This window comes from Sciurus vulgaris (genome assembly GCF_902686455.1).
Source record: "Sciurus vulgaris genome assembly, chromosome: 10".
NCBI classification, from domain to species: Eukaryota; Metazoa; Chordata; class Mammalia; order Rodentia; family Sciuridae; genus Sciurus; species Sciurus vulgaris.
Window position 1 is genome coordinate 81992614 of NC_136470.1, and position 144179 is coordinate 82136792.

The following is a 144179-nucleotide window of genomic DNA, read 5'->3' on the forward strand; positions in this document are numbered from 1 at the left end:
GTTTCAAGCCTTTGGTTGATTTCCAGTGTTCTGAAAAAGTTGATTTTGAGAGTTTTGCCAGTGTTCTCATTGCTTTTTATAGAAAAGCAGGTTTTCTGAGGTCCTCTTCTGCCATTCCAGAAGGGTTTCTGTGCCTAGTGAAATTTAATATCCCAAGTCCCAGGTAGTCAGGTCTACTACATCTAATCTTGATTCACCAGGAGGTCGTTTCCCTTTAGGCTCCAGTTGCTAATGTAGTGCAGCTTTTTTACTTTGGGATTTTCTTTTGTTTGTTTCAGGGTAAGGAGTAATTTTTAAAATAATGTATTCAATTTTTTTAATGTATACATCCCTATATTTAAGATGAGAAAAGAGTATTTTTTTGCATAAACCCTATCCACAACATTGAAGAAACTTGTAAAAATGCTTTTTCAATGATGACAAGAATTCAATAAGATGATTTGAAGATTGAAAACCAAAAAGTAATGTTTACAAAGTCCACAAGTACTGCTAAGGGATGGATTCCATTACAAGGTGATTACATAATTTTTGTCAATAAGAAAACCAACTCTTCCAGGAAAACGGAAATAAGTAAGAATATAAATGGTAGAATACCAGGAATTCAAGAGCTGGATTGGAGAGAATTAAAGTTAAGTTCTTGTCCTATGGTATATTTTCTTTATAACCTCAAGACAAGTATGTTTTTTCCTTGGGAAAAGGTTAAATATGGTAGTGTAAGTTTTTCAAAATTATGGAGAGATGCTGAAAGAGACACCTAAGCATTCAGCAAATGATGTTTCTCAGCGTTTAGGACATAGTAAGAGTAGAGATGGAAAATCAGTAGTGGCAATAATCTACAATGTTATGTGATTTAATATAACAATGGGGCTCCAGGCACATGGAATCACTGTTGTTTCCATAAACATCTCATGTTCTTTCATTCATTCATGTTTTGCTCAATGGCACTCAGCTCTTTCTTATAACATTGGGCATCTTTTCTTCTTTCATCTCTCATTTCTCTCCAAGGGAGGTGTGGCTGATATGATTAGTGAGTTATAAAAAGAGGCACAGTCTATGCATGGCATGATTTCATCCTAAATGTGACTCAGATAACCCTTCTTGCAGTAACCTATCCTGATGGAGCATGTTCATAGAGACAGGTCTTCCTTTAATTGAAAGAAGAATTTCTTAGATGATTTTTGATAAATTAATCCATGTAGTAGATCAGTAGTTAGAAAGTCAACTTTTATATCTGGCTCAGGATCTGTTTTCTAAAAACATCTACCAATTCTGAGAACACAGATTGGTCTTCATCTGTTTGTTTCATTATGTCTGTTATCCCCAAATCCTAATAGACTTCTTTAATATAAGTTATAACACATTGGTATTCTCCTAATATACCTGTTGGTTTAGACTTAAAAGCACTTGAGGGCAACAAATACAGTGAATAGGTGAATACTTGGTACCTAACAAAGCAACCAAAACACAGAAGGCACCCTGCAGTTGCTGCCGAAGGAGAAGGCAACTTCCTCATGACCCAGGTCAGGGAAGAATGGAGGAATTTCAGAAGGAGACCTCTCATTTCTTTTATGAGTTCTCTGTATGAAACTGCTGAACAGTGCAGTACACTGTGAAAACAAGCTTACAGGAAAAAAATAAAATACAAACAATGGATAGATACAGTTTCCTTCCAGGACTATATGAATCATCAAATGGCAGAGTTTGAAGAGCCCTTAAAAATCATGTATTCCAGTTATAAAAAGAAATTAAGAAGATATTTACATATTTCTATGACATAATATGTAGGATGTATTCAGAGTGAATAATAAACAAACTTTGTAAAACTTGTTATTTTTTATAAAAGAATTGGAAAATTGAACATACATAGCCACATATTGTTATCAGCAATATATAATCCATACTAAGCAAGTAAATGTGATAATTAGTCTCCAATTATCTAATAAAGTTCAGATTTTTCTTTCCTACATGATGCATATATCTTTTGGGGCATTTTTTTCCCCTCAAATGTTCATTTTCCTTTAAAAGATACTTGAAAAAAGTGGTCTTTTCTGATCACATTATTATCTACTATGAATGTGTGATTTTTCTTTTCGAAGAGCGCAAGTATTTGTGTGTGAGATCTGGCACTTGAGTTGCTAAGGTGATAGCCTGCTCCTGGGTAACGGAAAAGAAATGCATATTAGAGAGGAAAAAAAAAAAAAGATGTGCACATGGATCAGCTACAAAATCCATTTGAAAAATATGATTTGTTCCAATACTGAATTAAACACAGGCAAATCAGGAAATGGAAACACATAGATTCATATCTTTCAGGTAATCTCTGCACTTGGGGGTTCTTCCCCCACCGTCCTTGCCTCAAGCTTCCAGTGTCTTTCTGCTTTCCCCCTCACTCCTCGGAGTCCTCACCCCTCAGAGTAAGCTTCTGCCCTTATTTGCTTAAGGTGTCTAGAGCTGTATGTGGTTTGTAAAGTGTAACATTTCCAACCAAATAATTCACTTCCATATTAAAAAGGTAATAGAGAACTTCTATGCACCCCTCCTCCCACCAAGACAGTGCTTTCCAAGAGACACTGAAATAACATCAATTAGGTGCTCTTTACCCAAGCCAGATATTGTTTTTTGACCCTGTAAGATCATTACAATAATATATGATTACATAATTATCATGTTTGTGAACATTTAAGATCTACTCTTTAAGCAAAGACGGAGAATTAGAGTATAATTTAATACTATCACCATCTTGTATATTAGATCTCCAGAGTTTATCCACCCTACCTAACTGAAACTTTGTGCCTTTAGACCCACCTCTCCACATCTCAGCCCTCTCCCCATAGTCTAGACAGAACAACTACCATTCTACTCTCCACTTCACTGAGTTTAACTATTTTAGATTCCATTAGAAGTAAGATCTTAGAGTAGTTATCTTTCTGTGCCTAGCTTATTGCACTTAACATAATGTTCTCCAGGTTCAGTCATGTTGTCAAATTTACAGGATTTTCCTGTTTTTTAGTGACTGAAGGGCATTCTACGGTGGAATATTACCGTATATATATATATATATATATATATATATATATATATATTCTTGTTACACATACTTTTTAGAACATAGCCAAAATATTATTGCCCAAATGTCAAAAGAAATTCTCCCTATGGCTTTTTTTTAATATAATAGAAACAATTGGCTATGCATGTTCATATTTCCCAATTCTTCTATAAAAAATAACTTTTTACAAAATTTTTTATTTACTCTCAATATATCCTGATAATATATATTATATGTAATAAATTATAATATATAATTATAATATTATACAAAAGTTTTCTTTATTCATTTATTCATCAATGCTTAATTTGACTTCCTATCTGGGCTACAGTGAACAATGCTACAGTGAATATGACAGTGCAGTTATTTCTTTGTGATAGCTATTTTATTTCCTTTGGACATATTTCAGGAAATGTGATTGCTAAATCACAAAATAGTTCTACCTTTTAATTTTCAAACCTCCATGTGGTTTTCCATAATAGTTATGCCAATGTATGTTCTCACCAACACTACACAAGGATTTCCTTTTCTTTCTGTCCTCACCAACACTTCTTATCTTTTCTCATTTTTTTTTATCCAAGTAGGTGTAAAGTGATATCTCATTGGGGCTTTGATTTACATTTCCATGACACTAGTGAATTTCATACACCTGATGGTCAATTGTTTGTCTTCTCTTGAGAAATAATGTATTCAAATTCATTATTTCTTTTTAAATGGGTTTATTTGCTTTTGTTCCATGAAGTTGTTTGATATCCCTGTTTTGGATAGTAAACCCCTTAACAGATGTATATTTTGCAAATATTTTTTCCCCATCTATAGGCTATTTCTTCACTTTCTTGATTATTTTCTTTGCTGTGCAGAAGACTTTTAGTTTCATGAATTTAACTTTATTTTTGCTTTGGCTATACATGCTTTTGAGAACATAGCCAAAATATTATTGCCCAAACAAATGTCAAGGAAGATTCTCCCTATACCTTTTTCTAGAAGTTTTACCTTTTTAATGTACTAATCCCTTTTGAGTTGATTTTTGTATGTAGTGTGAAATAGGGTCCAATTTCATTCTTTTGCAGGTAGATATTCAATTTTCCCAATATCATTTATTTAAGAGCCTGTTCTTTCCTACTGGTAGTTTTCAAAACTTTGCCAAAATTCAATAGACTATAAATGCATGAATTTATTTCTGTACTCTCCATTCAGTTCCATTGGTTTATATGCCTGTTTTTAGGCCATAACTCTGCTTTCTGTTTTGTTCTTTTACTTTGAGTTTGCTTTAGTTTTTTGGGTCCTATAGGGCTTCACATAAATTCTAGGGTTTTTTTGTTTGTTTGATTGTTTTTATGAAAAGTGCCATTGAACTTTTAATGGGGATTGCTTTGAATCTGTAGATGGCTTTGGAAGTATGAGCATTTTAACAACAATACTTCTTCTAATCCATGAAAATGAAATATATCTCTGTGTTCAATCAGGGATATTACACTGTAAATTTCTTTTCCTCAACTTTCCTTGTTTAGCTTTGATATTAGGGTTATATTGACCTTGTATTTGTGTGATATCAAGTGTGGTGTCCCTTTTTCTATTGTAATTTTATTTGAGTCTTTTTTCTGAGTTTACCTAAGTTTTGTCCAGTTCATTTATCTTTAAAAAAAAGAAAAACTTTTAGTTTACTTTCAAATATAATACTTTTTAATAAAGTTTTTATAACTATTAAAAGATAACATCCTCGGGCCTAGGAGTGGGATATATATCAGTGATGGAGTGCTTGATTAACATGTGCAAAGCCCTGGATTTGATCATCAGCACTACCTTAAGTAACAAAAACAACAACAACAACAACAACAAAACCAAAATAGAACACCTTCAGTGCTTCTGTATTTCAGGTAATAATTCCATATACACATGGCACTTTTTAAAAAGGGCCCTAATTCTTGCTAACTATCACATTACTGTACTTTATTAATCTCCTTCCTTCAATTCTTCTCTTACCATATTGCATAATCCATACCTCAGAAAACACATAAAAGATGCCATTACCATGACAGATCGTGCTCAAATTTTCCACTTGTTCTACTATCTATGTGTTAAAGCCCTGATTCTTAAACATGAACTAAGAATGCCTACCTAATATGACCCCCACTTAGCTCTCAGCCTCATCTTTACCCACTTAATTTCTTTCTCTCCATTTTGTGCAGTTTCAAATTTAAGTCATGCTTTGTCATGACCTTGGGTCTTTGCACAAATCAATTTTTTTATCCTGTTCATAATTGCAGAACAGACTGCAATCCAAGTGATTTTCCTCACCTAAGGACCCTGCAAGATCCAGCATCTGCTCAGTCGTCCAGACACATCTCCAGCAACTCTTCTTGCTCCATAGTTCCAGCCACATCTATCCTTCACACTGCCAGGGACACCTAGTTCTTTGCCTTCTCTAGGTTTTCACACAAGTTATTCTTTCTGTTTAGAATTATGTTTCTTTCCTTCACGCTTCACTTGTTTAATCCCATGTATCCTTCAGGTTTCCCTTAACATGTCTTTTCCTCAGGGAAAATGTTCTCTATCTTCTCTGTGTTATGCCAGGAACTCTGTTATATGGTTTTCAAAGCACCTTGGCCTTTTTTTTTTTTTTTAATAGTTTTTTAAATCAAATTTTCTAATTGTATGTATTTACCTGATTTTTAAAATCAATATCCATCATCTACACAAGACTTTGAAAATTCCTGAAGGCATGATGATTTTTCCTTGACAAGAAATTGAATCTTTCATCTAGCCATTCTGGCTGGCTATCAAAACACCTGACATACCAGTCATTGGATACACACTTTTAAAATGAGTTTACTAATGTTGCAGTTAAGGAAATTATTATCTCATGAGAAAAAAATTGCCACACTTTCTATCTTCTCATCCCAAAAATGTACATTAGGCCAATGTGACCACAAAATTTACACAATTGCTTTGTACAGACTCTCAGAGACAGAATGAATGAGCAATGCATGTAAATACTTTGATTAGTTCAGTATTTAGCACATAATTTCAAGTCTGTTCACTTCTTTTAAGTTATAGTCTCTCACAAAATTTAATGTGATAAAGATTTAAGTAGAATAGCTCTTCTTTTTCATTGTAATTGCACATAAAGTGTTGTGGGTAAGGGACTGAATGAGGACTAATTTAGAACACCTTACGCTCTTTCAATGTTTTTCCTCTGAAAAAGTAAAGATCATATTCAGAAAGTGATAAAAATCAGAATTTTGGTCCCTAGAATTACAATATAATTTTAGCAAAAAAAAAAAAAAAAAAATCTTTACATGAATGTCAATTTCTACTCCATTTTAAAGGTGATCCACTCCACTGACCTTTTACTATCTAGATGTAATTGTTCTCCATGTGTACTAAGGTATGCATATGGTTTCTTTCATGCAAGTATGTTTTACTTTGTGGTTTTCTTGTGAAAAATTTATAGATTCCCATGTATGCATAAAAACATTTAACATTCCCTATGTTAAGTTCAAAGTATTATTTCATTTTCAAGGAGGAAAATGACTTTCTTTGTATCAATGTTGTTGAAGAGTATCTTTTCATTTTCACATAAGAAAATTAATATATTAATGAAAATCTTATAAAATATTTTGACTTCATATACTTTTGAGTCTTTAAAAAGTCTTCAAGAATTGTTGGGTAAGATATATTTCTATATGATAAATGAAGAATCTGAAACCCAGAGTGACTGATTTGCTAAAGGTTCTTCAACAAGTTGGAGATGTTGTCCTATTTTCTCCTTCCCTAAATAATATGTACCCTAGGTTGAAATACAGATTTTAAATGTATGCATGTGTGTTACAAATAGTACGAAGTCCTCCTTTAAGGAGGATGGGTCTTGGAAAAAAACAAAAAATTCTTCATTGAAATTTGAGAGAAAGAGGGTAGTAATATGGTGGCAATATTTTCTGTTTTGTACATTGTAAGAAGTGTTTATTTCTTATTCATATTGGTTCATCTGTGACTTTATTCTGTGGGTATGTTTCATTTCTACTATTTGAGTTTTCTTATTGGAGATCCAGGTAGATGATGCATCTCCCAAGTAGTCCTATATGTTCTCCTGACACAGGACTGAAGGGCAAGAGAGAAATAGCAGTTGGGGATAATTCTACAATCTTTGTTATCTGTGGAGTATATCATGTTTGCTAATAATCATTGATGGAAGCATGCTACAGGGCTAAACCCCCATCAGTGCACTGGGGATCCATAGGAGGTATTGGCAAGTAATGATGCAATTGGTGAGCAAGCACAGTCCTCTTAGAGAAGTAGAACTTATTTAGTAGTTGTGAAAAAATAACGTGATGTACCAAAGATTTCTTTCTTGATCGCAAATATTTACTTCTCTCCTTCCTGCATACAAATTATTCTATTCCTTTACCCAAGAAAGATATCTCAAATTGAGTCAGGCTCTCAATCAGGATTTCATCAGCATCTTTACACTTTATGAATATATAACTCTTCTTGATCCAAAGATCTGTGAACTAAAGTTTTCTGTCTATCCCTGCCACACACACACACACACACACACACACACACACACACACACACTAATATATAACCCATTTTGAAAGGGGGAAATGGGAAGTACCCAGAAATAACTGGACTACACAAATTCTTAAATTATTTTGGGCAAATATTACAAAACCCCTCATTTGAAAGTAGGTAAATGGACCTTGATTGGTCACAAGTTCTACTTCCTGTAACAGGCTCCATGGTTCCTTATTGGCCGTGAGTCTTAGTTTGTCCCTAAGAGTTCCTTTCTTGTTCATTATTCTCCTTGTTCAAATCCAAATACAGCAATGCAGATCATGATCTCTTTGACATATTGTAAACCAATAAATTGTTTCACCCCTAATTCTTTCAATTACATATGTAGTCAACTGTACTTTTATTCACATGTTCAATAATTTTTAAATTTTTCACCTTTACACTGAAAATGTCTTTGGAAGAGCAATTTTATTGTCTTGTTGTTAAACTACTAGATCCAACTAAAAACATGTATCAAGTCCATATTAATCCATAGTGATTTCTTAACATACGAATTCTACAGCTATGTCCTTGGTTTTAGATTATGCCTTGAGATTGAATCTGATTCTTTAATTGTTCATTTATTTTTTACACAGTGAACATGAAAAGGAGTTGCAAATCTCATCCCTAGAAGGTTGAGAATTTCTGGATTTTTGTTTTTCCTTACATCTTTCCTGTGAATTGGCCAATTTTTTTCTGAGTATATATAGTTGTACTTGTCTTGTGGTACTTGTTTAATTAGTTAATACAAAGTCTAAGAAAATTTTGTTCCATAAAACCTATTTTACTAAATCACACAAATGTGTTATGCTTATTATTTGCCCTTGTGAGTTCTTGAAATGTTCATGGTACTAAATGTGTATCACAGCATGAGATCTGGTACCTTTATTTTCCATCCTCCAATAATAGTTTCATCACTGACACATTGTTCATTTCTAACGACATAGCTCAGGGTATTTTGTTTGGAGAGCACCACTTTCTGGTACTGCCTTTTGAGTAACAATTAGTTTTATTGCATAACAAACACCACCAAAACTTCAGTGGTTTGTAGTAATAAATTTTCTCCTTTGTATTATATGCAGTCTGAGTCCAGTTGCTATTCCTTTGCTTGATTCTGCTCTGTGTGTGTTTCCATTCTATAAAACAGGTTGTAGGAGCAACCTCTACATAAACATACCCAATCTCATGTCAAAAAGGAAGATCAGAGGTGTGGTAGCATTTTTAAGCAGAAATCAGTGTCTTAATTTTCAGGATAGAGTGTCAGAGTTGTTCTTGTTTGCTTTGTAGACAATCTTATTATATAGTAATAGAGGTCCTTGTGGTAATATCTGAGTGTTCCACTGCAGAGAAACTCCACACTAGTGACTGTGAGTTATGTTTTCCTAGTACTCATGGAATCTTAGGTTTGTTGGGACAGATCTTCAGTTTCTATAGGTAGACTCATTACAATAAGAAAGGAAAACCTAAACGTAAAGAGATAAGTGACTTTCAAAGGGTCATGCCATAAGTTAGTATCTAAACAAGGGACAGAAATGGTACATCTCCTTATAAATGTAGCCTTTGGCCCACTTCATGTTGTTTCCTTCATAAGGAACATGAACTTACTTAGTAAGACCAGTGTTTTTCTTTTTTAAATTGTAGCTGTTTGTATTGTTGTTAATATGCACAGTGATGGACTCCACTGTCAACTTGTGTTCCTACACAACTATCTGTCAGCTCAGGCTGAATTATGCAGCATGTTTCTGTAGATAATTTAGACTGACTTACATTATAATAACAAATGACCCCACAATCTTAGACTTAAAGCATCAAAGATTTATTTCTTACTCATGTTCATGGACATCGTAGGGAGGCTGTGACTCTGCTCTATTCCCTTTTTCTTCCAAATCTAAGAATGAAAAAAAAATGTTGTTGAGGATATAATTGCTTCATGGTGATAATAAAGTAAGATAGTAAGACTGTGGATTGGTTTTAATTTATTTTTATTGGAAATCACAAAAAAAAAAGAGGAAGAAGAAGAACCAACCATCTACCCATGGAGAAGCATGATGTTGTTGGGATGGAATCAATAATCCTTCTGTAGTTAAAGGTCAAGAGCAGAAGGTAGAGCAGCAAATATTTTATCTATAGTACAACATATATATATATATATATATATATATATATATATATATATATATATATAAAATAGCTCAAAGAAAACTAATGTGCCTGTCTTTGGAACTTTGTTTCATTGGGACAATTGATTTTAAAGGATGTTTGATTTGGAAATGGAACAAAAATATGCAAGAAAGGGAGCCCTTGTTAGTTTTGTTTTGCTATGTATACCAGGATTCTGTTTCCAGCCTAGAGTCAGCTTCTAATAAATGAATGTTCCCACAAATAAGAGCTATTGCTTCTCAACAACAACAAAAAAAAAAAAAAAAAAAAAAAAAAAAAAGAAAAAAAAAAACACAACAACTACCTGCGGGTTCTGGAGATGGAAGCTGAGCATGCATCCTTTGAAAGCGAATTAAAGTTTGGAGCATATGACCAACAATGCACTCTCTAGTCAGTGTGTTCTTCCTTAGAAACTCTACAAGAAAGTTAATCACAGAGTGAGACTGGACATGCATTTCTTGTATCTCTGGGAGAAAAAAAAATCACCCTCTTTTTGGTGGAAGAATAGGAAAAGGGAGCTTAGAGAAACCAAGCCTTCCAGAAAGGGGAAATCCAGATAAAAGAAAACCTTAAGACATGAGTAACTGACACCTGAAGCATTCATGCTCTGGCAAGTTCAAAACAATCAGGAGCTAAGGTTTCAAGAAACCAACTGCAAACTGCTGCCACCACAGAGGAGCAGTTTTTAAGTTAAATTCTAGATAAACAAAAACATTAACCATTTTTAAAACAATGTGAAAAAAACTCTAGCCTAGATTTTCATTGATAATGTCCACAATTCAATACAAACTCACCGTTTTTATAAACAGCCAGGAAACCATGATCCATTTTGAAGGCAAAGGAAAATCAATAGATGTCAACTCTAAGATGACCACATTTTGGAATTATCAACAAGGATCTTACAGTGATAATTATGCTCAGTGAGGTAATGAAAAATATGTTTGCAAGAAATAAAAACATTGGCATAGAAAGAGAAAATAGAAAAAGAAATAAAACAAATTTAGAATTGATAAAAATACAAGACATGAATTATAAATTTTCTGGGTCATTTTGATCATTAAAATGGATATGGCAAAACAGTCTAAGTGAAACTAAATATAACTCAATATAATCATCTAATTTAAAGATGAGAGAGGAAAACTAAAAAGATATATAAATTGGGCCTTAGAAATCTGCAGTCAATTTCAAAAGATCTATCACATAGGTAATTGGAGTTATAGGAAAAAAGGAGAAAATTTGGAGAAAAAAATTTTTGAAGAAATCATGAACAAAAACTCAAATCTGGTGAAAGACATACATTTATAGATTCCCAACAGATCAGCAAACTCCAAACAGTATACCTTTTAAAAAAAGCATGCACGTCAACATAGGCATATCATAATTAAAGAACTGAAAGTCAAAAGTGAGGAAAGAATCTTAGAAACAACCTGAAAATAATATTTTGCATACCAGGGAGTCATGATTGAACTGATGGTGCATATGACGTCAAAAACCACTAAAGACAAACAGTGGAACAGCATATTTTAAGTGTTGAAAGGAAGAAGTGTTAACCTGGAGTTCTGTATTAAGCAAAAATAGAATCGAGTTAAAATTAGATATTTTTAGATAAAGCAAACTATGAAAAATGCAAATGAGATTTTTCAGTCTTGAAGAGGCAACTGATACCAGAGGAAAACTCAGATCTTTAGGAATGACTAAGCTTAAATAAAAAGATAGCAAATGAAAGATAGCAAATATATGGTTATTTATAAAAATAACAATTTTATAATACCCTCAATATATAAGGTTAATATAGAAAATCAACTGTATTTGATACACCTATAGTGAATACATAGGAAATGAACTTTTAAAAAATTCAGTAGAAACTTCTCTAAACCTTAAAATGCTTAAACAAAAACTTCAGAAAATAGGTGCAATTTTTATATGTAAACAATAGAGAATGAAAAAAATGAACAAAAATCAGAATAAATGGAAAGAGGTGACACATTCATGAATTGGAAAAATCTACATCATTAAGATGAAAATTCCCTCCAAAGTGATCTATACATTCAATTCAATTTTAATAAAGTGTCTAAAAGTCTTTCATAGAAATTTACATGAATTTTAAAATGTATGTAGAAATGTAAAAAATGACCTAAAATAATGAGAATAATGTTAAACAGAAGAAAACCTGGAAGACTTAAACCACCAGGCTTCAGAAATTACAGTAACACTGTAGTAATTAAAACAATGCATTATTGACTTAAGGCAGACAGATGGATAGAGTAAAATAGAGAATCCAGAAGTTGACCCCCACATATATGGTAAATTGATTTTTAAAACAAATATTGATGTCATTCAACAGTTAAAAAAAAAAAAAAAGTATTTCCAAAAACTGAAACTCAGTAGTTTGAAAAAAATATAATAACAATAATTGCAAATTTAACTCACACAAAATTACTCTAAATAGATTATAGACCTGAATAAAAAAAAACAGAAAATGAATGTGAAAATACTGATTAAGAAGAAATAATTGTTCTTGGAGGCAGGACCACAGATCATGGCTGATATCAATGGTAAGCTTGGAAGATAAATTGTGTTTTTCTGACTGAAGGAGTGAAGAGGATATTTCTAAGCAGAAGCCATGATCATTAATCAGTTCTTCAGAAGGTTTCTGAGAAAACTTTCTTCTCTCATCTCACCACAGGGAAAGAGACAACAGAGAGGCTCAGGGAGGTGCTGAGGGAGGGTCTATCCTCTTCTCATAAGAGGTACATCATGTCTTTGCTTGCTCAGTTTATTTCTCATAGCTAATCTACACTCTTCCAAAAGCAAATCTTATAAATTGTCATTCTCAGTATATAGTAAAATGCCAGGAAAATGAATACTCCTCTTTAAGAACCCCTTTGTCCCCAATATGTTCTTTTACTTTTTTTAAACAGGACCTTACTATGTTGCCCAAGTGATCCTCCTGCCTCAGTCTACCAAGTAGCAGGAACTATAGACCTGTACCATTGAGCCTGGCTTTCCAGTAACAATGCTTCAAAATACCATTCTTGAAAACTTTCAAGTAAATAATGAGGAGATAAAAAGTCATTAGTTGGCATTCACTAGCCTTACAATGTTTTGACATAAAGCAAAAAATGGCATTGTGGTCTTATATACTAAATGTATGACTTTGACCAGTTATTTTACCTCTTTAAGTTTCTGATCATGACAAAGGAATCAGACTCTCTTGCCATGGAAAAGCATTCTCCAAATGCCAGAATAATATTAAATGTCAATTTGTTTTCTATATCCCATGCTGCCTGCAATAAAAAATATACATATATTCTACAGTGTAAACAGTTCCATGCTCAACCTGCCTCAATGATGATTACCCTATAATAATGTCTTCATTACAGTTCTTTGAATTTTCATAAACTTCTGGAATGTTCCTATATCAAACGTTAAGAACAAAACCAAGGAGAACTGCTTCTCATTACTTTTCTTTGAAAGTTTCGTCCAGTCTTAAACTTCCTCATTAACTTAAACTGTTTACTTCTCTGGACATAAAAGCAGCTAAAATGAAAGGATCACATTTATGGTATCATGATGAGTCAGAGAATCAATTTTTTTTTAATTTTTAAAATTATTAATTTGGGAGGTAAGTAAGGCATGCAATTAAAACAAATTACCAATGATAATGATTATCCCTTGAAAAACAATTCTCCTGGTTTTTCCAGTATTGCACATTTCTTACAAAAGTAATCCCAGTCCCTTCATATTTACTTTTACCAATGGTTTTAAATTTTGCTCTTCATATTCTCCTTTAAGATGGAAATTGAATTCCTGGAAAAGATTATCTGTGCTATATGAATCCTGCCTTGGGTTATGGTTTATTATAATTGCAAGCTTCCAGAATTGTGTGAAATTTCATTATAAATAATTTCTAAGGGATAGTCACAAACATATGCTAACATGCATATCCACATATATACACCCACCAACCACAAAAGCATCCTGAAAAGTGTAGTGAGTGTTTGTAATTTTTTTAAATAATTTCGACTTTGTTTATGTTTTAACCTAATGTATAATTTCCCTCTTAGTTACTTCTTATAGTCCCTCAGCTGCAAATCCCTTGATTAAAAGCATTCCATGGAAGGAATGGGAAAAGAGTTAATTTCTTTCATTAACTCCTTAGGGGAAAAAAAATCAGTACAATGATATATAACAAGTTAAAGAAGATTTTCCTCTCTGATAGAAGTCTTCTCCTTAATAGGGTTGACCCCTTTTATTTTGCCTGAATGCAAATTTGCAAGACCTTGATGTTTAAAGCTGATGTAGTCATCAGATAATAAGAATAAATTTAAAAGTAAACATTTTTATCATGACGGATAGAAAACTAGTAAAAGTCTGGGAACTCAGTATCATGGAAGGTATTAATCTAACTTTGAACCAAGTACTTAAAGATACATTGTTACATGGAGTTATTAGATAGTCTCTTTGCTTGAGCTATTACTTCTTGGTCATTCTGACACCAGCAGTTGAAAACATTCTAGACATATACTAAGTACAGCACCATTACTAACCCATTAAATGCATCAATACATGTGGAGCATTTATATCTATGCCTGGCATATAGCAAGTGTTACCTGAGTTTTACTTGTTGTTAGTAGCAGAACACAAAATACTTACATTCATATGACTACCCAACCTCTGCCCTTGGATTTCTAGGTATCTCAAATTTAATGAACATAAGTCAAACTTCCTTGTTTTCCACCTCCAAACTCACTTCTCCTCCAGTGTTAGTTACCAAAATCCTGAACAAATTTTAGTGCACTTTTTCTCTAAAAACTTGTATTCAATCAACATTATCTTTGGCATGATACCCCAAATCTATTCAAATCTGACTATTCCTCATTTTCCCAGAATGTTTTTCTTTCTTCCTCACTAGCAACACAAGCTGTGTGGAGCTCTCCAAAGGGAATACCCTCCTTGGTAAGATATACTCTTGACAAGCTGTCAAAGCAATAAAAGGTCAAGGTTCCACTGAGTGAATATAAATAAAAATTGCTGCCCTAAATATATTATGCAACCAGGAGTCTTCTTCTGGTCATAGTTACTTGAGCACTGTGTTTCACAGATTTTTTAAAAACCATTAGTATTCTATGTATGAAAAGTATTAGGGGGCTACTCAATTTTTGTTCTTCAATTGTCCAGGGAGCATCATACATTAAAGATAATGGTTCTAGAATATTCTTTTCAGTCATCTAAGTCCAAGCCATTGAAGTAAGAAGGAAGGACAGGCAGCTAATATAGACAGATGATCAGGTGGGATTGAGAAGATTGGGGTCTGGTTGGAAAGGAAAGGAAATGAAATGCTAATACCTTCAGGACACTTTCTCCCTCTCCTCACCTGTTGCCAGGGTTACCTGCCTCCAGGGAACTGTTGCTCCAAACAAGGGTGGCTTCCTTCCTGCTCTTTGGGCAGACATGGAGAGGCACCCCTGGAAGGTTCCTTTTCCAACTCTTGGCCCTGTAGGCAAGATAAGGGGAGAAGGAGGCAGGAGAAGAAAGAATAAAAGGGGCAGGACATCCACACTCTCTTGGGCACTATATTTTAAATAAAACTTTTTTCTCTTACCTTCATGTTTCTTGGGTGTTCAATCTTCAACACCCAGGAATGGGACTCGAACCTGATTCTCAACACTGGCATCACCACTAGTATGTCTTTCCTGATCTCTGCACTAACATTGATCCCTGCTGTTCCTTTTATGCTGTCCCATGCAGGAGGTAGAGTGAGCTATTCGAACATACATCTGATCATGAGGCTTCCCTCTTTAGACTTCCATGACATTTCATTACATTTACAACGAAACGAAAACACCCTGATCCATAAGGGACTACATAGACAGCTGCTGGTGTCTTTGCTCCTCTTTCCTTCTACTCGCTTTTCCTTCCACACTTTTTCTATCATTTGACTTCACTTACCCTGAACTTACCCTTACTCCTTGAAGACAATATTTCCTTCCTGATCCAAGCCTTTGTACTTACTGTTTCTCATCCTGAGAGAGGTTTGCTCACACTTTGGTCCACATTGCTGCCTCTCTTCATTCAGGGATCTGACAAAGTATCATCTCAACAAAGTGTCCCTTAATCATCCTATCTAAAGCAGCATGATAGATGTGAAAAAAAGTAGATTTAAAGAACCACAGACTCTAGAGACTTGGTCGGTAATATTAGAAAAACCAATGAATTTTTTTTCAGTTTCACTGTTTCCATCAAATAGGAAAAAATAATGTGTCAACACAGCATGTGTAGAAATCTGAGGAAATATCTATGGGAAAGTGACTCATTAATTGCAGAACACACTAAAGTTGTAAAATTCAGTTTTATGTGTGGTTGTAAATAATTGAGATTTACATTTCTCTGACACTGTTGTACATGGCACAGCATGCACATACTGGTATTTGCATGTTGCTTTGCATGTTATAATTTCACAAAAGTTTATACAATAATCCTCAAAATGATCATGTGACAATAAAAAATGGTACTTACATATGAGAAAACTGATACCCCTAAACCGTAAAATAATTTGTATTCACAGTCTATGAGTTTTAGAGATTCTGACCACTTTCAGAGATACAAATTTAGTATTTCTTGCAAAACACTATACAACAGAAGATCTAAATACCACAGGAAAAATAAAGAAATAAATCCAAATAGTCTACCTAGTTAAGATCTATGTGGATAACTTATCCATTAATTTCTAATGTTTTAATACAAATACTGAATGATTCCTACTTACATAAAGAATGAAACTTATTTTATTACTACAGTTAGAAAAGCAAAAAAGAAAAGAAAGAAAGAAATACTAAGTGGTTAGGAGAGAGTTAACATAGGCTTTTTGCTCCTGAGTTTGTCACCACAAATGAGAGGTTTTCATAGACCATAAAATTAGCTTCCTCCATTGCCAATTGCCCAGCTGCACAACAAGACAACCTACATATCTTTCCTAATTGGATGAAACAAACTTGCTATGTTTTTCTTTCTTCCTCACTAGCGACACAAGCTGTGTGGAGCTCTCCAAAGGGAATACCCTCTTTGATAAGATATACTCCTGACAAGCTGTCAAAGCAGTATACGGCCAAGGTTCCACTAAGTGAGTATAAATGAAAATTGCTGCCCTAAATATATTATGCAACCAGGAGTCTTCTTCTGGTCATAGTTTCTTGAGTACTGTGTTTCATAGATGTTTTTTAAAGCCATTAGTATTCTATGTATGAAAAATATTAGGGGGCTACTCAATTTTTGGTCTTCAATTGTCCAGGGAGCATCATACATTAAATATAATAGTTCTAGAATATTCTTTTCATGGTCACTACTTCAGACTTTAGTGCATTATCATCAGAGAAATCAGCACACTACACTAAGTTTTCAGTTTGAAAATACATGTTTTTGTCCATTGTTTAATTTTTTATTAATCACTACTATTTTAAATATTCTATGTTAGATACCAAGGAAGAGACAGATAATTCTGGTTTTCTTCCCAGTGGTGGTTATGGTCTAATGGGAGCAAAGAGACCTTTACTCATATAACCACAGGATAAATAATACTTTCTATAAAATACTTTTTATATATTATACAATAAATATTGAGTTTGGGGATTTGGGAAGAATGATTACTGGTATCATAGAGTTTGGGTTTTAGAGCTAGAAGTTAATTTAAGAATATTTAGTCCATTCTCTTCATTTTAGATAAGAGGAAATCATAGCCCTGGGTAGACAAAGTAATTTGTCTAGTTCATATAGCTAACTAGCAACAGACCTATGAGCAAAAGAAGTTCTCTGAGTGCCCCATCTTTTGACACCTTTTGGAATGGATGCTCACAATGGTTGAGAGTAATAGTCAGCCTTGGGGCTCAAGAGAATTGAACACCTGCATGTAGTTAATAGCAGGCGGCGGACCAGTTGCTGCATTCACCATTTACAATCTTGGCCAAGTTCATACTGCATCTGATTTCATTCCAGAGGGAGCTCTTCAGGGAAATAGGCCAGAGTATGTAGAACAGAAACAAAAACCAACTCCAACTCTTACAATTGTAAAACATCTAGCTCTTTAATTGCACTGTGGCTCAGGATTCTGCCTTTTCACCACCCTATCTGCAAATGTTAATACCAGTGCCTTGAACCACTGCCATGGTGACACGTCAATCTCGACATCCTGATCAGTCTTCATCCAGTACCCAGGTTCATGCATGCTGCCTATTGGATAGCTATTCCTGGATGTTATCTAATGAAAATATAAATAAAATGGAAAATAGCTAAAGCTGTCATCATTACCCCAATTGCTTTGACATATTTCTGCTATGCTATGACCTCTCTCAGTGCAATTAGACCACAAAACCTTAAAATAATTTGTCATTTGTAGGTCTGATTCTTTTTCTATCCTTGTATTCTGCTTTCTGAGAACTTTCCTGTCTCTTCTTTCCTCTATGCTGTCCACTTACCAGAGTTGATAAGTTCCTCAAAGACCCTGGTGTTAGCATCTGAAATTGTAAAATGAGGATGGTAATTTCACTTACCCTAATAAAACAATTATGGTAGAAGCATGGGAATTATTGGATGACTTTTTTTCTTACTTATGTTTTTTACTTTCTTTCAACATTTTCTAAAAAGAACATACATTTTCTTTAATAATCATAAAAAAATCCCAAATCAAAGCAAAAACCCCACATTATAAACACATTCTCAAGGTATTTTTATGATTATTTTTACTTAAAAGTGATACATTCTCACGGTTTTACATCCAAACAGTAATAACTGACTACACAATGAAAAGTATGTTCCTCCATCTTTGACAAAAACTTTTAACCACTGAAAAAAATTCATTACCTTTTCTAGTCAACTTACCAAAGTTTTGAACTTACTGGCACCTAATTATGACAATGTAATCATTTCCTACTCCTTAAGTAAAAATGATAAGTGCCACCTCCAGGCTTTGGCTTAACAATTTCCCATGTGGAATTCTCCATGCTCTTTCTTCTTTCTTCAGCTGAGTTTTCAAAACCATAAAAATCATGGATGCCACTTAAGAATGTTTCTACAAACTTGAGAACCCTAGGTCCCTATAGGACCATATGAAATGAGGCTCCTAACTCATTATTACTATTGTTGCAGAATTTCCATAGAGTAGTATGTGAATGAAAAATATACTTCTGTTGTGCTTGAGCCATCATGGAATTTGGAATCTATCTGCTTGTGTAAACTCTTTGCCACTGTGATCAAAATACCCAACTAGGACAACTTAGAGGAGGAAAAGTGTTTTAGCTCTGTTTCAGAGATTTAGTCTATGATAGACTGAGTCCACTGCCCTTTGCGGAGGTGAGGTAGAACATCATGGGGGAAAAACATGGCGAAAGAAAGCTGGTAACCTCATAGCAACCAGAAAGCAGAAGTGGGGAGAAAGGACCACAGGAAAGATAAACTCTTCCCCTCATGACCCACCTCCTCCAGTCACACTCCACCTAACTATAGCTGTTACACAGCAAGTTCATTCAAAATAGGATGCACTGAATAGGTTACAACTCTTATAATCTCTCTGAATATTCCTGAATAAACAGGAATTTTTGGGAAACACCTTTTATCCAAACCATAACATTCTGCCCCTGGTCTCCAAATATTCATGTTCATCTCAAAATGCAAAATGCATTTAGTTCTTCTGCAAGAACCTCCATAGTCTTAAAAGTTCCAAACTTGCCCAAAAGTACAAATCCAACCCATCTGAGACTTGGGGAAAATTCTTTCCATGATCCCCCTATAAAAGTTTTAAAGCAAGTCACATATGTCCAATATACAGTGGCACAGAAAAAAATTCCCATTCCAAAAGAGAGGAATAGGAACATAGAAAGAAAGAATAGATGGGACCAAAACCCCTCTGAGTAAATAGATTGAATACCTAAGATATATGGCAGCATATTATGCTCTCCAAAGGGTTTAGGCAATCTGCCCCTTTGGCCTTGCCAGTAGCAGTGCACATGGCTCTCTTTAACCTGGTTCTCTTCACAACCAGCAGCCTTTTTTCAGCAAATTAAATGCCATATTACTAGCAACTCATTTTCTGGAGTATCCATTCCAGCTTTAACTTCACCTTCATAGCTTTAAGCATTGCCCTCTTAGGGGCAGGCTGCAGGAATTCTAACCCTGTTATACTTTTTCCAGACTCCCAGGCCTTCCTCTGAAATCAGAGTATAAACCTCCATGACCCTTTAACTCCAGTTTGCTGAATTTCTGCTGAACCAGCACCACATGGATGACCCCAGTGTCTGCTGTCAGTTTTCACAGTAGCTGAGTACCTCTGAAATCATGGCCGCAGTGGCTTCTGAGTGCCTAGGTGGCTGGGCATAGTGAAACAACTTCTTAGGTGCCCCTGTGTAAGAAGAGTGCCCTCATAATCTCTTCTCAAAGAAATTTTCCCTTCTACTACATTGGGCCTATAATGTGTGTGGTTTTGAAAATTCCTAAATTCCTCAAGTCATCATTTCTATTATCTGTGCAAAGCATTTAGCATCTCTTCAGTGGCTAGAGTCTCCTCAACAAAAACACCTTTCTTGGCCCCAACTTTAGATGACCTTTTCTGGCCAAACTGAAAAGTTTTTAAATCCTTTAGCTCTGCTTTCTGGTTCCAATTCTCAAAGTAAAAGCTACCTGCAATATCCATGCCACAGCCTAAATGCTGTGCTGCTTTGAAATTTCTTCCACCAGATTAATTAGCTCCTTACCTTTAAATTCAACTTCTCATGAAATCTCAGGACATGGGCAAAATGCAGACAATTTCTTTGCTAGAAAGTAACACAAATTGCCTGTAGTCTAATTTCCATTTGAAATCTTACTCCCCTCTGAAACCTTTATGATACAGTTTTTTTTCAATTTTATTTTATTGTAAACAAATGGGATACATGTTGTTTCTCTGTTTGTACATGGCATAAAGGCATACCATCTGTGTAATCATAAATTTACATAGAGTAATGTTGTTTGATTCATTCTGTTATTTTTTCCCTTCCCCCCACCCCTCCCACCCCTCTTTTCCCTCTATACAGTGCTTCCTTCCTCCATACATGCCCCCCTCCCTAACCCTATTGTCTACATTTTCATTGGCAATTTGGTCTTATGAATTCCCATTGGAATTTCCCACTAAGCTCTGCTTACAATATTTTACAGATTTTCCATTCCTCATCTCCAAACTATTCCATATTGTTCCCACAAACCCACTCCAAAGGCTTCTGAACCACATGGTCAGGTTAGTCACAGCAATGATCCCACTTCTTAGTACCAATTTCTGCATTAGTGATCTTTCTGCTACTAGAACCAAAATAACCAATAAGAACAAAGTAGAGGGGAATTATTTTGGCTCATAATTCCAGAGGTGTAGTTCACTGTCCACTGACTTCACTGCTCTGGGCCCAAGCTGAGGCAGGACATCATGGTAGAAGGGCACGGCAGAGGAAAGCTGGCTCCCCTCATGGCAATCAGGAAGTGGAGGCATGGGGTGGAGGGAAGGGGTTGCAGGGAAAACTTCCATGCATACCCCTAGTGATCTACATCCTGCAGACATGTCCTACCTGCCTACAGTTACTGCCCAGTCAGTCCATTCAAACTGGAATGAATCAATTAGGTTATATCTCTCACAATTTCAGTCATTTCAAATCTAAACATTCCTGCACAAAGCATAGTAGCCTTGGGGAGATATCTCATATTCAAACCATAACAGTGCTATATCAGGAAGCAAATCTGAAATACTTCTGGTTTCTCAAATTAACCATTAATAGTAATCAGAATAGACCAAGTTTATTCTGTGGTAAACAAAACACCAAATTCACAACAGATCAACATAGTAAGTTTATTTCTTGTTCCTGCAAACTTCTTATGAGTCCTGATGATACTTAATCTTCTTAGATAGCTGTCCTTGTAACTGAATCAGCCATCAAAGCTGCTTTTATATTGTAGTTCTACCATTTCAACCCAAGACCTTTTAATGAATACTTTAGAAGAGGTGACATGGCCAGAGTTTTAAAAGGGCTTTTTATTTCTTTCATCTCAAAAGTCAGTCACACTCACATTTTATTTGCTGGAACTAGTTTCATGGCTCCAAGTCACCATAAGAAGTTGAAAAGTATTTGTAAATTATATAAAGTCCATGTTGGAAATTGATAATGCCATCTCTGTAATAACTAAATCATAAAAAAATTATCATGGCAGACTCTATTATCAAAAATACTCTAGGGAGTAAGGGAGTATACAGTCATCCTTTCATCCTTTGATATCCAGAGAGGATTAGTTGCAGGAACCTTCCCAACTCCCTCAACACCTAAGTCAGTGGATGCTTAAGTCCCTTACATGAAATGCCATAGTATTTGCATGTAACCTGCATACACGCTTCCATCTTCCTATGTACTTTAAATTACCTTTAGATTATTTGTAATGCTTAATACAATGTAAATTGTGTTCCAAAAGTTGTCATACTGTATTATTTAGGGTAAAACAATAAGAAATCTATACATATTCAGTCCAGACACTATGCCTTTTAAATATTTTCTACCCAATATTTGTAGAATCCACACTGCAGAATTCAGAGATGTAGAGGTCCAACAGTATATTCTTTTGAATATGTATCCTTTCAGAATTTAGAATCATTTTCAGGAAGTAATCAATCTTTTCCAGTTGCCTATGGGTCTATGAACATTTCAATCATATCATCCTGATGCAGAAATCCCCTATCCCTCATTGTGGTCAAGTAACCGAAGCTGTGCCAATTCAAGATCTTCCTTAATGTTGATCTATGGCTCCTGGAATAAAAATGATTTCACTTTCTTTAAGGGTTGCTAAGTTGAGAGGAAATAATGCTGGAGCTTCCAGGGTCCATATCTTATTTAAAGTATGAAGAATGACACTCTGCAGAATGCTAAACATGAGAGACAGACAGAATTTTAGCAGTGCTGTTAACAATTCCTATCCTACGTGTTTTGTTTTTCTCTTTTACTTTTAGCTACCTTATTTTTCATAGCCAACGAGCTTCTTTTGTGTAATCTAATTTGAGTAAAGATCTTTCAATTTGCAATTGACTAAAAGCGTCTACACACACTAAAGCAGTTCACTTACTTTCTTTGCCACTTTCCATTCAGATAATCAGAATTGGTTCATCATATACAACACAAGTTTCACAAATAAATCAATATTAGATTCACAAATGCCTTCCAATATTCAAAGATACACTTTAAAAAGATGGATATGTTTTTATGTTATTGATTTAATCCCAGTATATTATTATAAATTGACAATCCTTTTTTGATAGAATTAGGAATTTAAAATATGATGACCTGAAACCTACCAGCCTCTATTCTCACTGAGTACTTGTTTCAGAATTTTGCTATTTGGTGCTCTTTGAGATAAATTTGATGCTGGTAGACACTACTTTGGAATAAGCATAAAATTGAGAAGCAGGTACTTACATCTGGCCTTCTAGCCAAACTCAGGTTGAGAGAATTTAGAGTAGCTAACTATACAATATTGAGTAAAATGGTTTATTTCAGTTTTCTTCTCTATAAATAGCTCATTTCAATGAATTCTAGAGTCCTTCCTGGTCCGTAAATTCTAACAAATATTAATTTTATAGTAAATTTAATTTTGAAGTAGCAAGTCTGTTGCTAATTCAGCCCAAGTCATTTTGTAGGAATAATACATTGCTTTAATTTATTCTTGAATTTATGAAAAAATGAATAGAGCTTTCAAAAATATTCTGCTTTCACATGCATAATATAAAAGTCACAATGTTTTATTTCTGAACAGATAGGTCTAATAAAGTACTAAATAACATTTGGCACTTTAAAATTATTAGCAGGAAAGTTATATTACTGGTGGACTTATTATTCTGTGATTGGACTAGGTCTATGAAAAAAATTCCTTAGTTATACTCACAAATTTGTCACTATTTATGTAAATTTAGCATAAAAACACTAGGTTTAGATATCTTTGATTTAAATAATCTCACCATTTTCTAAATAGCAATTGAATAGACACGCATTTTTTTAGGAAAAAATGAAATCAATTTTTCCATTGTGAATGCATTTCCTTTGCCTTGATACAAATTTTTTAAAGTTAACAACTAATATTATGGGATTCTTTTTCTTTTTCTTTACTTTTCATCTAACCAAGAGCCCATGAAATGAAATTATGTTATAATAGAAATGAAATTTCACAAATAGTGTAAGAGTAGCAGCTCCAATTTTCTACTGATGTTTTTAAACCACAAGAACATAATTATATTAAAAAATATCTACTGAGTTTTTCTGATGTGCAAGACCATATGTCAGATATTGCAGAAGATAAAAAATGAAACAAAGAAAAACCTATCCTCAGGTTTACATGCAGTCTTTAAATGGATAAAAGGCTTGCATAAGAAAATTCATCAGTCATTACGTATTTATTGAGAGTTTGTTGTCTCCAGGCACCTTTCTAAAGTGCTATGAATACAGCAGTGAGCAATCTGTGTTAGGTGTCAGCAAAGAACTTTCACTTTAGTAAGGCAGATATATAAAAAGTAATTTTAAGTTCTAAAGGGAAGAGTCATCATCAAAGAGTCTAACAAAAACTGATTTGGGGGGTTTAAGGGTTTTTTTTTTACAATGGTGACTCTGTTGAACAGTGGAAGGACTGATGGGGCAAGAAGCTGGAGGGAAACAACCCAGATAAGAAGGTATTGTAATAATTCAAACAAGTGATACTGAAAGCTAGAATGAGACATTGGAGTAGAAATGGGTAATAAATGAGCAACTTTGAGAGCTCATTTATTAGAATAAGTAGAACTTAATAATCAAAAGCTAAGGGACAGAGTCAATTTCAAGTTACACCATCTATTAATTTACCTTTGACCTCTCCAGTTGAAGTCGGGAGCTCTTTTGCTACTGCAGTCCCCTACCCATCCTGTATCCCATCATAAGGGAAACTAAGCTTAGGGATTGACCCTTTTCTCTACCCCCATCTCTTGTGAACTATTTGAAAGAAGAAACAATGTAATAAATCTTTTAACCTGAAATTAAAAATAGGTAAAATCTGACAAGAGAATAGCCAATGACTAGAAAGTTACTTTACATTCTGTGTTCAAAGATTTCTTTTGATGGTAGAATGTATAGATGGATGACAAAGAAAGAGCCAAGAACTATCTAGAGATGAGTGAACAATGAGTGCAAGGCCTCAAGAATTTTGTACACACACACACGAAGGAGGAGGTCATGCTCATGTACCTAAGATAAGGAACATAAGAATTCAGAGGCTCAAGGCCATATGTCAGGGTGGACATAGAACATCTGTGAAACAACCTAAATAAACATCAAGTTTGAGTTTGTTTTCTTCAAATGCATATATGTTAAGGTCAAGAAACAAAACTGAAGATACAAGAAAAGGCAGAAACTAAGAATTTTTAATGCACCATTACAATTTTATATTAACTTATATAGTGAGGTTTAATATTAACCCAGCAAAATCGAAGAGTGGGAAGAATATCTTCAGTGGATTTCCTCAAAAATACCCTAAAAGAACACATGGTCACTTTTTTCAGAATCTCTGTGCAAGTATTTCTCCTTAATAACCAAGATATTAATGCCTTAGGAAAGAAATCTTATTTTAATTCTTATGGTTTGCAATTATATCTTTTTTCCCCTTGTCCTGCATGATTGATTATTAATATTTATTTAGAAAATCCTTCTTTCTCTCAGAATGTCCTAGGGAATAATTGTGATTACTTGAGAATTACTCATGAAAGGATTTGTGTAATTAAGATCTAAAGGAAACATTAAAGCTTGCCTAGTTCAAAACTCTCATTTTACAGATGAAGAAGAGATCCACAGAAGTAGATCTTGTCCAATATTATAAAAACATTTAGAGAAATAACCAAGACTTAACCCAATTCTTCATCCATTCCCACCCCAATGCATTCTCTAATCATTTTCTTATTTTTTGGAGGAAGTAAAATCATATAGATTTATGATGTACATTATTTATATATGTATATATATGAACCTATAGTAGAATGTCTAAATCAAGCTACTTAACACATGTATTACCTCATACTTAGGATTTTTGTGGTGAGAAGAATTTGTTGGTTAAAATAACCACAATTTCAGCTAGATGGGAAGAATAAATATATGATAATTACTATACATCATGGTTAGAACAATTGACAAACAAAAAAAAAAATCTTTAATATCACACTCACTTGCATTCAGATATGATTTGTAAAGGGATCACTAAAAAGGTGGAATCTGTCAAAATTGCTGCCACACAGATGGCACTCTATCTGAAATATCATACTCTCCTATAATTCACTTAGCATTTTTGAAATTTAGCTTTATTTTCCCCCTAAATACACAATGTAAAAATGTGAAAGTACAATTTTTTTAGTATTTTATGCACAAAATGAATATTCACAGTAGTTGGAGGAGAAACTCTGAGACTCTTGCAATTCTTTTCACCTTGACTAAGAATAATTAAGAAAACACATGATTTTTAATTAACTTTTAAAATGTAAAGATATTTACATAGGAAGCACAGCAGGTGTTCAAAGAAAATGTTGATTGGCTTCTGTTAAAATTGCATATCTCTTTTAATGTGAAATTTGGGTAATTTGTACACACCTGCTTAATTTTCATCCTTTTTTTCTAATATTCATCTTACTGGATTTTAATGAGACCTATAAAATTCTACTGACATATAAGACAAAGTGACCAAGTGCACATACGTATGTGTTTTATTTATTCAGCTCATAAATTGCCCAAACAGAAGGTTGTGTGTGACTCATCTCATCATTTAATGATCAATTACTGTTGGGTAGAATGCCTAAGCCCAATACGGGCAACGACCTCAGAATTTAATTTAATGAGAATGCTATTGCTGGGTGAAGGAGTTTAAGGAAAAATAATGGTAACGTCACCAGGGCCTAAAAATGTATTCAGCCTCCTCTCAATGCTGGCTAATTTCCATAGGTCACACCTGTTATTCCATTAATTTGATTTTCCATTTCTCTCTCCTTTGTCAGATTCATTTTTTATTGTGAGTCCCATCAGAGCATCATAACAGCACTCAAAAGCAGAATCACATCCTACGTACTTGCACTCTGTTGTTGTTAGCACTGGTTGTTCAAAAATATAAGAACTCAGGAAATGAAGAGAGGTGAATTAGCTAAATGGAATAATACCACATGAGCAAAGGACAGGCTCAATGGACAGAAGAACACACCTAAATTCTCAAACATTCCGTTGTCACAAAAGTAGAATTAGAATATTGGATTTATCCTTTAGCTCCATTAATTTGATATTTTAACATTACACTTCTGTTGTTATTTGTTTTTCGTGGTGCTGGGGGTTCAATTCAGGGACACCTAGGGATGTTCTACCACTGAACTACATCCCAGTCTTTTTTTTTTTTTCAATTTTGAGACAGGGTGTCTCACTCTTACCCAGGCTGGCCTTGCATTGGAATCCTCCTGCCTAAGCCTCCAGAGTCATCGGGATTACAGAAGTGTGCCGTCATTTATGTCTTGACTATACACTTTTAAAGTTAAGGGATTATGTTAATTTAGACATCATCTGGAAATCCATGGACCCCCGAAGCGATTCACATATCACCTGAGATGGATAAAACTACTGGGCATTTATTTCTTCTAAATGGATCTTAGAAGTTCATACCAAATTCTTTAAAAAAAATAACTCCTAGTCTTCCCATGACTGGGAAGTTCTGACCCATATAAGGAAAAAGCCTTTTCCAATTCAACAGCAATTGGAAACCTCTGAATTACAGGCTAAAATTCTTTGTATGACTTCAGAAGATAGTACCTAGTTTTTCAATTAAAATAGTTTGTCAGTAATATTTAGACTACTCAACATCAATCCAATGTGGTTCAGTGTACAGGCACAGAACCTCTGGTAGATTTGGGATTTAAAAACAAAAGCAAAAAAAAAAAAAAAAAAAGAAAGAAAGAAAAGAAAAAAAAAATCTCTTAGGGGATTTTCTCTCAGCATAGGCCAGTTACTGATGCTTAGAAACATGGTATTTTGAAACATTTGCCATAAACCATAGTTCACTTCTTACGCTTCATCAGTAATAGCTCCTCCATACCTGTCCCTAGATTTTTGCCTACCTGTTTATTTAATCACCCACCAAAACAAATGCCAACAGTGAGGGTGGACATTGAGTGGTCTTGCTATTCGGAACTCAGTCAGTAGGTCCTCTGCAGGATGAAAGTTGGTAACTAGCATAATTTCTGAGAAAATGTAGCATATTATAAGTTTGCCTTGTCCCTCCTTTACCACGAGGTAACTTCCTTCATCCATTAGATCCAAGCAAAAGTTCTCCCTCCACATTTACATATATCTGAATTATCTGTCTTTAGAACTAATGATGAAAGAGAAACAAAAGGAAAGAGATGAGGGAAATAACCTTATCTTTTATTTCTAAAGTAGGAATTACTGGGAGGTTAATATTAATATTCCTTTCAAACAGAAAACTCTTCATCGAGAGAGAAAAACATGACTTAGTTAATACCCATTCTATCCACGATAAATGAAAGCTTCAAAAACCAAAATAGTGATGATGTTGTTCTTAAGGACAGGGAACAGTATGCCTGGATCTTTCACATGGTGATACCTCACATGCTGTCCTTGCTGAGTTCAGTAAAACTGACACTTGTCCTGCTGAGCTGATGTAATCTCACCTCTCTTCAATTTGTCTGAATTTCTTTGATCACAATGGTCATACATTCTGATGCTTTTATTCATAACTAAGAAAAACATTTTGGATGCTGCCTTTGGATTTCTTCCAAAAGCACAAGATGACACATTTTAATTCAACAGCCAACCCCTCAGTAGATTAACCATTTTAAGTACATTCTGATGTTTGTTTTTGAATATTTTAAGTTGTTAATAATTTTCTACCCTTAAAAGAAAGGCAATTTTCTTCTTCCTGAAATCAATTTGCCTGTTTTTTTGCTATGCTGGAAATTGTCATCCATTCTCTTATAAACAAGGACATCCAAAGACAGGAAAGCCAGGGCAGAACTTTGATTACTCACATTGACATTTGAGATGCGTACCCTGAAATATAACTTTAAAAGATCCAGATACCTCAGGTGAAAAGATCTACTACTTCTATTCTGTTTAAGCAACACATTTTCCCTCATCTTTGTCCTTATAGATGTAGAACTTTAACATTCTGTAATTCGCCCTGTTCTTGGTATTGGGAAAAAGATGTCCTCACAGATCTCTTCCAAAATAGTTTGAAAACTTAAATGGCTTGAACTAGAAATTGTATGACCTAAGTGAAGGAATACCAGTGCGTGACCAAGTGATTCCATGTACAGACATCAGGTAAATTACTTCAGTTATTTTCTTTCTCATCCATTTGTGTGTGTGTGTGTGTGTGTGTGTGTGTGTGTGTGTGTGTGTTTGTCTTTGTTTAATTTTTAATTTTTTTTCCTCTGGATCAAATGGCAATTACACTGACCTCTTCTGCTCTTTCATAGAATAAACTAATCAATTGATATGAGAGAAACAGCTTTGTGTGTTACTGCATGCTGCAGTCCTATAAGGGACCATTAAAAAAGGAGAAGGCAATAGAGAAAATAGTAAGAACATGAAGAGCCTAAATGGTCTCCAACACAGGTGCTAAAAATGTGACTAATTGTGTAGGTTTCAGCTGAGTGCAATGTTCTATGATTATTAGCTGTGACATGAGACAGTTCTAGTACTTGATTGATATTACTGCATCATGGTGAGCAAAATATTAGCTTATAAAAGTTTTCATTAACATGCATAATTATTGTTTCTACTTCAGAAACCAGATCATCTTTCAGAAAAATAAATAAACCAGACCTAGATACATCCTAAGAAATTTTGATAATAATTAGTTGGCATCCTTAATTTTGATGTGCTGATATCCTTACTGTTACACTATATTTAATTAGTAAGTAAAGTTATATATGGAGGTTTTCTGGCCCAGCATCTGTAATATTAGTTGTGCTGACTATCAGGACAAGATACTATGCCAGGAACATTCATGAAGAAATTTTAATTCACTTTGAAAGTAAAATAGAGTGGAGCACATAACGGTCATTTTCATCGTGAGGAACTTGAGAATGATTTTCTCCATCTTTAAAGTACAGTAACCTGAGTAATATTGTAGCAATTTCTTTAGTAATCATTTTAAAAATCATTCTTTTCCCATAATGGCAAAGTTCAATATAATGTGCCATAATATAGATGTTTTTATCTACTGTTACTGTTTGTTAGTTCTCCCTAAGTAGCACTTCATGTACATTAACCCAAAAATATAAAAAATAAACATAGAAAAATATAGAGGCTTCTATTTTTAGCAATATGGCAGGGTAACTTTAATTGAATCATTCTACACAAGAGCACAACTAAAGTGATAAATAAAATACAGGACAAAAAAATCTTATGCACAGAACTGGATAGAATTCTGTGAGTACAGAGCTTGTATTAACCTGGGACCAATTGTTCATCACTGTGGCCTAACACCTCCAATATGATTGTCCAAGTGTGCCTGAGGGAGAAGACAATGAAAAAAAGTGCTAACAGAATGCCAGTTCATTTAAGAGAAATTCAGAGAAAAATGGAGCCTCTGAACAATCATCACTCAAAGTCAGCTAAAACCTGACTGAAGAGAGTTAGTTATAGATGTTTGCCTATCTCTATTTGATTCCAAGTAGAACCAAAAAATAAAATAATAGAAGCCTCATCTGAGAATTCTTAACAGTGAGCCTGTGCTTATGTGAGTCCAGATTTCTTACCTCCTCCGACACTAAGTTTCCCAAGCTGAAAATTTCCTTCGAAGTACCTTCAGGTTACTGTTACCACAGACTCCTGGAAAAAGTTAGAAAAAAGAGAAATCTAGATTTCGTTTTAAAACCAAGACTCAAAGAATTGACATAAAATTCTAAGTAATATGATGAATCTAAAATTTTAAAAATCTGTATATGTGTATGGATAAAGGGAAAATATTTAAATATTTCCCTCCGTGAGAAAGAATCAATAGGAATCAAACGAAGTGTCAAAGCTATAGAGGCTACAGTTATTATAAATATCACACTGAATATAAGTCTAGTGTTTTTAATATCTTTTGTAAAAATGTTTTGAAAAGTATGGCCAAGTAGATTTTTTTTTAATTGCAAAATCTGGAGTATTCAATATGGTGGGCTAGAGGAAGGCTGCATTTCCAGTTGTTCTATGGCTCAAGATTCAAGAAGCAGTAGTTACTTCTTTGCATGAAGGTGGGTAACAGAGCAGAGACACTGAAATTCGATATCAGACAGTCAGAGTATCTTATAGACTCAGAAATTCAGGGGAATTGAACAAAGTACTAGAGTACATTGAATCTAAACTGGTTGCAGCAACAACAGCAGTGTCAATTACCTGCAGACAGAGGAGAGGGACAGCACAAGCAGAAACACAATGGACAAACATGGCATAGGGAAAATATGTAGAATAGAAAGCATCCTGAACTTAGCTGATCCGGAGCCTGCACAGTGAGCTGGTGTCTGAAAATGTGATCTGTGTTTCTCTACTAATGAGTAGAGAGCTACACGAGAGCCCTCTTGATGTGCTTGCTGCTGTGGAGCTGGGAAATGATGGCAAATGTTGCCATACTGTCCTGGCAAGTGCCTACCATGTGACCTAGGGTGTACCTAGCAGAAGTAGTGAAAGCCCAGGGGTATTCAAGTTAGACGGATGGAGTGGTACAACTCACTATGAGTCTGGTGGCTCAGATGACCACTGACGAGGGTTGGGAAACTGAAAAAGCAGGCGTAAATACACTTAGGACTAAACTTGGAAAGACTGTATTTGTGAATAGCAGAGTGTGACAGATCTGTGGAGGGTTGTCCCTCCTGCCCTATAAGTAGAATTCTCTGGAGGATCCTGAGATCTAGGGGTTCAACAGAGATCTGCATCTGCCCAGTCCTACATGTGTGTTGATCTAATCCTTCCGGAGAAGATAATACCCAATATAGTCCATAAAGTTTGTTTAGAGTTAAACCTCAGCCATGGAACTCCTCATTTGATTCTTTGTAGAAGCCTCAACCTGGGAATGCAGCAACCTAGTCTCTCTGGACAAAATTCCAATCATAGTATTTCCCATGCCGTCCTACCTTATACTGTTGAGAAGGGAAACTGAAAGCTTTTTTAACCAGCTTCAGATTTAGCTCAATGAGCTAAATGAGTAACACAAAAGGGGAAGAAGTTAATAACCCCTAACCTTTGCTCTCTCTGAAGGGTACAAAACCCAAGAAGAAACAAAAAGGACATTTGGGCAGTTGGGTATAGGAAATGATCATCCTCATCAACAGTTTTGACTACCTCAGTGGAGAAAATCATTTCATTTTTCATTAAGAATCATTTTTCCTTTTTTTTTTTTTGTTTGGTGTTCCTCCTCTGCTGGTTGATTTATAAATATATACATATTGTTTCTTATTTCTCATTTTTACCTTTTTTTGTGTGCCAGCTGTGGATACCAGGGATTGAACTCAGGGGCATGTAGACACTGAGCCACATCCCCAGCTTTCTTTTATAAATTTTTTGTTTTGAAACAGGTTCTCACTAAATTGTTTAGGGCTTTGGTAAGCTGCTGAGACTGGCTTTAAACTTGCAATTCTCCTGCCTCATTTTCCCTGGCCGCTTGTATTACAGGCATGTGCCACTGTACCTGGCTAGCATTTTTAAATGATAGTTATTTCTCCTTGTCTTTGTCTTTTGAGGGTTAAGGTTTATTGTTTGTTTGTTTTGGCTTTTTATTTGTGTGTTTGTTTTTGTTTTGTTTTGTTTTCTCTCCTTTTTCTTACAATCAAATTCAATCATTCTCTTTTTCTCTCACTTTACTTCGTCTTTTTTTTTCTTTTTTTCCTCCTTCTTTATAGCCATCACTTGCTAAATCTCTCCTGCATTCTCTCTGTTCACATTTTGAACCTTCTAAACTTTCTTTTACCTTTCTATCGCATTTTCTTTTCTATTAATGGACTATATTTTTACCATTATTTAGAAATATTGGTTTCTATAACTCCTGCCCCCAACTTTCATGTCGTTGCAGTTATTAGTACTATGGAAGGCATAGTTGATATCTACTGTTTACTTTAATACCAAATCTACTTCACAGCTATTTATTGTTTTTGCTGGTGACAATTATAAACTCAGCATTACTGTTTTTGTGGTAATAAGTGTTGTGGATGTCACAGTGCACACAAGATATTCATTTTAATGTTGCCTATTGTTTTCTTTGGTTATTGCTATTGTTTGTTTCCCCCTTTCCTGTGAGATTCTGTGACTCTTCAGGGACACTTGGGGTTTGTAGAGTAAAGACTGCTGCTGAACTAAAGCCATCCAAGAGACAGAACAGCTTGACAAGTTGCTCCACACATAAATTAAAGACAAATTTCGTGATACTTTAGTGCAAATAGAAGAAACAAAGCACTTAAATAATGACCAGACCCAAGAAGGAATATCTAGGGGGATCCATAAGTACCATTCACACATGTCTCCTAGAGAGAGACAGAGAGAAGGGAGAGAGAGTGAGAGAGAGAGAATGTTAACACAAAGACTGTGGATGCCCTGCCTATGGAGGTTCTCAAAATAGATCACTCTAGGATACCTGTCAAAAGAAGACCATGACCTAAAAAGGCCCATACATAAGGGTGGGACAGAAATCATCCCAACAAATTCATTAAACCAACACAGAAATATGAGAAATATGAAAAAAAAAAAAGCTAAGTGTCACAGTGCCACCTAAAGTTCATAATTCACCAACTGACTCCAAAGATACTGATGTGGAATAAATATCAGATAAATAATTCAAAGGACTGATTATAAAAAAATGATTAATGAATTATAACACAGAAAACAACTGAATGAATTAAAGAAATCTGCACAGAATACAAATTAGAAATTCAATAAGTAGAAAGAAATATTGAAAAAAGACCCAGCAGAAATCTTGAAAATGAAAGGGACAATAAATCAAATAAAATGTTCCATTCAAAGTCTAATAGAATAGACCACGATGAAGACAGACTCTCAGATATGGAAGGCAAAAGTGACCAGTATTGAACAGTCAGATAGTATAAAAGAAAAGAAACCAAGTAAAGATAACTAGAATACACAAGAACTCTGGGAAAACATTAAGAGAACAATTTTAAGAATCATTGCAATTGAAGAAGATTGTGAGATACGGTCTACTTATATGAATAAACTCATTAGGGAAATAACAGAAAAATTTCTGATTCTTGAGGATGAGATGGGTATCCATTACAGAAGGCATTCACAACCCCAAATAGATAAGATCAAAATGAAGCTCTATACAACACATTATAATTAAAATGCCTAACATATAAAACAAGAACAGAATTTTAAAAACCTCAGGAGAAAAATGTCAGGTCACATTTAGAGACAAGTCAATCAGAATGACTTCTGATTTCTCAGCACAAACTCTAAAATCCAGGAGGACTTGAAATGATGTGTTCCAAACCCTGAAAGAATATACCTGCCAAACAAGATTGCTATATTCAGCAAAGCTATCCTTCAGAATTGAACAATAAATAAATATCTTCCAAGATAAGGGGAAGCTAAAAGAAATCATAAACTTCAGCTCATACTACAGAAAATATTTAAAGAAATACTTGCACACAAAAGAAAAAGAGAGAAGACTCAAATAAATAAAATTAGACATGAAAAAGAATCACTACAGATGTCACAGAAATCCAGGGTATCATTAGGGACTATACTGAAAATATATATATCAATAAATTGGAAAATTTAGAAGAAATGAATACATTTCTAGACACAAATGATCTGCTAAAATCAGGGAAATGCAAATTGAAAATATTAAGATTTTTATCTCATTCCAGTCAGAATGGCAGCCATTAATATAAACAATAATAAAGATTGGAGAGGATGTGGAGAAATTAGTACAACCTCTGTGGAAATCAGTATGAACCCTCCTTAAAATACTAGGAATGAAACCACCATGTGACCCAGTTATAGCACTCCTCCATATTTATCCTAAAGAATTAGTCTTAGTATAGCAATATAGACATACCCCTGTTTATAGCAGTGCAATTCACACAGCCAAACCAACCTAGGTGTCCATCAATAAATTAATAGATTTTTTAAAATGTAATATATATGCACAGTTTTATTCAACCATCAAGAAGAATGAAATTATGTCATTTGCAGGAAAATGGATGGAACTTAAGAACATTATGTTAAGTGAAATCAGTCAAACCCAGAACGGCAAAGGTCATATGCTTTCTCTCATATGTGGAAGCTAAGAGGAAGAAGGAATAGTAAAGAAGATTAGTAAAGTAGAGGAAAGGGACCAGGGATAGAGAGGAGAGGAAAGAAATGGGAAATAATGGGGGATGACATTGGCAAACTGTTATAAAATGTGCATGTATAAATATATAACAACTAATTACACCATTATGAATGATTATAATGCACTCATAAAAAAGTACATGTCAGTAAAGCTAAAAGTTACACTGAGCAATAATAATAGTACCCAGTTTACAAAATTCATCAAATAAGATAGAAATAAATTCTGGCCCAAAAAAGTGAAAAAATGGTGTATATACAGTCATCAAAATCAGGTTTGCATATGTTAGCAAGACCAACAAAAATCAAAGTATAGCTTAAATCTTACACATTTAGGAAACAGAGTTAGTGATCAGAAACAGACTGAATCAAAACATATAAGCCAGGTTTTTCAATGGCAGTGTGGCCCTTTTATATTGGATTATTAGGCACAATTCCACAGAGTGTATGAGAAACAAATGAGTTAGAGACTATCTTTCTGCACCCCACTTAGCTCTTCTGCCACCAGTATTGTCATGAAAGTAGTGTGCAAGAGTGGACAGAGACAGTTACTATGATGAGAGCAGGAGCATTCGTGACATGGGACCTTCCTCCATCCAGGCTCTTATTTCCTTGTATCCCCGCTAAAGAAACCCATGCTTCTTTTCCTGTGTCTTCAGGTAGTGCGAGAGTGGCATCGCAGCCAGAGGCATCTTCTGGGTGGGTTGAGGCTTAGAAACATCCTGAGTGTCATTCCTGAAGGCAAGGCCTACAATCGTGGTGTTTCAGCTCCCCTTTGAACTTGGTGATCTCCTGTATGCTTTAATCTTATGTTATCCTTTTTATAGTGCATGGAGAATTAACCAAACGGACTTTGTGTAAATGATTTGATTATTTATAAACATGTCCATTAAATCAAACATATTAGTTGGGTGTATAAACATTATCATTGTTACTGAACTTTGTCATTAGGATCAATCACTACGAAAGGCGTACTTTTTTTCTAAAAATTTATTTGCATACTTGCCTGTCCTTGAAGTTAGGATATTTTTTCTTCATACATTCTGAAGCTTGCCTAGTAGACACTAGGCAAGTTTTAAATTGTTACATATTCCTAGCATTTTAAACTGTCTTTTGACTCAAGGCATATTTTAATAGATACTAATATTGTTACGTAGCTTTCTTTCATTTACTATTTTTAAGGTTTTATTTTCCAGTAAAACAATGCATAGCAGGGATTTTTTCTTCTTCTCTGATTTACTTTTGTATTCTTCAACTTTTTAAATTTCCATAGCCACCTCACAACTATATAGTTTTGTTATGGATTCTATTTTTGTTCTTCAATTGTTATTCAAGGTACTTTAACATTAATGGGAATAATAACAGATAATACACAAATCTCCCCTGTGACTCATACATTATTCTGGGTACTCTACATATATTACCACATGCAATTCTCCCAGAAACTTTATATGGCGGGTATTATTATTATTCCCTCTTTATAAGGAAAGTGAGTCACAAAAGATTGAGCAAAATTTTCAAGTTAATAATAAATTGCAGGACAAGGATTGTACGGGCAGACTGCCTCTCATTGCCTACCCTTTTCCTTTCTCAGACCAGCTCCAGAATTTGGATTTCCCACTTACAAATTATTTGCTGCTCTTTACATTTTCACTAAGTCACTATATTACCATGTCCCTTATCAGGATTTATTTAGAATTATTCACATTTTTGTTTCCTATTCATGTTTTTTCTACCTCAAATCTCTTTCAGATCACTGTAGTTCTCTAACAATAGATTTTGGGGTTTTATCATTGTTTGATAAAAGACACTGTTTCTTTGTGTTTATCGGAATAATTTTATAAAGATTAGCCTTATTATGCCATTGTAGATTAATTTTTCCTCTCAATATTTTGAAAATATTATTTCATTTGCTCTTCTATTATTGCTGTTGAGAAGTCCTCTATTGATATAATTATTATTTGTTAGTGGCTGTCTTTTTTTCCTCTTAATAAGGGTTTTAAGAACTTTCTCTTTGGAGTTTTATAGTTTCACTGTAATGCAAAAATATGGAGATATTTACTTTTTTATGTATTCTATTCAAATTCATTTGGCTTCCTGAATTTGGTGATTGGTGTTTAATAAAGACATGTAGCAAATTTCTAGTCATTAGTTGTTCAAATATGACTCCTTTTTTTTTTTTGCTTTTTGTTCAGGTCTTCAAATTACATTAGATATTCTAATTCTTCTTTATATTTGCTAATATTCCTTATTTTGTTTTCTTATTTTCCATGCTATATTCTCATTAAGTTTCTTATTTTCCATGCTATATTCTCATTATGTTCTTCAGTATATTTTCTAGTGTATTAATTCTCTCCTACACTGGATATAAACTACTAAAAGTTCTATTGAATTATTTCAATTACTTCCTTTTTTTAGAATTTTATTTAGTTCTTTTAAAAATACATTTTTGTTTTGTTTTATATCCACTGTCATCTTATTAAGTCCTTTCAAAAAATTTGATTTCAGATCTATAAGTTACTTAGTGACTTTTTTTCCCATCTAATATCAAGTAAAGAAAAACTTTCTCTTGCAATTTCCTACTGAACTCTCCACCTCTTACAGACATGAGATCTGTCCCTTGTCCTCTGATATTTTTTGAGGTCATGAAAATCAAAGTTCAGCATTCCTTAGTTTGACAAATGTCCTCAGGTAAGATCTGCTTACAACTCTGTTATTTTCAACTATTTTTTGATCCTTGAGAATTCTTGACTTTCTTGCAAGAAGTCTGTGCTGTTAGAGGGATGGACTTTTAAGAATATTTTATCTAGCAATTACTATTGTTTCAGCAAAAGAGTTTGGTTACCAAAATATAATATCATCAAAAATAAAGTTTTATTTTTCTCATTTATTAGTTCTCAAATGGAATAATGGGAAGGAGAAGACTGATACTTCATCTGTCTTAATGAGTATTATATTCTATGCATATAGAGCAATTCCTTGTACAAAATCAATATTTATAAGAGGAATAAACAAAATATACATATTTCAATAGTTACTTGTATTATATGATTGCAATGAAATAGAGATAAAATATTAACACTGATTAAAATCTGAGTGTATTTGAAATACTTTTATGTGTTTTCTCATTTTTCTTCATTGTGCATTCTTTTTTAGTAAAAAGATACTTTAAGAAATTGAATGTGTCATATTATGATAAATACATTAAAAATTATAAACTATCTAAAACTAAAACAAATAGAACAAATAAGAAAAATAGAATAATAAGTGAACAGTGTCTATCTGTGGTTGGTAAGATATTCTTGTCTATTTTTAAATTTTAATCCACCTTTAAACTTTTCTAAAATTATATATAATTTCAATGAATAAGATATTTATATGACATAGAAGTAATCATTTTCTTATATAATTTAATTCTATATAAATTTAAACATCTATTTTTAAACTGAAGCACACTGTTTAATATATGTCTTCTTGATTCTAAGTCCTTATACAGTTCATTTTTACAAGCCAATGAACTATTTTGCATATGCAGGAACAGTAAAATTAAGGAACTGCCCCTATACACATGTAAAAATTGTTGTAATTGATACAGCTACCAGAGAGCTGGAGCCCTAAGTACTATGCTAAACTACCTTGCTCCCTGAAGAAGTAGGCCTTCCTATCCATAAAACCTCAGTGGGATTTAAGAAACACTACTCTGGCTATCTGTTTTCTAGGGTCACCATAACTATATACTGCAGACTGGATGATTAATATTAGAATCCTATTTTCTCACAGTTGTGGAGGCCAAAAGACTGAGATTAAGTTTTTGGAAGATTTGGTGTCTTGTGAGGCCTCTCTCCTTGGTTTGTAGATTGCTACCTTTTCCTGTATCCTCACATGGTCTTTCCTCTCCGTCATTCCTTTTGTCCTAGTCTCTTCTTCTTATAATGAACATCCATCACACTGGATTAAAGTCCACCCTAAAAATCTAATTTTAACTTAATTACATCTGTAAAGATCCTGTCTTGAAATACAGGATCCTGTCTTGAAATATTCTGATGTACCAGGACAAAGACTTCAATACATGGATTGTTAGAGCAAAACCATTCAGCCTGTAACACTGCCACCCTGAAACAAGTGAATAGAATATAGTTCCATATTAATAATTGCTCTCTAGAGTAACTTGAGGTTAAACAAAGCAAAATTCTTTCAACTTTATAGGACACATTGGTTGATTAATAAATATGAATATTTCTGTCTAGATATGTTGACATTTTTCCAATCCATAGATATAATGTGTTGTTATAAAATTTGTCATGTTTCAGGTACCAAGGGACATTTAAAATAAGAATCTGTGATGTAACACTCAAGAGGCTATATGATAATATACCTGACATGGGAAGACAAGCAAGAAAACCATTACATTCAATATTCCAGTAGCAGAAAAGGTACTCAATAAAAGAGAGCTGTCAATAAATGGGAGAGATACACAGTATGTTGGATATCAAAATATTAAAGCTCATTGCATTTATTACAGGAAACAGAGTCTTAGTATGCTTATCATTTCAATTGTGTGGTGGTTTGTATTGGGCATCAATGTTCTCAGGGACTTGAAGAGACCAAATACCAAAATAGCTTTCAAGGAGGCCATGATTTTGTTTAGACATTATTAAAATGCATTTGGAAACATTTCATGTGATTATCATGCCTGACCATTGGACAAGGAAGAGGATACTTCACAAACTAATATTATAGATTAGGGTGACTAGGATTTCTCTTAGCATATCTTAGAAAATGTGTATGAAAAAATAATTTGAGTTACATAAATAATATACCAATCAATGCAAAAACTCAAGGGTAAGATCACGTGTTTTTAGGAGGGAAAGAGACAAGCAAGGAAAGCTACATGATAAAAATAAATGAGAGAAATGATAAAAGGGTAGCAAGGAAGGATTACTAATTGATACTTTAAACAGGGAAATATTGTCTCTCATCTCAAAAGATGTGATTGGTAATGTCTTAATTTGATAAATATTATACTATTACAATGCTAAAGCAATTGAAGATACAAACAAACTTTATATCTTGGCAAAAGTTCTGAGATGATACCAGGATAGCTCTTACAAAGCACGTTATCTGTTTGAAATTGAATCAGTTGATAGAAATCAACTGATAGAGGCAGATCTATTTTTGTCTGTGTCTTTACTTCCTTACTTATGTCTTTAATTAATGTTTTGCACTTTTGTTTTGGCTTTTGCAGGGTTAGGGATTGAACTCAGGTCTCATGCATGCTAGGCAAGCACCATACCATTACTGTGTTTCCCATGCTTAGAAATAAGATAGAACAAATCTGTGGCTTTTGTACCTTAAAAGCTATAGTTCTTAAATTGAGTAAATTCCCCTTTAATAATTTAACAAAAGCCTAAACCCTTTTCTTGGGAATACTTATTCATGTAATACACATGCTGAATTTCTAGTATGTTAGTATTATTTGGAGCACCAGGAATATAGCAATAAGTTGAAAAGACAAGATTCTTAATATTCTAGTAATAGGATCAAGACCAGTAAAAAATAAAAAGATTATTGAAGATTATTGCAGTTGAATAAATGCTCTGAAAGAAATAAGCACATTAATTCATGAGATGGAGAGAAACTGCAAAACTGTGACTAGAGTTCATCTCTGAGAATTTTACCTTCCAGCTGAGACCTGAAAGGTAATGAGGATGCCAACCAGAGGAAATAACTGTGTCAGGCCCTCAATGGTGAGAAGACATTGAACATTCAAGAAAGAGGGGTGATAATGGTGGCTGCATTTCAATAAGAGGAAAAGAAAATGATATGAAAATGAAGATGTAAGTCGAGTTTTGAAGGCAGTGACAGGTAAGCTGGGGTTAAAATTAAGTTGAAAAGGAGGCTGCTTCTGACGATGAGTAAATGCAATCCTATTAATACTTTTTAAATATTTCTTTGTAATAAGAGAGTACAAAAGTAGAAGAAGATGAACCTTTAGTGTATGATTTTAGTTAACCAGACAGGAGGAGATCATGGCTAGGGGCTAAGGAATGACTGTAGAAATAAATAGAACTGAAAAGATTCAGGATGGCAGAGATGCCCAGGAGATATTCTGAACTGGCTTGGTAGATGAGACAAAGGAGGAACCAATATGCCTAGTCTTTTGTCTGGATCAAATATATGATAGTGATTGTAGTTTCATTTATAAAGAGAAGATAGCCTGATGGAAGAATCAGGAAATTCCAGTTTGCATTTATTGAGATAAGTAGGTAGATAGATTAGATAGCTGGTATATTTACATATTAGATATGCAAATAGAAATGCTTTCAAACAAATTTAAGAGATAGAGTAGTCTTGAGTCAGGGAAAAAGAGGAAAATTTGATAAATATCAGCATAAAGTCAAATAGTAACCCTCCATGCAGGTGGAAAATTTTATTCTAAAGAGAAGGATACCGGTGGGATAACATTTTATAAACTCACAGAAGAAGAAAATCTTTAACAAATGAAACTTAAGGAAGCTGATATAAACCCCGTAGCATTTAATACTACGGGAACTAATGAAAGAATATTTTTAAAATAAGTAACTGGTAGTCAAAAATAGCAAACAGCATTGAAAACAGGACATCATAGAAGAGATTCAATTTTTAAAAAAAGCAATTGAATCAGACCTGAAAAAGAAATGGACAATGGAATTTCAAGACAGAAAATAACCATGTTAGAAAAGATTCGCAAATGAAACCAAACCTGAAATTCATTTGGAAATCAATAATAATAAGCTATCCTTGAAAATGCCAAATGTTTAGAAACTACATCATGCACTTATGAGTAAATCATGGTTAAAATAGCAATCACAACTCCAATTAGAAAATGTTTTAACCAAGTAATAATGAAAACACAGCATCTTTAAAAGATTATTACAATAAAAGGATAAATAATCAGTTCTGGAACATCAGAAAATAGAAAAAAAAATGGGAAAAGCAAAAATTAGTTTAAAATAATATATTTTTATTCTTCTCTCCAGTTTTCTAAACTATGTTTGATAATAAAATTTATAATACTGTCTAATGTGGTCCTAAGAGTTTAAAGAGAAAACGCCTAAGATACCTAAATCATGTGTGATGAGGGTTTGGAGGCACAGAGGGAAGTGCAGTGGGTTTCTGCACTTCACCCCAACTTGCACAATGCCGACACCAGCAGATTGTGATATGCTGTGTGGAGAGTGTATAATACCTAAGGAGACCATGTAAAAAGTTACATGGAGAGTTGTTCCCTATGGGATCCAAATTCATAAAGACTGAAACAAGAACTGCAGATGAGGCTGCTGAGGGAGCGGGAATAGGGAGTTGGTTGTTGAGGGGGTACTAAGTTAAAGGTAAGATGGAGAAATTTTGAAACTGGATGATGATAATGATAGTTGCTCCATAATATGAATGTATTTAATACTGCTGAATCATATATTTTAAAATGTTTAAAATGACACGTTATTACCTATATATCTATAGCTATATATATACACATATACTCAAAAATAAAAAGTCACGATAAATAAATCAAAGTAAAATTGAAAAAGATATTCAAGTAATCCTTAGGAAGGCAGGGAGGAAAAGAGAGAGATGTAAAATAGAGCAAACTGAGCAGCACACCGACAGACTGAAGTCCTAATGTACTAAAAATAATGCACGAAAATAAAATACCGGAAAAGACAAGTCAAAGACTGAGAAAAAATACTAGTAAGTATCTGACAAAAAACTTTTACCTAAAACATAGAAAGAACACTTATAACTTAGCAACAAGTGTCAACGCCTCAATTGCAAAATGGTTCAAAAGCTCTGAACAGAAACCTCAGCAAAGAAGACTTATAGATGGAAACGAAATCTATGTAAAGATATTCAACATCATTTGCCATTAGGAAAATATATATTGAAAGAACAATTCAAAATGGTTCAGACACTTTGAAAGACTGTTTGACCTTATCTTACAAAGCTAAAATAGGCTAGATATTAACCCGACTGACTTGAAAATATTTCACACAAAAATGTTCATAGCATGTTTATTCATAATGACCAAAAATAGGAAACAATCAATATTCTCTTCAAAGGGTGAATAAATAGTCTGTGGTATGTCCATAGATGGAATTTTATTCAGTGATCACAAGGACCAATCTATCAAGCTATATAATGAACTAGATAAATTTTAAATGAATTACTTAGTAAAAGAAGCCAGTCTGAAAAGGATACATATTATGAGATTCTAATTATAGGACAGTCTGACAAAAACACCTAAAGTATGGAGACAGTAAAAAGATGAGTGTTTGCCAGGGATTCAGGGGCAGTTCTAAGGTTAAACATGTGAAACAGAAGGCTTCGTTAAAGTGATGAAACTGTTCTATAGGATACTATAATGGTGGTTCTGTGACACTATACAATTGTTAAAAGCCATAGAACTTTGTATAAAACCTGAACCTTGATAAATGAAAATATTTTTAAAAATAACAATTTAAATTTAGGATGAAATGGAGAGTGTGGTTAAAGAATCTACTAAAGTTACAAGATTCTGTCTTTATTACTATGAAATAACCTCATAATAATGAATTTTGGGAAAAAATATTGACTATGTAACTCTGGACATGATTGAAATCTATAAAACTAAGATCAGAAGGTATGGTACATAACACAATAGTCCAGTTCAGTTGATAAAATTGTTTTCATAAGGGTGCAGGTTAATAATAGTGAAACTAGTTTGCATGTATTTTGAGACTGAATGGCTAATTAAATGGAAGGCTGATGGTAGAAGCCAGGTGTCTTACTATCCAAGTGAGTGGGAGGCTACAGATAAGCAGGATATGAAGCTAGAATGATCCATGTGGTGATGGATTAAACTTGGAGGCATCAGTATTAACTCATGTTTAAATTATACAGATATAAGTCTTGTTAATATATCAATATTAGCTTGTACATTGCAACAAATGTACCGTATTGGGCAAGATGTCAACAACTGGAGAAAGTATGTGCATGTTGGGGAGGGGAGAATATATGAGAAAATACCTTAGCAATTTTTCAATAACTCTAAAATCACTTTTAAAATTCAATGGTTAAAAAACAAAAACACAAACCAATTAGATACAGACAAAAGATATGAAATATGAATGGAAATTTCATCAAATAAGATATGTAAGTTGCAAATAATCTTGTCAAAAAGATGTTTAATATTAGTCTTTGGAAAATGCAAATTTAACCTACAATAAGGTATCACAACACACCTATCAGAAGGACTAAAATAAAACAACAGCACACCAAATTCTGGTGAAGATTTGGAAAAACTTTATCATTCATATATTGGTTGGTTAAAATATTAAACAATATAGCTGCTCTTGAAAATAGTTTGGAAGTTTAAAAAGAAAATTACTAAACATGCAATAGCTGTTCTGGGCATGTATTTCAGACATATGAAGACATGTTCATACACATTGTGCCAAGAAATTTGGCAATTTAGATGAAACAGGAAATGACCTTAAAAACACAACTCACAAGGAGGCACTGGGGAATTAAATTGACCAAATTATATTAGGTGCATATACAAATACATAATAACAAATCCCAAGATTATAAATATATAATTAAAATGCATCAATCAATAAAATGCAACTCAGAAGTTGATGCAATGAGAAAATCTAAATAGTTTTATATGTACATTTTAAAATCACATTACATTATCAAACACTTTCGCACAAATAAAAAACTATGCCCAAAATGATTTCAAATGCTAATTCCATTAAAGATTAAAAATAATTATTGTTAGTTTTACAGAAGTTTTCAAAAAACAGAAGGCATCGCTCAAATAATTTTACAAAGTAACTATAAGACTAAAAGCAAAACAAAGCAAAAGCATTACAACAAATAGTTGTGACCCAATATACCACATGCAAATAGACATATTTAGCATATGTTAACCCAGAGAGATATAAAATCATAATACAGTTTGAACAATTACATTTCATACCAGAAATGTGAGATTAATTTAAAGAATAAAAAAAAATCAATCCATGAAATTTACTACAGCAACAGAATTCAGAAAAAAAAAAGTGACCATTTTAATAGATGCATTTGACAAAGGTCAGCACCTAGTCATGGTAAAACTTGACAAAATAGGAGTAGTAAACTCATTACTCAAAAATGACATTATACTTGATGATGAAAGACCAAATGCAATCTGGCTAAGGTTAGGAACAGAGCAAGGAGACCCACCTTCTTCATTTCTACTCAACACTACACTAAATGTCCTATTGATTGGAATATGAAAATTGAAAACAATATAAATGTATACAGTTCAGAAATAAAGAGATAAAATGGTCCCTTTTGAAAGATGTCATTTTTTATTATCTATAGAAAGTCCATAAAACAACTCAGAATTAATGAATGAATTTAACAAGGTTACAAGATTAAGTGTTATAAAACTTTTTCTATTTGTATATACTAGAAGTAAGTACAAGCAAATGAAAAGATAATTTTTAAAAATTCATTTACAATAAAATCAAAATTCATAGAATAGATAAGTATAATAAGGAAAATAAAGATCTCTACACTAAAAATCACAAATAATTTTGAGAGAAATTAAGAAACCTCTAAATAAATGGAATGATATTTTATTTTCACAGATTGAAATTCTCCATACTGTTAAAAGTCAGTTCTCCAACAAATTATCTCATTCAACACAGTTCCAATCAAAATCCTGAAGGCTTTTGGGGAAATGATACAAAGGGATGTAAAATTTCTATGGAAACACAAAGGAATTAGCATTACCTTGCTAAGCAATTTCTTAAAAGGAAGAGCAAAGATAGAATAATTTTGATACTTGATTTCAAGACTTACAGCTTTTAGATATAAGAACACTTTGAGAGTTGCAGAAATTTAAACATATAGAACAATAGAACAAAATCATCAGTTCACACACATTTTATTAATTGTTTTTTTATTGCAATTCAATAGGGAAGGGGAAATATTTTCAATAAATGATGCTGGACCAATTTTATTTATTTTTTAAATTTTTTTATTATTATTTTTTTATTGTAAACAAATGGGATACATGTTGCTTCTCTGTTTGTACATGGCATAAAGGCATACCATTTGTGTAATCATAAATTTACATAGAGTAATGTTGTTTGATTCATTCTGTTATTTTTTTCCTTCCCCCCACCCCTCCCACCCCTCTTTTCCCTCTATACAGTGCTTCCTTCCTCCATACTTGCCCCACTCCCTAACCCTAACTCTAACCCTAACACTAACCCTTCCCTCCCCCCATTATGTGTCATCATCCACTTATTAGCGATATCATTTGTCCTTTGGCTTTTTGAGATTGGCTTCTCTCACTTAGCATGATATTCTCCAATTTCATCCATTTGGCTGCAAATGCCATAATTTTATCATTCTTTATGGCTGAGTAATATTCCATTGTATATATAGACCACAGTTTCTTTATCCACTCATCAATTGAAGGGCATCTAGGTTGGTTCCACAGTCTGGCTATTGTGAATTGAGCAGCTATGAACATTGATGTGGCTGTATCTCTGTAGTATGCTGATTTTAAGTCCTTTGGGTATAGGCCGAGGAGTGGGATAGCTGGGTCAAATGGAGGGTCCATTCCAAGTTTTCTAAAGGATCTCCACACTGCTTTCCAGAGTAGCTGCACTAATTTGCAGCCCCACCAGCAATGTATGAGTGTACCTTTCTCCCCACATCCTCGCCAACACCTGTTGTTGCTCCAATTTTATTTTTGAGTAGGTTTTTAAGTAAGATAAGACATCCTTACATCACACCATACCTTGAAATTGGCTATAGACCTAAATGTAAAACCTTAAATCATAAAACATCTAGAGGAGCTAAACAAAGGTTTAGAACACAAAAATCATTAGCCATTATAAAAACATTGAAAAGTTGAACTTGATCAAAACTCTTGGTCCTTGGAAGCACTGTTAATAAAGCCAAAAGGCAGCCTACAGACTGGGAGAAAATATTCACAACACTTACATCCAAAATAGGAATTGTACCAGATGCTATAAAAAAAAACTCATAACACAAAATGCAAATACAAACACAGTATTGAAGGTTTTATCAATTGCCATATGGAAATTAAAAGCACTACAACATAGAGTTCAAAAATAAAAAGGTACAACTATTCCTTTTGGAAGTTGTCAGTTTGCTTATATCTAAAAAAATGCAATAAGCACATATACTCAACATTTTGCTGTTCAGTCTTTACTTAATCACAGGCACTCTAAAAATGTATAGTATCATTCATTATGGTTTTAATTTATTTTTCATTGATGACTAATGATGATCATAATTATTTGATCATCTTCTTTTTCTTTTGCCCTTTTATACTCTACTGGTGAGACCAATCCAGAGGTCCTTTCTCTCTCTGTCTCTCTCTCTGTCTCTGTCTCTGTCTCTCTCTCTCTCTCTCTCTCTCTCTCTCTCTCTCTCTCTCTCTCACACACACACACACACACACACACATGCATACACACACCTCATGCAAACAAGTTGAATAAAGAAATGACTATTTTCCATTTCAAATGTGAACCTCCTTTGTTGTTCTTATTTATTTGCCACCCATCCCATCATCTCCACAAAGCTAGACAAAGTCCTCCCTCCATCTACATTTTATCTAGACTGTCATTTCCTTGCTAACCAGTAGAGTTAAAAACAGTAGCCAAGGCATAGAGTCCTGGCTGTGAATTTTTGTGATTCTGAAATACGTTGATGATATTTCTATTGGACCATGTTTGCAATATTTTACATTTACCATTTACAAGTCTGGCTTCTCCATATGATGGCTGATTGGCAATTGCATTCCTATAATCCCAGCAGCTCAGGAGTCCGAGCTACGAGGATGGTGAGTTTAAAGTCAGCCTCAGCAAAAGCAAGGTGCTAAGCAACTCAAATGAGACCCTATCTCTGATTAAAATACAAAATAGGACTGGGGATGTGGCTCAGTGACCAAATACCTCTGAGTTCAATCCCCAGTACCCCTCCACCCCAGAAAAGAGCTGAGTGGGGACTGGAGTTGTAGCTCAGTGGTTGAGCACTTGCCTAGCACTTGTGAGGCACTGGGTTCCATCCCCAGTACTGTAATACAAAGCTGCTCCCTGCCTTTTCCTTTGCCTCACAACCTAGCTTATGAGTCTGAAAACTGCTCTCCCCGCCTTTTCCGGTGCAGCCATTTTCCCCGCCTCCCAACCACTTGTCAGTCTGTGAACATGCTAGCTAGCTGTTGGTTCATGAGCCAGCTTGCAAGTATCCTTCTCTGTTATTGGTTCCCTGTTAGCCCGGTGGAATTCAAATGCTTAGGGATAGCTCCCCTGCCATCTTTTCTCTTGCTTTCTCTCCCCCTGACTCACTCTCTTTCTCCTTCTCGTTTTTCCACTCTCTCTAGTGCACCCTTTTTCTTTCCTTTCTCTTTTCCTCTCATTTTCTCTCTTACCCTACAGGGAGACACTGTTTGCTTAATAAATTCCCTTATGTGATTTCCCATGTCCGGCATGGTTTTTGTGGGATTTCTTACAAGTACCACAGAAAAATGAGTAAATAAAATAAAGATAGTATGTCTATCTACAACTAAAAAAAGAAAAATCTTTTAAAATAAATGAATAAATAAATAAAAGGGGCTATGTGACAGCTTAATTCTTTTTTTTTTTTTTTTTTTTTTTTTTTTTTTTGCAGCTCCCAGAATAATACTTGGCACTTAGCAGAAGCAGAAGGAAGGGAGTTAGTTAGAAAAGAAGTTAGGAAGTTAAGGAAGGAATGAAGAAAAGAAGGGAAGGAAATAGGTAGTCCATTTTGTTTATTTTGAATTTTATTTGAATAATTCTCAGAATTTGAGATAAACAGCATTTCTGTAAGATTATGAACACAGAACAATTTAAAGAAAAGTAAACTTTCTCTCCAAAAGCTAATATTGGAAACTGAGTTCATATTCACTGAATTTTACAGTTAATTTGACATTTATCCAGAAGACTGGTTATCAAGCTTAAAGCCAGCTTAGACAGTATTGCCTGCTGTTTCACGGAGATTTTCTCAAGTGCTCAATTGTGCCTGCATGTGTGAAATTCCTGCTGTGGAGTTGATTTGAGGACCAGGTTCAATCTGTTCCATGTGCAACATCCCAACTGGGTCACCATCTTCCCAAGCCAATCTTTCAGCCAAAAGTGTATGTCAATGAGGCTTCTTCTTCCAGTTTGAACAGTTGCCTTAGGCACTTCTCAGCCTCCAAAACCACAGCGAGTAACATGGACTGCCTATGGATTCCATGCCAGAATCACACCTAAACCAAACTAGACTGCCTCTGAACCCTTCTTAATGTTTCCCCAACTGATATTTTTTCTTTGTTTAACTCTTCAGCACCTTCCTAACCATTGTTTTTGTTTGTAGGGTGGTTGGTTGGTTGGTTTTGGAACTTCATAGTGTTACCTCAAAATCAGTCACAACTGAAACAGAGAAAGCCAGGTAGGCAAGGCTTCAGAAATTAAGCCTTTATAGAGAAAATACTAGTACTAATAACAACAATAATGATTGTTCTTATAGTGCTTAATATATATATGAATTTAAAATAAATTTCAAAAATAAAAATTTTTACCCTCATGCAAATGAAGGAGGTGATCCTAAGGTAATGAAGCAGATCAAGCATACACAGAAGCCTAGCATTCTGGAGCTGGAATAGTCCTCAGCACTCCATGACAGAGCCTCACTTTAAAGATGAAGAAAGAAGCTGAGAGAAATATTAAATATTATTCTACCACAGAACTAATTAAAACACTGTCTTCACTGCAGCCATGATATGACCTGTAAAACAGGGCAAACTCGTTCTATAGGACAGGCTAACCTATCCTTATTTATTTATTTATTTATTTGAACATTTGCAGTTGCTGTTTGCTCTGCCTGGAAGTACTTTCTTACATAGTTACATGGCTCAGTAGTTCATTTCTTTCATGTCTCCCTCTCAACAAATGTCACCTCCTCAGAGGGACTTCTGACCACCCATTGTGAAATAGCAAGTGCCAACATTTTCTATTCCCATTTTACTAACTTTATAATGTTTACCACATCCTAATGTTATACTGTGTATTTATTGTCCACCTCTCTATTTCCTCTCTCCTGTTCTAGCATGTCTTTGTGGTAAGGACTTTGTCTCACGATTGTATCCCTGGTGTCTTATAACAGTGTTTGGCATGGACTTAGCCCTCAGTAATCACGTGCTGAATCAATGAATATATGAGTTTTTTCAGAAGTCATAAAAGTTACTCTTTATAATTCTCTTCTAGTTTCTTCCTGCACATTAACACTACCTTGATACCCTCTTATGCATGGTTGCGCGCGCACACACACACACACACACACACAGCGCCCACATTAATATACATGAATATGCTGGCCTACATACACAAGAATTTTTGTCTTAATCAAATTTAGACAATTTAGATTTCTATTAGGTTCAGTTCACTAGGGGGTAGAATGCTAGGGAAAGAAAATGGACTCAAGATGTGGTCCTATCTTTTAAAGAGTTCACTGTCTGGTTATAATGAACAGTGAGATAAATTTACCTGATGCAGGACAGAGCATTTCTTTTTAAATTTGTGGGTATTGATGACAAAGAAATAAGAACTATTATATAGGTAACAACATATTGCATGTGACATCTTTTAAATTTAAATTTTTTCCATTTTTAAATTGGTTTATTATAGTTGTACACAGTGGTGGGATTCATTGCTACGTGTTTGTCCATGCCACAATATAACAGTATAATTTAGTCAGTATCGTTTCCCATTATTTCCCCTTTCCCTCTTCTCCTCTCTCCCCTGGTCCCTTTTCTCTGCTCTACTGATCTCCTTCCCATTTTTGTGAGATCCCCATGCCCCCTTTCTTCTCCTTTTTCCTCTCTAGCTTCCTCATATGAGAGAAAACATTCGACCCTTGACCTTCTGAGTTTGGTTTATTTCACTTAACATAATGGTCTCATGTTCCATCCATTTTCCTACAAATTACAAAATTTCATTCTTCTTTGTAAATAAAATTCCATTGTGTATATATACCGCATTTTCTTCATTTTTTCATTGATTGATGGACACCTAGGCTTCTTGCATAGTTTGGATACTATGAATGTGCTATTATAAACTTGGGTCTGCATGTATCTCTATACTATGCTGACTTTAATTCTTTAGGAAAGGTACTGAGATATAGCTGGGTCATATGGTAATTCCATGCCTAGTCTTTTGAGGAACCTCCATATTTATTTCCATAGTGGTTGTGCTAATTTATAATCTTGACAACATTGTAAAATTGTTCCTATTTCTCCACATCCTCTCCAGCATTCATTATTGTTTTTTTTTATTCTTGAGGGTTGCCATTCTAACTGGAGTGAGATGAAATATCAGTGTAGTTTTAATTTGCATTTCCTTGATTGTTAATGATGTTGAAAATTTTTTTCATGTATTTGTTGGACATTTGTATTATTTTTTCTTTCGAGAAGTGTCTGCGTAGTTATTTTGCCCATTTATTAGTTGGATTATTTGTTGTTGTTTCTTGGTGTTTTTGAGTTCTTTATATATTTTAGATATTAATCCTTTGTCAGAAGAGTGACTAGTAAAGATTTCCTCCCATTCTGTAGGTTCTGTCTTCAAATTCCTATTTCTTTTGCTATGCAGAAGCTTTTTAATTTGATGTCATCCCATTTGTTAACACTTGGTATTATTTCCTGAGTTGTTGAAGTCTTATTAAGAAAGTCATTGTCTGTTACTATATGTTGGAGTGTTGACCCTACATTTTCTGATATTTGACAAAGTTTCCAAAAACATACACTACAGAAAAAGATAGTCTTTTAAACAAATGGTGCTGGGAAAAACTGTTATCCATAAGTAGAAGGATGAGATTATATCTTTATCTCTCACCCTGCAAAAATGTCAATTCAAAATGGATCAAAACCTAAGAATTAAACTGGAAACCATGCCATATGATATCTTGAAATTTGGAAAGGTTCCAGAAGAATTTCTGAAAGAGGTAAAAGAGGTACATTCTGATCCATACAGAAGGATGGAAAAAGGAATTCCAGATAGAGGAAACTACACAAAAAGTGACATAAAGGAATGAAAATTCAAGGTGTGTTCAGAAACTACATTGAACTCCTAAACTGAATCCATTGAGGGCAAGTTCACTCAATGAGTATGTTGGTCCTAATTGTAGCAAGGTTTCAATACCACTAGTACATTAGGAAGTTATTTCCTTGAGAATGGAAAGATATCAACAATTTTACTTGGAGAGGAACATTAAACAGCAATTTTGTAGTCTTTATTTATTGTACAAGGCCTCATTCTAAAATGCATAATCTTTAATCTTTTCAACAAATCTAGGAATATGACTGTAGAGTTGAGGAAGGAGATTCTCAGAAAAGACGTAAACTGAAAAAATGAAAGAGTTTGGCATTACTAGGAACAGTTCAAGAACAGGTCTTCTCTAGTAATAAGAGAAATGCAAATCAAAACCACCCTAAGATTCCATCTCACCCCAATTAGAATGGCGATTATCAAGAATACGAGCAACAACAGGTGTTGGCGAGGATGTGGGGAGAAAGGTACACTCATACATTGCTGGTGGGACTGCAGATTAGTGCAGCCACTCTGGAAAGCAGTGTGGAGATTCCTTAGAAAACTTGGAATGGACCCTCCATTTGACCCAGCTATCCCACTCCTTGGCCTATACCCAAAGGACTTAAAATCAGCATACTACAGAGATACAGCCACATCAATGTTCATAGCTGCTCAATTCACAATAGCCAGACTGTGGAATCAACCTAGATGCCCTTCAATTGATGAGTGGATAAAGAAACTGTGGTATATATATACAATGGAATATTACTCAGCCATAAAGAATGATAAAATTATGGCATTTGCAGGCAAATGGATGAAATTGGAGAATATCATGCTAAGTGAGATAAGCCAATCTCAAAAAGCCAAAGGACGAATGATATCGCTAATAAGTGGAGGATGACACATAATGGGGGGAGGGAAGGGTTAGTGTTAGGGTTAGAGTTAGGGTTAGGGAGCGGGGCAAGTATGGAGGAAGGAAGTACTGTATAGAGGGTAAAGAGCGGTGGGAGGGGTGGGGGGAAGGGAAAAAATAACAGAATGAATCAAACAACATTGCTCTATGTAAATTTATGATTACACAAATGGTATGCCTTTATGCCATGTACAAGCAGAGAAACAACATGTATCCCATTTGTTTACAATAAAAAAAAAAAAAGAACAGGTCTTCTGATTTGGGGTTTATTTCACTCCACCCACCTGATTAAATCTTCAATTTAAAACATTGGTTTGGAGACATTATTTATAAGAGACTCAAGAGAGAAACAAATGTAGTAATGAAGTCCATCTAGGAATTTTCTGCCAAAAAAAAAAAAAAGGAAAAACCATGAAACAATGAAGACCCAAACTAGAGCAGGGGAGTGAAATGGAAGGACAGATGGGACAGGTAGTGTGAGGTTATTACACAGACCACTGGACAACTGGGTATTTTCCCTCTGGGGCAGTTCAATTTTGAGGAAGGAAATAAAAGTAAATTGTATTTCATTATTCTTTATTTATTTGGTCAAACTAGCTTAAAGTAGGAAAAAATGAAAGTAGAAGTAGAATACAAAAGCAGGTGCTGAAAAGACTTTTAAAAGAATGGACACTATAATATCTTTCCTTCTCTTTCTTTAAAACAAAAAAGAGACATAAAAGCTTTCAATGTTTGTTGGTTTCCAAATCCACCCACTTACACCTGTTCAGAAACATCTGTTTTCTTATAAAATGGAAAGTGCAAAAAATAAAAAGGCCAACTAATAATAACATACAGGGAAGAGAAAAACTTTTTTTTTGTTAATTTATTTAGTTTATTTTTTTTCCCCTGGGCTAAAAAGGGTAATTTTTAGACTATGTGTTTAGAACTTAACTGTACATTATTGGTTAGACTTAGGCATGAATACTGGAATCTCACCCATTGTATTTTGAATTCCTGATGCTTCTTTTTATGTTGTTTTGATTAGCGCACCAAAAATTTTATACAGCTTTGCAGATATATGGTTATTCCAGCTATTTTATGTTAAGGTTTTAATTTATTATGATTTGCATACTTCTAGAATAAATTTCATTTTATCTGAATATAGTCAAAATCACTGACATATTTTATTTTAGGTCTCCAACAACCCTAGCAACTCTAAAGAAAATATAATCTAGCACAGCAATTAATCTTAGCAAAGGAGTATCTAAGAAGAAAATGCATTTCACCCGAGAAATGAATGAAGGAGACAGACATACTAAAATCAGGAAGATTCCAAATAAAGTTAATAATAAGGGTAATGATGCTGAGACCAAAATAAGCCTGGAGTTTTCAATGGATTGAAAAATGTGTATCTAAAGTCAGAGTGAGGTAAAAGAAACAATGACAGATGAAGTTGAAAAGTTATCAGAAACAAAAAGCAGGTTTGCCTGGGAGGCCAAAGAGAAAATTTTTTTTTTCTATTTTCAAAAGGAATTCACTGGAGTGTTTCATTAAGGGAGTAACAGATTCAATTTATCTTTTTAGAAGTTCACTCTGATGGCTCTGTGGATAATAAATGCAGGAGGCAGGAGCAGAAGCAAGGAGACCAATTAAGAAAATTTAACAATAGTCCAGATAGTAAATGATTGAAGTCTAGGATAAGATCAGTGAGATGACAGGAAATATTCACAGTTGAGATGCACATAATTGGAAAAAGCATATCCGAAATTAAATGAACACACGTCTAAATTCATATTCAATTGGTCTGTCTTGTATAGAATTTCTTTATTTTTAAAGAAACTAAAACTTTAATCTTTAACAGTAATTAAATGAAGTATTCAAAAATATAATAAAAATCAGATTTCTCTATTCAATATATAATGGTTTTCAGAGCCAGACTTCCCTTAGATGTTAATAAAGGCATTTTATTCATAAAAGAACAATGACAATTGTAACATTTATACCAAACATATAAATTCCTCATTTATTTGATTTCATATAGAACTTCTGAATATCTTATTGTGCTATTTATCTACTATTAAAACTCACTGAATCATTGTTTCCTGGTAGAGATTTTCTTTAAGGAATATGTCATATATTTGAATTTCAACAAAACCAGGTCATTATAAACAGAAATGTTTAAGTGTTAACTTCCTTTGTACATAAGATCTAGGTTTTAATTTTTATGTGCATGAGTAAGCTATAACTGAGCTATTTGATAATAAACATGGCCGATGTTTTTAAATGGACACCCATCCTCAATCTAGAGAAAAGTCAGCGTAGTTGGAATTGTATGAACAGTTTACATCTTCTGCTAGGGTATGTTCAGACTCAAGTGGGGCTTGTGTAATGAGATAGTCTACATTAAGCTCTAATAATGGCTTGCTGCATGATCATCACCATGATAATGTGTTGCAATTCATCACACCTGCCATTGAGGAGCCCTAAGAATTTCACGAACAGCTTCTCATTAATCTATTCACTTAGCTCCTTGCCTCTTGAAAGTTTCTAAAGCTATTTAAGAAATTATGCAGCAACTGTGGGAAAGAGTTTTAGTGTATTCAATATGGAAGAAAGGATTGAGTACAGGTTCACAAAGATGAAAATTCCAATTGAAATTATTCAGAAAACTGACACAACAATACATGTGATAAATTCCTATTTTTTTAAACTGGGAAAAACCCTAAAATATTTAGAATAAGTTCCTCATTTTAAAAGTCCAATATTCATGTCTAGTCTCTTACACCTGGCGAGTTTGGAGCTTACTGCAAAACTGGAGGTCTATTTCTCTAAACAATATACAGAAGCGAACAGACAACTATGGATGTTTTAGTGGAAAATGTGATGAAATCTTACTAAAATACATTAAATAAAACCAAAATATATGGAAAAGTATTTTTATACTATGTGAAAACAAATAAAAAACAGAAATTGCCCTGGAGAAATCTACAATTCAATTCCAATCAAAATTTATATAAGACTTTTCCTTATGATACTTGGTGCCACAGACTGAATATTTTGTACCCTCAAATTCGTGTTGAAGCCTAAATCCTCAGTAGGATTGTATTTGGAGATGGGAAGAAATTAGGTCATGAGGGTAGAGCCCTCATGAATGAGATTAGTGCCCTGATAAGAAAAGATAAGATAGAGCTTGCTTTATCTCTCTCCCTGCTCTTTACTATGAGAAGGCAAAGAAAATGCATTGCCTGCTGTGAATCAGTGCCCTCACCAGACAGTGAATTTCCTCATGCCTTGACCTTGAATCTCCCAGTTTCCAGAACTGTGAAAAATAAATTTCTGTTGTTTATAATCCACCCAGTCTAAAGTATTAACTGCCCAAACCAACTAAGACACTTAGTAATCTAATTCTAAACTTCATATTGGATATGCAAAGTAAAAACTAGCCAGATGTTTTGAAAGAATATTTCACGGAAGACAAGGAGGAAGGTTTATCAGTCACCAATCTTGCATCCTTTCAGACCATCTTCTCCTCCCTGTTTCTCATTCCAGCCTCGTAGGAAGCATCATGCTGCATGTGCACTTCAACTTGGACATGCCTCACCTTGTGCACTTGCTGTGTCCTTCTTGCTTCTTACCTCAGAGCCCCAACTCACTGCACAAAAGTGCACGAGAATAAATGTTTCATGAATAGATTAATTCCCTTTCTCTTTGTGCGTTGACTGTCTGTCCTACACTCAATGTTTACTGCCTATTTGAGGACAATCCTGAAAATCCAGCAATCGGTGGCACATAAGGGTTCCCCCTGTGTCCTTGCTGCACTATCCTCGTTTCTGACTTCTCCCCTGGGATTGTACTCCTCAATAAAGTTGTAGCAGATAAGCTTTCTAACTTAGGCTCTGCTTTTGGGAAGCCCAGAAAAAGTCTGTGAAACTTACCTATTATCAAGACAGAGCTATTATAAAGCTAAAGTTATTAGGAAAGTGTGACATTTGTGCAGGGGATGACAAATAGACCATAAGGTTAGAATAGAGTGACTTCAAAACAGTCACAAAGATATTTAATAAGTGAAACAGAACATTAAAAATTGGTGGAGAGAAGACACAGTGTTTGATAAATTTTGATGAAGTAGTTGATTTCTGTGTGTTAAATAAAACACTTCCCAATACTGTAGATAAAAGTCATTTGGGGGGCTGGTTTTATGGCTCAATGGTAGAGCACTGGCCTTTCATGTATGAGGCCCTGAGTTTGATCCTTATTTATTGCCTTATCTATATAAATAAATAATAAAGGGTTATCAACAACTAAAGTAAATGTTTTTTAAAAAAGTCATTTTTGAATGGATAAAAGATCTGAACAGGAAAAACAAATCATTAAAATTTTAGAAGAAAATATACAAAAATACACACTCATGACCTTGAAATATGGAAGAAAACTTAATAGATATAAAAGGTATGGGCCCCAAAGAAGCAATTGACACGTTTGCCTACAGTAAAAGTTCTTGTTTATCCTACACCATAACAAAGATGAAAAGTAAAAGACTGAAAGAAGGATTGCACATATAAAATAAAGGATTACTGTTCACAATCCATCATGTAGGTATCATGTTGATATTCCACAATATAAATATTTTAAAAAGAAATAAAACTAACCTGAGAGAAAAATAATGACATGAATAGTCATTTCACAGTGGAGGATAATTAAATGATCAAGTGACATATTACAATATGTTAATTCTGAAGAATTAGCTAGTATGTTTGATATTAGTAGAAGAGTCTGTTTAATTCCATTCATGATTACTATATTATTGTTAGGCTTTTAAGTCTTACACAATCTAAGTGAAATGATTTCATTTTCAATAATTAAAACCACAATTTAATCTTCATAAAGCCCTATACGATAAAAATAATTAGTATGCCATTGCACTGACTTGTATCCAGAACATTCAATCAACTGGTTCAAATGCATTGTCAGAAAGGGTCAATGTTAGGTTATGAAACCAAGGATTCTGGTTCTAAGTTTTTTACTTTTAACCTCTATAATATCCTTGCTCTCTAAATGAACGGAGGCAAAATCGTTTCTTCTTTCCTAATTCTAGTACTTGAATTTTTTGTTTCTTCCAAGGCTTCACTAACACAATTCTAATACATTCCTAACTTTAAAGATGACACACTAACATGTCAGTCTTAAGAATGACATTTGTTTTAAAATTCTGATGGAGTAGTTGTATAGCACAGTGAATAAATAAATGGGTCTAGACCCAATCTACCTGAAATTTAAAACTAAGTTCCTTCCTTTATTCTCCAATTTTTAAACTCTCCATTTGTCTGTCCTCTTTTGAAAGGCTTATACAATAATCATTACACAAGAGTCATTATGAGCTTAATAAGTTAATTTAATAAGGTTTTTTGAATAGCGTTTTACACTACAACCTCAATAACATTACTTGCTATAGACTTTACACTCTTGCCTATACCAGAATGTGAAGGCATATATGAAATTCATTCACATTTATTAGCTTCATTGTGGAATTTTTTTCTTATATCTTCATGTTTGCTATCTACCCACATTTTATAAACATATGCTTCCTCCTTCCTTACATTTGACTGGAATGATCAAGTTTTATTTATTTATTTTCTCCCATCTACTGGTTTGGAAGTTGCATGTCCAATATGTAATCTTTTGGAATTTTAAGTGAAAATTTAATTTGATGAATTCTTATTAATACCTCTAGCTTCTTAAGAAAAAGAGAGAGAGCTCTGGTAAGTTTTATTAAAGAAAAATTTTGCATAGTTTACTTTTCACTTGTCTGTTCTGGTCTATTTCTACTGATACTAGAATCACCTAACTCATGCATAAGCTAGTATTTCCTCCCTGTTGTGTGCAATTCAGGGTTACTGAGGCTAAGTGGTAGACAGCAGTTTTGACCAACATGGTAGAGTTCTCTATTTCAAATATTCTTAAAGCTGGGCAATTGTTGTCCTGGATGACCAATTTCACTTTGCCTTGTCTGATCACTTTCAGAATCAGTTTGTACTACATATGTACTTTCCTCTTTTCATAATGATTTGGAACTGAAAGGTGATCCTCACATCTTCTTTGCAGCCACCATCTTTTTGCCTTAGGTGTGTGATGGCTTCCAACCAAAGAGGCTGCCAAGATGGTAGGGCAGAGCAAAAGGAAAGAGCTCCCAGGGTGCCAATAGCTACAACTTTATTCTACAATAAAAGATATTGCTAAATTTAAATTTGATCATCCCACTACCTGACATATTTGTATGGTCTCATATTAAATTCCAATTTATTTTTCCAAAATTAATCTGTATATGCATGTACACACACATATGATACTTACAATACTTATTATACAAACTCATCATGTACCTCAACCCTTCAGTAAGTATTCTGGATATAATCATGCATTCTGCATACTTTTTGATAAGGTTTTAAATGTACAGATTTTATAGAGTATAAAGATGCAAAAATTTCTTTAACCAAATAATTGATTAAATATGACAAAACTACTTATTGAATTTATGTCTCTACCATTGACTTATGATTTTTTTAATCATATGTTAGATTATCAAGTACACTAATGGCTACATACTGAATATATGATTCTTTAGTTCTTGTGTCTCTCTAACTGTGTCCTAACATAATTGTATCCCTGAAACTTTGGGCATCTGAATAATAGTAATAATGGTAATAAAAAAATGATATTAAAGCTATCACTGGATGAGCACTTAGCTTCCCTATTCTTGTGAGTTAAACGTTTTCTATGTATTATCTCAGTGAATACTCGGAATTATCTTATTTATGTGGTAGTTATAATAGGTAATTATGCATCCCCATCCATCACATAATAGGCTATTTAAAATGTAAGAGAAAATACAGAGCATGAAGGGTTTTCTTACCTTTACCTAAAAAGTAGTGGAAAATGCTAGTTTTTCCTTTAATTATATTTTACTAAGCACGCGTATGCTGTTTAAGTGTATTTACACCATCATTCAATTCTTACATATCTGTTTTTACCAAAACTTGGAAACACAAACAAAATACAGGCATTATTTTTGTGTACATATAGCTAACAGGAACCAGAGTGGCTCCCAGGCATTTGCCATTCTTCATCCATTGACAAGAACATACTTCCCATTTCTGTACTGAGCACTCTGGCTTAGGTTTCATTTGTTCACCCTATAAAAAACGGGGAATGAGCTAGATAATTTATGGATCTTTCTAAGCCCATATGTAGATAGCAATTTACACATGAAAGAGGTAGCATAATAAATCAGACAAAAAAAATAGTCAATCAAAAAAAAATGATTTTGAATCAACTGATCCTCTTTATGAAAAAATTTGCTTATTTTACACTGTACAGAAAATAAATTCCAGAATAAAATCTTGAAATATAAAGCCTTAAAACTTTAGAAGAAAATATTTTCTATTTTCTTAATAAAGTATTTTTAAAAATAGGAATTGAAAAGTAGAAATTTTAAAAAAAGGAAGATTTGAGACATTAACAGTAAATATATGATAGAAAAAATAATTTTGGTAGTATACTGCACAGTAGGATGATTAAATCTAATAATAATATACTGTATATTTTTAAAAAGTCAGGGGAAAGAATTTTGAATGTTTTTGCCACAAAGAAATGATAAATGATTAGGAGATAAATATGCTTACCTTAATTTGGACATTGCATAGCATGTATATCTATCAAACTTCACATGGTACCCCATAAATACATACAATTTTATTTTTCAATTTAAAACACTGAATGAACATTAAAATGAAAATATATAAAACAGTAAAATATATCACATTTACAAGATACTAATACATAAATTTATTAGTGGTTATCTATAATATTTATATTAATTATATGTATATATACACAAGGTCAAAACATTTTAGAAATTAGAAAATACAAGTATCAGTAGGTGAAAGAAAAAAAAATGAATGCAGAATAAAAATTTTTTTGTTGAACTTAAACAGGCAACTAGAATTTTCTGCACAAATTTTGTTTTAAATCTAAGATAAGTCACTTTCTCTGCTTAATAGTCATGGGTTTCTTTTTATGATAATGAAATGTTTTAGAATTACAGGCGTTTGTTGGACAACACATTAAATGTACTAAATGCAACTGAATTTTAACTTTAAAATGACCAAATTTATGTTATATGACTTTTACCACAATAATAGAATATAGATGAAAAGAATCTCATTAATTTGATCACTGAGACTATTTTTCTCTTAAGTTAAATTCCATTGTAAAAGTAGAGAACAATCTGATTGTAAGTTTAAATATAGAATATGATCATTTTAATGTACTAAATATGCAATGAAAATTTATGATTCTAAAATCCTGACAAGATCAAGGACAAAAAGTTAGAACATATCCTCTTCTGCCAGATGTCTGGCGCAGGAAGCCAGGGTGTTGTTTGATAAAATATTATGCACACTGAAGGAAATGTTTGATTTTCACTAAGACAAGGTCAGAGGACTTATCAAACTGTCTTATTCATTCCCTGGTGGCTGCGTGTCTGAGGTACAAAAGTTATTCCTGTTGGTTTTACTTCTTTTGCTTTCCTTTTATCACCAATTTACTCTAATCCCTAAACCATAGATAACTACACAGATAATCCCATTATCTCACTTCCCCTCCTCTAGCAGACTGCCTGACACAGGACTGAATCTGAAATCAGATTGTTCAGAATGAGTTCTGTTTAAGGAGCTGTTCTGGAAGCCAAATCACACAATATGGGACAGGTGCTCAAGCTCTAGACTCCCTGGCTTGAATCGTAGCTGGTCATGAGCATGGCTCCCCTAAATCAACTATGTGGCATTGGAGATGGGACTTAAGTTGCACATACCTCAGTAGCCTGATCCACAGAATGACAATGGTGGTGATAATAGTACCTAACTTCAAGATTATTGTGATTTTCTTTTCTTTCTTTCTTTTCCCTTTCCTTTTTGGAAAAGTTAACATGAACATTTAGAATAGTTGCTGTCACATGGTAAGGACAAAATAGATTTTAGCTATTGTTATGAGCTTCATCATTAGTATCTCCAAAAAGCAAAATCTATTGCCCAGTTGGGCATCAAATCCTGCTCATATGGAGTCTAAGGTTTTTAATTGATTCAGTGCAGATTCAAGAGAAGAAACTACTAAGAGTCTCTCCCTCCTTTCCTCTCCTTCCCCCCAATCCTTCTCTCTCCCTCTCTCTCTCATACACCCTCTTTTTGATTAAGTATTTAATAGTATACAGTTGCGTGAACCAGTTAAATGTGCACGTAAGTTTACCTTTATGCCTGGTGCTTGATGGAGCCCAGGCTCAGAAAAGGAAGTGAACCAACAGTCCCTGTATTACCCAGGGGTGGTTGGTAGAGGGGCCCAAGCATTTTGCTGTTCACTCCCATTGCCCTTTATGTATTGCTCACCTTGTTACTGATGATGCTGAGGTTCCCATCAGATTCTTCTTCAGCTTCTCTGATCTCTGTCACATCCCAGTACCTCCTTCAGGAACTGTAACATCAGTCAAATCAGAGACTGGAATGTGGACAGAGACTAATGTGGGTCTCAGTTCATCATGGCCCCACTTACTGCTTGGAGGGTTTTGTGCTCATTCCCATCACTTCACATTCATCTTCTATTTCTGACTGCGTGTTGATTCAGTAGACCTTCCAAAACTCATGTACAATATCTTTTTAGGCCCCCGCGTAACTTGGAACTCTTTAGTGATAGGAATTTTAGGTATCATAATCCCAGTTTAGCTAAATTGAGCATGTATAAATCCATCACAAGTCTGTCTCTGGCTGAGTTGGCATTCATTTTATACCTCCTCCAATCAAATGAATCTCCAAGTAAAGACCATGGCAAAACCATGCTTTCACCTAATGTAGTGTCTCTATCCTTCACAAAACCAAAACCTTGTTTTGGCCTTGTTTCCAAAAGAAAGTACACATGTCCTCATGGAATTTTGAGTGATGTTCATTCCTCCTCTAGCTGAGTCAGATTCCTCCTTTGATATTCTGAAATGTAAATGCTGAGATATAAAATTAACTACTCATAACACACTTTATTTTAGATGGTAGGGAAATGAAAAAATGACTAATATACACACAAATCTACTCGTATTAAGTTAAAAAGGAATTTAAATGAATAATACACCACACATTTTTACAACTGGTCCTATAGGCTTACTTGGTACTTCCTTACACTCAGCAAATTCCTCAGCCAGTCACAGTTCCCAACTTTCCTTCCTTCTTCTACTTTTTACTGTTTTTTTTTTCCCCCCTGTACTGAGAATTGAACCCAGGAGCACTTTCTTTTTTCTTTTTCTTTTTTCTTTTTTTTTCTTACAGAGATACATTCCTGGACCTTTTTATTTTTTTATTTTGGGATAACACCTAGCTAAGTTGCCCAGTCTGGCCTGGAACTTGAGTTCCTCCAACCTGAGCCTCCCCTGTTGCTGGGATTAAGCCATGCACCGCTAAGCCCAGAAATTACTTGGTTTTGTTTTGTTTGGGTTTTGCAAATCTTCATTCTTGAAAGGTCTGGAGCATTAGCAGAATGCCTACATTGAGCCATTATAGTTTTTACATTGACATAAATCACAGAATATGAAGTACTGACAAGACATCCCAGAAGATCTTCCTGGAGGATTATAGAAAACATTCCTTTTGTTTCTAGATTTTGTTTTGGTTTTGTTTTTTTCTCTTCTACACACACACAGAGTTTTGTATTATATATTACATACTTATATATTTTACATACTTATATATACATGTACACACACACAAGAAACTTCGTGTAGGAATCTGACCAAATGCTGTTGTGGAAAAGCTAGTTAAATAATCTAGGTGTGCATTCTAACAGAGTGCATGGTGAGAAATAGAAACCCAATGCCACCAGCTCCCTGCCCTCTGGAGGGAAGGCCCAGGAGGCAGGTGAGCTGGGGGCCTGGGACTGGCCACACCCCTGCCTTGCAGATGCCAGATCTCCTGCTGCAGCTGCGCACTGGCCGGGCCCAGATTGCCAAGGACCCCGAGACTTTCCCTGTACCTGGATGACCCCACGGCAGTGGCGACTTGTCGACCCGTCTGAGCCTGGAGTCCGGGGCCCCGAGGCTGTCAGGTCTCGCTGCCCAGTCCTTTCCCGACTAGACAAGACCACCAAGGACTTGGGCCTTTGAGTGGCTGTGGACATGACTAGAGAGAAGCGCAGCGGTTGCCAGAAAGCTGTGGAGGCCGGCAGGTGCCTCGAGGGTAGAGAAGGCAAGTGAACCCTTGGGAGCGTGGTCATGCGCTAGACTTGGGTGGTGGAGTCCAGAGCCCTGCGATACTGTTCTTTGCCACAGACCTCATCTGGTCCTCATCTGATCCCACAAAAACGAAGAAAGGCCTTGACGGTCCTGGAGAGTGTGCGAAGCCCAGACAACACCAGGTGGGACAGTGTGCAGCTCTCGAAAAGAGAGACTCGGTAGAGAAACACATCAATCACCTTTGGTCAGCTGGAGGCGTCCACCACCCTTTGGGAAGACTCGCTGGCTCTTTATAGAAGGCCTGTGAAGAAGAAAAGTTTGGCTACATCTGGCATCTAGATGTAAAGAGGTTGAACCTCTGATAGAGTTAGATAATAACAAGGTCTTCTGAATGCCCATTAGTTTTTTAAAAGTCAGTAAAGAAATGTCTTCTGGAAGTGACTTTGAAATGGAGTTGTTAGATCACCTCTAGGAGCAGCACTTGTCCATGCTTGTTCAGTGGGTTAAAGGAAGCAGAGCAGCAGACTTTGAGAGAAGGAGGAGGTCCTGTGCCAGAGAGGTTTTATGTAAGACATTCTCCTATTATAACTATTATCTCGAGTGTGCATTTTATTCCTCGTTACTGTGTTTATAATTGACAATGCTAAGTACTTTTCTGCACTCTCGAGTCTTTCCCAATGTTCTGAAGTACCTGATATGTTAAAAGTAAAAGTGGTAAAAGTTAACATATTTTGTACATTTCTTTTCGCTAAAATTCTTATGAAATGTATTTTGTGACGCGGGCATAACCAAACTCCCCTATTGAGTAGTACACATTGTGTGCTGCTGCCCCAGAGCGCCTGTCAGTGTGCTCATCATAAGGCAAGAGGAACCATAGTTTCTATGTCTATTGGCTTTGTTTTACCTCGTAGTATACAGAGTGTATACAAAGGACAAAGGAGTCCTAATCTACATCTAGTCTTTCTAGATGTTAAAGAGGTCGCCAGTGCATGACAAAAGTAGAATTAGTAAATAAATTTTGTATGGTTTGTGTTAAATTAAGAAAAGATTGTCTTCTGAAAATTTGAGCATTATGGCCCACTGAGTTGCTGAAGGGCTAGAATGCTTATATTTTGAAGACATTTTAGAACTATTGTTACATGTGTGTAGTTTATTCAAGAATGTCTTGTAAATAGTGAACAAATTGAGTCCTTACTTGAATCTAGTCTGTCTAGATGTTTAGAAGTGCCTGATGTATGTTAAATTTAGAGGTAGTAAGATATTACTTTGTAAATATCTTTTGACTAATATTTACATAAAATATTGTCTTTTGAGAATGGAACTGTTTTTAAACCACCTCTGTGAGCAGGATAGTACCATCTCAGTGATGTAGAAGAAATGGGAGGGAAGCAGTTGCAAAAAGTAATATGTTAGTGTGTTCATACTTGGATATTTTCAGACATTGGTTTTCTGTATGTTTGTGCATTTAGTTTTGCTGTATATGTAATATACAAATGTGTCCCAATTTCGCAACATCTAATCTCTAGATGTTAAAGGAGTTGTCAGGGTATGACTAAGTAGTTAGTAAAATTAGCACATTTTGTATATTTTTGTGTTGAAATTCATAGGAAAACTCATCCTCTGTAAATGACTTCTGAATATGAATTTGCTGAACCATCTCTAAGCATCGCATAAGCCTATACTTGTCCACTGAACTGAAAGTAGAAGTAAGGAGGGAAAGGTTTAAGGACAAAATAGCCATATTAGAAGATTCCCCAGAAGATAACCATTGTTACATGTACAAATTTATTTACCAGTGCTGTGTCCATAGTGGATAAGTTCTCATGTAGAATATTTAGTCCTTCTATATATTTAGAAGTGCTTCATATATTTAAAAGTAAACTTCCTATAGTTTTTAAAAACTGGAAAAAAAATGATCTAGGTGAGTCTCTTGTATACAGTTTGGATTCTAGAGACCAGACAGTATGAACGGGAGATGGACATGATGTTGGCAAGATCTAGGAGAAAGTGAAACTGACAAACACAAAGTGGAATCCATGAGGACAGAGGGAAACCCACATCAATCTCTAACCAAGCCTTCAACTTTGATACTGCAGGTGCTCTACAAAACGTACAGATGACCTTCAATCTGGAGCTAAATGTTCACCTGGCCCAGACGTCAGAGAAACCAAAGGATAGGTCAGATGAGCTATATTAACTGGCAATTTTGCACTGAAGGGTATTTTGGAAAATGTGCTTTTAGTTTAACTAAATTGGTATAATGTAGTACAAAATCATCATAGACTACAAGCCAGACTCCAAGCCCCACTTCAGTCTGGATTAGAATGCAGGGGCTTCTAATCTCGATCTCATCCCCAGTGATTTTTGTTTGATTTGTTTTCTTTAAATTCAAAGGTGAATTTCCTATCTTATAAATGAAGAGAACTCTCCTGAAAATCAAAGTTCTATATTTTAAATGTAATTTTGCAACTAAGTTTGTAACATTCAGTAATTTATTTTTTTAATCTGAGACTGCTGTTCCACCTGTAATTGGAACAAGTAAACCCAGCTTCCCTCCATTCACTGATTTGTTGATATAAATAAATGGGATAATAGATGATGAGATGTTCTGTAACTTATATGGAGTATGTACATACAAGTAATAGAATTACTAAATCTATTTTTGTTTGTGAACAATAAAGATGATGTTGATAACTACAGAGAATATAATTGGTGTTGATTCCTTATGTGCTTCAGCCCAAGTCCTTATGATATTTTCCCGGCATTTCCAAAAGCTGCCTGCTCTACGAGGAGGCATTTTCTTTCTACATGGCCAGCAGCAGGAAATGAAATTCATTATATTCCCACATAGATGGTTAATTTTCTTGAACTGTCATTTAGCTGGGTCTTCGGTCTCTTCCTAATGATCTCCCTGTTGCAATGCAGTGCAGTTCCTGCATGTAACCTGTCATCAAGCAGTTGTTTTCAAAGATGTAATGGGCTTTATTTTATGGATTAGCATCCTTTAATGAAAAACGTACTGTATACATACCTCTTGGCCAAACACTGTTGCTGAAGTTTGGAAAGGGAGGTGATTGTGAAATAAGAGGAATAAGATGCAAATCAGTTTTCTACCTATGCAAAACATCCTAGTCTAGAGAAGACTCCATGTCACAAGTAAAAGAGAGAAATTACTATTGGAGTCAAAAGAATAGGGGTTCATTTTAAAGGCAATTAGGATAACATCATAAGGAAATGTACGTTAGAACTATACTTCAAAGAATATTCAAGATTTCATTAAGTATAGGTGGAATTTACTGGGGGGGCAGAGTAATGAAAGAGGGGAGGAGAAACAGAAAAGACTATGCCTAGAAGAAAGTCTGGTCAAGAGCATGATGATTCAGTACTTGAATGACATGAGAACATGGTCTATGCATGTCCCAGGTAGCAAAAGACTGTAAGTGACCACCTACTCAGACAGGACTTTGCCCAATAAAGGGCTGTTCAATTAACCTGGAGTAAGAGACCAAGTCTGTGGAAATATGTGACTTATTTACATGTTAGTGCCTGTATGGGGGAAAAGGCTCAACAAGGAGAGAGATTTGGTCCAAACAAGGAAGGGACACAGGCAACAAAGAAAAGAATTAACTATGTATTGTGTTAGATCTCTGAGGTTTGTGTGTGTGTTTGTTTTTTTGTTTTTTAATCACTACCTGTAGTCCTCTGAAGTGAGCCATTTTTTTCTCGTCAAAAATGTGAACTGTCAGTATTATTCAGCACAGCAGCATCTTTTGAATGTATAACTGCTAAAAAAAATTATTAAAGGTAAACATGAAAAAATTTAAGATTCTGTCAATTTCCCTGCCTCTCCCCATCATTTCAGTTCTGAAAGATCTGCATTTGGAGGATCACTTTGTGGTACACAGGTAATAAGTGAATGCATCTCTGCTCTGGGAATGGCTTCAATTCTCTGCAGGTGAGTTGGGCCAATGACTCATCTCTACAGCCAACAGTAAACATTATGACATATGTGAAAGCTGAATAACTCAAATCTCCCCAAAACACAACTAAGCAGTCATCCAACAATGTGTTCACTGATGTGTATCATCATCCAAGTTTTCTGACACCAAATGAATCCCGCACAGGAATTGGCCAATGGCCAGCTCCCTTCTCATCCCCACTACTAGTTTCTCCCATTACATCTTTGTCATTTTAATTTCCCAAACATCCCCTCTGTTTTAATTATACATACTTTCATAACTTTGCACATGTTGCATACTTTTCTCTTTGCCTAGAGTACTGTAACTCTCCAGTTAATGTTCAATCAACTATTATTCTTACTCAGAAATGCAGGAAAAGTATATTTTCTCTAACAAACTAAGTATCTTGAGAAGTATTTAAAGAGTTATTCACTTTTATCTGTTAAAACTCTACCATGTTCAGACTTGCCATGTCACACTTAATCACACTTTGAATGGTAATGATCAGTTCATATATTCCTCAGCAAGTATATGCTATTTCACAGTCTGCATTTTATACCACAACCTATCTCTGGCCATATTTTATTGTCTTCCATTTGTTTATCCTTCACCATGTCTTTTTTTACCTGCTTCAAATGTGTATTGTTTTATACTACACAACTTTTCATAGGTTACCTTAAATCATTTTTCTGCAATATACTATCAATTTATAAATAAATATAAATATACAAATTTATATTTGTATAAACAAATAATATCTGTGAATATCTGTGAATGTGTAAATAAACAAATAATATCTCCTACTGGTCTTTGTGATCCTTGAGGCAGTTGCTGCCTTTGATGACCTTTCAGGTCCTGAAGGTAGCAGAATGGCAGGTGGCAAGTCCTCTATCTAGTATGGTTAAAGAAACAAATAGTAGCTTGTCTTTCAGGGATACTTATGGACACTTTTAAACAAACGAGTTAGCCTTTTCATCTTAATTGCTGGGTTTGTTGAAAAAAAAATGCACATGGTTTTATTCTAGTTATGTGAATGAGATTGTTTGTTTGTTGTTTTGTTTTGTTTTGTTGTACTGGGAATTGAACCCCAGGGCACTTAACAACTGAGTCACATCCCCAGCCCTTTTTATTTTTTATTTTGAGAAAGAGTCTTGCTAAGTTGCTTAGGATCTCTCAAATTTGCTGAGGCTGGCTTTGAACTTGTGATCGTTCTTCCTCATCCTCCCAAATGAGCCACTGGGATTAAAAGCATGTTCCACTGTGCCTGGCTATGAGATTTTTCAAGTGTCTTTCTCAGGAGTATTTATAGAAAACCTCAGGCGTTCTATATAATAAATATAATGAGGTCTCCATGCTAGAGAAGAGGATTTAAAAAGCCCAAGCCATTTTTTACATTGTTTTCTTTATTTATTTATTTTTGTTGTTGTTGTTGTTGGTGCTTTACCATTGTGCAAAATGGTGGGATTTGTTTCTACATATTTTATATGCATACAATATGACAATATAATTTGGCTGATATCATTTCCCAGTACTTCCCCTTCCTTTCTGTCCTCCCTACCCTGGCTCCTTTCCTCTTCTTGACTGATATCTCTTCAATTTTCACAAGATTCCCCCTCAACCTTCTTTTCCTTTTTCCTTTCCAGCCTCCATATATGAGAGAAAACATACATCCTTGACCTTCTGTGTATGACTTATTTCCCTTAACATAATGGTCTCAAGTTCCATCCATTTTCCTGCAGATTTTACAACATCATTTTTCTTTATGAAAGAATAAAACTCCATTGTGTATATTGCCACATTTTCTTTATCCATTCATCCACTGATGAATATCTAGGCTTCTTCCAAAGTTTGTCTATTGTGAATTGTGTTGCTATAAACATGGGTATGCATATATTGCTATAATATGATGGCTGATTCCTTAGAATAAATATGGAGGAGTGGTATAACTGGGCCACGTGGTGCTTCCATGTCTATTCTTTTGAGAAATCTCCATACTGATTTTCATGGTGGTTTACAGTCCCACCAACAGTGTAAAATTGTTCCTTTTTCTCCACAACCTCTCCAGTATATTATTGTTTACATTATTGATGACTGCCATTCTGACTGTAGATGAAATCTCAGTGCAGTTTTAATTCACATCCCCCCAATTGCCAATGATGTTGATTATTTTTTTCATGTATTTATTGGTCATTTGTATTTCTTCCTTTTAGAAGTGTCTGCTTAGTTCTTTTGTTCATTTATTAATAGAAGCCCAAGATATTTTATGTTAATGTAAACTTCCAGCTTCTTGCCTTAACTACTTACCTGCCTCCTGCTGATGTCATGACTCCATCCTTTGTCACTAAAAGGAAAAAAAAAATTTTTTAAATATTTAAAATCATATATATTTTAAATAAATAGATTACTGCAGTTATGTGAAGGATTTTTAAATTGTTTGTCTTAACTAGGTTCTATTGTTTGTTTTTTGAAACTGATTACTTGTACATATATACCTGATGGATGAAATAGGGTGTACTTGTACAAATGTGTGCTGAAGCTAAGAAAGGTTATAAAATGGATCATCAGAATCGCTTAGTCATATTTTGCAGAGTTTTAAAACAAAATTAAAAAACCATCTTAGGGGGCCTATGTTTATAATTACATTATTTGACAAATAATTATTGAGAACCCAGTACATGCCAAATCCATGTCTTAAACACTGAAGTCAAACAATGAACAAAAGCCACTGCTGTGGTGAAGGAGGTAATCTGCAATGAACGAGTAATGCATTTGCCACAATAGTAAGGGGCAAAACAAACAATACACAGGAAGGAGATGAACTGTTGTGCTGCTGCAGATCAGCTGGGCAAAGAACAGTCTCTCTGAAGAGACTGAAGTAGAGGAACTTCTGGGGGAGCTCTTTCCTGGCAGGAAAAATTGTCACGAGCCATTGCACCCAGGTGGCTTCTCACTCAAGTTGTCACAATCTCAATGTTTTGGTCTCTGCTTTTTACTAGTCTGTTTTCCCTGGTTATTCGAAAACTTTCCAATGAGCTATTTGTAAGATAAGTAATATAGCAATGTTAGTAAGAACCTTGAAGATAATGAATGCCTTCCCTTCAGCATCTTGTTCACTTAATGTTAGTTGCCATTATGTTAGACAAGATAACAACCAAAAGTAAAATTATAGATACAGAGAAATAACAAAGTATCAAAGAAACACATGCAATATGAGAGTTCGTGTTGACCCAGAACACTGGTTACTGAAAGCTACAAATGAGCATGCATCTTCTTAATGGCCAGGTGAAACCAGTTAGTGGAGATCAGGCCTCGGCTTGTTAATCAAGCCCTTCTTCTCCCTATCTATAAACTCCAGTGACTTTTCTTCTGTAATTATTGACTATATAGGAGTCAATGTTGAATAGGGATTTCTTGTTTATGATGATATTCATAAAGTTAAAATAATAAAGACTCTTGAAGTTGCTTCTTTCATGGAAAAATGCATAGAATTAAAACTTTATTATGTTTTATTATTTTTTTATTAAGCCGCCCCAGTGTTAGGACAAACTAGAACGAAGTCATTTCAAAGATTGATGACATGCCATTACAAGCTTGAATTATCTGCCCTAATCCTTGGAATTCATATTTTCATCAACCACTTAGGTCAGTGACATATTAAAGTCCATTAACATCAGTTATTTTGTCCTCTAAGTAACATTGGCAGGTACAAGAACAATTTAAAATTGAATAGATTTCCTTCTGTATTATAAGATATGCTCTTCGACCTTTTTAAGTTTTTAACAGAAATACTTAGTTATTCTAAAGTGGTTAGATACACCATTATATTGGCTGTAAAGCATTTCTTGCTTTTTTTCATCATTAGCATATATTTTATTCTCTAAGTTCCATGCCTGTGATCATTTCCATGGAAAGATACTCCTAGATCATCTGTGAAATGAAATATTACATCAAGACAAATGCATTGATAAGAAAAAAATGTAAAAATTTAAAACATCATTTTATTAAGCTTCCCCAGGCTATAGGCAAGAGATATAAAAACTGGGGAAAATATAGAAGGAAAGATTTTTGAGGAAGAGGGAGAAACTTACTGAAGGTTCAGTGAGTACTGAGGACAGTGAGAAGAGAGGTCAGGCAGGCATAGTCCTGCTTCAAGGAAAAATCAAGAGAGTGAGAAAGTAGTGGGTAGTGGAGGCCTGGGCACTGCACCTGAGGCAGTGTGAACGTTCTCTTACACCTCAGTAATGGTTATGGATTGATAAGAAAAAAATGTAAAAATTTAAAACATCATTTTATTAAGCTTCCCCAGGCTATAGGCAAGAGATATAAAAACTGGGGAAAATATAGAAGGAAAGATTTTTGAGGAAGAGGGAGAAACTTACTGAAGGTTCAGTGAGTACTGAGGACAGTGAGAAGAGAGGTCAGGCAGGCATAGTCCTGCTTCAAGGAAAAATCAAGAGAGTGAGAAAGTAGTGGGTAGTGGAGGCCTGGGCACTGCACCTGAGGCAGTGTGAACGTTCTCTTACACCTCAGTAATGGTTATGGCCATCACTGGGATGCATAAGGAAAATGTGGTACACACACAATGTGATGTTATTCAGGCTTACAAAAGAAGGAGATCCTGCCATTTGCAACAACATGAGTGAACCCAGAGAACACCATTCTAAGTAAAATAAGCCAAACACATGAAGACAAAGATTGAGTGATCTCACTTATCTTTGGAATCTAAAATAGTCGAACTTAAGCAGACAGGAGGATGGAGAATGATGGATCAGGGGGTGGGAAATGAGGTGATAGTGGAAGAGGAGGAAGTTTTAACTATGCATGTGTGATGAGTTAGGATGAGCTACTACTGTATGGCGGAGTGCTTACAGCAAACGAGACTCGACTGTCCACTTAAAATTTTCTAAGAGGGTAGTTTCTTATGTTAAATGTTTTTAACACAGAGAAGGAGGAAGAAGAGGAGGAGGAAGAGGAGGAGGAGGAGGAAGAGGAGGAGGAGGAGGGTGTGGGAGAAATCTTTGGGAGGTTGTGGAAAAATCCATGGCCCTTATGGGTACTCGTTGAGTACTGATAGATACATTATACATGTATACTTTTTGAGTTTTAATATATACATTAAATATGCACAGTTTTTGCCTGTCAATCATACCTCTATAAGGTGATTAAAAAATAATGGTCATGGCATCGCATTACCTTGAAATATAACTTTAACTGTCCATTTTATAAGAAAATGAATAGTTTTTTCCTGTCTCCTCTGAAGCCTAAACCAGTGTCTCCTGAAAGCAAGAGGTCAAAATTATGAGACTTGAAAAACTATCAAATATTATGAGAGGCAGGAAAATCAGTTTCCTAACTAACTCAAGGAACAGATGACAGAAACCCAAACTAAGGCAAAGACAAAGGGGAGGAAAAAAGACCGAAAAATCCTGGGTATTTAACACATCAAAACTTTAGAAGAGGATCAGAAATTCCAGGTTCTACTGGGAATAGGAAGGGTCACATGAATCATGACATCATCCAGGTGAACACATTTATCATAATCTTCAGGTAGTAATTCTAAAGTTTTGTGTAAAATCTCCCCATTTTGCCAGTGTTTGCAATTAATTCAAATCTTTTAAAATACTCGGTATCCAAATTAAAATGGACCTTATAGTCACACAAGGTTTTAGCTTTTGAATCCAAGCTGATGAAGATAATTGCAATGTTCTAGAAAATGTGAACTGATGGTCGACTTGAACCATGCAAGATAAACATAAATATAACTCAGAAAAACACTCAGGAAATATGCCAAAATTTGAAGTGGCCACTAAAATGGTTTCTGATCACACATGGTACATTAGATTAATTCAATTCATAATGTTTGTTTTGAAGAACATCTTTTTCAATATGTGGGCAGGTTTTGCATAGTAGTGCTTATATATAAATGCAAAGATAAAATTCTACCATTACTTATGTGTAAATATACCATTCAATCTGATAATAACGTAACTAAATCATGTAGGGTGTGTGTGTGTGTGTGTGTGTGTGTGTGTGTGTGTGTGTGTTGTGTGTCTTGTTAGGAGCACTGAATTAAAAGTTAAAATGCCTGAGATGGAGTTGCAATGACATAATTAACAGCTATGTAATCCACGTCATTTCACTTGTTTGATAAATATGTAATAACCCATACCATTGCTTAACGAATTTACTAAAATAAGTCTCAAGAAATATTACTGGCATGTCTTGCTAATGCCACAATGTCTTAAATAAGCTTCAACATTCGGTAAATTCAATCTTGTATTATACAGATGATTTATTCTCAAATCAAAGGGGAAAGATGTAAGACCTGTGATAGCTGGCAAAACTTACCCTTATAGCTACAAACCACAGCAGGTAGGACATTGCAGTATAATCTAACCCCATCAACTCTTCAGCATGAAAGGTAGCTGACTGTGTTTGCCAACAATATACATCAGTATCATTTGCTTACTGAAATTAAGAAACTAGCAGGAGAATTCACTGATGAGGCTTAGAATACTTTCCTCTTCTGTGATTCCGAAAGAACATCCTGCAAATCAGTCACCCTTTATGTGAAACTCTTAAACATAAAATACAGCCTGCAGTGATGCAATATTACACAATTATCCTACTTGAATAACCTCTTTACAAAAACACAGTAAGGAGAAACTCAGCATGCATTTATATAAGACTCATTATTCAATGGTGTGAACTCCTTGGTCAGCCAACTCCAGAATATAGTCATAGCAACAGAGAGAAAGCTCTGCTAGCCTTGGGCATCAGGCAGATTGTCCTCCACTCCTCAAGATATATTACATGGGACACTGTAATAACACTCAGGGTTTCTTTTTTTTTTATTATTAAAGGCTATATAACTAATCTTATTGCTATGGGATCATGCTTCATTTTGAAGTCTGTTATTTGCAAATTTCATGCTTTCATGTGAGCAATTAGGATAGAATTACTAGTTGGGGGAAAGTTAAGAAAACTGGATATTTAATCTCAATAAGATGACCTTTGAATTCTCATGTGGTTTTGAACAATGTAATTCTTATTTCTTCACTTTAGTGTCCTTATCTATAAAATCCAAGATTTGGACTAGGTGATCTCTACCAACATATCAAGTTCCAATAAGTCTACTAGTTATATGGATCATCAGATAATTCAGTTTGAAATTGAAAGACAAAAGTTGATATCAAGTGTGTAGCAGAATTAGGCACACACAAAAGAATAAAGAATTAATATTCCACTTGGCTTATGTTTTATTTCTCTCAAACATTCTGAAATGATCCCTATTTATATTTCTATCATTTCTTAGGTAAGATGACATTAAAGGCTAAAATCAAATTGACCAAGTCACTCTTCTTAATTGAGAAATGGAAAAATTACATACATAATTCTTTGCGCTTTTCATTTGGCATGTTTTGTGTAAAAATTTCAGGGAGAAAACATTAACCTTCAAAACCTGCAACACGTGTAAAAGTGTATCTCTGTAGAAGTACTTAAACATTTTTTCAGACATCAGTGACCTACACATGTCCTTGCTTTTGTAGAAATAACTCAATAATACCCAAAATAGTAGAGTCAGCTAGTGACTTATGACATGATCAACTACAGTGATATTTAATGGGGAATGTTTTCATAAGTGATGCTTTGTAGAAATATATTATTTAAAAATAGTGAGTGCCATATTGATTTATGTACATATTTCCATATGTAGGAGAATGGACAGCTTGCCAAACAACCTTTATGGTACTCTCTTAAATAACTAAATTTGTCTGGTCTTGTGTTTCTACACCCTTGAAAAATATTTAGGAAATTATGATCATACTTCCATGCATATTTAAGATTGTCCATCAGTCACAGTTATTTTTTGAGCACGATTTACATTTTATAGAAAGTGTGATGGTGGGAGGGGTGTAAAGTGTCTAAATCTTGTCTCTGCATGTGCCTAGAAAACCAAAGTATACATGCAAATGCATACACACCATAAGAGAACTAAGAAGTACCAAACTACATGAACCAACTCATGTAGCAAGAAGTTAGTTTAGAAGAGAGAAAGGAAGGTAGATAACTATGAGAGAATTCTTATTTGAAACAGGTAGGACTGGAACTAAAGCATAAAAGATAGCTAGGATTTGGAAAGGCAGAAACAAGAATAGAAAGACATTCTCAAGAAACATAGAGAACCCTGTGCTTAGACCCATTGGGCTCAGACTGAGCAAGGAATTTGGAAAGAGAAGCTGTCAGGAAATTTTGTTTCTCAAATTTTAAAGATGAAATATGGTAGATAATGCCATGAAAGATGAACTAACTGAAAAAATATCTATAGGACTAGAGACCAGTTAGGAAGCTTTCACAGAAATCTCAATATGAAATGAAGATGGTCCAAAATGAGAGTAAAGAAAATTGGAAAAGGTGGCATTTTAAGAGAAATACTGCTGACATTTAATTGCATAACTGCTGCACAAGATACAGAGAACCATTGAAATTTATATGTAGGTACACAGCTATACTCCAAAGTACATACCTTGAGAGACCATAGAAAATGCAGCACTATAGGAAGAAATAGTCTTTAGAAAGATAAGTTAAATTGGGTGCTGGAATAAGAGATAAAAGAATCAGGAGTATTAGTTTTGAATCACAATGTGGCAAAAACAGAAATGTAATATAGAAGACAAGTTGAACATGACGAATGTATTTGGGAACTATTAAATTGGAACCATGGAAGTAGACATGTGCTATATGACAGTAAGTGTTTTCCACTTTTTTTTTTTTTTTTTTGGTACCAGGGATTGAACCCAGGGGCACTTAACCACTGAGCCACATCCCCTGGATTTTTATTTTTTTATTTTGAGACAGGGTCTTGTTCAGTTGCTTAGGGCCTTGCTAAGTTGCTGAGGCTGGCTTTGAACTCTTGACCCTCGTGTCACAGCCTCTCAAGCAACTGGGATTATAGGAGTATGCCATCGCACCCTGCTGCACTATTTTTAAGGTTGCTTTCAAGGTTGCAGACTTTTGAAGAACACAATGAAAAGTATTGATCTTCTCCCTAAGTATAAGAAATACACTAAAATATATATAGTTTGGCACATACTTTCAGGAGGCATTCAGATCTCATTTACCTTTTCTAAATCACAAAGTTTACCTTGAATAACCAAGATCATGGAGAAATGACAGTTGAAAAAGGGTATCTACTATTTATTCAGCATCTATTGTATGTCAAGTACTGCTTAAATATTTTGCATAAACCATTTCATACCGTGTTTCCTTTAATCTCCATAATAGACAATGATGTAGAAATTAGTTCCTTCTTTTATAGAAAAATTACCAAAGCCGAGAAAGAAAATAAGTGAAATGAAGTTTTTGCATCCATGCCTTCATACATCTTTACCCCTGTTAAAGAGAAATTATTCTAGCATCTTTTAAAATGATAAGGAAGATTTTATTCAAGACTATGGTAATGCGGGAATACCTATGATAGTACTCAACTCCACACACAGCAAAATCAGCTGGAGATTTATATTCAATGAGCAGAATGGTCAGTGGATAAAAATTTACTAAGAAAACTTGATTAGATATCAAGGGTATAGGCATACACCCTTAGCAAGATTCTCTGCTAAAACTGAGCTCAGCAGGACATCAGTAGAACTAAAGGGTGAGACCTAGTCATAAAAAGAGGTTTTGGGGAGTCTGAGTATAGTTTGGTCAAGAAAAGAGTCTTTATCACCCTCTTCATATACTTTATATACTTTGCTTTCACCACTTCATTCAAATATTTATGATGGAGTTGATTGGGTCTTCTAAATATAGGATCATATCATCAGCAAATAGGGACACTTTGGGCTCTTCTTTTCCTCATTGTATCCCTTTCATTTCTTTCTTTGTCTAATTGCTCTGGCTACAGTTTCAAGGACTATGTTGAATAGAAGGGGTAAAAGATGGCATCCCTGTCTTCTTCCTGTTTTTAGAGGGAACGTTTTCAATTTTTCTCCATTTAGAATGATGTTGACCTTGGATTCAGCATATATAGCTTTCACAATGTTGAGGTATGTTCCTACTACCCCTAGTTTTTCTAGTGTTTTGAACATGAATGGATGCTGTATTTTGTCAAATGCTTTTTCTGTATCTATTGAGATACTCATGTAATTCTTGTCTTTAAGTCTACTGATGTAGTGAGTTCTGTTTATTGATTTCTATATATTGAACTAAGTTTGCATCCCCAGGATCAGACTCACTTGATTATGGTGCATGATCCTTTTAGTATATTTCAGAAAACTTTTAGAACTCATAAATGTATTCTGCAAAGTAACAGCATATGAAATTAACACTCAAATCGATTGCATTCCTATATACCAGTGATGAATCTGCTGAAAGAAAAATTAGGAAATCTATCCCATTCACAACAGCCTCAACAACAACAACAACAACAAAAAAACAAAAAAAACTTGAGAATCTGTCTGATAATCAATCTAATACAAGTGGTAAATGACCTCTACAATGAAGACTACAGAACACTAAAGAAATTTAAGAAGACCTTAGAAGATGTAAAGATCTCCCATGCTCTTGGAAAGGCAGAATTAATATTGTCCAAATGGCCATACTACCAAATGTGCAATACAGATTTAATGCAATTCCTATAAAAATTCCAGGGATATTCTTCATAGAAATAGAAAAAGAAGTCATAAAATTCATTTGAAAAAATAAGAGATCCAGAATAGCCAAAGCAATCCCTAGTGAGAAAAGTGAAGCAGGAGGCATCACAATACAAGACCTTACATTATACTACAGAGCTATAGTAACAAAAACAGCATGGTACCAAAACAGACATGAAGATCAATGGAACAGAATAGAAGACACAGAAACAAACTCATGTGAAGACAGTTATCTCATACTAACAAAGGCATCATAAACATACTTTGGAGAAAATATAGCCTCTTCAACAAACGATGCTGGGAAAACTGTAAATTCATATGTTGCTGAATGAAACTTAACCCCTGTCTCTCAATCTACACAAAACTCAACTCAAAGTGGATTAAGGGCCTAGGCATAAGTTTAGAGACCCTGTGCCTACTCAAAGAAAATGTAGGCCCAACACAGCATCATGTTGGCTTAGGAACTGACTTTCTCAAGAAAACTTCTAAAGTGCAAGAAGTAAAATCAAATTAGGATAGTTTATATTCCCTGTATGTATAATATGTCAAAATATACTCTACTGTCACATATATCTAAAAAAAAACAAAAAATAAAAAATAAGATAAAAAAATCAAAAAATGGGACATATCAAAGTAAAAAGTTTCTTCACAGCAAAGGAAACAATCAAGAACATGAACAGAGAGCCTACAGAATTAGGGAAAATCTTTGCCACCTGCACCTCAGATAAAGCACTAATCTCTACGATATGTAAAGAACTCAAAAACAACATTGAAACAATAAATAACCCAATCAATAAATAAATAACCCAATCAATGAACAGAAACTTCATAGAAGAAATACAAATAGTCAACAAATATTAGAGAAGTGAAAATTAAACTACACTGAGATTTCATCTCACTCCAGTCAGAATGGCAACTATCAAGAATTCAAATGACAACAAATGTTGGAAAGGATGTGGGGGAAAGGGTACACTCATATTGCTTGTGAGACTGCAAATTGGTGCAACCACTCTGAAATGCAGTATAGAGATTCCTCAGAAAACTAGGAATGGAACCACCATTTGACCAGATTATATCACTCCTCAATACATAACAAAGGAGTTAAATCTGCATATTAAATGATGCAGCCATATCAATGTCTATAACCTCTCAACTTACAATAACTAAGCTATGGAACCAAGCTCTTCAACAGTTGAATGTATAAAGAAAATATAGTATATATAAACAAGGAATATTACTCAGCCATGAAAAAGAATGACTTTAAGTATATGGATAGATCTGGAGACTATCATGCTAAGTGAAATAAGCTAATCCCCAAAAAACCAAAGGTCAAATGTTCTCCTAATATGTGGATGCTAACACACATCAGGAATGGGAGAGAATAGAAGTTCAGTGAATTAGACAAAAGGGAATGTAGGGAAAAGAGGAGGGATTGGAATAGGAAAGACAGTAGAATGTATCAGACATAACTTTCCTATGTTCATATATGAATACACCACAGTGAAACTCCACATCATGTACAACCACAAGAATGGGATCCTAATTAGAATAAGTTCTACTTCATGTTTCTATAATTTGTCAAAATATACTCTACTATCACGTGTATCTAAAAAGAACAAATAAAAAATATTTATGGAATTCTGATTATGTGACAGGTGCTATGTGAAAGCATACTGAAATAAATTGTGCAGGTCTGCAGTTGACTTTTGGGAACTTGGGTAATTTCTAGTCTTCCTTTAAGTTTCATCTCAGGGTTCTACTCCATATGAAGACTTACCCAGATCCCACTTCACTGGGATCCTTGCCCCATCACAGGCTCACCTTTCTAGGTTCTAACCAACTGTGAACTTGTCTATGTATTCTACTGTGTTTTAAGCTGAGGATATGAGCTATGCCACCCTGCTTCACTCATCCCCAGTAATGAACACTAAAACTGGCCAAATAGTACATCAGTTCCTAGTTGACAAGATTTGTAGATATGGATAATAATTCAGAAATAGGCAGTGATGCTAAATGCTAGTAAGATGAGACAAACACCACGAATAGTAATTCTCGGATACAAGGAATATAGAAGTCAAAACATCAAGGAATTGAAAGGATCTACCAAAGGCAAAAGTCCAAGAGCCTCTCGCGTTATTTGAAATCTAAAGTTTTCATTGCGCCAAACAGCAAAAGGACGGGGCTCCAGATACCACTCATTAGAACGCAGAACGTGAACTTGAAGCCAAAATAAGTGACATCTTAACCGAGGACCAAGTATAATCCTTTTAATTAGTAGAAGCTCTTTGATTTCAGTTTAATTAATGGTCTAATCTGTTTCTTTCTCCAGATCTTATTTTCCTCGTTGGTAAATTGTGGACCAGAAGTTGGGGTGAATAAGCAGTGGAATGCATGAATGCATAGAATACATAAGCAATGATTCTAAATGTGACTCTGTGTTCTTCAAGTATTTTTGGGTGTCAGCAGATGACATCAGAGGTGGTCATTAAAGAGACAGTGGCCTGGAGATAGAGGGGCCAAATGACTAGCATATCATATTTATTCATATATATCTAAATTCCTGCACAACTATCATCTCATTTTTAACTGAAAATCAAATTATAAAAAAGCCTTGATTCGGAAAATAAGAATCACTTGTATAGGAGACAGCACATAGACTCTAAAACTCAACCACCTGGAAGTGAGTCCCAGCTCTGTCACCTGTTTACTAGGTGACTCTAGGATGGTACTTAACCACTCTCTGATTCCCTGGGAGATAAGTGGGAACTCCCACTCCTTCCCTATGTGATGTCTGTGAGCATAAACTAAGGTCTGCCAGGGGCTGAGAGCTTTGCCCACCTCATAATAAAGCTCCACAACTGGGCTTAATACTAACCGGGAGGAACACCAAAGTGAGTTGTGTAGCAGCAAGTGTCAAGCACAGTGTTATGCACTGTCTCATTACTATATCATTTGATGTCAGCTATAAAAACAGTTATGGATCAGAAAGTTAACATTCAAGTCTTTTCTCATATCCCCTTTCCTGTGTGTATTAGTGAGTTGAGTCATCTGAATTTATACCAGGTATCACATCAATTCTGGGTATTATTTGAACCTTATAATTAGTAGTATGAGGAAAAAGTGCCATATTTAAAAAAAATACTAAGGAGTCTCTTTTTCATGACTCTGTGCAGTTTAGTTTTATTTATCTGTAAGTTCAGTACCTGGTTGACTTTCCTATATCTGATTTGCTTGGCTGAAATGACAACTCAGTATGCAATCATATAATATGAACGATTCAAGTGCCTTTATTTTCCTTACTAGATCGGAGAATCTATAATGGTATTTCAACGTTAAACAGCTGTACTGTTTACTGATTCTGAGTCCAGATAGATTTCATATTCAGTTTGTCTAAGGTCATAAACAACTTGGCACTTATATTTTGGCCTGTCTATTCCGCACAGAAAAGACAAGTTTGCTCTTGTTAATATATGTCTTCAAATGACTTTTATGGTCACAGTGATATCCTGTAGCCCTAGATATAAACCTTTCTTGAGCTGTATGAAAAATAAAGGTTGGATCAGGACAGAAACCTTGTTTTCTACTTTTCTCTTATCTCTGATTCCTTTGCAAATGATCATTTCATGTTGAGAACTGTTGTTCATCAACCCCCAAACAAACATCTAGAGTTTTAAGTGCCAACCCAGAGCACCTGCATCCTTGAGAGCAATGATTACAGGGGGAAAAGGACTGAACAACATCAGTGTAATTTATAGTTGCTCCTGGGTGCTAGATATAATGTACCTTTAATTATTGACAATTGTGTTGCACATTTCAGTTTGCAGCAAAATAGTCATGTGTATCATGTCCTTACATAACCATATAAATAGGTATATTTTTTTCCCATTTGACATGCTATGAAACTGAGGTACCCATCACTGAGTAACAGAACCAGGGCCAAACCTTCTGAGATCCCTCCCATCCATCCCACCATCATCTGGAGTGCCAGATCATGTCCATCCAAACAAATAACAAATATCATTTTCTTTTCACTTCACCATTCTGCAGTGTTTTTAAGGTTATTATCTGGGGTTACAATGGGAATATCTGAAGCCACATTACATGCAGAAATCTAAGGGACTTCTGAACTCTAGTGTATGGTCTTTGAACAAAATTAAGGGATCAGCACTTCCTGAATCTATTTATTTCTTAACACCCTTTGTTTAAGAAAAAAAAAAAAAAAATCCATTTATTTCTTCACTCCCAAACTAGAGGCACTAGACAACTTGTTATTTACCTCGATGCTCAAGGATTTACAGCCTGATGAATCACATATAGGCTGATAAATTTCAGCAGATCTGACAGTGGAATAGCATGTGCACCTGGCTCTTAAATAGCTTTAAAAGCCCATGCTTCCAACAAGGGACAGAAGAGATGAAAATTCCTAAATCCCTTCAGGTAAATGATTCTAAACCTTGCTGCACATTAGAATCACCTAGGGAGCTTTTTCAAACAAACTAAGGTCCAGGTCCCTCCCCTAGAGAGTCTGAATTAAATTGGTCTGGCCAGTTGCCTGAGCACCGAGATGTTTAACATCTCCCTGAGTGAGTCCAACGTGCATCTAGGATTGAAAGACACTCACTTAAGATGTAACCTAGAGCAATGCTTCCCAACTCCGTCACACATTAGAATTTCCTGGGGGTCTTTTTATACTACCTATGCCAGGACACAATTGAGTGGGAATCTCTGTAAGTAGGATCCAAGCAGTGGTGATTTGTACAGCTCCACAGGTGATGTTGACACACAAGCAACTATCACCAAAGCAGTTACAGCTCAATAGTGGCCTCTGGATCAGCACAAACAAGCAGACAAACAGAGAAACCCGCATCTGGAAGCTTCCTGGAATTGGAGGGTTTTCACAGTCCCTTCCAGAATTTTTGCATCAGAATCTGCATTTTAACGAGGTCCTGTGATGGACTGACAGATCTGACTCCATGAGAATGTTATAGGCCAGACTCTTAAGGGAAATGACTAAACAGACTCCATTTTGCTCTGAGACTCCATGTTATGTAGGAAATAAGCTTCTCCCATGGGAACACCCCGCCTCTGTGCCCATCATCAGTTATTTGGTGTGACATGTTTAATAATATACAATGGCAATTCCTATGTAATAAAGAATTGCTCTCTTTTGATTCCTATTGCTCCTAAACAATGTACCATGTAAATAGTAATTGTGTGGAGGTTAGTAACCATTCTTTAGTTTGTACCTAGGTAAGGGTCATTCTGACCCACTTCCCCCTCTATCGATGATCTCATGATGTTAATGTGTAATTTTGAATCATAGCAACAGACACTTATGATTAATGTGATTTTTGGTATAAGAACCCCTACAACCCTGTGGTCGGGGCTGTTCTCCCAATAGCCATTTTTTGGGGGGCATTGTGTGAGACAGTCAGCCGGCTGGCTTAATAAAGACTCTCAAATTCGGACTTCTCAGTGGTGATCGGTCTGTTCTTAAGTTGCGCCCCATATCAGTCCCAGGTAGGTAACATGTACATGCAAGTGTGAGAAGCTCTGTTCTGGACTGCTTTTGGAAGACATAAAAGGGAGTGTCAACTTGGCCCAATTCTTTGATTTCTTCCTCTTATTTGACTCTTTTCTCAAGTTCCATCTGAATACTTGCTACTGACTAGGGTCTTTGGGTAAATTGCTACTATGGTGCCTAATTACCACACAGTGCAAAAATGACAGTTGACACAGAGGAGGAGGTAACTATCTACTAAACTGTCTCCTGAGACACAATTTAGGGCCCTTTATAATGTAAACTGGGTAGTAAGACCCAAGGACAGCACCAACTTTGCCTTACGTGGTAATAAACTCTTCTGGCACAGAATATTTGTAGCATCCTCCCGGTACATCTCTTGTGGCCATTTTTATGTTCTTTTTTCAAGTCAGTTTTCTAGACTTGTTTTATATCCTCTATCAAATGATAAGTTGTGTTAGGGAAAGATTTATGCATAATTCACTTCTGTAAAATTCACACAATCACTCTCAGAGCCATGTGAATAGTAATGTTTTCTTCCTACAGGTTTTTTTTTTTTTTTTTAATGCTTGAGTAGTCTAAGTCAGTCTTTTTTAGTATAGCCAGACTGCTTCTAAGTTCTCAGTCCTGGATAGATTTAGATCAGCATTTCATAAACTGTGATCTTAGCAGACTGGGAATTAAAAGTTCCTAGAAAAAATATTGTATGGGGCATTTTGGAAACTTTATACAACCCAAAACCTTTTTATAAGGAGTTTATCGCAGCCATCATTTTCTCTGTATGACACACTTTGGGATATTTTTTATAATAGTAAGTCTCCCAAAATAAATTTAGGATGATGCAAGCTTTTAAGGTTTACCCAGATATATCAACATTTTTTCCTTTCCATGAGAACTGAGAATCCTGGCCAAAAAAAAAAAAAAAAAAAAAAAAAAAGACAGAATACCACAACAGTATTATTCTCAGGCTGGATGGGCAAAAGCTTGAGAACAAACATCATCGAAGAAGAAAACAAGAAAAAAATGTTGCTGTTGCTTGGGAAACTCCTGTGATATAGGTTGAATCATTCCCTAAGCAAGAGGGACAGTAAAACACCATGTCCCTGAATACCCACTTCCTGTTCCTAAAATCCTAGCCAAGTTAAAGGAACAGTGAGAGCAAGCCTGAGCTGGAAAGTGAGACATATTTTATCTTGAAGGACACTGGCTTTCTCTTGGGTACAATGGGAACTAGGGCAAGTTTGTGTGACTGTAGAAAGCTACTTTCTTGCATGTACGTGGGGATAGTTGCTCCTTGTGATGCTGGTCATAAAAGCTAAGCAAACTAATGCTGATGATGTCACTGCTTCTGCAGCCTAGGTAGCATATAAAACCTCTCCCTGAGTGGGGATGGGCACAGAACTGAGGGCACTGTGGAAAGGATATATGACACTTGCCCTGTGGGCTGCCACTGTGAGGGAGAGGAGGGCCTGCTGGGCAAAGCACCGTGAGGGACAGAGTGCTGTCAGCCTCTTGCCACTGAACTCCTTTCCTTCATCTAAGTCTCTGATCTCATGCAAGCTTTCCCCAATAAACCATGTCTTTCATGCTGTCTTTGGGCACTTTCTTAGATCTGTCTGCAACCTACCCCACTGTCTTAACACAACTCGGCTCTGGATGAGACATAGGTTGATTAACTAAGAACCACTGGCAATAACATCAGTTATGTCTGAGAAAGAAGGAAGCACTTACTGAGTTCAAATTATTCTAGGAAAAACCTATACAAGTGTTGATCTTCGATGTAGTATATTCTACCACTTCCCTTAAAAATATGAAATAAAAGACGTGGGGAGCAAGCAGGAAAAAAGTAAAAAATTTATTTCCACCAAAAGTCTTAGAAGCTTCTGTGATTCTGAGAAACAACAGAGAATCCCAGAGAAACACTGCAGCAGATGGTGCTAATTAGTGTCTTAGAATTCATTGGAAACTATGTTAAAGTTGATTGACTCTTTGTGAAAATGCTTCAGACCAGGTTTTCTTAAAGTATTTTCATAACTATGTTAGGACATTCCATGCCATTTTATCAATGTTGAGAAATCCAAAAGAAAGAGACATGGTGGCACAGTCACTGAGTGCTTATCATTTCCCAGCATGTCAGTTCTCCACTAAAGCTAACAATAAACATCCTTCCATTTCCTATTGGATGATGTCAGAACAGAATAGAGGGGAGACATAGCTTAGTCTCCACAGCCAAAGAGAAGATATCAGGTACATTTATTTCTTCTTTTTCTGACATCTATATTTCCTGTTTTCTCCATATTCCAGACAATCCCAATATGACTCTTATCCTTTGTTTCCTGCTTCCTCCAAAAGGATAAAAACATACTTCTGGAGTCATTTTTATTGATGGTTCCAGAAACACATGGAATAAAATTATAGTACTCTTAGTATAGAACATTTTCATACCAATGGACATCATGTCTTTCAATTATTTTAGAAATAAAGCCTCACTCCACTACCTTTCTATCTTTAGTTACAATGACATGGAAAAAAATCTTATCTATTATACAACTTTTCAAAATAAATAAATAAATAAATAAATAAATAAATAAATAAATATTGGTCTGGGGATATAGCTCAGTAGGTAGAGTGCTTGCCTTGCAAACACAAGACCCTGGGTTCAAATCCCCAGCACCACAAAATAAATAAATAAATAAACAAACAAACATATTATACAACTTTTTCAAGCTGTTTTTATTTAAAATTGTTTTCAATACTCATAAATATCTATACCACTTGAACTGTCAGAAAATTTGATAATTAGTTACTATTTCATAGACTAGTATCTAAACTTAACTACACACTGAAATTACTCATAAAAATATTGATGCCTGAGTCCTAACTTCAGAGATTGCATATGCACTTAGTCTTGTATGTTACCTAGGAATCAGTATTTTAAAAATATTCCTAAATTGCTGGGTGCAGTGGCACACACCTATAATCCCAGAATCTTGGGTGGCTGAGGCAGGTGGATTGCAAGTTGAAAACCAGCCTCAGCAATTAAGCAAGGCCCTAAGCAACTCAGCAAGACCTTGTTTCTAAATAAAATATAACAAAGGAATGGGGATGTGGCTCAGTGGTAAAGTGCCCCTGGGTACAATCCCTGGTACCAGGAAAAAGAAAATCCTAAATACTTCTAACATGGAGACAAGGTTGCAAGATCACAGTTCTGACCAAACCTTTCAACAATAGATTTCAATAGCCTAGGTGTACTAATGTAAGAATCTTAACCTCCACTGTACCATTTTATTTCAGATCTCATACTGAACACTGCCTTACTTCAGAAAATCATCTGATATTCAGGCTGTAAGTCTAAACATAGACGACTTTCTCAAAAGAGCACTGATACAGACAGAATACTTCATACATCACCTGTGAAAGCCCTTCCTAGCAAAGGAAAGAACTAGAGTTGTGTCATAACCACCATCCAGAGCTGCTCCTCCTGACTTCTCACAGCCTTCTGGAATGCTGGCTGTTTGTTCACATCCACTGTGAATAGACTCTGAGTAGCCACTTTTATCCCGCAGTACTTTTAGATATTCCTATTTGTCCAACATGTTAAGATTGAATACATGCTTCCTTCTTGCTGTGTGTTCTGCTTTTCTATGACAGTCATAATATTTTAGATAACTAAATTGTAACTAATATAGACATAAATTTCCAAATCAAAATTCAAAAATGGTTTAGAAGTATAATGAATAAAAAACAATGTATAAAAATGCAAATTAAAGCTAAAATCAATTAGTTCAATGTCACATTCATGTCACTTGTTCTCTGGACTCCGTATTCTTTCCAGTGAAAGACTAACTGTATTATACGCTACATGGAAGATAGCCAAGGTGGATGGCCCTATGAGAAATAGGTACATCTGCCAGGAAATAACTCTCAGCTGTTGAAAAACAACTCAAAAAAGGAGACAAATCATTAACCAGGCCTAGGTTCAATATCAAAACGGGAGCCTAATTATGAACCAAGATATTCACCCATACTTAAATATTTTATCTTTTAAATTATTATTTAATATTTTTACCTGGAGGAAAAAGAGGAGAATTGAGGCAGAACAATCATTTTCTCTGTGAAAGGGAAATTGCACCTTTATGATCATCAGAACTCAGAAATTATCACTCTTTAGTCATTTTTAAGAAAAAAAAAAAAAAAAGCTGTAAGTGATCTCATGTGACTCAACAGTCCAGTACAGAACACATTTTCCAAACCAAGACCACATAGTTGTCATCCCTAACAAACAATCCCACAATAATCTCAAATTCCAGGCACAGTTACTTACTTTGTGAAAGAGAAGATAAATTGAAAAGATGCAATTGTCATTACTCATGAACACCTTTCTGGAGTGTCCATCTTTTTTGTTCCAGTTTCTTCCTCACAGGCATGTAGGAAGATAGATGTGAGAGGGTGTACCAGGTTCATGAAGAGAAATCACTAATGAGGTGATAAAAGCCAACACTTAATTTTGCTTTCAGGGAGGCTGAATCCAGATACCTAATTATTTTTGTATGCTAGGTGCATTCACTGTTGAGTGATTTTTTTTCAGAGCTGGATTTCAACCTCACCTCCTCAGGTGATATAGATTGTTTAGTTGCCCCTAAGGAGGAATGCACTGAAAACAGTAAGAAACACCACTTTGGGGCACAGTTCTTGTGTTTTAGTCAGATATTTTGCTTCTGTGACTAAAGGACCTACGCAGCACAATTGTAGAGGAGAAAAGTTTTCTTCAGGGGTTCACAGTTTCAGAGGTCTCCATCCAGACGGTAGGCTCTATTCCTTGGGACTCGAAGTGAGGCTGAGTATCATGACGGAGTGTGGGGCAGAGGGAAGCAGCTCATATTGTGATCAGGAAGCAGAGAGAGAGAGACTCCACCCTCCAGATACAAAATATATACCCCAGAGTCACACCCCCAATGAACCACTTCTTTCAGCCACACCCACCCGCCTCCAGTTATCACTCAGTTAATCCCATCAGGGATCAATTCACTGATTAGGTTAAGGCTGTCACCCAATCATTTCTCCTCCAAACCTTCTTGCATTGTCTCATAAGCGAGCTTTTGAGAGACATCACATCTAAACCATAACACCTGGTACTGTTCTGTATCCAAACAACTTGGAAATAGTTTCCTGACTTGTTCTTTAAATTAGAATGATGTACAATATCCATTTATGGTTAAATAAATAAGCAACTCCAGAGCTTAAAGAGTTAACAAAATGATTAAAATTGCCCAATTTGTAAAATTCTGAATTTTCCTAGAGTTTTGCATCATTGCTCGGCACTAAATAGAAGGTTCTAGCACAGTCACAGAGAGAGAACAACACATATGTCTGAAATGAGTCTCCAGTGAATTATCTCACTGATTTACTTACTGGACTATCTTCCATCTGTTGGTTTTTAAATACTGTAAATACAAAAGGTGCAGTGTAAAAAACTATGAGACAAATCAATAAACTAAAGAGGTCCTTCTGATAGGGAATTGAATATAAAGATTGATTCAATTGTAACTACATGTAGAAAACACACAAAAAATTTAAGATAGACATTACACAAAGTTTGGAACTAACCCAATTAACTACATGGAGAATATCAAACAAGATTAGAATAAGAAAAATTAGGAAAGGAAATGGATGTTATGTTATTGGTCAAAGTAATTATTAGAAAACTCTAGAAGGATAATAGAAATGAAGAACTGAAAATCCTCATTCAGGTCCCATAAAGTTGATCTCTGAAGAGCAGAAATCATTAAAACTTCTTGCAACTACTGAGCCAGGCCATGTGACCTGATTTGTCATCAGTCGTGAAGTATATTGTAAATAATTTGGGTATCTCTTAAAGAATGAATTTTCTAATGGTGTGTCTTTCTTTTATAAATTGGAACAGATATAAAGCTTCCCTTTTAATAACTTTGGTCACACTTTCTTGCCTTTGTGTTTGCTCTCTTGTGTGGGAGACAAAGTTAGAGCTTCTTCCTGGGCATTGCATAACCTCATCTATCAGATGTACTAGAGCAAAACGCAGGAAGCAAACAAACCAATGAACCAAAAGAGAAGGTCGAGAACGCTTCTATGATCAATACTCACTGAGACAGAAACCAGACCTGCTGGAAAGCAATTAACAGATGTTCTACGTAATATGTGCTTATAATTCAGATTGTTCTGTTTACAGCAACCATATTTGGTGTTATTTCTTGACATTGATTATAGTGCTGATAATTATCAACCTTAAAGAGCTAACTCTGAAGAAACATATTTAATAAAAGAGATGAAGATAGTCTGTGCTAATTTCATTTTAATGAACAGTTTTTCTGGTCTGTGCTAAACATGTTACAAATATCTCACTAAATGTTATGCATAGTATCTTGTATAATCTTTATGAAAATCTATGAGATTGATGATTATCTCTGATTTATTAATGATAGTAGTGAGACTTTGAGAACTGAAGAAATCTTATTTTATGTCATATAAATACTGATCAAAGAATTGGGATTTTCCTATCACATCTCTCTAATATCAAAGTCAATGGTGTTCTCCATTTTGCCTCAATAGGAACAATGGAATTAGGGCTGGGGTTATAGCTTAGTGGTATTGCCTAGCACATGTGAGACCCTGGATTTGATTTATGACACTACAGGAAAAAAAATGAAAACAACACAATGGAATCAGAAAATGAGTGCCATAAGAAGATGTTAAATTAAGACCTGTTGGGTTGGTAGAAGAAGATTTCTCTGAAATAGATTCATAGAAAAGGCAAATATAGGTAGTATATAAGGATATTACACTACTCTGTTTTCTCCAAAGAAATGAGAATCATAACATATATCTGCATGTATATTCACATATATCTTATACATAATATTTCATACATATTAGAAAAAAAGAAAGAAAGAAAGAAAGAAAGAAAGAAAGAAAGAAAGAAAGAAAGAAAGAAAGAAAGAAAGAAAGAAAGAAAGAAAGAGAGAAGTGATTATAAGAATCTGGCTTATGAGATTATAGATGCTGCCAAGTACCAGGTCTTACCATCAGCAAGCTGGACACCCAGGAAGGTTAGAGCAACTCTAGTCTGAGTCCAGAGACTTGAGAGCTAGCCAGGAAGGGGATGTAAATCCCAGCCTGGGGTGGGAAGTTCAGCAGTCAAGCAGAGACTGAATCCCCCTCTTCTCTTTAGGATCTCAGTTACTGGAAGGACTGCTACATGGGGGTGGGCAATCTGCTTCACTCAGTCTACTAATTCACAGTCTAATGTCATCCGGAAATCCCCTCACAGACATAACTAGAAATAATATGTAACAATATGTGTAGGCGCCACACCATTTCCTGATAAGGAACACGTAAAAATAACCACTAAAGGAATGAACCAAACTAACATAAAGATATCATAGAGTCTCTGTATCTTTAAGGTGTTTTTGTTCAATGTTTTCATCATTTTACTTGAGTTGGCCAAATTACCTATTGAATTATGATTGTGGCACTGCCTTTGGTATTTACACATATTTTCTGAGAAGATAGAAAATATTTTCTCCAAGAACTACAATAATCTGTCAATTTTATCTGAAAGCCAGGAAATCATTTATAATGTTATCTTCTTACTCTGAAGTTTGAAGGAACATTCATTTACATTATTGATTGAAATGTAATTTAAATGGCCTCTGTTCTAAAGTGACTTGTGAGGTGAGAAAAAATTTTAAGAATGTCTTGAATAAATAAAATATCCAGATCTCATTAGCACAAACAAATCACAAGATGGTTAATGTATCTTAGTCCATCCTGAGGTTATCCTACAGTTTGCTTTGTGTTGAAGGAATAGGGATAGAAAGGTTTTAAACCTTCATTCTTCATCCTACATCTGGGCAGCCTTGAATCTACCCTGTGAATCACACATTCCTGAAGCCCAGAGTGATTCTAAAATGCTTATGCTTTTAATAGCTTTCTTTTATATAGGGATTATCACTCATTTGGTAATCAAAGTAAAATCCAATTCTGTTTTCCTTTTATTCTTAGTTGCCAGAAGGCAAAGCTATTTTAAAGTTTATTTATTGCATAAACATAATGATTACATAAATTAAGAAAAGCCTATCATAATTTTATTCCCTCCAATTTGAATATCTTTTTTTGCTTTCCCCTTGGTTTTCTGTAGCTTGCCCTAACAAAGACAATTTGTACTTGACTATATTTAGAGTATATGGAATATTTTGTCAGTCATTGACAAGTATTTTCCATGTTACTACGTAGAATTAATTAACATTTTAATGGCAAAGTAGTAATTATTTGTTGAGTCACTTATCATTACATAGGAAAAGATTGTATTTAAATGTGTGTCAAATCCGATATAATGTGCAACTTCATAACCATGTATCTCAAGTTTTTTGAGTAATTATTATTATATTTCTCAACATGATTTCTGAAATCTACATTGATATCTGTAATTTTTCTTGTTCATATGTGATATTTTAAGTCCTATTCTCGAATTTTTCTTAAATGTTTAAGGGATAGATCTAATTAAATGAGGTAAACAGGCAGATGTACATATCCTAAAGATCACATACTTGGATTTTGCCCTACATGAGGGATAGGAAAAGCAGTAGGCAAAAATGGAAGGGAGATAATTATTCTTTTTTCATCTGTATCCTTTCTCTCACTGGCATTGGCCTTATTGTTCTTAAGTTATTGTCATTTGATACTTGAGACAAGTTTCTGCTGTATAATGTTAGACAAAGGACAACATTTTTAAAGAGGTACTTTTCTAATCATATTTCCAACAGCACATTTCACTTAGAAATACTTTTCAGAAGACATTCTTCAACCACTGAAATTTGGCTAAAACTGTTCTACTTACCCTTCTGGTATATTGGAGTGGGTCAGAAGGGTTTTCATATACATGGTGTCTTCTAGACATTTCTTAAGACATAATTCTCAGTTCTACTCCGTTCTAGCTTCTGTCATATTTGGACTCTCCACACCAGAGGAGGAAATTTATATTGACTATTTAGTATTTGAATTTATATATCTTCTATATCTCCTTTTCCTCTAATGATAGGTGCTCTTCATTTGTCATGAGTGTATTTTCCAGTATCTCCAATGGAGGTCTGACCTCCATTGATTATTTTTTTCTCTTAAGCATGGGACATATTTATTCTTCTAAAGAATTATATTTTTCTTCAACAGACAATTGCTCAGTTGGATTCAAACTGCAAATAGTATCTCCCACACAGTTTAGTTTCTATTTGGTTTTGTTTTATCTCAACAGAGTTGCTTAGGATCTACCCACACACAAATGTTCAGGGGTCATCCAGAATTCAGGATCATTCGGTCTGACCTTATTCTCTCCAGGATTCTGCCATAATTATACAAGAGCTGTATTTATCTTGAACTCTCCCCTCTGATTCTTTAGACCAGAGAATAAAAATTCTTAGAGTCTTAGACCTTATGTGTGGGGCTAAATGCCACCTGGTCTTGGGCTAAACCCAGAGGAACCTCACCTGGTATGCTCCTTCTTCCAGCCCCCATTCTCCTCACATCCACTATCCAGCTCCTGAGCTAACTAATGTTTTTGTATTCTGTCCAGAGTTTATAGTTTTTACCTATGGAAAGTAAATCTAGTATGAGCTCAGTTCACCATCACAGAAGTAGCCTTGCCCGATAAATCTTAAAAACTATGTAGTGAAAGCAAATTAGAACATTCAGAAAGTGACACAGTTGAAACAATCACATGAAAATCCCCAGAATCAATGCCTGACTTGGGCCTAAGGAGGCTGTTTAATGAACAAAGAGCAAATTCCTAGAGAGTAATGTCATGACCTTTCAGGAGCCATCTGACTAGCCTGACCAATCATGCCAGTGGTTCTTCTAAAACAACTCCTACAGATCTCATCCAAACAAGACTGGACTTCTGCAAAGGCTTTCAAAATCTTTTCTCTTCTCACAGCTTCTCTTGTCCACCAGTCTAGCCTGAATATTCATTTTAAATATATCTGTGCTCATTTAGTGGCCCATTATCTACCTAATTAATTCTAAACTTCTTTGCCCAATCCCTTTATCATGTTTCCCTTCATAGTTATAAGTTAAAAAAAAAAAAAAAAAAAAAAACACTAAACATGAACTAGAAAATCAGTGTAAAAGTCCACATTCTGAAACATATGTGTCCTCAGAGAAGCAATTTACATAACAAGTAGTGGAGCCATCCAAGCTGGTTCAAATCCAAACTTTCTCTTGTAGTTGCGTAACTTTGGACAAGTTTTTTAACCTCTCTGTATCTCAGTTCCCTCACAGTAAAATGTGGTAATACAGAAATAAATCAGAGGGTTGCTTTACAGATTAAACATGGGAACACTTGAACACCTGACACGTGATATCCAGATAGTGCTAGTTCGTATTATCATCACCTATGTCTTGCTTTTTGTCTGTGACATAGGGGATAGAATTCTACTTGAAGGATTAATGGTTCGCATAAGAAAATGTTTAAAAATTTAAAACACTATTCAATCTTGAAGGTAAAAAATAATGCAGTTTCAGCTATATAGAACTACTTGCTCTTTCATAGCCTGTAAAATATGTAGTTATTACCTTCCATGTCAAGATGATTTTCATGTGGGAAATGAATATCTTCCATTTTAGTATGTTGAAATTCTTGCTATTCTTTAGGGCTAAGTAAACATAACATCAAGCCATCCTAAAACCATGTCCGATTCCACCCAACTAATTAAGCTCTCCTTTCCCTCACCTTCCAGAGAGACACCTATTGCCATTTTCCCTTCTCTTTCTTGCTTTCTTTCTTTTCTTTCTTTTTAATGTTTCTTTGAGTGGTGCTGGGAATCAAACCCAAGGCCTGGCGCATGGGGGATCTCTACGGACACTGAGCTATGCCCAAACCCCACATTTTGCATTTCTTATGTAATTTTTCCATGCAGGTCATATTCTTTCCTCTAGGCTGTGGGTTACCTAACAATAGTAACTGTAATTTATCTATCGAGCCCTTAGCAATATTTATATATAGAGCAAGTGACAAAAAATATCTGTTCTGAATTGCATTAAAACATGACTCAATAACTACACTGACAAATACAGAAAGTAAATTCAAATAATGTCCTTCTATCTACCAGGAAAAATAAAATGTTATATAAATTATAGTATTCTTTAACAATAACCCAAATTGGTGATATCATCTTTAAAAAGGAATAAAATTTCTCCCCAGGCCATATTTTAAGATTCGGTTAACAGGCAGTTGAATTTCATGGTATAAGTAATGACATTATTTCAAATTCCAAAATCCAACCACATGGCCCCTTTGGCTCAATGCAATTCACAGCTAGCAAAAACTGCTTAGTGCTGGATTTCACACCTGGTCTCCTGGGACCGGATGGAGGTGCAGTAAATAGTACTGAGAAAGATTATATAGATGCCTGGGAACCATCTGTGCACAGTGGTATAAATGACAAACCAAAGCATTTCATCTGTCATCCCCAAAGTTAACCTCCTACCTCAGGGACTTAGACATAAACAGAAGCAGAGTGTCTTTCTGCTGCGCTGGCAGAAGTTTTGCCTTCCCATCTGGGTGAAGGCAAATGCAAAGTGTGAGAGCAAATAAAGCCTGCCCCATTGTCCAAAGTTGGTCACCACTACCGTGGTGTGTTCCATAAGGATGCCCTTTCAAGCTGTGTTCCTAAGATCCATCTGGAATTGTTTCCAGAGGGCAAACCTTATTTGTTTACTTCTAGACACTAATACTTGACCTCCACCTAGTCTAAATGCTGTTCTGTTGATCCAGATAAATAAAGGAGACCGCTTTAGTGGGTGGAAGAAAGGCAAATGGTCTGTACTCCTCAAAACTCCTAAAATGTTAAATTAGAGATTCTCTGAGTTATTGTATATCTCCATCCCTTTGCTTTGCAATTGTGGAAATAAGCTTCCGGCCACATAACCCCTCAGGATGATGAGAGCTGACAAGGTGGAGTGCCCAGCCTGGCTCTGCCATGCACAGCTGCTGGTAGATGGCTTGACACTTCTACATCTGGGTTTTCTCCTCTGCCAAACGAACAGATTGGTATAAGCTGTTGAAGGACATTCTAGCTTTAACTCCCTGAGTCGAATCACCTATGATTTTTTCCAAGTTTATTCAGATTGTTGACAGAGTTTACTTCCTTGGGGATATGTATAGGATCAAATTTCCTATTTTCCTTCTAGTTGTTGGTTTGGAGAGCTTTTAAATCCAGCCCTGACCATTGGCACATCCCCAGAGGTGTGTCTCATTCTTCCAGGTCAACAAGTGTGATTCTCTGGCTTTCCCTTCTCCTTCTAGTCGGAGAAAACTACTCTTACAGGGCTTATGTGATTAGGATAGGTCCACCCAAGTAAAATCAACTCTGCCACTTAATCTACTCTAATGGAATCAGCGGACAGAACTCATAATTTTTATGAGAATGGACACTTTCGAAGGAAAACACTGAGGAGTGTCGGAGAATTCTGACTTCTACAGCCTCATATATCTTTATATCTAGAATGAGTAATAACTTTTGTTTTCTATTGAATCTTATAATTGGTTGTCACTACTGAATAGAAAATTTTTTAAGGGTATAGATTTTGGAACCAAAATACATTTGTCTGAATCTCAACTTCTCCCTTTAATAATTGCCTGAATTTGGGCAAGTCATTTAACCTGTTTTCTCAAATGTAAAATGGGCATGATGATGTTATACTTACTTCCTGGCAATGATGAGAGGATTGGATGAATTAATTGATTATAAATCAATTTCAACTGCACTTACCACCTACTCAGTGCTCACAATTGTTATATCAACAAGGATGATGTTTTTTATCAGCCACTTTGTTAGTCTCTCCTTAATAAGTTAAATGGTTCGTAAATTTCCTTTTATTGCATTGTAGGTCATTTTAAATGGTTATTTCATTTCTTTTTTTCCAGTTCTTAACCATCTTAATTATTATCTTTGATCTGGAATTTACATTACAATGTTGAATTTAAGCAGTTACCATAAGAATCTTGTCTTTATTTTGGATTCTATTAAAAAATTCATCGTTAAAAAAAATTTATCATGTAATTTAGAAATAAAATATTGGAAGTCAATTTAAATTATTTTTAATTTTTTTTAGAATCTTGTCTTTTTCTTGACTTTAATTAACCCTCTAATATTTATCCTTTAATATAATTTTTGTGAAAGGCTTATATGTATATATAATTTTCAAAGTTAAAAGTGTTTTCTTCCACTTTTATTTTATATTATCTTAAGAAAATATACCACCAGTTTTCCTCTTCACTCTCTGAAACCATCTGTATAAGAATATTTCTGAAGTTTAAGCATAAGCAATTTACAAAACTAAACCTGCTACTATCTAGACCTTGTATCGCCTTTCTAGACCGTAAAAAACTGTATACTTCTGATTACCCATGGAATTTTTAATATTTTCTTAGTTTATTTCTTTTCTTAACCTTTTCTTGAGTCAATTTTAAGCATTTAATTTAAAAGCAATTTTAGAGGTAAGTTTAAAGTAAACCATTTAATTTCTGCTTGCTTCTCTTTGGGACCCCCACTCAGGAATCCTTGAGGGTGACCTCAAAGATCTGAAAACAACTCCCAGGGGACAACCAGAAAGAAAGAAAGATTCTGAGCCTAGATAAACCACAAAGAACTGTATTGGGGCAATGACTGTTGAGTTAGGAAGAGAACTTGGACCAACAGATGAAATCTCAGCTTCCGCCAACACCTTAATTCCAGCCCGGTAAAACTCTGATCAGAGAATTCAGTTTATTTGCATTTTCTTCTTGCTTGTATTTTTATTCACTTTATGTGGCCGTTGTTTAAACATGGCTATTGTTTACCCTAAACTTTATAACATGTCCTTTCTCAATTCTTAAAAATTCTTAGCCTAATTTGCAAATAAATGGATGGAATTGGAGAATATCATGCTAAGTGAAATAAGCCAATCCAAAAAACCAAAGGCCGAATGTTTTCCCTGGTAAGTGTTGAATGATATATAATGGGGGTGAGGGTGGGGAGGGAGAGAAGAATGGGGGAACTTTAGATTATGTAGAAGGAAACGAGAGGGATGGGGTATGAAAAATGGTGGAATGAGACAGACATCATTACCTTATGTACACGTATGATTACATGAATGGTATGAATCTACACCATGTACAACCATAGAAACAAAATGATGTACCCCATTTGTGTACAATGAATCAAAATGCAGTCTGTAAAAAATTTAAAGATAAATTAAAAAAAAAATTCCTAACCTATTTCTTGACCTCTTTTCAAGTGTTTCTTTGTCAGCAGTCTCTCTAGTCTGTTCTTCTGAAACTGTTAGATATATATTTACGGTCTTCCACCCTAAAGGGTAGTTTTGTAATTGTCTTTACTCAGCTCCACTAGGTTTACTGGTTCCAAAACTTTGCTTTTAAGTTTTCAATATTTATTTTTCTGTTTTCCTTAACATTAAATGACTAGTGGAATTCCCACCACAAGTATTCTTTTAGTGAAAGATTGAGTTTCTAAACACTCTCCAAATAAATATTTTTATACCCAAAGAAATAGGCAGGTAACTATAACCTTAGCCTGATTTTCTAGACTTTCCTAGTACTAGTAGATGAAGATGACAATGATGATGATGATGATGATGATGATGACGACGACAGGCATGTCTTTAGATTCCAGGTTTATGAAGAGAACCCAGTTCAAACTCACTATCCAGCATGATCCTGGTCTCTGTGTGAATTTTAAAATACCAGCAACCATGATGGCTTTGCTGTGGTGTGTCATGTGAAATGAGGTTATTTTCCCCATTTACTTTGAGCATTCATCTTTGACACCTGAAAATTTCCTTGCTTGGTTTATAGTGTCAAGGAGCACAAATTTTATTTTTATTTCTTATAAATATGCACAGGTAGAAATGAATTGAATAAGTAAAAAAAAACTTTAATTTGTTCAATAACAAAAATGTAGTATTAATTAATTTGTTCAATAACAAAAATGTAGTATGGTCCTTGTTACTCTGTGTGGTACGTCACAGGATAGAAAACCATCTACTAGGCCTAACTGGGGCCATTTTTTCCCTGTGAGAAGTTAGATGAGGATACTTAAACTCTGATGGATAATAATCTAAAGGTGTGTTATTCTAAGACATTTGATAAAGCTACACAGTGCGTGTCCTCACAATCTCATCTCTCCCACATAAAAGTGTGTGACTTTGGGGAAGTCACATAAAGTGTATAGTTTTATTACATGTAAAATAGATATGGATAAATACATCTCTATGCTTTATCCTTCTTATGCATCTATACCTATCACTTACTTCAGTTGGCTTTATTTAAGTAAAAATTTTAACAGAAGTCTGACTCTTGAACTGCTGACTAAAACACTTTTATGATTTTTCATGCCCGTAAAGTACATTAAAGTGCCGGGAGAAATGGCTTTCTCTGACCATAGGATTATATGTTAGACTCATTTAGTGCTAATATAAATTCAGAACCTCTACATAACATCTCAGCTTGAAAGTTTAGACTGCTGTTAAGCTGTTGGGTAGAAAAGCAGACATTTTCTGATCCTAATGATCTCTTTACATGGGCATGAATGCATGAACAAAGGACTAAAAGAAAGATGCCTTTGTTCAAAAACCACATAAGTACACTTATCACAATAAATTCTAGTATCTGTTTTCTTTTCTGTCCTCTAAACTAGAATAAAAGAGGCTTGAGGACAATAGTTGCTATTATAACTCAGTATATCCCTGGAACCTGATAAGATAAGAATAAAAGCTACACGGCATGATGCTGAGCTGGTAATATATGTTATCTTATTTAAGATAATATCTTAGGTATCATAAGGATTATCTAATCACCAACTTTTAAAAGAAGCACAAATATTAACCCGACTTTACAGACAAGAAAGTGAAGGAAAACACAGCCCTGAATAATTTATTTAAGTAATTTAAGTGGTAGAGGCAAGATGCTTATTTTATTTTGCCTGATTCTAGAACCTGGTCTCTTAATCACCATAAGACACTATCTTTTATAGTAGGTAGCATATATTTTCTTATATAAGTACAAATATCATCCCCTAGTACAGAACCATCATTCAAGTTGAAAATGACAATAGATTTAATTAGAAATTTGTTCAATTTCATGGAAAAATATTTTGAATATCTGCCTGGAGCCAAATACTTTGCTGGGAAATTTGGAAACCACAGAGAGAAATGGAAGACAGTTTCTACATACAGAGTTCAGAGTCTAGGAGAATGAGCAAGATTAGACACAAATGACCTTTTTACAGTGCTGTACAAAAGTACCAAATGCTGTGTAGGTTCAGATGAAGGGAGTTTGCATTCTTATCAGAACAGACTGCAAAGAGAAAATGTCTTTCAAGAAAAGTCTTGTGATAGACAAAATTTTGATAATAAGATTACAAGAAGATTTTCATTATGACAAATATTATGGGACAAACTGAAGAATAAAGACAGCATAAGTTATAGTGAGAAAAAAGTATATTAAGTAATAATTGACTCCAGAAGACAGTGTCTACAGAAAATAAGTGGCTGGTAGCTGAAGGTATCACATTTTCCTTTTCCTCTCCCTCCTCCAACACAATCCTCCTGGTGACATTACTGTCTGAGAAGAGTATGACTATCAGCCAAAGTTCTGATTCTAGCAATACCATAACCAGTATCTTTGCTGTCCAAAAATGATAGGTCAACCATTGACAAAGAACATTGTCAAGTCATATTGTTTTCTGGATAACTCACTTTCCTGAAGATTTCTCAAGGAAAAAACTTCAGACTCAACCCTCCTCCTAGTACTTTATTAGCCCTTAAAAACAGAACAGTAGCAACAGAAAAGGTCTCAAGGAATCATAGGACAATCAGTTTGAGTGGTGCTCAGAATGTCTTCCACCAGTTCGGCTTTCACAACTTTCAGGAAGTTTCTCTGTGTTTAAACTAAATGGCTTCTCATAGTTTCCCAGAGGAAAAAAGCTCTAAAACATCTCCAGGTCATTCATCCCTTCATTTTCGAGTGTAGAAGTGGTACTATTGTCCTGAATTGGAGCTATCCATTAATGATTCCTCTGTTGAGTAACACCAAGTGTTGTCAGGAAAGATGGATTGAAGCCTTATGATTTGGTGATAAATAGAACGTGTTATTTAGAACAGCAGAAGATGTAAAGAGCGAATGAGAACTTGAGGTATAAGTTCCAAGAATTTTTCTTCTCTTTATGATGGTAGGGTAAAGTCATCAAATTTGTTATGGCCTGAATGTTACCAGTCCCCAAAATGGGAAAATTAGTTCCAAATTCTTTGAGATCCTTCCATAGCTTGAAACAAGAGAATGAAAGATATACAGCATTAAAATACAATTTGGACCCAGAAAATGCTACCATTTCATATGGATCACAGTGTATGGGTTTGATCCTCATTCTCCTTTTTTTCTGGATGATTTTATTGGTGCATTATAGTTGTGCCTAATGGTGTGATTTATTGTTCCATATTCATACATGCATACAACGTAACAATAAAATTTAGCCAAAATCATTACCCTCTGTTGTTCCTTTCCTTCCCCCTCCTCCCTCTCCCTGGTCCCTTTCCTCTACTCTACTGATCTCTCTTCAATTTTCTTGAGACTCCCACCATCTTTTTTTTTTTTTTTTTTTTTTTTTTTTTTTGCTTTTTCACTCTCTGGCTTCTGTGAGAGAAAACATGCAACCCTTAACCTTTTGAGTTTGGCTTATTTCAGTCAACATAATGGCCTTAAGTTCTGTCCATTTTCCCACAGATGACATAATTTCATTTTGCTTTATTCTCATTCTACTTTGCTTACTTCCCTTACCTGAGTAGAGTACAAAGTTCCACATCCTTGAGGGATGAATTCACACTTCACAGAACTGTGCTTCCTCCCAGCTTTCAGCACAGGCTCTGGTCCCCTCTTAAGAAAAACCTAATGAATTGACTATTTTGCTATTTATCTTGCCAGAACTGCCATTTAGAAAGACTTTATTAAATTTTTGGTTACAATATTTGATTTTCTTTTTTTATTATGTAACTAACAATGATTACATCACTACTTGGCTGTAAGAATCATGACTTAATTGCAGCATAAATGTCAAAACTTTTGTCTCCTTGCAAATAATTAAAAAAACAAAGGACTTTATCCTTCCAGGTGATTTAAAAATTCACCAGAAGCTAAGGTGAAAACAATTATTTTGAGACTTTATATATAAGCCACATACACAGAGAAGCAACTTATTTCTTATAATTAAATAATGTCTCCTTGAAAACGGGCTATATGACAAACCAGTAAAAAAGCAATGTATTCATTTGAAATATCACAAGGGCAGCAAAGAAAATGGATTTGCAATGTTTATTTCATAAGCATTTTCTAGGACACCAAAGGATTTTAGTATTTAAAATCAGCATTTTCCCCTTTTCACCTGCTTATGAGATTATGCATATTTGCATTAATTCATTTTAATGTACCAAAAGGAAATTAATGATCACATGCATCCTCCTCATTTGTGTGTCCGAAAATTCTCTTCAGTAAAACAGTACCAATAAATATAAATAATGAAGGCCATGCTTACTTACTCAAGTCAGATCCCAGAAGCTATCTTGACCTTCTTTGAAGGAATTAATTATGGGCAACCCAAGAAAATTACTTAAGTAGAAACTTCCTGCTACCTGTCCTCTTATAAACTCAGTAGGAACAGTGGGCCCACAGTGTTTCCAGCAGCTAGTTTTGTGCTATTCAAGAAGGTTTTTTAATGGCTGCTTTTGCAGTTTCTCAATCTTCATGTTATTGGTTATAATAGAATCATTGCTTACATATGGAAAACCAATTTCATCAAGAATTCTAAAGAACCTTATAATTTTAAATTCAAAACACATGAATTGAGGGTATGTCACCACCCCTGAGGAATGAACCTCCACCTGCCTCTCTCCTTGGTAAGGGTTGGAAGCAAGCCAGATATACAGAGAAGCCTTAACCTGTCCAGTGGTGAGCACTTCATTTGGGAAGCTCATTTTAAACTATCTTTTCAGCATGCCCAAGAGGCTGAGCACATACTAGTATTGTACTAAGAGAGAACAACAGCAGTCTTTTATTTTATAGGACAAAATATTCTGGAGCACCTCTGCCCCTTCATCCAATGATATTCTATGAAGGGAACTTATAGGACTGCTGAAATGTTCCTATATTTTAATACAATGTGAATTACAATTAAATAATAATATTACCACTTAGTATCATTAACAGTGATTATGCCTGGGTGGCAGGATCAAACATGAAATTTATTTTCTTCTTCCTGTATTTTATATTTTAGAGTCTTCTAGCAACAAAAATAAAACAATAATTTTGAGAAACAGTAGGGTATAGTAGTGAGGAGCATTGATATTGGAGTCAGATCACTGGTCCAAATACCTTTTAAAGCTCTTACCAGCTGTGTAACCACAGGCAAAGTATTCTCTTTTGGGGCAAGAGTTTCCTCATTCTCAAAGCAGGGATAATGATAATAATAGTGAGGATTCAACAAGTCAAAATAGGTAGAGCAGTTAAAAAATTCTGCCCTAAATATTTTATACATGATAATGGTTATTTTAAAACATATATTTCAACAATGGTGTTGTTTCTCCACATGATAACACAATATTGTCTTTCATGGTACATTTCAGATTATATCAAAACAAATCTCTCCAGTTTGAATTATAAATAAAACTAGTTCTTAATTCTCAATGTTGTTCTATCTTTTCATTAAAAAAAAAATGGTAATGTGGAACTAGACAGTACCTTGAGTAGAATCTTGAAATTAATTTTGGAAAAAAGCCTAGTGTAGATCAAGGAAGAGTAAAACTGGAATGGGGACAACTCCTTGTTGGTATCCGTACCATTACTGTTTGTGTGTGATCTCAGGCAAGCAATTTACTTTCTCTGCATCTTCTGGGCTTCTTTATCTGCACCGGCATCCTTCCCAAGTCTCTTTTTTTCACCTTTTCTCCTCCTTTGTTGATATGAGGAAAGAGACAATTATTGACTCTGAGTAAACAGTAAGCAATAAAGTATTCAAAGTAACAGTATTTCCACAAGAAATATTTTAGAGTCTTACATGATAAAAGCTGATCCTCAAAACACTTTTGTGACAGGAGTAATACTTCTCCCCTACCTTAGAATTTAAATAACCAATACATTAGAAGTTTAAATTTAAATGTCATACAGCTCTCATCAAACTCAGAGTGCAAAGGACAGCAGTTGAGCATCTGCTAAGTAGAATGGACATGTGCTACCCTCCCTCCACGAGGGAATTTAAATGACTCATTGTCTTTGCCAGTAGTCTAACATTATGTATTAGCATACTCCATCATTCCTTCTCTTTTTAGATAAGGAGAATGTCTAATAAATCGAAAAGAAGAGATGCCTATACCAAATTATCTTAATAATTAAATACACACTAATAAAAGGGAGACATTCAGAGATGATAGTGTCCTTGAAGACTTGGAGTCCAATAAGAGGGGTAGACAGGTACACCACAATCCAAATTACAAAGTCAGACATGGAAGGTGTCATATGACCTTCCATAAATACGGGAAGCCTGAAAGACATTAAAAGAAGAAAAGACTTCTTCAACTCACTCAAAATGACTTTGGTTTATTGTGATCATCTCATAAAATGTGCTTCTCAAGTAATCTATAGTGAAGTCAGCATTTTTTAAAAATTATCAGGAATCCAAGACTGATATTTTTGGAAAATGCAGTAAAAGTGAATTAGCATACAATGAAAGGACAGAAAACAAAGACCATTTATTACATAATCACCTGTGGTTTCTCAATCAGAAAGCCAGAAATCCAAGGATTCTTAAATTCTTCTTTTCTAATCAAGTCATTTCATACATACAGACCCCAAGAATTACAAATGTAAAGTGATTTACCCAATGTCATATAACTCAAAGAGATTGAGAACAAACACTCAGGTGTTCTCACTTCTACATAAATTTTGGAAATTTGTATTGAATCTCCCACGTAGCTGTTTTTGTTTTGTATGTTTTCAGTCTTCCTTTAGGAAAGGCGGATGTTAAAAGACAGCCTCTCTGAGATTACTTTCATAAACATTTCCTACTTTTGATAAAATCAAGTCCTAACTTACTGACAAAATACTCTTTGTTCAGGTTGCTTGTCTTAACCTTTATTGTGGTCACTTGCTAGTGCAGTTTCTTTTACTTCAAAGTGACTTATAAAATGGAATAGAGGATGTAAAATGGAAGCAATCATTTTAATGCTGTACAGAACATTCATTTCTTATCTATTATCCCTCAATTGTAAGTCAATATCTACATCCACAGTAATTCTAAATGTAGGAAAATAAAATTGAAGAGCCATGATTGCGCCCATAGAAAAGGACATGTCTCTAAACTATATTGCTATTCTTCACTGCTTTCTTGTTTAGTTTTCCTTTTGACATTCAGGTCTTAACTTTAATTTAGAAAATAGATGAGCAACAACCCTTTCCTGATGTAAGACCAAGGCCATGCCAGCTAATCATTGAGACTGGTGTGATCATTACCACCTGACAATTCCTGTTGATCTAAAATGCAGGATGCTTATAAAATTTATAACACTAAAGCAAACAGATTAGTGGATCTACTTTTAATCCTAGCTAGTCTATTAACTCTTGGTGACTATAACCTATTGTATGACTGTAATATTGTTAAAACTATAATGACCCAAAACGAAACAACTATCCCCCTCAACATAAAATCAGCACTGCTTGTCATTGCCTATCCTAGTCTATTCAGGCTGATATAGTACAATACAAATTGAGTGACTTCTAAACAATAGAAACTTATTTTTCACAGCTCTGGAGACTGAGAAGTCCAAAATCCAGGTGCTGGCAGACTCATGTCTCCTGAGGGCCTGTTTTCTGCAACCCAAATGGCCATCTTCCTGATCCATCCTCACAGGGAGGAGGAGGAGGAGGAAAGGGAACTCCCTGCGTAGTACTATACTCCTTTTGTAAGAGTACTAGATCATTAATGAGGACTCTACTTTCATACCTTAATCACCTCCCAAAGGCCCCACCTCCCAACTGTAGTACATTGGGGATTAGATTTCCATTTATATGAATTTTGGAGAGACACAAACATAGTCAATAGTACCTGTTACTCCAGCATCTGTTTCTAAAAACTACAAAGTTATTTGTTCAACAAGGAAAGATAACAATAAAACTAGATTTCTTATTTATTAGAGTTGAGTATTTTAAAAAATTCTTTAGATCAAGAATTCTCAACATTTTTGGGAAAAGGATCTCTCTTTTTCCATATATAACATGTGTTGTATACAAGGAAAGCAGGAGATGATCACTATTACCAGTTTGATACCTCTCCTATCAGAATCCTGGAAAATTAAAGAAGAAAGCAGATTCATAGTCATCATAGGACAGGGAAATACTGTGTAAGACACACAGAGAAAATAATATGGAACTGATTCCCAAAAATCATTTCTTTATTTAAAATATTTTCATATGAATTAGAAAAAGTCAATACTTGACTGTACAGTTGATACCACTTCTCTTTTATGAAATTAGAATTCTGAGAAGTTCCAACAGACCATATATTTATGGTCACTAAATGCTATATCCAAGCAAAAATTGCTCACTTAAATATCAAGCTATAGAATTTTTCTTACTTTTTCTGAACATTACCTGTTCTATTATTTTTTGTAATAGCATTTTTTTGGCTACAGCTCTATATTGCATCTTCAATTTACCTCATTTTATACTACACTAACAATTTTTAACTAACCAGGCAAAGCACATTGACTATAGCCCTAGAAATAGGTGAAATGAAATCAATGTTGCTAAATCTGCATGCAGTAATTATAGGAGGAGAAATCCCATTGTTGCCATGACAATGCCACAATGCCTTTGATTTTTATTTCATAGAAAAACAAAATGTGCACTTAATAGAGACATCTAATTGTCTCCCACTCTGGTTTTTGCTCAACAACATAACAACATGCTTTTTGCTAAACATCACAGTATTGAAGTTGCACTGCCACCAGCTGCCATTAACATATTTTGTATTCATGCTTTGTATAAATTCTGGAAAATGTTTTCAGTTAAGCTTCCCAACTATGCACTTAATTTATATTTAATGAGGCAGGAGAATGTTAAGTAAATGTGAATTGATTAATTTAAAATAGATAAATTAGTGTTTATTAACCTAACAGTATGTACTTTCATGACATCTTCTGAAGTTGCTAAACCTCCATACCTAATTGCCTTTTCTAGTTCAAGTTAAAGGTAAATTTAAGCACTGACAAATTAACTTGATCCAAGGACTTACAACTGAAGTTGTGAATAGTCTAATTTCCTCAAGAAATTTACAGCATCTTTGTAAAGGGTCATTAGAATCCTGTTAGTCCTTCTGATGTAGAACTTTCTTCTCTAGACAAACCAATAAATGGTTATGCTCAGCCATCTCTTTACAATGTGGGTCAGTGCATAGACATACCATCCCATATCTGGGAAGCTCCAACAGTCAGAAAAGTCTCCAATCAAGCTGCAATTTGTTAGATGTAAATCCTACTATAGTATTAAATTTTGAAGTTCGTGTGATGACCTCTAAACATTTCATGACAGTTCCCAGGTTCCTTATTAAACTATTTTTAGTCGACAAATCTGTTCCAGGAACATAGATAGTACTCGTAGAAACACATACCCACTTAACCAGTTGTCTCTACATGTCAGTTTTTATCTTAAATTAGAAACCTAGCATTCATATATGGTAGGATACAATTCCATATATTTACACCGCATCCCAGCCCTTCCAACATACATATTCTCCCCAATTTCTAACAACAGGTATAATGATGAAATGTTTTAGCATTTTTGTAAATGCCCTATCAAGACATCAGTCTGCCTTTCATTATCTCTGATTTATTTTATGTCCATGGATTAGGGTAACGCTTTCTGACATAGGTGGCTTTTGGTAGAACTAGTATCAGCTATAAGGCTCTTCAAAGGAAGAGAGTTATTATGTAATAATAACATATTGACATTTCAAGAAAATATTCTCTTGAGACAATTATTTTAAAAAATCCGCATGAAATAGAAACTAAAAGAAAATATTGCTGTATTGAAAGTGTGTGGTACATAAAACTGAGAATTGTTGGGTATCTTGTGAAATAACTGGAGAAAGACATAACATATGGCAAACTCCTCTCAAGAGTCTTAGTTTATACACATATTGCTTTTAATTTTCTCACAGTCACACTACACTAGTTGAGTGGCAGATACAGGTTCAAACTCAGATCTATAACTTAAAAACCTCTGCACATTTTATTATACCCAGTTTCATTAACACTGTGACCAACCTAAGAACATGGTAGAACAGGACATGAACTCAACTTCAAGCCAAGGAATTTTCTATTTTTACCATATGGGTTATAGTACTAACTTACTCTGCAACCTGGGACATAAAGATAGATCTATCATAAAAATGGGACAAGTCCTATTCTAAATATCTGAGCAGAAAGACTCTCAAGTCAGAAGGGAACACCAGCAATTTGCCATGGGCTCTTTGGTTTGTGTGGACCTGACATTTTATCCTCAGCTTAGTACCTTCTCATGAATTCTCTTTGTGTTTATGGATATTATCATCTTTTCCCTTCCACTCTAAATACCATAAATTGAGGAACCCAGGTATATGGCCTCCAAATGACAGCAGGTCCACCTGATTCATTCTCCTTCATATATATGCCTAGTCCAGCCCTGCAGTGTTATTCAAGAAAAACATCTTATACAATTCCACTGCCTCTGTTCTGGCTGCTCCATCTCCAGGACGTCCTGCACAGTTTCTTAAATTAATCTATTTAGAATATACATGTGTATGTCTCAATTATCTCCCTCAAAGCCTTAGATTCCTTCTTACCTATAAGATCATTTCCTTATCCTTTGAAGACCTCTACAAAATGCCTCCTTTCTATTTTTCAAGTCTCATTTCACAAGGCCTGCACTTATACCACACATTCCAGCCAAACTACCCTATTTGATTTTCCAAACATGCATTGAATTTTCTCACCTCTAGACCATTATCTTAAGGCTCAAATTGCTTTCCTAACCTAGTGTTATCACACTGCCCAGCAGAACTGCAGCTCTGAAGCTTATTGTTACATTATAATCACAACCATATTGAGATCTTAAACTCGACATTGCTTAGAACATTATTTTACTTGTCTGCCCCCCCACACACATTCCATAAGTATTGCTTGAAGTAAATTAACATAGAACACCCTCTGTAAAAGGCTGAAAAGATGCTGCAGTGTTTTCCTATCTGTAGGCCTAGAAGTGAATACTAGAGTGATTTTCTGCAATAAGAAAACTGCCTGACATCATTAATGCAAGGTCAGAAACATGGCCAGCTTGGTGCAGTAAGTACTTTCACATCATTTTCATTCCCCTCCCATTGTCCACCTAGGAACAGTTTTTCTACCCAGTCACAGATGGCATGAGAGAGTAAATGGAAGGACAGCTGGTGGTTCCACAAAGGGACCTTGGGCTTTCTCAGAAGCTCAGTTCAAACTGTCCTCACAGCCAGAACAACAATGAAAGAAGCACAATTGCCTGACAATAAAGCACTTTATTTCACCTGAATTGCCCCAATAATAGCCTCTACCCTCTGTTGAGTTCTAACTTAGGTGACCTGGCAGGAAACAATTGAAGAGTGTGGACTTCTTCAAAAAGAGCAATAAAGGCATCATCCCTGAAAGTTGCCAACAGTCATCACCTAAAGATGGAGCTGGACAGCCTGAACAGTGGGAGGGAGAAAAAATTCTGGATTGAAAAGGTGGAGGGCTACCTAGTGGTAGTATGGAGCCCCCATGCCCACTTCTTTCCAAAACACCTTATTTGTTAAATTGGCAGCAACTTCTTTTAGTAGCAGTTCTATTTAAATAACTATCTAGTTCACATCTCAAGCAAAATAAAATAAATAGATGCTTAGTAGAAAATATTTTATATATTTATGTAGCATCATCACTAGAAAAAGAGATTTATAGAACATATTTTTGAAATTGGGTAAGTCCCTAATTATGCATAACTCTAGATTCAATGTGCTTTCTTCTTTGAAGTCTCCCTAGCTGAAACTATATTCTTTAAAATTTAGCCTCCTAACTGAAACTTCCACCAAATCTTCCTAGGAAACATATATTTATTTATAAGTATTGAGAATTTACTATTGCCAGCCAACTTTAAACATTGTGAATACAACTGTCAACAAGAGATGCACAGTCCCCAGACCTTGTAGGGCTTACATTTTAGTAGAGAGAGCAGGAAGCAGTAAGTCAAGGGGAGGAGGGTAATATATTGATAAACATAATTAAACAAGGTATTTTAAATGACCTAAGGTAGGTAAAATAAAATGATGTGATAAAGACTATCAGGTTATGGTTAGGTGCTGTAATTAAGGTAATCAAGGAAGAGTTCTCTGAAAAAGGAATATTTGCGTTGTGATGTGACCTGAATATCAAAAACATCTGAGAGGGAGAAGGCAAAGGGAGGAGAGAAGAGAGTGAGTGGGCAAAAATGTAAACCCAGAGCATTCCAGTAAATGGCCCAGCATATAGAATATTTCTAGTCCAAAGTGTTCCAAGGTTCAGAGGCCCAAAGATGGAAATTAGGTGGAATGAGCTTACTGTACTTGACAAGTGCAGAGAAAGCCACTGGCTGGACTGTGCAGGGTGGAAAGTGCTAATGGAAAAACTTGGACAGCAGACAGAGGTCAGATGTTACAGGGTATTTAGGCCCTGGAAAGGGGACTGAGTTGGTTCTATGTTCAGTAGCAAAAGAGATTACTTTTGAGAATTTCATATAGAGGAATAAGATGATACAATCTGCATTTTAAAAGGATGACTCCAACATCCTTGAGAAGAAGGGACAGTTTAGAGCAAGAAGAAAGGAAGAAAGGAAAAAGAACAGAGAGCTAGGGTAGCTGTTCAGATGAGGGATGGTGGCGGCTTGAATCAGAACAGTCATGATGGCTTCCCCCAGGCCCTCAGTACTCCGAAGGAGACTCCACTGAAGAGTTACCACCCTGAACACTGCCCTGATTTTATGTGATCCTGCTACCTAACTAGACAAAAAATGTTTTGAAAGTTGAGACTGCTCCTTTTCCATCTTCATAGCTGCTGCAGTCCAAGGAAAAAGGCACAGTTGGCCCTCAGCAAAAGCTTGTGGTTTGGATCCTAGTGCAATGGTCTCACCCTGTGATCCTAAGCAGAGGTGTTGGTGCAGAAGCCCAAAGTCCATGATCCCAACATTGTATACTACTCACAGCTCTTCGTCTTGGGCAGATTGTTTGATTACATTCCCCAGGCTTCAGATCTTTCACCTGTCAAAGTGCATGCCACTATCGAAGTCTGTGGTGTTATTAATATCAATCTAGACAACTAAGGAGATGGGGCCTTGTAAAACTACATTCCAAAGTTCCATTGAAATGAAAGGTATTATTGTCAGTTCTGTTTGCCTCCTATATAACATAGGCTTTTTTTTTTTTTTTTAACAAGAGAATTTTAACCCATCTTAGAAGTCTCTTTGGAAACCTTAGGAGAGCTGCTAATGACTTGAGAATGCAGAATAATCACTTGATTCTCTCAACACTCTGTTGTGACAGATGGTTTTAAAAGTACAGATAATTCCAAATGTCTTGTAAATTTCCCAAACATCCTAATTCTTCTCCTTTCCAGCAAACTGGGTTCTACTAGTGGGTCAAAAATAGATACGTAAATAACTGCGTAGTTCAAGGAGAGTGTGATGTAAAGAAAAGATCATTGCTGGTTTTGCCACCTCTCGGTACAGTTGGCAGCACAATTTTAGAATACCACTTACCATCTCATGGCTTTAAGCTTACCAACAGTATTGGGAAGACTAGAAATAGAGTTTAATTTTCCAACAACAAGCAATTCTCCATGTATGTAACCGTAACTGCTAACTCTTGGGGGTTAAAACAGTTCTCACAGGTTAAGGCTCAGTTCTACATGACTGGTCAACTTCAGATGCCAGCTGTCAACTATAAATTTGGAGGTTCCTACAAATTCAGGCTCAATAATTTACTACAATGACTCACAGAACTCAAAAAAGCACTCTACTTAGAATCACAGTTTGATAATCAAGGATACAATTCAAGAAGAGCCATTAAATGGAAGAGATGAACTGGGCAAGGTATTGGGGTAGCAGGTGTGTGCAGAGTTTCCATGCCCTCCTGGGTACATCACCCTCCTAGACACAAACCTGGATTCTCCCTTAGCATTATCATTAGCTCCTTATTATTTCAGAGTTTTCATGAAAGTTTCCTTACACAAACAGGACTGGCCATTAAACTCGATCTCCAGCTCCTTTCCCAATCCTGGAGGTTGGACACAGTGCTGATAGTTCTAATTCTCCAACCAGGTGAATGTTTTTCCTTCTAGCAACCAGACTCCATGCCAAAGCTTCATAGGTGCCTCCAAAAGTCACCTAATTAGCATAATCAGAAAAGGTCAGAGAGGCTTCTTATGACTAACAAAAGACACCAGGAAACCCTTAGGAAATTCCAAGGGTTTTAGGAACAAAATAGTGGAATGGAAATGGTTAATTCTACATTCTTTGCACTATCACAAAAGGAAAAGATCCTCAATGTTAATAAAAATTTTCAGGATTTGATAAAAAGAAATAGAAATTAAAACAAAGCTAACAATTTGAAAGGTGGAGGGAAAAAAGCAGTTAATGAAATAAATCTCATTAATTCTGACTTCTTTGTAGATTTTATCCTATCTTAGACTATGCATATCTTAGGTGGCAGCAAATGTTTTTCCCACAGATAATTCAAATAAATAGAATAAGCATACTTACTGAGAGGAGTGCTAAAAATCTAAATAATTTTTAAAAACTAAGAAAAGATAAAAGAAACAGACTTTAGTTCTGGTGAATCAAACACAATGAGAATTTTCTGTTCTTATGTTTGATTCCACTATTGTGTTTGTGGAAATATAATTAGAGACTTGGCACTTTGGTATATGTAGGCAATTATGGTAAGGATTTGTCTCCTTTACTTGAGAGTAAAATAGATATCATATTTTTCACCTTGTTGTTTCCTATACATTCTCCCATGGCCAATAATAAGTGTTCAGAAAATCACTGACAAATGCTTTACTACTAACTGTCAAGAAGTCATAAAACAGAGAGCACGGCAGGCTAAACTTCCAATTATTACAAAATGTACTGAACACATCTTATTTTTCACTTGGTGAAGGGAAGTCACATTTATAGCACCACCTTGTGAAAGAGGAAGGAACTGGCTTACCAGGTGGAGCAGAAAGCCAGTCTTTCCAAGCTCACCAACAGAAATGGTTTGAAAAACTAATCTATTTTTAAATACCTATGTGTTCTTCCAAAACATATCTGATGTATGTGTTCAACTTGATTTGGAAGTTTTTCCTACTCATTTTCAATATTTTTCTCTAATCACATTTAAAAACTTTTGATAGTAATCATTAAGAGCCTCATGAAATAATATTTTCTGTGTTGTATTTACACATGTATAATTTTTTTTAAAAGACAGCTACTTTTTTTTTTTTTTTTTTTTTTTTTTTTTTTTTTTTTTGGTGGTATTGGGGATTGAACCCAGGGCCTTGTGCTTGACAGGCAAGCACTCTACTAACGGCTATATTCCCAGCCTCATGTATAATTTTATATTCAGGAAAATATCATAGTTGTTCTCTGTCTCTCAGTATTCTCTATTTTTAACCTCTTTTCTTGTCTCTTCCTATATATCAGGCTACTAATTTTATTTTTTTAAGTGAATGGAAAAAATAGAGGCCAAGGAGCTCATTTCTAATAGCTCCTTATAGTGCAACATAAATCAGAGCAGCATAAATTGTGTATTATCTAGTATTACAATCAATATTTGTTCTACAAACTAAAATTAGAAAATATATGGATGCTAAGTTGCTTATTATGAAGTTGGTTTCCTGAATTTTATGAATACAACTCATTGAATGTCTTCCTGATTAAATTGTATACAATGCCAGTAGATGTTTTATTTTTCTAATTATTTGCACTATGTACAACTATATAGTACAATGGTTTTCAAACTTTAGTATATATAAGAGACATCTAGAGTATTTGTTATTCATTACCATTCAGATATTTCAGCCTATTCCCAGGCTTTGATTCCAGAGAATGGAGGCTGGAGTCCTGTAATCTATGTTTCAACCAATTTACAAATAATTCTAGAGTGGGTGCTCGATGGTCACACTTGGAGGAGTAATGGTCTGATTCTGCACCATCTCATTTTGCCATTTGAATGTGTGTTCTCCTGTGGGATCCTTAATTTGTGCTTACCTACCCCATCCCCCATTTAATTACTCAATTTTCTTCTTCTACCATAATTTCCGTGTATTATTTTGGCCTTGGATCTACTGCAATTGTGTTCTCCTATTACTCAATCTTCTGAATTCTTTAGTATAGATTTATTATCCAGTGTCTGAATTTGGATGAAGGAACAATCTTTTAATGTCTAGAACAAAGGGAACACTTAATAGCACAACAATTAGGAATATCCTGACAAGATTTTGAATTGCTGAAGGAATCATAATTTTATTCACCACCATATCCTCGTGACCTAGCCTAATACCTAGCTTGTAATAGATAGTCAATAAATATTTACTAAAAAATGACCAATTGAATAAACACACATTAAAAAATCATAGCTTGAAATAACTATTTCAAAAGTAGTTACTAACTTTTACCCTTAAGGTTATTGATTCCAACTTCCTCAATTTACAGAAAGGTACACAGAGGCCCTCCGGTGGATCAAACCTTGAGCAAGCCAATTATGGAAATGGGCCCCAAGTCTTCTCACTTCCAGGGAAATCCTCCCTCCATTACTATAGTAGATCACCCACATGTCCTCACACTAAATAACCTGATGGCAAGTTAATTGTAGTTTAACTAATGTACAATTCTATTCAGGCTAAAACACACAGAATTTCTGAGTGCTTTTATTTCTCCTTATTCTGTTCTCTGACCATCAACCTCCAAAATTTAATTATATCCAACTTCAAAGTCAGCTTGAGTAAAATCCTCTAGTGAAGAGAACAGGCACAACTGTACTCTAAGTACAGCTCTATTTACTACAATTGTTTTAACTTTTCTAATTAAAGTTCCTATAGTCAGGCATTTATAGGGTTTGCACATTAGTGTTTTTGCTACATATCAGGTAGCTCATTATTCCAGATGGTTTGATTCTGGAATAATTAATAGGAGAAATAAACATGAGTGTGTGTCTATATACATATACCTGTAGGATGTATGTATACCTTGTACACATAATGTGCATTGTAAATGTAGGTAGACACATAACACACACACACACACACACACACATCTTAACAGACAGAAAGTCACTTGGTGATGTAGAGAGAACTCCATACAGTGGTTATTGGGGAACATGAATCTAACCCCCTAAGCGCCCGGGTTTTACAACATTATCTTCCATTTGGGCTCACTCACCACATCTCACTCCATTTCTAACAGTGGGCCTATTCTCTAACCTTCCAGAGCTCAGTTTAGAACTTCTTAACAAAAGCTTATTCTGTAATCCTGGACCTGAACTTCCAAAGTTCATAAGGTGGTTATGAAAACACAGCAGGATGGAGAATACTCTCAGCTACTGTGTCCTTTGAGAACTATAACAAACTCCTTAATTGTACTGAGCTTCTGTAAATGAGGATTGTAAGCCCACCTCACAAAAATGGTGTTAGATTCAGTGATGGTGTGCAAAAAGTCTGTCCCAGAGCCGGTCAATCACAAGTAACTAAATGCCATGAATGCCCCGGGGAGGTCCTTTCCACTCCTCACATAGCAAAAGGATGTGTGAGAGATCAATCCCATTTTACATGGTTTGAAGGCTGTGAAAATAAAATGTTATTGTCATTATTTGAGAAATAGTTCAGTACTATGCAAAGAACACATAGAAGACTGCCCACACACATCCTGCCACCACCATTTAGGAAATGACTTTCATTCCAGAGGGAGAGGAAGGGAGATGAAATGATGAACCTGATTTCTGACTTACTACCTGAGTAAATCCTTTGCCCTCTCTGAGGGTGGAGGGTAGGCGGGAAGTAGCTGGGTGACCTCTAAGTGTCCTTCCAGCTCGCAGATTGCAGCGGTGAAGTCAGATGGAGGCTCTGCCTGCTCAGCCCCAGCCAGGGCGGGCGTCCTGCCAGCACACTAGGCCCTCCCCTGGGAAGGGCTTCCCTTGGCCGAGTCGGCAGCGGCTGCGCCAAGGAGGCTGCAGACAGCAGCGGGGGCGGCTCTCCCGCCCAGCTCCGCGGAGACAAGGCGAGCGCTGCCTTCCAACCATCAATAATGCAATCTTTTGTCAGCAATAAATTCCCTCCAAAATTAATGAAACAGCCCTTTTAAATTCTCCTGTCACTGCCACATACAGCAGGAGCTGGGCTAGGCCTCCCGCTCTCTAAATAAATATAAAAGCCATATAAATTGTCTGGAGGCGGTACCTAGCTTGCTGGGCTACAATCTAATCTCCTCAGCCGCCTACAGAAACAAGAGGAAAGATGGAAACCCAGCACCAGCGTTTGATCTCTATTGCAGAAGGCACTCGCGCCACACACAGCCCACACAGCATCGCAGGACTTTATCCCATCCACCTTCCAGGTCACTTCCACTTTGCAGGTTTCTGCAATGTGACCTAGAGGATACCAATTAGGAATGTTAGAGCGGAGGCGACTTCAGATATTATCTAGGCCCAGCCGCTTAAAGCCCAGAAGAAGAAATAAAGGACTGAAATCTATATTCTACTGTAGTCGTATTCTAAATCAGTGCTTCTCAAAGTTCAGTGTAAATAATATACAGTAGGTCTCAGATGAGGACTTAAGATCATTAATTTCTAGAAAGGTCCCAAGTGCTGCTGCTGCTACTGGCGCATGAACATTTTCATTAGCAAGTGTCTGGAAGACCATGAACTCCATTAGGGAAGAGACACACGTATTTTTTACTGTGTTCCCAAATCCTAACAGAATGTCAATGCAGTGGTTTTTAATAAAGGTTCGTTGAATAATTAACAGGTACTTGCAAGAGGCAACATTACATCACAGTGAGAAACATGGACTCTGAAACCAGACTACCTGGTTTCACATCCTGACAATGCCACTAACAAGCTGTGTGCTTTGGGCAAGTTATTTAACTGCTCTTCACCTCAGTTTTCTCAACTGTAAAATTGCATTAGTAACAATATATGTCTTATAGGTTGCTTTGAGGGAGAGAAATGAGCTAATATAAATAAAGCTCTCAGAACAGTATCTGGAAATTGGTGGGTAATGTAAAAATGTGACTTGCTTAAGGTCACATAGCTACTTAGAGAATGTGGGCCGTCACCCATGTCTCTTGCTATTTTAGTTCAGTATCATCAAGTTATACCCTGCAGAAGAACATTCTATTTATTTAGTTATAAAGAGTGACATTTCTACCATACAGACCTTTAGATTTATGAAATGTAAATGTAAATCACATGAGAAAACATGCTCTGATAGAAGGTAGGAAATAATTGAACATACACATTTAAGTCAAGAAACTCACATAAATATGACTGAATTACCTGAGGAGCCCGATACTTAAATATCAGATCTGAATTGAAATCCCAGATCATCCACATTCATGCACGCACAGATGAACTGCCAATCTCTCAAACAACTGGCTCACAAGTAAATGGAGAAATGTCTAACTCAAAAGTCTGACATACAGATTAAATGAAATCATGTATGTATAGTACATAGTGTTACTTTGCACATAGTAGGAGCTCAAGAAATGATAGTTAGTAATAGTGGTAGTGGTGAAGCCATAGAACATTTACAATAAGTATAGACTGAAAAAAAAATGCAACTCTTTATCTGTGCCTTAGGAATGCGGACTGGTGGATTGTTCATACTTTCTCCAGCTCTGACATGATACCATCATTTATCTCCAAAACAATAGAAAACTATAGTTGTGGGCTAGGGAGATAGCTCAGTTGTTAGAGTGCTTGCATCGCAAGCACAAGTCCCTGAGTTGAAAGAAAGAAAGAAAGAAAGAAAGAAAGAAAGAGAGAGAGAGAGAGAGAGAGAGAGAGAGAGAGAGAGAGAGAGAGAGAGAGAGAGAGAGAAAAAAAAAAATAAAGAAAGAAAGAAAGAGAAAGAAAGAAAGAAAGAAAGAAAGAAAGAAAGAAAGAAAGAAAGAAAACTATAGTTGTATAGCTAGATACTGTTTTAGACTGGAGGAAAGCCTGATGGAGACATAGCAAAGGGCCAGCATAGGACCTGCCTGGACAAAGGTCTGGGTAAAACCAGATGCTAGAGATAAATGATGGACTGTCAGACTGTAAGTCATAAAAGGAAGATTTTGAATCTTGGGACTTAATATTTAGGACAGAAGAACCATTTAAGACAGTCTTTCTTTTCAACTTTGGTAAATAGAGGTACAAAGAGATTGGTTGTGTGTGTGTGTTAACAACGTAAACATGAATGAATCAGAAACCTCAATCATCAGCACAACATGAAGCCTATACCCTCTCACCCTCAAAGAGTAACTCCCTCGGCCATGCCCAAAGTTCAAAAACCTGCATGAGGGAAAAATTTTGGATCAACTTTGACATGTAAAGGACTTAAATCATTAACATAAAGAAACTGGACAAACTGAAAAGCAATAATTTTTCTTGGATTTATCAAAGAACTAAGGTCAAACACAACCTGACTTCAACAATTTCTGTAAAGCTAAAGTAATGGAGACGGCATGGTACTAGTGAAAGATTAAACATAGCTTGCTGGAAACAAATTGACTAAAAACAGACCCACACAAATATAGTCAACTCATTTTGGAAAAAGTACCAATGCAATTCAATAGAGAAAAGATAGTCATCTCAATAAATTGTACTGGAATAAATTGGGTGGGGGTAAAATTTAGACAGAGGGTCAAAACATCACACAAAAAAATAGTTCAACATAGATCATAGCCAAAATTTAAAATACATTATAAATCTTCTAATAGGAGAACTATAGGTGACTTTGAGTTCAATGATGATTGCTTAGATACCACACCAAATAAATGCATGCCCCATAAAAGAAAAATTAAGGAATTTGAATTTTATTAAAATAAAAAACTCTTGCTTTATGAAAGATACTGTTGAGACTGAAAAATATGAGCCATAGACTAAGAAAATATTTTTTTTAATTTTTTTATTTTTTATTTTTTTTTTATTGTAAACAAATGGGATACATGTTGTTTCTCTGTTTGTACATGGCGTAAAGGCATACCATTTGTGTAATCATAAATTTACATACAGTAATGTTGTTTGATTCATTCTGTTATTTTTTCCCCTTCCCCCCACCCCTCCCACCCCTCTTTACCCTCTATACAGTACTTTCTTCCTCCATACTTGCCCACCTCCCTAACCCTAACTCTAACCCTAACATTAACCCTTCCCTCCCCCCCATTATGTGTCATCCTCCACTTATTAGCGATATCATTCGTCCTTTGGCTTTTTGAGATTGGCTTATCTCACTTAGCACGATATTCTCCAATTTCATCCATTTGCCTGCAAATGCCATAATTTTGTCATTCTTTATGGCTGAGTAATATTCCATTGTATATATATACCACAGTTTCTTTATCCACTCATCAATTGAAGGGCATCTAGGTTGGTTCCATAGTCTGGCTATTGTGAATTGAGCAGCTACGAACATTGATGTGGCTGTATCTCTGTAGTATGCTGATTTTAAGTCCTTTGGGTATAGGCCAAGGATTGGGATAGCTGGGTCAAATGGAGGGTCCATTCCAAGTTTTCTAAGGAATCTCCACACTGCTTTCCAGAGTGGCTGCACTAATTTGCAGCCCCACCAGCAATGTATGAGTGTACCTTTCTCCCCACATCCTCGCCAACACCTGTTGCTTGTATTTTTGATAATCGCCATTCTAATTGGGGTGAGATGGAATCTTAGGGTGGTTTTGATTTGCATTTCTCTTATTACTAGAGATGTTGAACATTTTTTCATATGTTTTTCATATGTTTATTGATTACTTGTACATCTTCTTCTGTGAAGTGTCTGTTCATTTCCTTAGCCCATTTGTCGATTGGATTATTTGTATTGTTGGTGTAGAGTTTTTTGAGTTCTTTATAGATTCTGGAGATTAGTGCTCTATCTGAAGTATGATTGGCAAAGATATTCTCCCACTCTGTAGGCTCTTTCTTCACATTACTGATAGTTTCCTTTGCTGAGAGAAAGCTTTTTAGTTTGAATCTATCCCAGTTGTTGATTCTTGCTTTTATTTCTTGTGCTATGGGAGTCCTGTTGAGGAAGTCTGGTCCTAGGCCGACATGTTGAAGATCGGGACCTACTTTTTCTTCTATAATCTGCAGAGTCTCTGGTCTGATTCCAAGGTCCTTAATCCATTTTGAGTTGAGTTTTGTGCAGGGTGAGAGATATGGGTTTAGTTTCATTCTGTTGCATATGGATTTCCAGTTTTCCCAGCACCATTTGTTGAAGAGGCTATCTTTTCTCCATTGCATATTTTTGGCGCCTTTGTCTAGTATTAGAAAGTTGTATTTATTTGGGTTTGTGTCCGTGTCCTCTATTCTGTACCATTGATCTACCTGTCTATTTTGGTACCAGTACCATGCCGTCTTTGTTACTATTGCTTTGTAATAAAGTTGAAGTTCGGGTATTGCGATACCCCCTGCTTCATTTTTCCTGCGAAGGATTGCTTTAGCTATTCTGGGTTTCTTATTCTTCCAGATGAATTTCATGATTGCTTGCTCTATTTCTGTAAGGTACGACATTGGGATTTTAATTGGGATTGCATTGAATCTGTATAGCACTTTTGGTAGTATGGCCATTTTGACAATATTAATTCGGCCTATCCAAGAACATGGGAGATCTTTCCATCTTCTAAGGTTTTCTTAATATCTTTCTTTAGTGTTCTGTAGTTCTCATTGTAGAGGTCTTTCACCTCTTTTGTGAGATTGATTCCCAAGTATTTTATTTTTTTCGATGCTATCGTGAATGGGGTAGTTTTCCTAATTTCTCTTTCTGAGGATTCATCACTTATGTATAAAAATGCATTGGATTTATGAGCATTGATCTTGTAACCTGCCACTTTACTGAATTCACTTATGAGTTCTAACAGTTTTCTGGTGGAATTTCCTGGTTCCTCTAAGTATATAATCATATCATCCGCAAATAGGGATAGTTTGAGTTCTTCTTTTCCTATTCGTATTCCTTTAATTTAAGAAAATATTTTTAAATGCATATCTGATAAAGGGCTTGCATCTAGAACCTAAGAAGAACTCTTGAAACTCAACAATAGGAGAAAAAAATTCAATTTAAGAAATAGCAATGGTTCTAAGTAGACACCTCACCAAATAAGATATATACATATAAAATAAGCATCTAAAAAGACGCACAAATCATTTATCCTCAGGGAAATGCAAATGAAAACAACAGATAGGGCTCCAGTACTAATAGAATGACTCATACTTAAAGCAATAACAATGCCCATTGCTGGTGAGAAGGCAAAGCTATTGGACTTTGCATTTTTGCTGATAGCAATATCCATCACTTTGGAAGACAGGCTGGCTGTTTCTTACAAAGCTAAATGCAGTCTTAGCATATTACACCACAATTATATAGGATAGTAGCTTTGTTAGTAAGTCAAAATTGGACACAACCAAGTGGTCCTTAAAAAAGTAAATGGATAAACCAGCTGTGGCACATGCATACAATGGTACACTATTCAGTGATAAAAAGAAATGACTTATCAAGGCATACAAAAACACAGATGAATCTTCAATTCATATTTCTAAACTGAAGAAGACAGTCTGGAAAGACTGCATTCTTTATGATCCTAATTATATGACATTTGAGAAAAATTCAGTCGTTGCAATGTATTCAGGGGGAAACTGGAGGGGTGAGTAGGTGAGGCACGGAGGAAGTATTTTAAGTGCCAAACATTCTTTATGAGACTGTAATGGTGGTTACATGGCACTGTACATTTGTCAAAATTCATAGAAGTTTTTAGCACCAAGCTTAAGAGCACTTAGAAAAACATTTGTGAGTCTGAAAGATCCCAGGATAGTAGTAAAGACTATGACTAAAATCTGACTGTATTACAATTTTATGAAACAACTTCACTGAAGGTGATGAAAGAAAAGGTGCTGATCTTCGGAAACTTTTGGATAATCTGGAAGAGTGAAGTTAAAAGTGCGCATAAGCACCCGCACCCTGATACAAAAGTCCTATCTTACATGGACTGGGTTGACAGTTCTGAAATCACTATATTCATGTACCATAACTGAACAATTAAATAAATGGACGATAGATGATGGGAGTCAGGTGTTTCACTGGAGTCAGGGAAGTCATAGATAACCAAGATTAGGAGACTAGAATGATGCATGTGATCATGGACTAGAGTTGGAAATATCATTATAAACTATGTTTAGATAAATATACACAAAGATGGCTACAAACAGTAATATTTATAAATATGTATACACAGGCTAGAACAGTACATATGAATAATTTTCTTTGCTCTGTCAGATGAAAGTCCCTAAAACCAATAATATTCCAGTAACAAGGAGCATACCATCACCTAGATCATGGTGTCTCAGACCATTTTGAATAGAGACAGTAAGGCTCTTTTAAAAAATGACTGAGCCTAGAGCTAGGGAAGAAAATTTCAAGATGCGCTGGGGGCTTTGGTATTACAAAAAAACAAGGAAATGTTAAAAAAAAAAAAAACACACAATAATGGGGATATGTCAAAAGGACACAGGAACCAATTGAAAAATGACTCAATGATAAACTGTATTAGTCACCTTTTAATATTGTGACAAAATATCTTAGAAAACCAATCATCAAACAAATACCAAATGAGAATCAATGTTCCAAAACATCTGGCCACTAATTCTCAAAATTGTCAAATACATAAAAATGAAGAAAATCTGAGAAACTGTCTTAGACAAAAGGAAACTATGAAGGCAGGGTACATAACTACAGTATGTTATCCTAGGCGGAATTATGCAAGAGAAAAAGGAAAGTAAAACTATGTAAATTTGAACATAAAGTTTAGGTAATAATAACATGTCAATAATGGTTCATTAACTGTGAAAATGTACCAACCAATGTATGACGTTACCAATGAAGAAAAGAGGATATGAGATGTATGAAAACCCCCTGTACTATCTTTACAAAAGAGATAAAATCTAAAATTTTCTAGACTAAAAAGTTTATTACATATAATCTGAAGTTCTCTTGGAAAACTGAGAAAATGCGAATGTTCCCTAGAAGAAGTATTGTTTTATATGATACCAATTACTTCACCATAGTAACTAGAGGAGGATGTGACCAAGTTCTGGTATGGTATTTGCAAAAAAGAGAGACATCCATGGCTCTTGCATATACATAGATGAAAAGAAGTAGAGTGTGGATGGTAGTGTACAAGGTGGGTGAAAGAATACTTTTTCATTTTACCTCCATGTAATAGACAAGGCAGATAGCATTCAATGCTATGATGTTGTAGCATAGAGTGGGACGGGCAGCATGATCCTTCCTGTATTATTTTAGTGAAGTCATTTGCTAGCTTTTAATCTCAGTTTTCCCATAAACTTAATAAAGAAATTGAATTATAACTTCTATAGGATTCTTCTGCTTTGATCCTTTCTGATGCCATGAGTATGGTTCTACCTTAGGATAAATGGCAAATTTACAAGATGCAAAGTTTTAGTTAAATGAATTCCTTTTAACCTTTGTGAGGATCAAGTGCATAATCAAGGGAAATGGCCTACTTTATATTCTTGCATGCCACATTAGTATGTACTTAAAAATAAAAAAGAAAAAACAAAATTCAGTGCCATCTCAGTCATGTTTTGTTAGAGAAAAATTTGCCTTTTAAATAGAAAATTTGTATTGGACCTGAAAGAAGGTATACAAACCTGATTCCTTTGGCTTGGTTACACTTTATATAATCAAACTCTTAGGGTAATATCTGTATGTTACAGATGCATCAAATTATTTATAGCAAACAAGAAAAAAGCATATGTCTATTTAGATAAAGCAACATAAAAAGTACAGTCTGTATTTCCTACACTGATTGCTACCTTATGAAGTTCCTCAGATGTGACCTCATCAAACTCCTGATGAAGTGACAAAATTTTTTAGAGATCAAAATTAAAAACTGCAAATTTTTAGAAATGACTCATGATATAAAAGTTAATGGTACAGGAACATTTTAATTTATTGATGAAGAATACATAAATTAACAAAATATTTCAATAATATAATGGAATAATTTTTTCAACCCAACATACATATACTGTAGGGAAAAATGTTACCTGCTCAGGATTTAACTGATAATAGGCAAGCCAACAGAAAAAATATAAAAAGGAAACTCATTTATAGCAATTTAATCTCAAATTTTTGCTGTAGTTTCTTAATAGTACTGGAACTTGGTGCTTGTATAGTGAGAGCTATCATGATTAATGAAAGCAACACTTTGTAACTTTGACTGCCACAGCCAAAGTACCTTAGGGATCACCAATTCAGCCATCACATTTTGTGACCATGAAGTCCAAAACTTATAAACATGAAATAACTCACCCATATTCACATGGTAAAATTATGCAAGGATAGGACAAAAATCCCATACCAGGAGATTCTTGCTTTAGGGCTGCATTACCCACATAAAAAGGCACCAAGTATTTGGTGATGTCCTGTTTCAGGCTCATAGCAGCTTGTGAGAGTTGATTATTATATATTCTGGAATTTTGTGAGTTGGTTTAGTGGCCCCAGCCTTGCAGTTGCAAGTACATACAATATATACAGTGGTTGGTAGTTTCATGTAAAATTAAGCTTTATACCGAAAACCCAAAATATTGATTTTTATTTGTTTTAATTAGTTATACATGACAGTAAAATGAATCATATCTATTGGAGTATAATTTCTCATTCTTCTGATTATATTTGATGAATAATCTCACCAGTCATATAGGTACATTGGGTAATAATGTCGGATTCATTGTACTATCCTTTTTATCCCCATACCCCCTCCTCTCCCTTCAATCCCCTCTATCTAATCTAAAAAATGTTGATATTTTTAAATCTATACTTAGCATTTCCAGAAAGTGAGTGTTGTACTCATTTGAGAAAAGCTTAGAAATCACATTCTGTATTTCTCAAGCATACATGAAATTTGTCCAATGATGTCTGATAGAGAATGTCAATCCACAGTAGAGAAAATTGAACATTCCCATTTTTTTGTACATTGCTTGTATTTGCATTCTTAACAAAGTATAAATAGGCATAACTACTTTACAAGTGCAGGGCTGTCTTATGATAATCTCATAAGGATATGGTGATTGGTTCACTTAGCCAAAAGTATAGTGGGCACATCCTGAAGGAGAGCAGAAAGCAAGGGAGGTGGTGAGGAGCCAGGGGAAGAACAAAATCAAGGGAATAAATTCCCAAGGAATCACTGACTCACAGGCAGCTAGTTAAGGTCCTTACTTATGAATTTGTTACTGTGGGCTTATGGAAAATGCTGACTCAGTTCTTATTTACATGACCTAACTTTATTATTAAACAATTGATAGTGAAATAAATATTGTCAAGACTAAACCGTACTGGGCTAGGGATGTGGCTCAGTGGTAAAGTGCTTGCCTAGCACGTGTGAGGCACTGGGTTCGATTATCAGCACCACATATAAATAAATGAACAAAATTAAGGTGTATCAACATCTAAAAACTTTTTTAAAAAGGACTAAACCATACTGAGTTTGATCAGAACATTTGATAGGTTTTGAATGACAGAAAATATAATGATCTCATTTTAATTGAATATAATTTGAGACATTTATGATATATTCAAATGAAGAAGACCAACATTATTTGTTTTAATTTTGTAAATTTTATGCTTCCTTTTCCAAATAGATTGCCATTTCCTAGAGGATAAGAATGTGTCATGCTGTAGTAGCCCTCCAGAACCTTTGACTGGGCTCAGTGTAGTGAGAAAGTTAATTGATATTTCAGTATTAGATGTTGCTTGGTTCCTTCTCTTGCCATTTTAGACCAGTGTCATTTCAGGAGACATTAGTCAATGATTCCTGTGCCTCACTTGCTGTAGGTACACCTATGAAAGATGAGGACGTCTTGCGTTCAGACCAAGATGCACCCCCAAACACTCTCCACCAATGCCCCTTGTTTCTACAATGTCGTAATAAGCAAATTATTACCCAATTAAAAGAGAGTTAAACCTGACTTCATTTTTCTCTTCAAATTCACACAACTTCCCATTTCAACATTTGAACACACATTAATAAAATGTTTTCCTTTTGCCCACTCTCTGTTCCCATCAAAAATGTGATGCGTGACTTAGAAAAAAGTACTAAATGAGGAAGAGGGAGACATATTTCAGTCTTACATGACCACTTTCACTGTAAACTTTTGTGTACAAATTGTTCTTCATGGTCCTCAGTTTCCCCTAAAGTAAGTGGTTTTGGGAATGTATTCCTTCCAATCCTAAAAACATTGGATTTAGTGATTTGGTCACTAAAATCATTCTACTCAATCTTTGATGGCCAGTTCTGTGAAGTCAAAAGCATTTCGAAAGATAGCAACATGAGCACACATTTTGCTGATTACAAAAATTTAATTTAATAAAACCACTAAATGAGTATTCAGCTTTATAATGTTATACCAATTGACAACATGTACTTTGGGATTCTTTTTTCTTTATTTTATGCAAATGCATCTAGTTCATCTTGGCAATAAAACAGAGGTAGATGGATCTACGAATACTATTACTACTAATTCTGCTTCCAACTACCTTGAGAGAATGCTGAGATTAGCAAGATAGTGAGGTGGGCGATGAATTGCTTTTCAGATAGATGAATATATTTCACTTTCTATCAAAGACTGCCTAATAAGTGAGTCCCTTGAGCACAAGTTGGCTTCTGTGAAGTGTTATTTAATCTTTACATTTCATCATTTGAATTTAAATAATACTCCATATTTTACTTTTTCTAGAGATAGCTAACCTTTGTCATCATAATGCCCTTCTGAAAAAGCTGTCCTTTGTGTCATATGAGTACCTATTACACATCTTTTGCTATAAACAGGGACACTTTGTACACATACTTTATGCTTCCTTTCAAAAGATAATAGTTATAAGAAAGGAAAAGAGAATTTGTGACTGTGTCTTTGTTTTGCTAGGTTCCTAGAAATCAGTGTACACAATATCCACTATGTTTAATGTGCAAATTATTTGTATGTTTTTGCTAGGATTATATACGTCAAGTTCTCATTCTTACAAAATATACCCATTAGCAAAACTGTGCCATATATTTCCAACTATTGCATGTGTAATAAAAAACAGAAAAGAAAAAAGCTAATTAGAATTCCTCTACTCTAATATCACCTGCTTATAAATTGTTATGATTAGTATTTCCTTCCAGCCTTTGCTCGTAATAGACATAATTTACAAAGCTGAAGTTATAGTACAGATATAATTTTACATTTGGCTTTTTTACATTGCATAATAGGAAACATTTCTCATTCTGCCTCATAGTCATTATAATGTAAAATGACTGCTTAACATTCAATTTCTCATGCTCAAACTCAAGCCAAATGGTACTTATTTGCCATTTCTTGTACCCAGACCATGACTTTAGGCCTCAGAATCTTTGCATGGATGGTTTCTGTGGCTTAGATGTAGATCCATCTCTGCATGCTCAACTTGACACATTTTTAAAGGCTCAGTTCTACTCATAAGAATGTTTTCCTGATGAACACTTTTCCTCTCCTCCCTTAGACAGGGATCCCTTCCCCTTTCTATACATTTCCTGTGAGTTTCGCTGACTATCTTTTCAAACTTGGGTTTTTCCCTCTCAAATCACAGCTGTGTGTTAAAGGTATTTCTTCTGCTTTCCTACAAGATTAATGTGGAAAAAAAATCCGTGTCAGGTTCTTTGTGTCCTCTTCTAATAGTCCATGTGGAGATAAGTGTTAACACAGTAAATAGTAAGAATCTTGCATTTGTTTGCTATCACAAAATTCATGGCTGAAAATGATGCGAACTTACTATCTATAGACTAGAAGATAAATCCAAGTCTCGCTGGGCTAATGTTAAGGTGGCTGCATGGTAGCATGACCATGCTCCTTTCTGGAGGCTCCAGGATAGGATCTGTTTTCATGCCTGGGCCTTACTTCCTCAAACACATCTCAATCTGACTTGACTGGGAAGACGGTCCAACTTTAAGGATCCACGTGATTAGACTGGGCCTGCCTGAATAATAAAAGATAACATCCCCATTTCAAAATCTTTGATCACATCTGTAAATTTACTTTGACTATGTAAGGTACATTAATAGGTTCTAGGCATTAAGATATGGGGGCGGGGCTCATCATTCTGTCTACCATAAATATTCATATGGAACTGAAAATTATTCTAAAAATGATTGAGAGTATAAGGCAGAGAAGGAAATTGATATTGAGAAAAGACAGAAGTCTTGCCCAAGCCCAAAATATAGTGAATAGAGAACTTAGATCCTAACTCATTGTGTGATATTCTTTCAATTTAATTAAAACTGTTCCCCATTCCACGACCTCTTATTAGAAGCAGAAAAGAATTTATTTTGGATGCGTAAATCTTAGGGAGTTAGAGGTGTTTGCTCAAAATTACCCAGATGTTGAAAATGATTAAAATACAGTTTTAGCGATTTTAAAATATATGATCACAATGCTACGCACTAGATCACAGCTCATTCCTCCTGTCTAACTGAAACACTTTGACCAACACCTTCACTTTTAACATCCACCTCCAGTGTCCAGTGACCACAATTCTGGTGTTTATTTCTATGAATTCAGTGTTTTTAGATTCCACATATAAGTAAGACAAAGAGTAGAAGTTAAATGTTTTCATTCCAAAATAAATATATGAAGTGATGGATATAGTCATTACTCCTTTTGACATATGCACATAACAAAATTCACATTATACCCCATAAATATATATAACATTCATCAATTAAAAAATAAAGTTAAACACATGAATAAATATTGGATGAAAATAGAAAGAACCAAACTTACATTCTCCTTTTTTTTTTAGTTGTAGATGAACACCATAACTTCATTTTTATTTATTTATTTTTATAAATAACTAAAAGTGCTGAAGATTGAACCCAGTGCCTCACACTTGCTAGGCAAGCACTCTACCACTGAGCTACAATCCCAGCCCATATTCCCCATTTTTAAAAATTCTATTCTAGTATTCTTCCTCTTTCACAATCCCCACATAAGTTTAATAAACAAATATTTTTAAAAAATCAAAGTATTTACTTAATATAAAAAAGTGAACCTCTTTTGAAAATTCTCAACAATAAGAAAAATATTATTAAATCTGAATTTCAAGAGTCACCCAGAGTTTGAGAGTGCAGAAATTGAACTGTCATTTCAGGAAAAAATTCTGCCCAAAAGAACCTGGGCAATCAAGTTATACTTTCTTAAGATCATAACATATATTGTTTCCTGCATGCTCCTGGGAGAAGTCAAAACACTAAAGATGCATTGAACCTCTGAGCAGACCAAGCCAGTCAACTGCATTGGTAAAGAGAGTGAGGATTACATTTATCATTGCTGCACCACTGAGCAAGGATGAAGGTTTGTCTGAACCCCATATGTTTGAGGGGGAATGTCCAGAGGAGAGTAATTCTCAAATGAGATTATTCTATAGAATAAAAGCTAACAGATCTAGAGCCCATTAGAGTTAGATATGGCTTTCACACCTTTCCAGTATATTCTTTTGACACCTTGTCAGAAGGGGGTTTTCTTACCCCCAATTTACAGATTAGAAATATAAGATTTTGGTCATTCTGGGGCACTTGAACAAGATCTTCTAAACATAGTTCCTCTGACCAAATTTCCATATTTTTCCAGTGTTTTCCTCCTGTTGTTGGTAAATGACTTCACATAACTACAGATTTAAGTGATATGTAACATTTATGAAGCTTCTACATAAAAGACAACAAATGAGTATAACTGAATTTTGACTAGTCTTCTCCACTCTCAGAATTATGTCCTCAGAAAGATCGTGTGAACAAATTGTTCATCTTCAATATAACATTCGCCATATATTTTTCTGTTTCCTAAACCAATTTTTCGTTTCTGCAAACTGTTACATGTTGTGCCCAATCACTTCCAATGAGTGCTTCCATTGCTCCTAGGCATGATCTGCTTTCTGCAGATACTGTAACTCTTTCTGGGCACTGCCACTTTTGCTAGATTTGCATCTGCTTCTGCTTGATACCTCCATGTCCATGGTGTATGGTCATTTCCACATGATCCCCCATGTTCTAGTCATTCTTACATGTTATTAAGTCCACCAACTCCAACCCCATGGTCTCAATTAGGCCCTATAACCAAAATCATAGAATGTTAATGCTTAGAGATTTCACTGCTGTGTAATTCTATAATTATATTTCTTTTACCATTCATTTTATTTTTGTATTTTAACTGTCCTAGTAGGGAATGGGGATGGGGTGAGGGAAGAGAGGAGGGAAAGAGGAGGTATTGAACAATGACATTGACCAAATGATGTTATGTGCACATACAAACATATCACAATGAATCCCACTGTTTTTTATAATTATAATGCACTGATAAGAATTATAATAAATTATAATAAAAATAATTATCTCAGATCCTACTCATTAACTTCTTCTCTAGAAGCCAGTCACATATTTTTAGGAGACTTCTTTGCCCAGACGACAAAAATGTTATAGTTGGTCAAACATTCCTGACATTCTCTCTTCCCTTAGACATTCTAAGACTCTTCAATTTCCCAGGGTTATTTCTGTTTGCCTCTTCATGGTGTAGGCATGATTAATCTAAAACATGGCATGATATTTAACAATGAATGCACCATAAGTAAAGAGAAATTCGCCTCAACTTGCAGAAAAACTCTGATTCAGATTTAATACTTTAGGATTAATTTCCTTCTCTCTACAGATCCGATTACACTACTTTTCTGCAATGAATAATTTTTACATAATCCTAATGACTAAACACTTTTGGCTTTTATTTGCTCTATTTTATAAAAAAAAAATACATAGAAGTCTCAAGTCTATAAACCATGGAAATGTTGAAATTGTGATAAATCTCATATGAACTGGAAGATAGAAAAAGAAAAAGAAAGATAGTATTTTACAGATGAGCATATGCTGTCCATTTTCATCACTATAACAAAGTATTTGAGGTTGGGTACTTCATTAAAAAAAATCTATTTGGCTCACCATTCTATAGGTTCAATGGGTTGGCACCAGTATTACTTGGCTTTGATGAGGGCCCTGTTGGCTAGGTCATGGCAGATGACATCATGAAGGGAGTACTTGCAAGAGAGACAGATCACACAGTGAAACTGGAAGACAGAGAATGGGAAGGGCCATGCTTGCTTTTTTGAACAGCCCCACTCGTGGGAACTAACTCAGGGTCCCAGAGAACTACCTTAATTGCCTTCCAGGTGCCTCAACCCCTATGACCTAAGCAACTTCCAACAGGCTACACTTCTTAAAGTCCCACCACTAATTAACATCACTACAATGGAGACTAAGCTTCCAACACATGAACCACTGGGGAACAAACCACAATGGAAGAATAAACAATGATGTTATTGTGATTATGTCTTCAACTTAAGAGTAGTAGAGTCAGGAGAACCAGGTACCTATCAGAAAAATATAAATCAAAGAAGGTAAAAGAGATTACTTCTTGCAGTGGACCTGCAGTAAAGAGGTAGGGCGGGATATTTTTCCTTTTGATTTTGTTCTGTACTTTTCTTATGATGGGAAAATTTTGAGGATCAGGTCCCTATATTTATTTTATTTTAATTAATCTCTTTTTAATGTACATATGGAATTTACCTGATCTAGGTATTACCTTTGAACCACTGGTAGAGGAACAAGAGCCATTGCAACACAGAATAGGAATTTCCAAAAGTTTATCCCATTTCAGTTCTTTAACAGGCAAGAAGGGCCAGCCACTTGCCACTAAGAGGGCACCTAAAGATCTGGAACTAAATCTTTCTATTGTCCTGACTTCCCCCATCATTACCATCGTCGGCCTCCTTAAGCCAGGCTTTGTCAAAGGCCAAAACCAGGTGCAAAGAAGGCCTTGTTTCTAAGGACTAAATTGTCTCAATTATCATAAACTTGCTTTCTTAAACACAGGGCTGGATCCCATGCTTGCCACAAAAGGAAACTTCATGATGCTGTTAAGAAGACACAACACAAACTTTTTTTTTTTTTTTTATTGTAAACAAATGGGATACATGTTGTTTCTTTGTTTGCACATGGAGTCAAGGCATACCATTTGTGTAATCATAAATTTACATAGGGTAACGTTGTTTGATTCATTCTGTTATTTTTTTTCCTTCCCCCCCACCCCTCCCACCCTTTTTTTCCCTCTATACAGTCATTCCTTCCTCCATTCTTGCTACCCTCCTTAACCGTAACCCTAAACCGAACCCTAACCCTAACACTAACCCCTCCCACCCCCCATTATATATCATCATCCACTTATCAGCGAGATCATTTGTCCTTTTTTGTTTTTTTGAGATTGGCTTATCTCACTTAGCATGATATTCTCCAATTTCATCCATTTGCCTGCAAATGCCATAATTTTATCATTCTTTATGGTGGAGTAATATTCCATTATATATATATATATGCTACAGTTATATATATAGTTTCATTATATATATATATATATGCTACAGTTTCTTTAACACAAACTTGATGAAGAAACATGGAAATTCCACATATGAAGAAAGGGTGCTGCCTCGCCATCTTCTGGTGACCGAATTCCACTTCTGCAATGTCTGACAACCTGCTTCTGTTCTGCCTTATCACTTAAGGGGAGTGGTATGTATCAGACCAGATTTTGGAAGTAGTCATGCACTTATTAATACAAAAGTATTAAAAAAAGAAAGAAACCTCACTCTCTTCCAGAATCACAAGGCAATGGTTGTTAACAAAAAAGTAGCTGTAAGATTTTACATTATAACCTCTAAGAGGTCTTAAAAAAGCATTTGTTGAAAGCAGAAACTATAAATACAGCATAAAAAATGGTAAAGTCAATCACCACAGAGATGAAAGATTTTTTGGTTTTTCTTCATATGATCACAAAAAAATAAGAGTAGGAAGAAAGGGTTTGAGTTCAAATGCATCAAACCCTTCCCATCTTCTTGGCAAGGTAGGAACAGAAATCTAAATTACAATACACATGTCATACCTGTAAGGAAATAGGACATTTGGTATATCATGAACATTTAGTCACAAATCTTTTCTGAAGTCTATAATTGGATGTCATTTTTTCTGTTATAGGAATTTTCTAAATTATCTGGACAACTACAGCTTAAAAAGCAGCAAACTGTTCTTTCCTCTTGTTTCTTTATTCTATGACACAATCCTCACAGTAGTTTAGGAAACAATTGGGTACATTGCTTATTTGTAGCCTGCAAAAGTTTTTTATTTTTTTTTAATATATATAGCCATACAAACAAATTTTGGATAGCCTATCTTGAGCATGATACTGATTCTAAGATAGTAAGGGATTAAGTGCCTTTCAAAACTGAAACTACAAGCGGCCTAGAGATTATATGGACCCATATGTGTTTAAACTGTGGAGTCATTCAAGAAAAAATTGTAATTGTAGCTCTAAGCCTGGAAGTGATCCCTGATCATCTTTGACATTTTCAAAAACAGAAAATTATTTGGCTTTCTTTTAAATGTCACTCCTCTGCAGGTGAAGAACTTATTCATTTAGGAGATTGCAGAATGGAACAAACCGTGCTGATGCACACTGGCTATGGAAAGTTGAATAGAAATGACTACATTCTTGAGAAATATAATTTGAGCATTTGCTGAATCATTTGGAGAAAAAGCTCTTATTTAATCCTCAGAAGCAGTGGGGTATAGAGGGAGGAGTCCTGGTCTCAGAGTCAGAATAAGATTTGAGTCTGAACAACATCAATTAAGCATTAGCTCTGAGAATTTGGGCAAGTCAACCACCTCCAGATGTCTCTGTTTCCTACAACAGAGAAATCAGCAATGACTCTTTGGTCACTTCAAACGTATTTAATTCCCCCCAAATCATTTAATACCTCATTCTCAGTCTCTTCTACAAAGCAGGGCTAAATCCCCAGACCCTGACAACTTCAGATACTTTGACAATGGACACAGTTTAGAATAGAGATGTGAGCCCATGTCGAAAACTAGTAAAGGTTATCAGATTTAAGGTATTTATTTTAGTGTTTCATGTATTTAAAAAATAACTAAATATATTAAAAACTATTCCCTTGCCTTTTCTAAACCATTTATTATTTTAATTCTAACCAAGAAGTAGAGTTAGGAGTAACAGCTCTATCTTAATTTGTTTAGATTGGTTTTCTGTTTCTTTTTCTTCACTCATATGGACATCCTATCTTTCAGGAGCAGATATGGAGTTTTCTTTTGGGACAAGAACAGGAATAGCTGAAGGTTTGGGCCAGTTATGCCCTCAGTCTGTATCCAGAAGCTGCAGAATGACACACAGGGAAAGTGGCGAGATGCAATTACAGATGTCCTTTTTCCCTTTGAGCACTTTGGCCCTAATGTCATCTGAGAAAAGTGGTGGAATTTCTTCTCTGGGGAAAAGAAAACTCACAACAACTCTCAAGTAGCTTCTTACTTTTCTGTGTTCTTCATGGTTCTGCCTGTCTGATATTCTTTATAGTTACAAATTTGACACAACCTGAAAGAATTGCTATGATGGATACTCTTTGGCAAGACATCTCCCCTGACATTTATTTAACCACACAAAATCATCCACAATTTCTACTGCTTTCCTAATCAAACAAATATTTCACTCTTCACTGTAAAGCCCTCTACTTTCCTACTTCTGCTCATGCTGTTCCCCTGGCAAGGTATCTTTTCCCCATGGATACATGGTGAAAGCGCCATTCTTCAAAGTCCAAATACTTGATGAAGACTTCATGATGCTCTTGAAAGATGACACATCTCCATGCCCTGGGATTCTATAGATTTTTGTCTTTATTTTTTCCAGATACTTAACACTTAGCTCTTGTTTATCCATGTCTCTTATCTGTCCTTTTAGATCAAAGCACCTTTAGGGTAAGATGCAATAATCCTAGTACTATGCTACCCAGAAGACCCACATGCAATAAGTATTTCTAATTGATATAAGTGAATGGATGCAGATTATTACATTTGAATACTATCAATTGTCTCAGTTTCTATCCAGCTACTGGGAAAACCAAGGTTCTTGTTTCATTAATTACTGAATCCTGTCAGTTTTGAGGCCCAGATATCTAAAGGAAATTCAGTCTTCTACAGAGAAACGCTTTTCCACCTAAGTATTCAAGAGACTCACCCAAAAAGTTTTGCTTAGAATTATTTATATACTGTGACTCTTTTTCAGCTGATGATGCCTCATGATGCCATTAATGAAAGTCTAGTTGTTCCCGGTAAAGACTCCTTTTCCACCTACTCCCTCAAAGTTCATAGAATGTCATTGTAACTGAACACACCCTTCATGTCTTAACCACAGTGTCTTCATTCACACTTTTCTCTGTGCTGGTCCTCAGGTCTTCCTTCTTTGTATGTCAAAATCTTAACCATCTTTTAAAAGTTACACAAAGTAACCTTCAGGATACATACCTAATTTCCTTACAGGATTTGATTCTACTCCTTTTTGATCTGTGAAGAAAACTTTGTATTACTTACTTCCCCAGCAATAAACTTAACTTCACCACCACCACCACTACTAGTTCTTCCTCCCTGACCCTGTGCTTCATCTCCATCTCCCCCAGTTCTCTGCACATAAGCTATCTAGTCTTCTTGAGGGCATAAACCAAGTGTATTTCATATATGTATTTCCTGTATTACCAGATGCATTACCATGTATAGAGTTGTAGATGCCTAACTATTTGAATATAATAAAGTGCACCAATTGTAGAGGACAAATTCAATGGACTTCCAGTGTTTGTCTACTAATTTCTCTATCATGATTGTGCAATCAGTCTGATAGCGTTAGGCAGAAGTAGAATATAGGGCTTATGAGCTCCAGAATCCTGGCTCAGGCCCCTAGTAAATGCCTGGTTGCATTTCAACCTCAATCTTCTAATTAATAAAATGTAAATAATAGTTAAGGGTGGCTACATATTCTGTAGGGCTGATAGGAAATACTAATGCAGGGCTTGAGGGTGACGGAGGCGCTATTCAGTCTTCTCCTCCCAAACCTCCTTCTCTGGCCACCCAAACCATGATGAGTGAGCAACACTCAAAGGATCTGAAACTGATGAAATGAGTTTTATATCTAAATTAGAGGGGAAGGGGTCCCCACTAAGTTGTTTGCCCAATGCTTCGTGGGTAGAAAGCAATGATATAATGTGGACCCTCATCAATAAGTGCACCTCCCTCAGCAGAGTGGCTGTAGTCACAGGGCAGAGGCAGGAAGCCACAAACCTGTTCCAGGGAAGAAATAAAGTGAAGATAAGTGGGACAGTACATGTGCCCAGGCTACAGACCCACTGCACCATGTTCCATTTTCCTATCAGATTTAGCTTACAAAACAAAATTAAATATAAAATTATTAAGAATTTCAAGACAACAACTAGCTATATAACATTAAACCACAAGCAGAATCTTATGCTTATGAATATAGAACTCTATGCAGCTGCATTGGTTGTAGACCCATGAAATTATGCTAAAAATAGCAATACATCCCTAGAGTTGATGTAAAGGACATTTGCATGCACTGAATAGTGAAAGGTCTTAAAACTTCAAGACCTTGTTTATTCTGAATCATTGGACTTCAAAGTTGAGTATGAAGTTGGCTTTAATTTGACTATTCTACATTTCGCCTTTCTCTTACTGGAACCCTTTAAAAAAAAAAAAAAAAGAGGAAAGTCAGTAAGAAGAAAATTCCATTTTCAGTTCAACTAGAAAAAAAATCTACAAATGTCAGAGAAAAAAAATCTACAAATGTAAGTATACAGTCTCAAGCAGCTGAAACTGACCTTACCCTTATTAGACAGACTGGCGTTGGGAGCAGTGGTACATGATAGAAAGGGGAGGTTTTCAGGGGGCTGAAAAGTAGCACAAAGAGTCAGTGTGAAAAACGCATTCTCTGATGGTCAGGAGTCCATGGCAAAGAAACCGGCACATGGGGGAAAGTGGAGAGATAAAATGAAAAAAAGTTAAGGGGTAAAGGAGCTAAATCTTTGTAAACACAGAAATATCCACAAAACTACAGCTCTTGATGTGAGTGGATTAGCGGGGTTCCTCAGACAAAATTGTGGATTGGTTGTATTAACCAGCAAGAGGCCTGGATAGCCCGACAGGAACAGGAAGTAGTCCTGTTAGGCCCACTTTGGTTGAGAGAATTCTAAGAGATATGTCCTACTGAGAAACAAAGAATGGGGCTCTGTTCAAAGAAAATAGGTGGCACTATTTGCAATCAAAGGTAAAGGCAGTTTTTTAGTAATGAATCTGGAAGGCTATGATATACCGAGTCCTCTCCTGCCCCTTCCCAAAATTTTTCAAAATTCAACACATTCAACTATCTATCACAAGAAGAGGATCTGATACAGCCTTGATAAAAGGAACTATAACAAAGACAAGTGAAGAGAGATAAACATACTATTAGAAAAGATGTACCACAAAGAATATTGTCAATATAGCATATGAAAATCATAGCCAAAAATAAACTATTCAATTTAAAAATTTAATAAAGCAATCATGGCTACAAAGGAAGATGACAAATAAAATTATAAGAATTAGGAAAGAGGTGAGATAACAAAAGGAATATTGGAAGGAGCACAAGGAAGAATAGACTATGCAAAATGCAGTAAGGAAAATTGAGAATATAAATAATTAAATTTTAAAATTGAATTAACAGTTAATAAAAATGATTTGTAATTGGAATGAAAATGGAATAAAAAACAATACACAGTAAGAAACATATATATAGAGATATAGATATATAAATATGAGATGTAGATACATATGCATACATATATGACTGGTAAAACAGATCAAATAAAAATACAATGTAACCTCTGAAGAAAAAGGTTGAAACAATGAGAAAGCAAACATTTATCAATACAACTGAAGGAAATTTTTCTGGCATAAACTTACATATTGAAAGAGTAGATTATATAACAGGAAAAATTACTCAGAACAATCAACTTCAAATTATTTTGTCTAAAGTTTTCAGACTTTAAACAATGACTCATTTGGGTAGTTAGGAACAAGTTCTAGTTAAAAAGTTCAAGTTAGAAACAAGTTCAAATCAAGGTGAAAAGACTTGTTGGTCTCTGAGGACTCCATAGCAATATTCAGTGGTGGAACACCTCTTCTTTAAGGAAATAAAATGTGATCCAAGCTGAGTTCCAGGAATAAATAAGCTGATCCTAACAGCCTTTCTGGGGAAAATTTAAAACAAAAAGCAACGAGAGCGTGAAATTTAGACATGACATGGTGAAGGCAATGTAAAAGGAGTGGCCAGTGAAAATGGAAGAAACTTGATGGCCAAACAGAGACATTTTAAAGCATTAAGGGTAGGTGGCAGCATAGAACATAAATGTTATGAGCTAATTATGTAGAAAAAATGCAAGTGATAAAAGTGACAGAAAGAAGGTGGGAATGAAGATAGAAGCTAGAATCAAGCTGAGCTAGCCTTTCTCATAGTTACTGGGACTCAGAAGATAACATCTAAAATAACGAGTAAAGCCATAGCAAAATGGGCACCTCTTACAATGCAAAGGTAATAGTAAGCCAACCATATTGACCAAAATTGAGCAAGAGGAGAAAGAAAACAAACAAGAATCAATTGTAGAGAACAATGAGTATTGCATAGTGGTGCAGTTATAAAGATGATTATGGGAAAATAATGCCAACCATCTTATACATTAAAGAATTACAAGTAAATTAACACAGGAAAGAGTTATAAAAGACTTAAAATTATGTAAAAACAAACAACATATAATAAGATGTCATCTACATTTATGTAAAATGATTGCAGAACTAAGAACAAATATACTTGCAGCACCAATAAATATAAGTGAGCCTGGTTCATCTACTTTAAGAAAAAGATTTCACAATCAGGCAGAAAGCAGTCCAGCAGCAGAACAAGCCAACCTAAGGAAGGCAATTCATAAGTCAAGAACAAGGGATGGGCAAAGATATATTAATGGAGTAAAGTCTGAGCTATAATCCAAGTACCAGACAAAGGTGAAGTTACGACACAGTAGAAAACTAATCAAAGAAGTTTGTGAAAAGAAGTTTATATGCTAGAATGCAAATCATTATGAATATAGTTATGAGCCTCCATATGCTAAATAATATTATAGCATCTATCATAAAATGAAAATTGTAGATGACACAAAATAACTGAAGCAAACTCTAACAGTAGGAAATTTTAAATTTTTAAAAATGATATTGAAAGTATAAACAACAGTTTAAAAGACATTTTACTGGTATATTATAAATTTTGTAACTTGAAAATAAAGAATGAACTTTATCTTTAATTTCTCAAGTTATATTCAAGGAAGCTCATAAGACAAATAGAAAATCTCAATAAATTACCCAAAGTTGAAATAATAGAATACATTTCCTAGTCAATGTAATACTTCCAGACAACAACAAAAAACAAACAAAATAATTTTTCTTTAAATTACCAATATATTAAAAACAACATATCATTATTAAATGAGCTTATTTTAGAAATACAGAAATGATTACTTCTCAAGTTACAATATTGTGTTAAAAATCTAAGGAGAAATATCATTTGATGATATCCAGATAAACATTCAAATAAATAAAAAAAAAAGTTCACAAAAAACACTAAAAGAAGATTAACTAATGTATATTAATATAATGTAAATATATGTATAATCATAATGAAAGGATATGTATTTCAGCTCAAAATGAAGTGCTTCAAAGTGATACATTAAAGGAATTTGCATCAAACTCAGGGCAAAGCCAACATTCCCGTAAAGCTGTTTTTATTTAACATTATACTAACCAACCCAAAGAAGAAAAATAAATTTTAGACTAAAAACAGGAAATGAGGACATAGATGATATTTGCAAATTATATGATTATATTCTATAAAAGTACAAGCAACTAACTAAAAACTTAGAATAGTCAGAAACTTTAGTAATATAGAAGCATATAAAATTATAAATCAAAATCAAAAGAATCCTTATATATGGAAAATGCCAGAGGATAAAATGAGAAAATTAATTACAGCATCAAAAGACAAAATTCTTGAGAAAAACTTAAGTTTTTATATTCTATAGAATAATGCTTAATGTCTTCAAAGAAGAAAAGAACAAATTGAAAGGTTTTTTTTCTTTAATAAAACAAATCATGGGCATGAACAAATAACATATTGAATGGAAATACTAATTGGTCTTCACTCATATGAAAAGATGTCAAATGCTTATTCATTCTTTCTGTTTGTGGACTTTTTAGAGATTTATTGAGAAATAATTCATATACACACTCCGCCATTTAAAGAACACAACTCAGTGGTTGTTAGCATATTCAAAATTATGTAAACCATCATCACAGTTGAATTTAGAATACATTCCTCACCTTGAAATGCAGGCCTGAGTGCTTTAGCTGTCATTCTCTATTCCCCTATCCACCTTCCCAGCCCTAAGCAACCAGTACCCTCCGACTTCACAGATCCAGCTATTCTGAGCCTCTATATTAACAGAATCAGATAATATGTGAGGTGGTCATATATGATCTGACTGTGACTTGTTTCATTCTGCATAATGTTTTTAAGATTCATCCCTGTTGAAGCATGCTACCAATACTTCATTTGGGGACAAATAATACTCCATCACATAAATACACCAGAAATCATCTGTTTGTTCACTGAGTAACATTAAATTGTTTCCACCTTTTGGCTACTTTTTTTAAAAAAAGTGATATTATAAACATTTGTGTTGGTATGTCTTCATTTCTCTTGATTATATGTTTATAAATAGAATGGTTTTATGAAAACTCTATGCTAAATCATTTTAGAATTGCTGCCTTGGTTTTCCAAGGGGTTGCTCAATTTCAAATTGTCACCAGTGGCATATGAAGGTTCTAGTTTCAACACACCCATGTCAATAATGGTTATTATCTGTTTCTAGATGAATGAGTGAGAGGTGAAGTGGAATCTCACCATAATTTTTTTAGATCAAGTCATTATGATGTTGATTTCCATTTCCTTGATGCTTCACACTGTCAAGTATTTTTACATGTGCTAATATGCATTTGTATATCTCCCTTGAAGAAATTTTTATTCAGATCCTTTGCTTATTTTTAATTGGGTTAATTGCCTTTTATTGTTGAGTATAAGAGTTCTTTACATATTCTAAACACAAGTCCCTTATTAGATATATGATTTGCAAATATTTTATATCCATCACATACATTGTCTTTTTATTTCACTGATAGTTTTATTTGAGGCACAAAAGTTTTAAATTTTGATAAAGTCTAATAAATCTACTATTTTTTTGTTGCTAGTGTTTTTGGACTAATACCAAAAGTCATGAAAATTTACCCTTATTCTTTTGTAAAAGTTTTATAGTTTTAAATCTTATGTTTATATCTTTGATCTTTTTTTGAGTTAACTTTTGTAAATGGTCTGAGGTAGGGTCTTAACTTCATTCCTTTGCACCTGAAAATCTGTTTCTCAGCACTACTTGTTGAAAAGACTATTCTTTCCCCCATTGTATGATTCTAAAGCTGAAGATTAGTTGATCATAGACATATGGACTTATTTCTGGACCTATTCTCTTTATTTATTTATTTATATTTTTATTTATTTATTTTTTACAGACTGCATTTTGATTTATTGTATACAAATGGGGTACATCATTTTGTTTCTGTGGTTGTACACAATGTAGATTCATACCATTCATGTAATCATACATGTACATAGAGTAATGATGGATCTATTCTCTTAATCTTTGTGTCTGTCCTTTAACTAGTACCATACTACCTTCATTGCCATTGTTTTGTATTGTTTTCAAATCAGGAATGGGTGTCCTCATATTATATTCTTATTTTTCAAGATTGTGTTGGCCATTCTGGGTCCTTTGCAAACCTCACTGAATTGCAGAATTAGTTTGTCAATGTCTACCAAAAATAAAAATAAAAAAAAGAAGTGTACTGGTATTCTAGCCAGTTCAATCCCTAGATTGTTTGAGAATGATTGTCATCTTAGCAGCTTTGTCTTCTAACCCATGATGGTATGTTTTCCCACGTATTTAGATCTTTAATTTCTCTCGTCAGTGTCATAATTTTCAAAGTATGTTTTGTACTTCTTTGTTAAATTTATTTCTAATTATTTTATTCTTTTTGATGAAATTATAAATGGAATTGTTTTCTTGATCCCAGGTTTTTGGGGTGGTTCTTTGTGAGTGCATGGAAATAATATTGATTTTCACATTAGGAAATTCTGTATTTCACTTTTATTATATATTATGGGGAAAAAGCATCATTCTAACAACTAATACACCCTGAGCCCTTCCTACCCTGTGAGGCTCATGAGTCATCATCTGGTCCTGTGGCCTTCTTAGTAGCCACCTTCACATCACTCCTAATGAGGGCATGAAGGCTCTGTGTGCCAGAATTCCTTCTTAAAATTTCATAAAACCAGACTCCAAGTATTCATGTTTAGCAGTATTTTCTTCTTGTAGTCACTCTAATGTTTTTCTTTTTTGTCCATTTTGAAAATACTTTCTATGCATCTGTCCACCTTGATGATAGCATAAGCACCTTAACCTCACTTGCATCCTTGGTAACTCTGTAAAGTGGTCTATTGTTCTAGAGATAATAGAGATGGTGTTGTGTTATCAATTACTAAATCAGAGATAAAGACTTTAGAGAACAAGACTTTTTTGACGCAGGTTTAAGTTCTTTCATAATATTCCTTACTCCCTTGATTGTGGTTATTTCTCAGAATGTATGAAGCGGGAATAAACTTTCTCTTCCTAGCTCTCCTTCTGAATCTCTCATCTTACCCCTATTCAACCCTGAGTTTCAAAGATTGCTTGCTGACTTCACCAGCTCTGAGACTGCGCGTATAATCCAGATATGGCCAAACAGAACATCCCATCCCCCAACCACAGTGATGGGACGAGAAATGAGACCATAACTCAGGCTGGGTCAGTGTGGACTCTGGAACTTTCTTTGCTGGTACTATAAAGACTCATTACCATTGTGGTTGCTACACTGAAAGAATACGAGTCTTCTAGTAGTCAGCTTTGCTCTCACAACAAAAGTTAATGAAAAATCAACACTGAAAATTCAAGGTCCAAGAGAAATACTCCTGAAGATAGCACTTGAATCCAGTATGCCTGAAATTTCATCCCTTGAATGTCCCAGTTCTATGAAAAACAAATTAATAATGTTTCCCTTTTTGTGGTTGTTAGACCTATATTTGAACATCTATGTC

General features: G+C 35.0%; 1 long non-coding RNA gene across 2 annotated transcripts; it reads right to left on the minus strand.

The window, feature by feature from the left end:
- Positions 1-56416: 56416 nt before the first annotated feature.
- LOC306670477 lies at positions 56417-116825 on the minus strand. Of its 2 annotated transcripts, none has more exons than XR_013766398.1 (4): positions 116700-116825; positions 70696-70732; positions 62610-62718; positions 56417-56491 (listed from the first exon to the last, which is right to left on the minus strand). It is a non-coding gene; the product is annotated as an uncharacterized lncRNA (long non-coding RNA). The 2 variants fall into 2 exon arrangements; XR_013766399.1 differs by lacking the exon at positions 56417-56491 and adding an exon at positions 59904-60362.
- Positions 116826-144179: the final 27354 nt, after the last annotated feature.